The following is a 115831-nucleotide window of genomic DNA, read 5'->3' on the forward strand; positions in this document are numbered from 1 at the left end:
TATGTTGATTTCACATACACAAGACCACCGGTGTTCACCAAGGGAGATGAACCATTAGAGGCTGATGACTGGCTTTGAACCATGGAGCAGAAATTTGACCTTATTCCATGCACAGAGTATCAGAAACCTACGTTTGCCGCCCAACAACTTAGAGGAGCAGCAAGTGCTTGGTGGGCAAACTTAGTGGCTATGCAACCAGTTGGCATTCCAATAACTTGGGCTGAGTTTCGTACTGCCTTCAGAGCCCATTATATCCCTGAAGGAGTGATGGCTATGAAGCTAGATGAATTCCTTGCTTTGAAACAAGGAGATCAAACCGTGATGCAGTATGTGGGAAGATTTAATCATCTGTCCCAATATGCATCCGAACATATCAATACTGATGCCAAGAAGAAGAGGTGGTTTATGAGAGGTCTGAATACCAAGTTGCAGACTATGATGACCACTTGCACCAATGTTACTTACCATGAGGCCATAAATATTGCAATTGCTTCAGAGTCAAAGTATCAGCAGCATAAGGAGCTTAAAAAGAAAAAGAGTGTGCCATCTAGATCTTTTGGGGGAAATTAGAAGAGGCAGAGGGTGATTTATCATCCAGTACATCATAATCATCCTCCTTATCATCCGCCGCAGTTCCAAGCCGGGCAACAGTCAAATGTCCATCCTGCTATAACATATCCGAGTTCACAGTCAACCAATGTTCCTGGTGGCAATGCTCCAACATCCTAGGGTCACAACTATCCATGCTACAATTGTGGAAGGACTGGTCATTTCTTCAGAGAATGTCCATATCCTAGGCAGGCTAATCAAAATTATCAGAAGGCCCCTGCTAATCAACAATAGGGTCAGGCACCGAACAAGAACCCCAATCAGAATGCTCAGAAGGGCAAAGATGAGAGGAAGACAGGACGGGTGTTCTATATTCAAGCTAGAGAAATTCCGGAAGGGGAGCCAGTGATGATGGGTATGTTTCCTGTTGCCAATCAACCTGCAGTTATACTTTTTAATTCTGGCACATCGCATTCATTCATCAATAGAACATTTGTCGTGAAGCATGAAATTTCGATTGGGGCTACAAAGGAAAGTTTCTTTATATAGTCGCCCAGGGGACGTCTGTGTACTAAGGAAATGGTATACCAGGTACCCATAAACCTGGGTGGGCATATTTTTTTTCCCACTACCATGATTATCCTTAAGGATCAGGATATAGATGTAATCTTGGGAATGAATTGGATGTATCAGCATAAGGCTATTATAGATATTTTGAATAGGACATTAAGAGTGAGTTTGCCTGATAGTAATTCTCAACTTCTCATCCAACTTCCAACCCTAAGAAGATCAGTGGGCAAGATTTGTGCAACTGCTGTCAAAGAGATTAGAGATATTCCGATAGTGTGTGAATTTTCGGATGTGTTTCCTGAAGATTTACCCGGTTTACCACCTGATAGGGATGTACAGTTCAATATAGAGTTACAACCTAGAACAGCTCTGATTTCTCAGAGAGCTTATAGGATGCCACCTAAGGAATTGGCCGAGTTGAAGACTCAGTTACAAGAATTGATTGAGAAAGGGTTTATCCAACCTAGTTCCTCACCTTGGGGATGTCCAGCAATTTTTATGAAAAAGAAAGATGAGACCCTGAGGTTATGTGTTGACTATCGTCCATTGAATGAAATGACCATCAAGAATAAGTATCCATTACCTCGGATAGATCCGCTTTTTGATCAATTGGCTGGAGCCAAAGTTTTCTCCAAGATAGATTTGAGATCAGGATATCATCAAATCAAGATAAAGCCTAAAGATATTCCCAAAACGGCATTTACCACAAGATATGGATTATATGAATACTTGGTGATGTCTTTTGGTTTGACAAATGCTCCAGCTCATTTCATGTATCTAATGAACTCAGTATTCATGCCTGAGCTAGACAAGTTTGTAGTAGTGTTTATTGATGACATTTTAGTATATTCCAAGAATAAGAAAGAACATGCGGAACATCTCAAAATTGTTCTGACCCGCTTGAGAGAACATCAACTATATGCCAAGTTCAGCAAGTGTGATTTTTGGCTTAAGGAAGTGCAATTTCTTGGACATGTCTTGTCAGCCGAAGGAGTTGCAGTTGATCCTAGCAAAGTGAAGGATGTGCTTGATTGGAAACCGCCAGCCACAGTTCATCAAGTTCGGAGTTTTCTGGGATTGGCGGGGTATTACCGTCGGTTTATTCTAGATTTCTCAAAAATATCAAAGTCCATAACTGAATTGTTGAAGAACCAAGTTAAGTTTGTCTGGTCATCAGATTATGAGGAGGCTTTCTAGACTTTGAAGAGACTATTAACTACTGCACCAGTGTTAGCCCAACCTGACATCGAGAAGCCGTTTGATGTTTATTGTGATGCTTCAGGTATTGGTATTGGGTGTGTGTTGATGTAAGAAGGCCGAGTCATTGCCTATGCATCCAGGCAACTTAAGCAACATGAAGAACACTATCCAACTCATGACTTGGAGTTAGCAGCTGTTGTTCATGCTCTGAAGATTTGGCGGCATTACCTGCTTGGTAATACATGTCATATGTATACAGACCACAAAAGCTTAAAGTATATCTTCACTCAGTCAGAGTTAAACATGCGACAAAGAAGATGGTTAGAACTGATTAAGGATTATGATTTGGAAGTACATTATCACCCTGGTAAAGCAAATATAGTTGTAGATGCCCTCAGTCGCAAAGGTTATTGCAATTGTCTAACAGTGAGAACAATGGGTTTGAATTTATGTCAAGAAATGGAAAAGTTGAATGTAGAAGTAATTCAACAAGGAAGTTTGACCAACATAATTGTTGAAGTCACTAGTCGAGATCAAGTTATTGCTGCTCAGAAGGAAAACAAGGGTATAGCCCATATTAAGGAAAGAGTCAAGAATAGAAAAGCGGAATGCTTTAGTATTAATAATGAAGATGTGTTGTGGTTCAAGGATCGCCTGGTGGTACCAAAAGTTCCTGAGTTACGACAGTCAATTCTAGATGAGGCACATGCTACTAGGTTATCAATCCATTCGGGAAGTAACAAGATGTACCATGACTTGAAGCAAAGATTCTGGTGGACAAAAAATGAAAATAGAGATTGCTAGATATATAGCAAAGTGTGATACTTGTCAAAAGGTAAAAGCTATACATTTGAGGTCTGCTGGTGAATTACAACCATTACCTATTCCATCTTGGAAGTGGGAGGACATAAGTATGGACTTTATTGTTGGTCTACCCAAGACATCAAAGGGATTTGACTCAGTATGGGTTATTGTAGATCGACTCACTAAGTCAGCACATTTTCTTCCAGTCAAGACAATATATCCCACGATCCAATATGCCAAAATGTACTTAGCAAGAATCATGAGTTTGCATGGAGTACCAAAGACCATAGTGTCAAATAGGGGTACACAGTTTGTCTCCAACTTTTGGAAACAATTGCATTCTTCATTGGGTACCAAACTTCTGTATAGTACAGCTTATCATCTGCAGACTGATGGACAGACTAAAAGAGTTAATCAAGTGCTTGAAGATATGTTAAGGTGTTGTGTCCTTAACTATTCCAATAAGTGGGATGAATGCTTACCTTTGGCCGAGTTCTCATACAACAATAGTTATCAGGAAAACATTAGAATGGCTCCATTTGAAGCACTCTATGGTCATAGATGCAGGACATCATTAAGTTGGTCTGAGCCTGGAGAAAGAAGATTCTTTGGAGTTGACCTTGTAAAAGAAACAGAAGACAAGGTTAGACAAATACAGAGTAATTTGAAGATAGCTCAATCCCGACAAAAGAGTTATGCGGATAGAAGACGGAGACCATTGGTATTTACCAAAGGAGATTTTGTGTATCTGAAAGTGTCACCAATGAAGGGAGTTAACCGTTTTGGTGTTAAAGGAAAGTTAGCACCCCGATATATTGGACCATATCAAATTTTGGAGAGGTATGGAAAAGTGGCATATCGCTTGAAGTTACCGGAACATCTCGCAGCTATACATGATGTGTTCCATGTTTCTCAATTGAAGAAGTGTCTCCGAGTGCCTGAACAAAATGTTGAAGTTGAAGGAGTAGAACTAGAACCGGATTTAACTTATTCAGAATATCCTATCCGAGTGTTAGATCAGAAAGATCGTGTTACTCGAAGACGGACAATCAAGTTCTATAAAATACAATGGAATCAACATTCAGAAGAGGAAGCTACTTGGGAATCAGAAGATTACTTGTTAGAAAAGTTTCCAGAGTTTCTAGCGTGTATATAAAATAGAGTAATGTTAGTTGAGCTCGGTAATACAAGTTGTGTTTTGTAAAAGGGATCTCAGCTGCTTTATGGATAGATTTTGTATGTGTTCTCGCGACATATTTCCTTTTCCATTACTTACCCTATGGCTTTGAATCTCGGGCGAGATTTCTTTTAGGGGGAATGATTGTAACACCTCGGGTGTTTAAATATTAAAATATGACATGTCATCATATGCATTGCAAAGCATTTGGCATTTGGTGAAAAACTTTGATGTGCATTTACTAAAACAAGTTTACAATTGTGTAATGAATGTTGAATTGTATTGTTTGACTCAAGTTCAATGTTTGTTTGAATTTTGAATTTTTCTAGAAAACCCCGCTTTTCAACATTTAAACCCTACCCTGAAAATCCATTTCAAAATCTAAGTATATTTTGGGGTTGGGCCCAAAAGCAAAAGTGTAGAGCTTGGTAAGTTATACAAAGTTTATCTTTAGAGTTTTTCAAGTTGTTTAGAAAAATTTCGAGTAATTCAAAAAGGCGTAATTCGTTAAATTTTCCGATTCTAATTCAAAAGTTCATTTCAAAATCTAGACCAAATTAGGAGATGGTTATAAAAGCAAAGTTGTAGAACTTTTGATTTTGAACAACTTTTATTTTTGGAGATTTTTAAGTTGTTATGAAAATTTGTGAGTAATTTGTGAATTTTGGCGAATGACAAACTTGTAAATACTGTGAACAGTGTTCACCGCCGTAGCTACACCGCCGGCGACCTTCGGTTCACTTCTAGGCGCGCGCGTGGACATCCTCGGCTTCACGCTGGCGCGGAAACGTCTCCTGCGTCGCTTCCTTGAGCTTCCTGGCCATCCTTTATAACCAGAGCCGTCGCCATTTGCCCCCACCCCTTTCCTCTGTTTTCCAGTCACCGTCGCCGCAGCTCCGTCGAGCTTTTGCCATCGAACTAGCGCCCACGCCATCACAGCAAAGCATGTCCCAGCTTTGCTAGTTCCTTGCGCATCTAGCAAACCAGTCCTTGTGGCTTGTCTTCACCGGAAACTCACGGTGCACGCTCTTCTTCCTCGCGGCCGACAATTCCTCCGCTGAGCACGATTCACCGCGGCCAGAGCTCCACGGTGCATCTTCGCCCCTGGTTTTGGCTGATTCTATTTCGTCTCGATGCTGTAGTACTTAATCCATAGCTGGTTGCTCATTTTAACCACTGCAGTCGCCCGTACACCATCACCGACGATGTTTTGCTCCGCCGTGATCACCGTGATCGTCGTCACGCCTCTCCGTTGCTTCTCCGACCTCGCTCCTTGCTTCAACGTGTTTGAGGTGAGCTACTGGTACTTCCTCGACCTTTAGTTTGAGCTCTACCAGTCTGTAGCAACCGGCATAGCGCTGCCGTGTCACCGCGTCCACCATGGTCGGCGTAGTGCTCGGTTCGGTCCGTAATTGGTCATGTTAGTGCCATAGATCGATGCGCTGTAACGTAGTGATCATGTTAGTACTCTTGCAGTCACCATTGGACTCACCATCGGCGAGAAATCACTGGTCAGCGCCATCGCTGTCGTGGTCAGCGCGCGAGGTTAGGGATGACAGGTGGGGTCAGGTTGTCAGTGACTCAGCGTTCAAATGGATTTTTCTATTTTTAGATTTGAATGAATAGTGATGCAATTTGTTATTTTTGTATAGATTTATTTAAAGCTCCAAAAATTATGAAAATTTTTGTGTGACTTCTCTGTGATGTATAGTATTTATGAAAAATATGAAATAATGTTTTTCAGTACTTTTTGAATGTGATAAAAATTGCTCAATTTATTAATAAATGGATTTCCATGATTTTTCTAGGCTTATTTACTTGTCCAAAAATTATGAAATTTGTTTTGCCACTTACTTGTCATGTAATGAACATTTACAAAAATTTTGAGCTCAATTAGAATAAGTTGATTTATTTCATAATTTTGAATTAAATAATTAATTCATAAAAGCAAATAGTAACCTTTAATGATTTAGGTTTTGTTTGAAATTTTGGATTGAGTGATGACCTTGGGTCATTAGTTGATGATGATCCTTGGCAATTGATGTATGTGTTATGAAAAAGATTTAGTTGTTTGACTTGCAACTGTACCGCGAAGGAAAGTTGTATTCAAATTGTTAATTTTGCATCCATCATCAAGCATCATGTTTCGTATTTCGCATCATGTTAAACAGGGCATTGTTATTATGTGTAGGAAATGAAGGTGAAAATGTGGTAGTTAATCAAGCTATGGAGGAGGTTAATCCATCTGTTGAGGTCGGATCGAATACTTGTGTAACGTCGCAGGAACCGGACTTTTCCGTCAACGAAGGCAAGCTCCGGATGCATACAACCCTACCTTGTGTTTTATAAATTAATTTCGCTTTTGCTTTCCGTTACTGCATTAAGTGATTAGGAGTTGAGTAAAAGCCTAATTGTTGCATTACCACCCTTGTTATTCCATGCTTACCATATTACCAGTTTTAAACTCGTATATGTCTAGTTTTGCTTAGTTATGCGTAGAACGATGAAAGTCGGGTGACTACCTGCCACCTGCAAGTTTTAAATGGAACTTTGGTTAACTATGTTAGCATGTGATATGGGAATGTGGAGTAATAAATCTAGACCGGGCGGACTCGGTGTGTGTGAGCCACAAGACATGGAGGTCTTGTGAGAGGGTTCTTTCCGCCTGTGTCGATTAAGGCACGTCCGTTGTTGAATTGCATGAGGTGAGAATTTGTAGTACAAACCACATACTCCGGTAAGCCTGAACTTGGCAATTCTATTATGAGAATGGATACTCACGCACTAGGAGTGGAGAGATGGCGGGAATAGCGTGTACCCACGTGGCCATGGGCTGGAATGGTGGAGTACTGTATTCTCGGGTGGCGCAGACCCATTCTTGTTTTAGAGGATTTGGGGGTAGGTTGGTATATGTAGGTCGGGGATCTGCATATGTCGTGTGGTCTAGAATTCCCAGCTAGGTCTATAATCGGTTCGAATCGTCGTTGCTCCTCGATTATGGAGACTCAACTCACTGTTCATCATCGTAGTATTAATAACTAGAATTTGAATAAGGCTTGTGAAAGTGTTGGATATGAAGTTTCATGATCTCAGTGCAGATCGTGTCAGCTTTGTATATAATTCTTAAAGAAGTTTTCTATATAAAGAATTTTATTAAAAGAGCTTTTATGCAAAAGAACTTTGATCATTGTTAAAGCTATACCTTGAATCCCTAAGCCTGCATTACTGAGTTTATCAGTTAATATTTTGGATAAGTCTTGTTGAGTACTTTTGTACTCAGGGTTCATTGACCCTTGTTGTAGGTGAGCCTCATGAGCAGATCTGTTTTGGATCGTGCTGCATGACTATTGTTTATTTTGACGATGAGAAGTAAATGTGTGATCCTTGGGCAGGATGCTTAATTTGTGTGTAATGTATATGTTAATTATGCCACTCCACTACTACTATGGTTTGTAATAATTATCGAACTTAGTTGTAAGGTTTGAAACTACTGTTTTGCAAACTAAGTTATTGTAAGACTTCCGCTGATTTACTCTGGTTTTACTATTTGAATAAATGTTGTAATACTACAATGACTCTATAACGTGATCCTGCTCAGAAATCATAGATGATTCGGGGTTCCCTGAGGACACCCGACAGTCTTTTTAAGTTTAGGGAAACATATGCATAGATGTCAAAGGTCGTCGAACAGTGATAGGTGCATGTGGGCCATGTAACTTAGGAGGTTCTGCCACACTCACCTCCCTTGTCTCTGAGGGCGTGGCGGTGGAGCCATCCCTCTCTACCATTACCTCGGGCATGGCGGTAGATCTGCCCACCCCTATCAACTCATGGGGAGTGGCATCGGAGCCACCCCCCCCCACCAGCACCCTAGGCTCGGTGGTAGGCCCGCCCGCTTCCATCGGTCGTAAGGATGGGCAGACGGTTAGACCCATCTCCGCTAGTCTCGAGGGCTCACTTCCCCCGTGTGGAACGGGAAGGGTCCCTGTGTGGATGGGTGGGCGCCTATTAGCAAATCCTTGCCCTCCAGGACACCACAATCCACGCCAGCAGCTGCCTCATCAAACTCGTCATCATCATCGTTGTCATCATCACTACCTGTCTCCTCTCCTTGATCTCGTGCTTGTTGCTTCTGAAGCAGCTTCTTCTTCCTAAGCTCCCTTGTCCTTTTGTCCCACTCACCCACAATACGGTTCGCTCTCGCCAGGGTTCGATCCTTTAGCAATGGAGCTAGGCTTTCCTTGAAGAATAGTGCCCTCGGCTGGTCCTACCATCTCAAAGGAACTGATGAGCGGGTATGGCGAATCCTGGCTTGTGGAAGTGAGCAAAGGACATGGCATACCCTTCGAGCAGCAACAGCTCATCTTCATCACCGGGCTGCCGCCACCCCTCGGTGGCAGTCAGCGGGCGAAGGAGGCCACGGCGAATGAGGCCCTCTAGGCGTTGAGGGGTGATGTTGGACCTGCACCATGGCTCCATTGACACAAATTGAGAAGGGGTGGCTACGGGTTCAGCAGTGGATGCGAGCTTGATGGCAGCCGCAATGCGAATGCGGGAGGCTCTAGCAATTGGCGGTGGAGGTTGATGATGCGAAGGCGAAGTATGGAACCTTGGGGGCGAACCCCGTGGTTTTATAGGGGCGATGGATGCGAGAAGGGCAATCGTTTGCCTCGATCTCTGAGCCTACCATGACACACCACTGCGTCACATCATGGGATACGTGCCTACGATCCCTATCCTTTCCCACCAAAATCGCATCGGACAGTTTGCCTTCCCCAGGCAAACCAAGACTCTTTTCCCACTGTGGCAAACAGGTCAAAGGACCCTTTCTTCGGCCCACCTATGCCTAGAAGTCCAAAGGTCGACCCAACAGTCTCAATAGCCGTCCCAACAAGGGATGGGCCCACAAGCGACCAGGATTGAGGGACACGAGCATTAGTAGGACCTCGACCCATAGTCGAGCCCTAGCCGGGATAACCATGGACAAGATCCCCGTGAACAGGATACTAGGGTTCCCCTAAAAAACTACCCAGTTGATGAAAACCAAATCTCATAGCCTTACCTGTGAAGGGTCCGAAATTACCCCTCGGGCAATTCTATCTGAATCACTCGGGGCCCAGGGGCTACACCCGACGGGTGCGCTCGCGCGCACCCTCTAGCGAATCAAAATACCCTCCGGACGATTCTATTTGAATCATTTGGGGGCTCGGGGGCTACTATCAGGGACCTAATACTAGGGTACCCAATGAGGTGGGACTAATGACCCTTGAATGTTGATGCGTCCAGTGAAACAAAGAGCACTACTACACTTCTTGCCTGAACGACGGAAGACTGGTTCCGCCTTGCCCGACGGCTAAGGGCTAGCTCTGCCTTGCCCGACATCTGAGGGCAGGCTCCGCCCTACCCAACCCCCAAGGGCTAGCCTTCGCCTTGCCCAATGGCTAAGAGCTAGCTCTACCTCACCTGACGTCTGAGGGTGGGCTCTGCCTCGCCCGACCCCCGAGGGCTGGCCTCCGCCTCGCCCGACAGCTAAGGGCTAGCTCTGCCTCGCCTAATGTCCAAGGGTAGGCTCTACCCCACCTGACCCCTGAGGGCTGGCCTCTGCCTTGCCTGATGGCTAAGGCCTGGCTTTGTCTCGCTCAACGTCTGAGGGTAGGCTCCACCCCACCCGACCTCGAGGGCTGGCCTCCACCTCACCCAATGGCTAAGGGTTGGCTCCATCTCACCCGATGTCTAAGGGCGGGCTCTACCCCACCTGACCCCTAAGAGTTGGCCTCCGCCTCACCCAAATGGCTAAGGGATGGCTCCATCTTGCTCGACGTTCGAGGGCGGGCTCCGCCTCGCCCGACGATTGCACCCTGCTCCTTCATGATGACAAGCATAGGGTATGACTAGACATTCGAGTCAAACGCAATATCGAGGACCATGCCCTGCATGCCTACAGGAAGGTATTATTAGGATACGATGGGACAGGCGCTTTAGGTCCTTTCTGACGTAACAGTGCCCAAATAGTGTTGTAGGCGCTGACTTTTGTCCCACAGTGTAGTAGGTGCCACCTTCAGTCCTCAGGCGCGGATACTAACATAGGCATATGATAGCCATTACGGTCCAAGATAGAATTCACATCATTTGCAGTGATAGACATAAGGTCACTTCCCTTGTTACTCCCTGAGGGGTCACAGCTCTGCTCTCTGGTTCGTCGCACCATCCGCCAGTGTAGGATGGGACGCACCCACTTGCTAAAAGAGGCTAGGGCATGGCCTACGAGGATCAATGAACATGCCACCTCTAACACAGCCTGCCATGTTAAGTAGGGCAGGCACAGGGAGAAAGGAAGACCCGGCTCCCTCAAAGGACCTTCTATACCTTTGGCATTTTCCTTTTTCTCCAATCTATAATCCCTGCTGCCCCCTTGGTCTATAAAAGGGAGGGCAGGCCCCCCACCAAAGGGACCGACTTTGGACGGATCAGTTCAACATACACAACACATCACGCATATAGCCGAGCAGCGACCGAGCTCTTGGCATCCCTTTCGACCATTCCATCAAAGACCTAGGACCTCTCCCTCTCTTGACCGTTTGTACCCCCCTTTTTTGGCACTAATAACATGAGCAGCTGCAGACTGGACGTAGGGACATTCAGCCCAAACTAGTATAAATCTTGTGTCCTTTAGTGCACCATCCAGGCCTAACGTGCAACAATCATAAATTTACTAGCCAGTGTTTGTTCGAAACACCGACAATTATGATCGGGCTTACTTTTGATCCTATAAATTCTCCCCCTTTGGAATCAAACACCGAAAAGAAAGACATTTGTAGCACAAGGATGGGTCAAACTTTATGATCCTTTGTATGTGGAGTGGAATAGGTCACAAAATTTGACTCTCACATTACATAGATTAAGCTCCCCCTAAATATATGCATACATATGACGGAGAATGTAGTTTATGCATAATTGGCAAATTAATCCTCAAGGGAGTTTAATCTATATAATGCATGGAGAAAGCATATAAACACCAAAGTGAAATCAACATGACGATATCGATTTAGAAATACCACATGTGGAAACCAATATGATTTATACCACTTGCAATAGGTGGTGGATATTTAAAGTATGATGCTTAACTCCGAGGACTCCATTTTCCTTGCAATGAGACTACTACACATGATAAGCTTGAAAAGGTGTTAGTCTCAAAGCATCCAACTTGTAGAGTAACCACCCCCTAAATTTATGCACACAAGTATAGAATACTTGTAGGGGACATGCACATTGATTTTAGAATAAAAAATACCACTTGAAAGATGACATCACATGAATGTGAGAATTATTTTTGAAAGTGATATTCGAGAGAAGTTATCTACAATTTGGACTCTGGCACATATTAGATGAACAATTGTAAAACAAGCTATGTGTCATGCTCCTAAACAATTTAAACCATGTAGGTTTTGCTCCAAGTGTTAAGAGTGAAACCGAGCAAGCCTACCATAAGATATACCTAGTGTATGCAAGACAAAAGATTAAACATGCAAATGCAAACCTAGGCATGAAAAGGAAATAGATGCTAATTGAAATTGCAAGAAATTAAATCTAGTTACATAACATAGGAAGGGGAATTTGGGTCCATAGTATTCACTAACCCACTTGGTAATTACCTTGTCCATAATGATGCACCCCATTGAAATGCACCTATACTTTGCCAAACCTCCAAATTCTCTGAAGTCCATTGGACTTCTCACTTCCCTTTTGGGATCCAAACCTTCTTGGTGCTCTTCATAGTTGGAAATGATCTCCTTTGGCACCCAATTGCGTTTGGCCCCATTGTTGGCTTGCTTGTTCACCTTGATGGCCACCACCTTGTCATTTTTCTTCTTCTTCAAGAGATAAGGTGTGGAGGCCTTTTTGTCCACCTTGTTGGTATAGGTGTTGGAGAGCTTGCTTATTTCCTTTTTGTTTTTCTCTTTCTTCTTAGCTCCTCCCCCATTCTTCACCTTGCACTCATAGGACTTGTGGCCTTCCTTGTGGCACATGTAGCAAACCATGGTTTGTCCTTCATTAAGCTTCTTCACTCCCTTAATGGTGTTATTTTGATGATGTTGGCTTGCTCCATTTTGCCTTTTACTTAAGTCAAGTCCTTGGTAAGGTGAGCCACTTCTTGCTTGAGTTGCTTATTCTCCATTGTGACCTCTTGTGAGCATGTATCTACAACAACTTTATCAACACAAACTTGGTTGCACAAGGGTGAGTCCAAACATAAATCATTGCAAGAAGTAGAAGCATCCTTTTTAGGCATATTAAAGATAGAACTTTTCTTTTTAGGTGTCTTAGTGAGGGTTGTACCGACGACTTTAAGATTAGCAACTTTATTAGTTAGCTCATCATAATGTTTGCACATGGTTTCTATTTTAGGAAGCAAACTTTTATAAGTATCTTGTGAGCTAGCTAACTTTTCTTTTAATTTTTTATTTTTCTTTACAAGTTGCTCATCATTGATTGTGCATGCATTTGTTAGTTGCACTAGCCTCTAGTTGCTCTATTTTAGTAGATAGTTCAATATTGAGATTAGCAAATGTCTCATATTATTCAAGCAAGGTTTTATATGCTTCTTGTGAACTATCTAGCTTTTCTTGCAACATTTTTAGCTTCTTTTGTTGGCTAGTGCAAGCCTTAGCATATTTAAGATTTTCTTGCACAAGTTCATTAAGAGAGGGCATTTCATCATCACTATCACTCTCACTAGAGGATGAGCTTTCATTACCTCGTGCCATAAGGCACACATGAGAAGAGATTGATGATGAGTGCTTGTGGCCTCGCCTCTTGTGATGGTTTTCTTCTTCACTTGAAGAATCATCCCATGACCTTATTGATGTGAGTGCTTTGTCCTTGCATGCCTGCTTCTTTGTCTTGGGTGTGGGCTTGTTTGTACAAACTTCCACAAAGTGCCCCAACTCACCGCATCTATAGCATCCTTTCTTTCTTTGCTCATTTCTTTCATTGGTGAAGATGAAATCTTGAATTTGGATGGGCACACCCTTGAACATTGAGCCTTTGGATCATCTTCTCCACCTTGTTGATAAGTTTGATTGATTCTTCATCAAGGTCAGAGGTGGAGGAGGAAGATTGATCATCATCACTTGAGTCATCATCATCATCATCATCATCATCATCATCATCATCATCATCATCATCATCATCATCATCATCATCATCATCATCATCATCATCATCATCTCTCTATCTTCTTCTTCATCTTCACTTGAGGAGCTTGAGCTTGAACTTGTCTCAACTTGCTTGCCCTTCATCTTCTTTTTCTCACTACATGCGAGAACTTTGCCTTTGCTTGATGACGAGGCTTCTTCTTGACCCATCTTCCGTGACATTTCAAATGCCACTATCTTGCCAATGACTATGGCTGGGGTCATGGTGCTCAAGTCCTCCATGTTGTGAAGGATAGTGATGATGCTTGTATATTTCTTTTGTGGTAGCATAGAGATGATCTGTGGCAGAACCGCCCGAAATAACGCGCTTACGAAGGCGCTTGTCTTCCACTAGACACTAAGCACCCTCGAGAGCGAGCTACATCGGGCGGATTCCGTCGAGCACACCCCAAGGGAGAGCCTGAATAATCCACATTTTCCCTTAGGATCCAATAATGAGAACGAGTTTACATTACTTAGTCCATTTCATACATCCAGAGTTCTTACAAATACATTATTATATGATCAAATTAGAGTGCGGAAATTAAATAGCGAAATGTAAAGAAATCATCTATCGATAATATACAAGGATCCGTCTATGCCCACCAGAAGAATCCTTCACACAACAGGCTACTCCTCAAGCTGCACCTGCAACAGGGGTAAATAGACCCTGAGTACACAATGTACTCGCAAGACTTATCCTGACTAGTGGGAATAGTTTCTCGACTCCAAGGGATATGATAAGCTTTATGGTTTGCTGGTTTTTCTTTTTGCAGGAAAGCAATACTAATAGTGAATCCTTATGTATGTTTATTATTAGTAGTCAGGATTAGTTTATTATCTAGCCATTCTATGTAAGCACCTGTTCTACCTTCAAGCAAGAGTTGAACAAGCAGTTCCATTTCATCACCTTTCATCTTTCAATTCTTACTATGGTTCTAGACTGTAGACAAGCCAGTATCCGGATCGCTGATGATTCATGAATCAATGTGCCTAGCTGGGTACCCTGAAACACATGCCCCGCTTGTACCCTAGGCACAAGCAGGGCCAACCCACCACTCTCCTATCACGAGGTCCAGGTCCCCGTCCAAACTTGGACTCCAAGCCCCTGCTCCTTAGTCCTGGACTCAATGCGGTGCTTAGACCTCCACCATCCCGCCTCCAATTAGTTGGTCTGAAAGAGCCTGGAACCCACGACAAGAGAGCAACAAGCCTTCCCTGCGCCCATACACAAGTATGTGCTCGGGATAATAAGTCTTTGACTTGCCTAGAACCCAATGCAACGACCGGTCCTTAACTGACACAGACAGGGAAACAGTATAACCAAGCTATGCCCTGTTGGCCACATGACACAACCTCTTACACCCACCAATACCCAAACCATATCCCTACCCGGTCTCTATTTTCCTTTCACCATTTTTAGCATGAGTGATAATAATAATCACCTATTGTGAGTAACGGCAGGTTACCCATGCTACCAAAATCCTGAGCATAGCAACTACTCGCCCTATGCTAGTAGGACTCATAGGTAGGTATATTTATGTGTATAGTTTCCATAAAATGCCTGTAATGTAAATGCACATCATATATATATTCAGTGATCATTAAAAATAAGGGTTATGCATCGGGGCTTGCCTTGCGCAGGCAGGGGTGTCAACAAAATTAGTAGCTGATGGCTCTGGGGCTCTCTCCTGTATGAGAATCTCCTCCTTGTATTCCTCGATGATCTCCTCGTACTCCTGCTCGCCTACAGGCATGAACTCTACCACCTCGTTATCTACATGCATGAAATGATGATGCAACACTTAATAATATGGCAACAACAACTCTTAAAATTAGAATACATCTATTAAGCTACTAAGCTAGCTCTATTGACTAAGACGCTAAGTTACCTATTATTACCACTAAACAGATATGAAACATTGCATGTATTATCTTAGCAACTAAAGGCATCCCTATTCTTATTATTGATTTAATATATATACTACAACAAGGAATAATTAGCTACCATATTTCTTAATATATTCCAAGGCTACAAAAATTATAGTGAGTGCCTAATAATGTTATGAGTCTACTGTAAAATTTTCAGAGCTAGCACTTCTACCATTTCATCACGAAAATTCATTCTCTGAATAATCATAATGGCAACAAGAATTTTAAAACAAATAAAATAACCCTAAGGATACCATAGAACTGTATGAACTAAATACATTAAAAGATAGATCATGAATTTAGGAACCTAACAAAATTTACTTCACAATTTTAGGACCCTTACATAATTTTATATTAATTATCAAAGATCAGTTCACAATTTAAATTAGAAAAGCATTAACTAATTCCTTAGAAAAGAAAAGGGCGAAACCACCCATCGTGGCCCATTACGGCTCGGCCCACGCACGCGCAGTGCGCGTGCACGCACAATCCTCCAGTGCGGCCTAGGTGGGGCATGGCCCAACTGTGCGGCGATGGCCCACGATAGGGAGGCCTACGTGCATTGGTTACTTATGCGAAATCCCCCTTGACCTATCGGTGAATCACCCTAAGATCCACGATGCTATTCCTACAGTTAGCTCTTTTACAAATATGCCCCTCCCCCTTTCTGCTTTACCACGGGTGGGTCCTCTGGCCACACCCACGTGCACCGCATGACGACGACGGCACTAGGCGGTGATGCCGGCCAACCTAGCCACTCCCTGCCCCCGATAGCGAGCCGATGCTCACCTATATGAAAATGCGAAAATGGTGGGTGGTACAACGATGAACGGAGACGCGGTTCAGAGCTCCCTCCATGGTGGCGGACACCCTGCGGCGGTGGCAGCCATGTTCCTAGTGTGCCAAGGCACAACGAAGTGAGCGAACCATAGGATGGGCATCAACAACTCACCCCAAAGCTACCTATGGTGGTGGCTTGACTAGGGACGGCCGGGTGCGTTCGGCCACACGCACACGACAAGCTCCATGATGGCCTACGGTGGCACGATCGTGCCAACAGCACCGTGAAGGCAGTACCAGTGCAAGTGGGGTGCACAGGGGATGGAGGGGATTAAGGCGAAGACATAGTGCCTCAAAATTGGATGGAGGTGGATAGTGCGAGATGAATTAGATAGGCGTCGCTGTTTCAGTCTTAAGGTGGCTGACGATGGGGAAGCTTCAAATTGGGACTTGGCTAGGTACGGTTGTACCAATGGGTGGGCTGGCGCATAGCTAGGCTTCCCTTTAAGATTCTGGTGTGCACAATTACTTGGATTGGACCAGCGCTGTGAGCTGGCTCAGGCGCGGCTCAGTGACGCCGATGTGACGCCATTAAAGGCGGAGGTGGATGGGGAGCGTAGCGTGGTGCTTGCCACTCAATGGAAGTGGACAAGGGCACACAGAGGAGGCTACACATGCCCATATGGGTTGGCATGGCTCATGCACCGCATCACCTTAATTGGCAAACCGACGACGACACGGCCATGTGCCAGTGTAGCAGGTGCGCGCAACAGCGACAGTGGCGATGTGACACAAGCGGCGTGGGTGCACGTGATGTGATGACACGACGCAGAGGGAACATGTGCATGCTAGCGATGATGGCTACGGCCCTAGGATGCCTCTGATCCTGAGCAAAACGACGACGGCGTTTGGTGGAGCAGAGCCGACAACGGAGCAACACAGGCGGCCCCAAGGGCACCAGCAGCGACGTCAACGATAGCGCACACCACGGTAGTGGGGAGGAGCAGCTGCATGCCCAGGTAGCCAGCCACCGTGACCAGTCAGGCATGGCCAGACATGTGCGTGTGCGGCCGGCGAGTCGCCGATGGCACAGGAGCATGGTGATCGCGTCAAAGCGAGGAACCCGACCCAAAATGTGCCATGCACGCTTTTTAAAGCATCCCAAAAATCATATTCGATGATTCAGTTGCCAAACCACCTATGCTATAATTAAGAGGGCATGTTAGGCTACTAAAACTAGCCCTAATACCCCATCACTCCTTAACCCGATTGCTCTGCAAAAATTGCCAAACTTAGCCTTTTCAAACCATTTTTTAGACTTACGAAATCAACTAAGTCTTGATCAGATTCGCGTCACATTCAATTTCCAAGCTATTAGGTATGTTAGCTAGTGAATTCAATATTCGAGCATAGGTATTTCACCGTCATCTACAACATTCATACTTCTAACTTTACTAAAGTTCCGTATATACATTCTATAGTGTTTTCATTCAATAAAAATTCGTGAACATCCGTACTTAATAATTTCATGCGTCACGAACGACCTTTCATTATGTAATTCTGTTGGTCATTTTAAGTTACATAAATTGATTTACACACTATATTACATACATTAACACAAAACTATGATGCTTATGTAGTGTTTTAATAAACGATTTACAGTGTAACACCAAGGGTGTTACATGATCTTTCTCACGATGTTCGCATCATCTAGCTTCGTTAATCCTATTGAATGGAGTTCATTGATAATTAGATTTAAATGAGAATATATATCACAAACAAGCTCATCATCATTCATTTTAAAGGAATCATAATTTTGTTTAGCTAGACAATGTTTTTGCTCATGAACATTAGTTGTGCCGTCATGGAGCTCTTGGAGTTTTAACCAAATTTCATATGCCGTATTTAATGGGATTCTTAATGGGTTTCATCCCATCACGAGTGACTCTCCAAACACCCAAATCTACCACCTCAAGATGACAAGCCATTCTAACTTTATAGTAGGGGAAGTTAGTGCCATCAAAGTGCGGAGGCCTAGAGGTATCCATCCCAACCACTCTAAATAGCGTCGCCTCAACGATAGTGAAGCCAAAGGTCCAAATTGAGCCAACCGGCTCTGATACCACTTGTAAGGGATCATGACGCCTAAGAGGGGGGGGGGGAGAATTAGGCAACTTAAAACTCTAACTCTAAACTATGGCCTCATTTTCTATCCTTAGCAAAAACCTATGCACAAGATAAACTATCTAAATGTGCAACTACAGTTTTGCTAGGTGTGTTCGTATCTCTACCATAAAAGAGTGATGCAACCTAGGTTCTAATCCTATCAACTAGCCTATCAACTAAGCTAGGGAAGTAAAGCACACTAAAAGCATCTAGGCCCCTAGTTGGGTTTCGGTGATTAATGACAATACGTAATTACTATGACTAACGTGTGTTTTACAGAGACAATTAAGTTAGGTCATAGTAATGGAGATCGATTGGGCTATCATGGTGGTCATGCCCCTATGATGGAAATAATTTTGGTTTTCAAAGGATGGATGACAAGGTTAAGGATGTGTTAGTTCTAAGTGTCGATTGGAGTTGAAGAGACACTTAGAATAGTTTAGGACTTTGTTTTTCCATTGGCCATACTATTAAGGGGGGTATGGATGGGTAGCTTGAACTAGGTGAGTCTAGTGGGTTAGGTGTGGTGCACACTTGTTGAACCTAGCACTAGGTAGCTCCTAAAAAGCCCTTAGATCCATTGGAGCAAACTTCATTCACGTATGATCAAGAGTTGAAAGTGAATGGAGGGTCAAATGAATTGACCAGATGCTGGCACAGAGTCCTAGCGTCCAGTCGACTATAGTAAGGTTCCAGAGAGGGAAACTCATGACCAGACGTGTCCGGTCAGTGTTGACCGGACGTTGAGTTCTAGCATCCGGTCGACTCCAGTAAGGTTCCAGAGAGGGAAAACATAATCGGACGTGTCTGGTCACATCTTAAACACCGGAGTTTGGGGAGAACTGACCGGAGCATCCGGTCAACATGACCAGAGCATCCGGTCACCCTGCAGAGGCACATAACGGTTTATTTTTTAGCCATGGTTATAAATACTTCCTCCATTCGTGTGTGGGGGTACTTTTGCTCATTCCAATAGCTGAAAAACACCTTTGAGAGTGCCAAGAAGTGCAAGGTCCTAGTGAGGTGATTGAGATTTGAGAATCCCAAAGAGAGCCCTCATTAGTGAGATCAAGAGTAGTAAAGTGTGCATCCACCCTTCTCATTAGGCTTGTCGTGGTCAAGTGAGATTTCGTGCTTGTTACTCTTGGTGATCGCCATCACCTAGATGGCTTGGTGGTGATTGGGAGTTTGTTGATCATCCGACGGAGCTTGTGGATGACCCAACTCAAGTTGTGTGCGGTTGTGGGTGATTCACCACGATGGAGTGTCAAAGAATCAACCCGTAGAGAGCACTTGATCCTTGCACGGATCGAGGGGGAGCTACACCCTTGTGTAGGTGCTCCAACGAGGACTAGTGGGGAGTGGCGACTCTCCGATACCTCGGCAAAACATCATCGCGTTCCTCCTTCTCTATTTACTTTGAGCAATTCAATTCTTGTCATTTATATTCATAGAATTGCCATGCTAGAGTAGGATTGGAACATAGGTTGCAAAACTTTTGTGCGGTAGATCAATAGAAACACTTTCTAGGCACGAGGGGTTAATTGGGCTAACCATAGGACTTAATTATCGCAAAGAAATTTAGAATTAGCCCAATTCACCCCCCCTCTTGGGCATCTTGATCCTTTCAATTGGTATCAGAGCCTCGTGCTCACATATTTAGGCTTAACCGCCTAGAGAAAGATGTCTCATGGGGATGGACTAATGGAGACAGGGATCCCGATCTTCCGTCAGGTTCAAGATAAACAACGATTTGTTTGGAGAGCGACACACCGATCCGACTTCAGATCACAAAGACCCAAACCCTGCAACCTTAGCACCATGTCTCCTCTAGTTATCAACCGTGTCACAATCCGGTTGACCTCGCCAAGAAGGCTAATCCCTGCTGCGAATTGAAGAACACAAGCAAGAACAAGATAAAAAGCAACTCAATTAAAGTGACAATTGCAGATGAATGATTAAGCACTCGAAGTTGGGGTCTTGCAAACCGATAACGGCGACTGTTCAATGACAGATTGATCTAAAACAAAACCCAAAACCTAAAGTAGGTGTTGGCTACTGATTATATAGCCTAAGCGACGTCCAAGGATCCCTCTTAACGTCCTAAAGGTGTCCCAACACGTTACAAGGTCCAACGGCCCAAAAGACGACAACGCAGCGCATGACAGATTCTGGATGTCAACTTGTTTTGATGATTCCCATTGATTCTGATGGAATTTTGATGTGGGACCACTTCCATTGGTTTCCTTATGAAATTATCTTTCCATCCATATGTGGATCATAAAAAATGTAGTCCGTATGCGACCTGGACGTCCGTTTTACTACACGCTGGTCCTGAAGCCCGAGATGGACTCGAACTCAAGTTGGACTGGGCCTCCGGCTTGGCTTGGACATCCTTGCTGGCCTCCAAAGGTGGTGGCCAAGGAGGAGGACGTCCAAGGGCTTTCTTGGTGGGTTCTCCAAGTCCTTAGGGTGTGCTCCCACTTGGGCCATGGTCCCAAGGATGAATAACAAGCCCATAACGACAGTGTAGCTCCCAACAGAATATCTTGATGATTTGGAGGCCTTGCTGATGTGATATTGAGATGAGACCAGATCTATTTGAAATCTTATCAAACAAGCTTTCCATCAAGTGCTCATTGACCTCGATCACACTCCAGATGGCTGAGTTATGGCCTTCCCAATGATGCACTGTCGAGCTGCCAATGAACCGAAAATTCAACTTTGATGAACTTGCACGTTGAGACATATTTGTACCTACATTCAAATAACAACATGTACATGTGGAACCAAGTGAATTGTACCAAAAATCACTATGCAAATGTAGGAATGAGCTCACCTTATAAACAATGGTCGTATCCAATGGTGTCATGTCCTCATCATCCTCCCCATCTTGACAACAAACCATCCTCGGTTTAGGATTAGCTGAAGAAAACGTTGTTGGTAGTAGCCAACATTGCTCCCCTTCTTGAAATTTAACATGTTTCTTTATAACAAAACTAGGGGAACTCGACATGACAAGATTATAACAATTGCAATCCTTTGGTTGATCATACTTTTGCACAATATAAGGAGATTTCATATTTGAACAAATATAGACATGATGCACCATATACTCTCCTTTACAATTATATTTTCCAATAAAATAATATGTACAAGTAGACAACCATGACAATTCAACACATTTAAGTTTCTCTTCTAAACTACTAAGAGCATATAAAGTATCAAACTCAATATAACCCAAAGTATTTGAAGAATACAATAATTTCTTTTCATCTTTTTCAGTAGCAATGGAAAGCAATTTTTTATGTTCAGCATAAGTAATTGGTTCCAAAGCCAAAGCATCATACTCATTCACTAGTTGTGGCATACGTATAATAAAAGCATTTTCACATAGCTCTTCTTTATCACTAGCATTATTAGAATAATTATTTTTTTTGACAAAGGCAATTCAGATTTAACATCCAATTCTTTCCTTTCATTAGCAGCTCTATCTCTATTAGTTTGTGCATTTTAAGCATGGTTTAAAGTTTTACCAGACTCTAAAGTATGTGTGGGAGGTGGTGGTGGTGAAGATGTTGTTGTAGTGGCGAAAGTAACCACTCACCTTTTTATCGCAGGCTCAACCTTCGCAAATGGTTGCTCCACCCTTGCTAAAATCTAGTTGAGGTTGTCGCCAATGTTGGTATGGTTCTTTTGCTGACATTCCTGCAATTCTTTTTCTGCAAGCATAGCAAGCTGGAACAAATGTTTGAGAGTATAAAATTCTATATGGAAAACAATATCTTGTATTTCATGCCTCAAACCACCAAAAAAACGAACAATGGTATCTTCCATGTCCTCTACTATCCCACAACGTATTGCACACTTTTGAAACTCTGTATAATATTTTTGGACAAACATATTGCCCTGCTCTAAGCACTGTAATTTGTTATGCCATTCATGTTTATAAGAAGGAGGAATAAAATGATCATGCATAGCTATCTTAAGTTCTTCCTATGTACTAGGTAAAACATCCTCTGCAACTAGCCCATACCACCAAATAATGGCAAAGTCCTTAAACTCACTAGTAGCTTGTCGAACTCTATATTGCTTAGGTACAAGGTGGGCACTAAACTTTTGTTCTACCATTATCTCCCAATTAAGGTATCCTTCAGCATCATAATGACCCGAAAAGGATGGTATGGTCAATTTACCTCTCATACCTTGACGATTATAGTCTATATGTGAGGGCTCATTGTTCTTTATTCGGTCCATCCTTGCAAACTTCTGGTCCATGATTTCCTGCAATTCACTTTTAAACAGAAACTCGTTGTTTGATATTGTTAGAAATTAATATAAATCCCCTATCAACTATTTATGGGTAAGTGGAATCACACTCTCACACGTCTTACCAAGTTCTTACAAGGTTCTTACCAACGCAAAGCAGTGGATGGTACAACCGGTGACTGGTTCGTGATACCTGTGAGGGTGTGACACCAAGATTGCAAGGGTCTTTTTCTATACTGATCTGAAGTATATGTGGAGCTTGAGAGGCACGAAAAAGAACAAATATATATATGTGGCACACAAGTCAGTGATAGACAGCAATATTGAATAAATGTCTAGAGCACTTGTCCTAGTTGCTGGCCTATACGTGTGTCTATCACCAGTTGTGATAAACAAGAGAGGAAACAAGGATGAAAGGAAACAAGTATTAAAGGTAGCAACGGATATGAACAAGGCAAAAGATACCACAAACAATAGAGCTATTGAGTGTTCCTTATGTGCTCCTTTTCAATATTTTCTATTCTCTTTTACTATTTTTTTCTTTTATTTTTTATCCAATCTTTTTTTTCTTGCTTTTGCTCTTTTGATATTTTTTCTCAGCAAGGAGAACACAAGAATAAACCACAAAAAATTTGAGCTCAATTGAATAAAAGATGTGGCCTATAGAAAATTAGGACTGTGCTAAAAAGCATACCAAAACTTGTGGGCTCAGAAACTCAGTTTTTCTAATCGAATTTCGCAAATCTAATTTTTGCAAACCCAGGAGCCCTGGGATGAAATAGATCTAAAATTTTCTGGCGTTCTCCATAGATATAAAATTTTTCCTGTTTTGAGTTCGGATGCAAAAGTTATGACTGTTTTAAGGAAGCTGCTCGAATCAGGGATTTAGTGGACACAAGATGCAAACCGATGGTGATTCAGAATAGCGGCGGGTGGAGGTATCAAAACAAACTAGAAAAGAACACAATCTAAACCAGCAACAAGACTTTGACCTAGGACACAAACTCAACAAAGCGGACTCTAAAACTAAATCATGCAAAGGCTATGGCGCGGATGATTATAGGACAGGAAACAAATATGGCATTGGACTATGGGATAAAAGAAAAAACACTCAAACTAAGGGTAAGATGTGAACTTGATGGTATACCTAAAGCTCTGATTACCACTTAATGGAGATGGGGATCCCGATCTTCCATCAGGTTCAAGATAAACAACGATTTGTTCGGAGAGCGACACACCAATCCGGCTTCAGATCACAAAGATCCAAACCCTGCAACCTTAGCACCACGTCTCCTCTGGTTATCAACCGTGTCATAATCTGGTTGACCTCACCAAGAAGGCTAATCCCTGCTACGAATCGAAGAACACAAGTAAGAACAAGATAAAAAGAAACTCAATTAAAGTGACAATTGCAGATGAATGATTAAGCACTCGAAGTTGGGGTCTTGCAAACCGATAACGGCGACTGTTCAATGACAGATTGATCTAAAACAAAACCCAAAACCTAAAGTAGGTGTTGGCTACTGATTATATAGCCTAAGGAATGTCCAAGGATCCCTCTTCACATCCTAAAGGTGTCTCAACACGTTACAAGGCCCAATGGCCCAAAAGACGACGACGCAACACCGTGATAGATTCTGGACATCAACTTGTTTCGATGATTTCTAATGATTATGATGGAATTTTGATATGGGACCACTTCCATTGGTTTCCTTATGAAATTATCTTTCCATCCATATGTGGATCATAAAAAACGGAGTCCGTATGCGACCTGGATGTCCGTTTTACTACACGCTGGTCCTGAAGCCCGAGATGGACTCGAACTCAAGTTGGACTGGGCCTCCGGCTTGGCTTGGACATCCTTGCTGGCCTCCTAAGGTGGTGGCCAAGGAGGAGGACATCCAAGGGCTTTCTTGGTGGGTTCTCCAAGTCCTTAGGGTGTGCTCCCACTTGGGCCATGGTCCCAAGGATGAATAACAAGCCCATAACGATAGTGTAGCTCCCAACAGAATATCTTGATGGTTTGGAGGCCTTGCTGATGTGATATTGAGATGAGACCAGATCTATTTGAAATCTTATCAAACAAGCTTTCCATCAAGTGCTCATTGACCTCGATCACACTCCAGATGGCTGAGTTATGGCCTTCCCAATGATGCACTGTCGAGCTGCCAATGAACCGAAAATTTAACTTTGATGAACTTGTACGTTGAGACATATTTGTACCTACATTCAAATAACGACATGTACATGTGGAACCAAGTGAATTGTACCAAAAATCACTATGCAAATGTAGGAACGAGCTCACCTTATAAACAATGGTCATATCCGATGGTGTCATGTCCTCGTCATGGACCTCCTCCTATCTTTGAGGGGGATAATTTTCCATATTGGAAAATCCGCATGGAAGCGTATTTAGAAGCTCTAGATGTTGGAATACTTAGAGCCACCTCACAAGGATTCCCAAAACCTCAGGATGTTACACACCTACAAGGCAATGAGGTGAATTACAAAAAATGGAATGCAAAGGCACGAAACACCATCTTTAGAGGCCTTTGCAAAGATGTGTTCAACTGGGTGAGAAACCACAAAGATGCCCATGCACTATGGTCAGACGTTGGTGCGCTCCATGAGGGAACAAAGAGTGAGCATGAGGAACACTATCATCTTGTCATGAAAAAACTTAACTCTTTTGAGATGCTTCCTAAAGAATGTGCTAATGAAATGTATTCACGCTTGAATGTTCTTGTAGAGGAAGTCAATGGGCTTGGACTCACTCAAATGCAACCATCCGATGTTGTAAGAAAGATCTTGAGTGTCCTCCCCATTGACAAATATGGGCATATTGTGACCGTGCTTCATCAAGGTGATCTTTCCACCGCTACACCAACACAAATCTTGGGAAAGATCAATGCTCATGAGATGTACATGCACATCACACCACAAGATGGATCATCCTCTACTAAGAAGAAAGAAAAAGACTTAGCATTCAAAGCTAGCCAAGAGAAGGGCAAAGCAGGGCTTGAGTATGAGAGCTCAAGTGATGATGAAGTTGATGATGCAAGCCTTGCTCCCATGGTGAAAAGAACCACCAAGATGCTAAAGAAGCTCAACAAGAGTGGCATCAAGTTCGATGGCAAGAAGAAGAAGTTCTTCACAACTCTAGAAGGAAGCCAATCTCCGAGATGGATTGCTACAATTGTGGAGAACTTGGTCATCTAGCACATCAATGCACAAAGACCAAGAAAGACAAGTACAAGAACAAGTACAAGGGCAAGAAAGATGACTCAAGCAATGAAGAAGAAGATGAGAAGAAGAAAAACAAGCCATACAAGAAGAGAGATGGCAAGAAGAAGGACTTCCACAAGAAGAAGAAAAGTGGAAAGGCATCAATCGTCGGTGATTGGCTCACAGACATTGATTTATCTAGTGCCTCATCCGATGATGATAGTGACAACGAGAAGGTGGCCGCCATTGTTATTGACTCTTCATCATCTTCACCGCCACCACCACCATCATCCCCTACACACCTATGCCTTATGGCCAAGGGTGATCGCAAGATATCAAATGATGATAGTAGTGGTGATGAACATGCTAGCAATGACAATAGCAATAGTGATGATGATGAATATGAATCACCTTCTTATGATGATCTTGTTAAATTGCTAAATCAATACACTAAGATCATTAGAAAGAGTAGAGCTAAGAATGAAAAACTAGAGGCTAAGAATGATTCACTTTTAGCAAAATGTGATATAGCCAAAAAGGCTAGTGTTGAGCTTAGAGAAGCAAATGATGCTATATCAACCAAACTCAAGGAGCTCAAATCTTCTAAGAAAGAGCTTAAAGATAAACATGACAAACTTGAGGGGATGCACAAAGAGCTCATCACTAGCCACAATAAGCTAAAAGAAGAATATACTACTCTTAAGATTAATCATGATAATCTTGTCATTGCTCTAGAATTTTTATCCAATGAGCCACATAATGCTACTAACAATGTTGTTAAGATTGATATAGCTACATCATGTGATGATTTGATCATTGAGAGCATTGAGCAAAGTTCTAGTAGCAAGGGCAAGCAAGTGGTTGAGGCCGATGATTATGATGAGTTTATCAAGCTCAAGAATGACAATGAAAAGCTCAAGAAAAATCTTGAAGAGCTCAAGACCACCAACACCATAGTTCTTGAAACTAGTGTCATGATGGTGACTTGATTCTTGAGAATGAGAAGCTCAAAGAAGAGAACAAGAAGCTCAAGCAAGAGAAAAACAATGATGCTCTCAAGGAAGAGAACAAGAAGCTTAAGTTGGAGAAAGAGCATCTCAAGATTGGATTGAGCAAGTTCACAAGAGGCAAGCATCTTCAAAGTGAGCTACTAATGAATACCGTCATAAAGATAGATAGAAGTGGCATTGGGTACATGGCAAACAAAGAGAAGAAGGCTCAAGCTCAACAACAACAAAAGCCAAAGCCAAAGAAGTATTTTGAGTGTGGACAAGAAGGCCACTTTGCCCATGAGTGCCAAACTCTACCACCACAACCCTTGCCCAAGCATGCTAGACCTTTTGCCTTCAATGCTCATTACATGCTTAGAAAGGATTCTAGTGGAAAGATGAAAGTCATGTTCTTAGGACCTCCAAACAAGAATAGGCCTAAGAAAATTTGGGTTGCAAAGTCACTTGTTGAGAAGGTGAAGGGCCCTCAACAAGTTTGGGTTCCTAAAGCTTGATCTCTTGTGTGTAGGTGAACTACAAGACCGGTGGAAGTCATTAGGTTATTGATAGTGGTTGCACACAATATATGACCGGTGATCCTCATATGTTCACCTCACTAGATGAAGAAGTAGATGGACAAGAAAGAATCACATTTGGAGATAATTCTAAGGGCAAGGTTAAAGGATTGGGCAAAGTGGCAATATCAAATGATCATTTTATCTCAAATGTGCTCTATGTTGCTTCATTGAGCTTCAACTTGCTATCCGTTAGACAATTGTGTGATCTTGGCTTCCAATGCTTGTTCACCGAGAAGGAAGTTGTTGTATCTAAGAAGGATGATGATCAAGTGATATTCAAAGGATTTAGATACAACAACCTATACTTAGTGGATTTCACCTCCGAAGATGCTAACTTAAAAATATGCCTATTCACCAAAACAGCACTTGGGTGGCTATGGCATAGAAGACTTGCTCATGTTGGGATGAGCTCACTCAAGAAGCTAATGAAGAATGATTTGGTGAGAGGGTTGGAGGATGTGAAGTTTGAGAAGGACAAGCTTTGTAGTGCATGTCAAGCCGGCAAACAAGATGCAAATACTCATCCAACAAAAGCTTTCATGTCAATCACAAGAGTGCTAGAACTCCTTCACATAGACTTATTTGGACCAACAACATACAAGAGTTTGGGAGAAAACCTTTATTGTCTTGTGATTGTTGATGACTATTCAAGATACACATGGGTATTCTTTCTTCATAACAAATTCAAAGTTGCATCTTGCTTCAAGAAGTATGCCAAGAGAGCACAAAATGAATTTGAAGTGAAGCTCAAGAAGATTAGAAGTGACAACGGCAAAGAATTTGACAACACAAACATAGAAGCCTATTGTGATGAAGTTGGGATCAAGCATGAGTCTCCACAACATATACTCCTCAACAAAATGGTGTAGTTGAGAGAAAGAACCGGACATTGATCACTCTTGCAAGAACAATGCTAGATGAGCACAACACCCCTGAAGCTCTATGGGCGGAAGCTATCAACACCGCATGCTATGCATCCAACCGCCTATTCCTTCAAAAGTTTCTTGGCAAGACACCTTATGAGTTGCTCAATGGGAAGAAGCCGAACGTCTCCTTCTTTAGGGTGTTTGGTTGCAAATGCTACATCTACAAGAAGTGGCAACACCTAGGGAAGTTTCAAAGACGTTGTGATATTGGTTTTCTTGTTGGTTACTCATCAAAGTCCAAAGCATATAGAGTATTTAATCATGCCACCGGCTTGGTTGAAGAAACATATGATGTGGAATTTGATGAATCTAACGGCTTCCAAGGAGCACATGAGAATCTTGATGATGTAGGTGATGAACCATTGAGGGAGGCTACGAAGAACATTCTGGTTAGAGACATCAAGCCTAAAGATGATGTACAAGAAATTGATCCACCTTCTTCATCAAATGTGCCATAAAATGGTGATAAAGATGGGAGAGTAGAAAATGAAGACACTCATGTCTCCCATGATCAAATGGTGGTACAAGCACAAGATGTTGATGCTCCACAACCTCCTCCTCAATTGGTCAATAGAAGAAACACACCTCTACTACAGGATCATCCATAAGATCTCATCGTAGGGAGTCCATCAAAGGGTGTAATGACTCGCTCACAAAAACTTACTTCATTTATTGCACATCACTCTTTTGTCTCTTGTTTTGAGCCTACTAAGATAGAAGAAGCTCTTCAAGATCCGGATTGGATAAATGCCATGCATGAAGAGTTGAACAACTTCACCCGCAATGAAGTTTGGACTCTTAAAGAGCGGCCAAAAGGTGCAAGAGTCATTAGAACAAAGTGGGTGTTCCGCAACAAGCAAGATGATCAAGGCGTAGTTGTGAGGAACAAGGCAAGACTAGTTGCAAAGGGGTTCTCTCAAGTTGAAGGTTTGGATTTTGGAGAGACCTTTGCACCAGTTGCAAGACTAGAAGCCATTCGTATCCTCCTTGCATATGCATCACATCATGACATGAAACTATATCAAATGAATGTGAAAAGTGCTTTTTTAAATGGCTTTATTAATGAACTAGTCTATGTTGATCAACCTCCTAGGTTTGAAGATCCTTGGTATTCTAATCATGTTTATAGGTTATCCAAGGCGTTATATGGGCTTAAGCAAGCCCCAAGAGCTTGGTATGAGCGTCTTCGGGACTTCCTCATTGAGAAGGGCTTCACCATTGGGAAGGTCGACACCACACTATTCACCAAGAAGCTTGATGGGCACATCTTCATTTGTCAAGTGTATGTTGATGATATCATCTTTGGATCATCAAATGAAGATTCTTGCAAAGAGTTTGGTGAATTGATGTCAAAGGAGTTCAAGATGTCAATGATTGGAGAGCTTACATTCTTTCTTGGTTTTCAAGTCAAGCAAATGAGAGAAGGGATTTTCATCTCTCAAGAGAAATATACAAATGATCTTCTCAAGAGATTCAAGAAGGATAAATGTAAGTCAATCAAGACACCAATGCCAACTAATGGACATCTTGACCTAGATGAGGGAGGTAACACGGTTGATCAAACTCTCTACCGCTCTATGATTGGTAGCTTGTTATATTTAACCACATCTAGGCCCGACATCATGTTTAGTGTGTGTATGTGTGCTAGATTTCAAGCTAATCCTAAGGAAACTCATTTAATTGTCGTTAAAAGAATCCTTAGGTGTCTTAAGCACACACTAAGCATTGGCCTTTGGTATCCCAAAGGAGCAATATTTGAATTAGTTGGCTATTTCGATTCGGATTATGCTGGTTGCAAAGTGGATAGAAAAAGCACATTCGGAGGGTGCCATTTGCTTGGTAGATCACTTGTGTCTTGGTCCTCCAAGAAACAAAATAGTGTGGCTTTGTCCACTGCTGAAGCAGAATATATTGCCGTGGGTGCTTGTTGTGCACAAATTCTTTATATGAAACAAACTTTGCTAGACTATGGTGTAGTTCTAGAAAAAGTACCTCTTTTGTGCGACAATGAAAGTGCGGTAAAACTTCCAAATAATCCGGTTAAACACTCTCACACCAAGCACATTGATATCCACCATCACTTTCTTAGAGATCATGTTGCAAAGAGTGATATTTCATTAGAAGGTGTAAGGACCGAGGATCAATTGGCGGATATCTTCACTAAACCGCTAGATGAGGCGACTTTTTGTCGATTGCGGAATGAGCTCAATGTTCTTGATTTTAGTAACTTCACTAAAAATGAGCTTGTGTTGTCCCTTGCATTGCATTATAATATACAACATGTTTACTTTTTATGGTAATGCATATAGGGCTTGTCTAACATGGTTAAGATAACCACCGAAAAGCGTGTGAAGAAGCTTAACCTTGGATCGAACTTGACAAGCAACTAGATTTACTTTCAACTATTGCATTGCATATGCATGAATGTTGCTTTGTTGTTTATCTTCAATTGCCCTCTTATTGCCTTTTTTTAAAAAAGAATTATAGCCTAAGGCAAAATATATTAAAAAATTTTGAGGGTTTGAGAGAGGTCACTCACATCAGTCCCAATTGGTGTTTATTTGGATCTTATTGAAGTTGTGACTTGATTGGGAACAGGCAGCACGAAGGACTTTGAAGATTTGCTGGAAAAAGGGTGACCAGACGCTGCATCGGACTCTAAAGTACTGCGTCCGGTCAGTTCACAGGAGGTGAACTGCTACTGAGAAGGAGTGACCGGACGCTGAAACAGTATTTTCCCAGTGTCTGGTCAGATGGTGATCTAGCGTCCAGTAGATCGAAGACGAAGGAGACTGCTTGCACCAGACTCTGGCTGCGTCCAGTCGTGGTTCACCGGATGTGTCCGGTCATGATTCCAGGGGGTTTTTGACCTCTTTGGAATCAATCGGACGCTGGGTGGCAAGTCCGGTCACTGCCATTGGAGCATCCGATCAGTAGAAATCGTGCGGCATCCGGTTTCTTTTTTGTTTCCTTATCTATTCCATCATGGGGGGCCACCATAAAACCAAGATTGAGCCGCATACACTGTCATCGCCGCTGCACCTCCTTCGCCTGTACCCAACCCGCCGCACAGCCGCTCCTACCCATAGCCGCGTTGTCGCTGCCCGGGCCTCTGCTCTACGCTGCCTACCCATAGTCGCACCACCGCAGCCTGTGCCTCTGCTCCGTGCTGCTTGCCAGTAGCCACATCGCCGCGCCCGTGCCACCGCTCGCCCCGCGTGCCTTGCTCCCACGCCACCGAACAGCGCGCCCGTGCTGCTCCCAGCGCCGCCGCTGCACTCGTGCCCTAGGACCGTGTCTGCACTCGCCCGTGCCACTGCTCCCAGCGCCGCCTCTAGTCCACGCTGCTGTGCACGTGCTCTGACCTAACGCCGCCGAGCCCCTATTCTAGCGCCGTCATGCTATTTCCCTATCCTGTGCACATGCCTCTACTTCATGTGCCTGAGCCACATTGTAGTGCCCTGCATCCTCTATCACCAATCCTCGCCGCATTGCAACCCTAGCTGGCCCAATGGTTCTCCGATCCATTCCTATTCTCGTCGTTTCGCAAGTTCATCAGGTAGCAAGCCCTCGTTTCCAATTTCATTCCTAATTGCTTGCTTCCTAGGATTTCATATCTTTAGATATATTATATTTATTTGTATATCCTATCTATTCTATCATGCAGCGAGTCGGTGCCGTTGTGGTCCCATTGGCAGTTGTCAGTTAACTCGAGGCCAAGCTCGCGAGTATGGATCGAGGCCAAGCTTCGGAAGTGACAGTTGGCTGTTGATCTTTGTCAGCGATAGTTATTCTTTTCAGATCCATTAGATGGCTCATGTCAAGAATGTCGAAGGTGGTCCTGGTGATGAGGATCCGAGGCCCCCGCCTCATCAGTCTACAGATGCAAAAGGCAAGGAGACAAAGAAGCTTGCAATGAGGAAGTGTAAGTATCCTAAAGCAGATACAACGAGAGCAGCCGCAGTTGCAGAGGCCATAGAGCGCGTAGAGAGAGGAGGTGCTTAGAGTGGTGTTGTTATTGCAGATCAGCTTTCTCCATCTACGAGGGCTGCACTTGAGCAGGTTGAGCGTCGTCATGGTGGTCCAGCTGGGACTCTCATGGTTGGAGGGCGGCATGTCGCTATTAATGAGAGTCAGTCTTAGGGGGAGCCTTAGCAGCAGCCATAGCTAGCAGAGTAGACTTAGGAGGGAGAGCAGGCTGAGGAGACAGAGCAGGCACCTTAGCCATAGCTTCGCCGCTCTGGTCGTACCCGTGCTCTAGTCACACTGAGGTCAGAGACACAGCGGAGGGGTTCACGTCCACCGCCTAGACCACAGGGTCCACCTCTAGTGACTCACTTAGATTTAAGGGCCGCCACAGCCAAGTAGGTTTAGCAGCTCAGATTTGTGGACTTTGAGCAGTGGTTCCTGCCGAGGCGGGATGAGCGTGCTTTAGAGGGTTTCTACACACCTCTATAGGAATATTTTTACAAAGCATATCTTAACAGTGGGGCAGTATTTAGATCTTAGAGTGTGTGCAACATTGAGACCATTGTAGCAGTAGCTGGAGAGCATATTCGCTCTTACCTATCTTACCTGCTAGGGCTAACAGATTTACTTGGACAGATAGGCTTATATGTTCCATTTTGGGTCTATCAATTCTATGCTACACTCTGGATTGATCCGTAGCACAGATTTATACACTTTGCATTCAGAGGTAGAGATTATAGGCTGACGAGCACTAGGGTCAGAGAGATACTTAGACTTCAGGAGTAGCCCGTCCGGCTACATGAGGTTTGCTATGGACAGACAGCGCCTCCTAGACGCCCTCACAGTGGTCTTGTGCCCCCTATAGATCTAGTCCACCATTGTTTTACAAAGCCATTCGGTGAGGGGTCGAGGAGGACACCCAATGATCTCACTCCTACAGCTAGAGTATTGGATGCTATTATGAGGAGGACACTGCTTCCGAGGATGGGGTATCATGAGAGCTTGACTCACATACAGTTATGGTTACTTAACTCTCTGATGCAGCAGACAATATTTGACATTTGGGATCTTCTTCTATCAGAGATGGAGGATACTATTACAGAGGGGTTTAGGGGTCACAGGCAGCTACCATATGCCCATTGGGTTACATTCTTGATCCACAGGGTAGTTACTGTGAGGCCACTAGAGATGCTGGCAAAGTATAGTGGTGCTACTACAGAGTTTCTTGCATACAATATGACTCGGATGATCCATCATAGTGCAGTGAGGACACCCAGCCAGCCGAGCCGATGTCTAGAGGTGCCAGAGACTGCAGCTTAGCAAGATGAGACCATCAGGGGCATAGCAGCTATAGAGGAGGAGTAGCTTGATGCTCAGTAGGAGGGGATTATCGCGAGCAACCCTAGTGATAGCTCAGATGATGACTACCAGCCTATTCCTCAGATGCCTCCACATCGACATGACCATGAGGCCGGTAGTTCTAGTTTAGCTCCACCTGCACCGTAGATAGACCCCGCTCTACTTGCTATACTTGAGCGGATGAGGCAGGATCAGGCTCGCCAGGCTCAGGAGATAGCTACCACATTTGCATAGTTTCAAACTAGGCAGGATGAGTTCCAGCGATAGTAGCAGTAGCAGGCTATATAGTAGCAGCAGGCCATGCATCAGCAGCAGCTTCTCATGCAGCAGCAACTACTTGGGTTTATGTAGCATGTTATGATAGCTATTGGTGCTCCACCACCACAGCCTTCACCCCAGCTTAGTCAGCCTGCCACCACTTTTATGACTCCAGCATTATAGCCTAGTGGGCTTCAGAGTTAGGGACAGCCACCAACATAGTTTGCTTCAGCTACAGAGTAGGTATTCTAGTGGTTTGCCTCGCTAGTGATAGCCTCGCAGTTCACACCTCTTCAGACAGGCTTCACACCGGCTCAGACTTCTTCACTGCTAGTTCCAGATACTTTAGTCTCTAGGAGCCTTGGAGCAACTTTCAGTGAGTTGACAGGGTAGCCTACTCCGTCATATTTACATGTCCTAGGTCCTTCTACAATTGCACCTATTATCGAGACTACAGAGATGCTCCCTTATTCTGTTGCATCATCAGAGCCGCCTGCTTCAGTGATACCTATACAATCTATGGCCGCTCTAGTCCCTGATCTGACCCAGACCGCTTCAGCATCGCTTCTAGCTACATAGGGTCAGACAGCTCAGAGCTCAGGGTCAGATGATGATGGCACACAGTTCCATCTCGCTCCTCATACCTCTGCACCCAACTCGTCTGCTACAGCCCCGCCAACCAACCCTTAGGTTTTGGTGTTTGACGCCAAAGGGGGAGAGGGATCGAGTATGTTAGACTAAGAGGGAGCGACTTAGGGGGAGCTTAGTATACTATTATATTTGGTTTTTATGTATCATACACTATTATGCATTCGTGTGTTTACTTTTATGCATCAAACTATATTTATGTGATAGTGATATCTACGTGATCGTGATATGTGACATGTGTGCTCTCTACTTTGAAACTTTTATATGTCATATCACTAGTGTTATGCTCATTTGCTTTGCTTTCGCGTTTTACTCCGATGCAAATGAGCTTTATTACTTGTACTCATGCTTATTTCATATCTTTTGAGTACATCATGTTGGCTTGGGTCATATAAGCTTGCCTAACTCTTTTGTTCTTATTGTCAAAAGCTTATATGAACCAAGCATGTTAAAAACCTCAACTCTTTCACATACTCGAGGTGGTATTATCATCAATCACTAAAAATGGGGAGATTGAAAGCATCTAGGCCCCTAGTTGGATTTCAGTGATTAATGACAATACATAATTACTATGACTAACATGTGTTTTGCAGAGGCAATTAAGTTAGGTCATGGTAATGGTGATCGATTGGGCTATCATGGTGGTCATGCCCCTACGATAGAAATCGTTTCGGTTTTCAAAGGATGAACGACAAGGTTAAGGATGGACTAGTTCTAAGTGTCGATTGGAGTTAAAGAGACACTTAGAGTAGTTTAGGACTTTGTTTTTTCCTTTGGCCGTACTATTAAGGGGGGTATGGATGGGTAGCTTGACCTAGGTAAGTCTAGTGGGTTAGGTGTGGTGCACACTTGCTGAACCTAGCGCTAGGTAGCTCCTAAAAAGCCCTTAGATCCATTGGAGCAAACTTCATTCACGTATAATCAAGAGTTGAAAGTGAATGGAGGGTCAAATGCTGACCGAACACTGGCTTCGGTGTGACCGGACGCTGGCGTAGAGTCTGGTCAATTCATTTGATCAAGGTGAAGTCACCTAGAAGTGACCGGACGCTGAGAGCTGAAGTGACCGGACGCTGAGTCCCAACGTCCGATCGATTATAGTAAGGTTCCAGAGAGGGAAACTCACGACTGGATGCGTCCGGTCAGTGTTGACCGGACACTGAGTTCCAGCGTCCGGTCGACTCCAGTAAGGTTTCAGAGAGGGAAAATCACGATTGGACGCGTCCGGTCACATCTTAAACACTAGAGTTTAGGGAGAATTGACCAGAGCGTCTGGTCAACATGACCAAAGCGTCTGGTCATCCCGTAGAGGCACATAACGGTTTGTTTTTCAGCCATGGTTATAAATACTTCCTCAATTCGTGTGTGGGGGTACTTTTGCTCATTCCAATAGCTAAGAAACACCTTTGAGAGTGCCAAGAAGAGCAAGATTCTAGTGAGGTGATTGAGATTTGAGAATCCCAAAGAGAGCCCTTATTAGTGAGATTAAGAGTAGCAAAGTGTGCATTCACCCTTCTCATTAGGCTTGTCGTAGTCAAGTGAGAGTTCATGCTTGTTACTCTTGGTGATCGCCGTCACCTAGATGGCTTGGTGGTGATTGGGAGTTTGGTGATCATCCGACGGAGCTTGTGGATGACCCAACTCAAGTTATGAGCGGTTGTGGGTGATTCACCGCGACGGAGTGTCAAAGAATCAACCCGTAGGGAGCACTTGATCCTTGCGTGGATCAAGCGAGAGCTACACCCTTGCGCGGGTGCTCCAGCGAGGACTAGTGGGGAGTGGTGACTCTTCGATACCTCGACAAAACATCGCCGCGTTTCTCCTTCTCTATTTACTTTGAGCAATTCAATTCTTGTCATTTACATTTATAGAATTGTCATGCTAGAGTAGGATTGGAACATAGGTTGCAAAACTTTTATGCGGTAGATCAATAGAAACACTTTCTAGGCACATGTGGTTAATTGGGCTAACCATAGGACTTAATTATTGCAAAGAAATTTAGAATTAGCTCAATTCACCCCCTCTTGGGCATCTTGATCCTTTCACACACAACAAGGTAGCAATGTAAATGTGGAAGGTAGATGAGGTAGAGATATGCAAATTCCCGTCGACGACTCTGGTATTTTTACTGAGGTATCGAGAAGCGCGTAAGCTTCCACCTAGTCCTCGTTGGAGCCCCTCGGAAGGAATCCCATACAAGGGCCAAGCTCCTGGTCGGGTAACTCCGTGGATAGCTCTGGGCCTTCCCCATGCGCAAGCGGGTCTCCGGTTAAGCCACTCGTGGCAAAGCCTCTCCCGGATGCTCCCCGCCGTCTTCACTATCAAGCTTCCGGCCAAAACGCCACGGGCCTTGTTCCCTTCGGTAGACGGTGGCGGCCACAATACAAATGCGATTGGTGTGGTCTTGTAAGACTACAAGTCCCTCCGATGTATAACCATTGGTGTGCGCAACCACTGAGAGATAAGAGATATTCTAACCTCACTAAACACTATGCATAAACCTAGAGCAAGCGCATAAGCAGTGGTCTAACTAACCTAAGCACTTCGCAAAGCACCTACGCTAATCACCTAATGAATCACTAAGCACTATGCAAGTGGAGATCACTAAAATGGTGTATCAACACTCTTGGTATGTTTCCTTAGCTCTACAAACCTCAAATGGCTGTTTGAGAGGCTATTTATAAGTCACATGGAGAAAATAGCCGTTGGGGGCGAAACCTAGCTTTCTGCTACTGACCGGACGCTGTTGTCGTCCTGACCAGACGCGTCCGGTCGTCTCGACCGTTGAGCAGGCGCGTAGAGATCGGACGCACTGCCAAGTTCGGTCATCATCGACCGGACGCGTCCGGTCGTATTTGCGCCGCTCTGGAACTTCTCTAGACATGATCGGACGTTGCACTTTGTGCATCCGGTCATCTAGTGCCGCTACGTCTGGTCCTCACTGAGTTGTTGCCACGACAATGAATAGTGAAGTCCATGTATCTGGTCACTGCCTCGCTCAGAATTCGGTCGCTGCTATTGACGCCTGCTGTTGCCGAGCAACTGATCGGACGCATTCGGTCCTCATAGGGCCGCGTCCGGTCACCTCTGTCGAGTTCGTTTCTTCGCGATCTTGCGTCCGGCTTGGTTCCCATCTTCGTGCTTGGAATTTGCTAGATATCTTGGGTCTTCTCTTGTGCTTTCTAGGGTCTTGCTTATGGTGTTGATCGTGGGATCATCATGTCGCCTTCGTCCAAGTCATGTCTTGCACCCTATTGAACTACAAAATAATTACTTGCAAATTCATTAGTCCAATTTGGTTGTGTTGATCATCAAACACCAAAATCCAAAGTAAATGGGCCTAGGGTCCATTTTCCTTACAAATGTGTACATTTTGCTCATCCCTTTGTGTTCTTCACCACCTTCATGTTCTTCATGCTACACGGCCTATGGAGGCCAACGGTCCTGCGAGGCGAGGGCATGGAGGCGTGAGCGCAGGGCAGAGGGATATGGAGGCGACCTTGCCGGGGCAAAGGCAAGATGGAGGGTGGCGGGCGGTGGTTGGAAGCGAGCTGGAGGCGACTTCGCCGGGTCGGAAGGAGAGGTGGAGGGCGGTGACCGGCGGTCGGAAGCGAGGTGGATGACGAATCTATGGCGCTGACTGGCGGGGCAAAGTCTGATGGTGTGCGTGGGCCATGGGCATGGAGGTGTGAGCGTGGGCTGAGCCTGCAGACAAAGGCGGGAGCATGACGAGGTGCAGGGTGGAGCCTAGGGCGGTTTCCAACATTGCACAGGCGAGGTGCAATGTGCAGCCTGGGGCATACGAGGCGGCGTCGCTCCGCCATGCGACCCACACGCTCCTCGGCAGGACAGGTAGGTAGGCCACCATCGCTTCCATCGCCAACGAGGTCTGCCGGCTCCGCTTTCAGGCAAGGGCGTGCGACGGCGAGGTGACTTGACTCCACTACCTGTCGGCTTAGCCAACCCTGGCTCTGGGAAAACAGTCCATCATAGTGTTTCCGCGAAGTCTGGCTAAACGGTCTATCCTTGTGTTTCCATGGGGCTTGGCTAAGGGGCTAAACAGTTTGTCCTAGTTTCCACGGATCTTGGCTAAGGGGCCGTTGTCGCATTAGCTAAGCCTGGCCTCAAGGTCCGATCAGGCAACCAAACCAGACTAGACTGCATCCAACAAGCCTGGTTAGAGTCTAAGCCACCCAACCAAACATACAACTTGTACAATGGTGTTGAGGTGGGGTGGGTGGGTGGGGGGGTGGGGGGGGGGGGTGTAATAGAAAACTCATCTGCACTGTCCAATGCTAACTCGAAAGCATCAGTGCTTTCCTATTTCTATTAATAAACGCTACACGAATCTCACAACTCCCATACTTTCATCATACACACTCACACAGTATTACGATATGACACCACAAAACTTATGACAAAGGCACATTAGATTAACTGTTATAATAAGTAGATAAATAGTGCTATTGAGCCATCTATCCGGCAGGTGTGCAGAGTTTAGTCTCTTTTAACAAGTCAACAAAACGTCAAAAACATTACATTCGTGCACATAGGGGCTTTATTCACGTTCCTCCACCGTTTATCTGTATGTGCACTTGCTGCACGGCTCGATAATCTTCAGGTTCACAGATGGGGGCACTCTCTCCTCAATGTATCTCTCAATGGCAACACGAGCCTTTCCAGCCTCTACAAGTGCCGCCTCATTGAGTGGCCAGCACCTATCAATGTTGGCAAACCTCTTGTCATGGCCACCGGTAGTGTCTAACGTAAGGCAGTCTAGTGACCTTGCTTTCTGCACAATGTGGATGGTGAGCTTGACCATGCTCTTTGCGGAGCAAAACCCTGTTATCATCACATTCTTGAGGTTGTCATGGTAGCATTCTGAGAGGCATTGTAGTTGCGAGGAATCACCATCAGGATCTTCGAGAATCGAATCGTGCCTAATGGTTGGCAGCCAAATCTGCACAGGAATAATAAAGTCAGTGTCTCTTCCATGATAACTAGAAGGTTCAGTTAGACTGGATACACCAATCTTCGCCACAAACATGTAATTCACTTGTAACAACCGTGGCTAAGGAAATATCCAGCAACAAGTAAAATCCAGTTCCCAATCAGCAAGTAGTACATGGTTTCCACTTTTTCAAATGCCTTGTGCAAGAAAGCTGAACCCGACCAGGCAATCAAGAATTTGCCAAAGGAAATCAGGAAATGACTCAACACACTCATCGTTGTAGTAGCATGGGAAATCTGGAAGCACTGGAATGAATGTGATTTTAACAAGACAATGCCAAATGTCTAGACAATCTTACATGCAGTTGCACATGAGTGTGTCCTCTGGTGCTCGGCCGAAGAGAAAGATCTCCAGGAGCTTAATGTGGTTATGTGATTTTTAGTTCTGGAGTTTCTGGTCTCCTGTTCTGTTTTTTTCCCTCTCTTGATTGAGACTGTCTTTCTTTAAGTTTTTCCTTTTGTGTGTTTGGGTGTATTTCTGTAAGCATGTGTCTGGGTGTGTCTTTGGGTGGGCGAGAGTTTTCTCTCCACTCTTGTGTTTCTCTCCTCTCTTATTAATGAAATCATATGTAGATCTTCTGTACATTTGAGAAATAGAAAAATCTGAACCGTCAGGTTTCTCAATCTGAGCCAGCTAAGTTCAGAAAACAGGAACAAGGCCGGTTCACATCTTGCCAATTGTTTAGTTAGGTGAAGGATATTGTTGTTGTCATATAAATACATTTTAAAAGTATATATTACCACGGATAATTGCTAATTCGGTTTTCATCATGGGCAGCTTTTCAGAGGTAAATGAAGACTTACACGTATGATCAACGTCTCCAAGGTGGGAGATGCATCAAGAAAAGATAACAGGGAGCTAAAGTCATAGTCCGGAGAAAAATTTGTAGCACACAATGTAATCTCCAAGTACTTCAGCTGGAGGAATTTGCCTAACGTCATTGGTGTATTGATAGTCTGAAGACAGAGATGCCCAAAGGTTAGTCATGAGCAAAATATGATTTATTGAGTACTGCAAACATACAACTATTCTATGGCACTTTGCTTTCATAAAAAATGGATTAATTAGCAAGCATAAAACTGACCTCATCACTGGTTAACAGAAATAGAGTTTGGAGATTTGGCGCAATGAATGGAAGTTTGGTAATAGCATAAGAAAGTGCGTTTGATGAATAGTAACAGGAAAATCTTATTTCCTTCACTTGAAATGCATGTCCAAGTGAGATATGTATTTGGCGTCCTGTACAGGAGAAAGTTGAGAGATTTGGGGCATTGCTGTCAATCATCTCCAGCATTTGGCAGTCCAGCACGCTCAGGATATTAAGCTTTTGCAGCTGACAAGGTATCTTCAAGCAAATTATAGTATTGCAGTTTGAAAGGGAAATTTTCTCCAAAGCACAAGAATTGGACAGAAAATGTAATAGTTGCTTGCCACTAATGGCGACTGAATACAAAACTAAATTTGTCAGGCTACTCATGCAACCAACTTGTGCCGTGGAGTGAATAGAACACCCAGAAAGCATCAAAGACTGAATGGAGCTTCCCCTCTCACTAGATAAAAGAGAACATGGAAAACTGTACTTGATGTCACCGATTTCAAACAATGATAGTTCAAACTCTTTAATCCCAGGTGTCATGGCAACTTGAATCCAGTGATCAAGATAACTGGGATCTATAGTGGAACAAGGGTAGCTTTGTAGTCTAAATTCCTTCACTCCCATGCCAGAGTGATTCTGCATAATGTGCTCAACTCTAGTGATAAAATCCATTGTTAATTCATCATACCGAGATCCATATTCATTTATGCATAGTGAATCAACAGAAATGATGAGATTGGGATAGCATCTCCAAGAACGCAGAAAAGCATGAGACACACAGGCAGCCTGAGCAGCATCTCGCATCGGCATAAGGGCGTGTATCCGATGAAGAATGTCCTGCACAAGGATGAGATAAATAATAAACACCGCAAAATAGATGTAGTAATAGTGTTTTCTTTGTTGAAGTGGAAAGCACGTGGAAATTCCTATCCAAATATGTAGTCATATTTACTTTTCTTGTTAACAGTTATACTGTTTTTTTTTACTGCCCATAACCTCAGGCATCCCCATCTTTTAATGATGAAATCATACCCCATAACCATACCCACTTGAGGAGGGTCACAATCACACCTTGGATACAAAGACCCTTCAACTCGCAAAGGAACTCCAGACTTGATGGCGTTCACTGGATATCAGATGGAATGATGGACCAACAAATTCCTATAATCCAAATTTTACCTAGCTAGCAGTGAACAGTGACATTTTTGTTTCCCACACTTGAAATTACATAGACTATCACTATAACGATCTCATCCCATACCTCTGGAGGCTGGACTTGCAATCCAACTATTTCGCCGCAGTGAGAATCAGGCTTTATTTCAGCAGCCGAACAGGACGACCCCTCACCTGGAAATCAGATTGGTCATAAACTCATGATACAGAAGGGGAACTGGCATGAAGTGGCAGCTGGCCAGCTGCACAAGCCACGTAGGTTCGATAATCAAACTGTTGCTTAACAATAAACTGTAAGGAACTACTCCCTCCATCCCAAATTGTAAGCTTGCCATCTAGACATACACATCCAGATGTATGGGAAAAATTATGTAGATATTTAGAAGGGAGGTAGCAGGATTAAAGGGTTTGATAACCACAACCTTCACAGGGGAGGAAATACAGATCTATGCACATATTTCAGCGATCTTCGTCCTAGAAACCAAGAAACTGGGACGAACAGGGAGCATACCAGTTATCGCATCTTGGCTAAGCACCTCCATCTGCTCAGGTTTCCCCATGGCCGCCATCCCCAGATCTAACCCAAAGCCACTGATGCTCCCTTGCTCTCGCCGATTTATATGTACTGAAAAGCGCAAAAGTACAATGGCGGCCGCGCGGCGGCGGCGATGGTGCTGCGACCTTCGAGCAGAGGACGGGAGTCTGGTAGCGATTTTGCCAATTTCGGCGGAGAGAATCGTTGTGACCGGAGAAGTGGAAAAAAAAATGCAATTCTACGCGTATTATTGGTTAACGTGTCTAGATAAAAATATTAATATTTTAAGCGGTATAAATATGGATAATCTTTTTATTTAATGTTATAAATATTGATAATCTTTTTATTTATAGTTTAACTTATATTTAACGTGGTACTATACTAGATTGTTTTGAACGCAGGAAGTATATTTATTTTGAGAAAGTTGTAAAAAGGTTATCTATAACTTTAGAATTTATAGTAACATCTGTATTCCTTTTAAGCCTGCAACTTGTTTTCTTCTTACTCACTCTCTGTCCTGTAATATAGTGTATTTTAGAAATTTTAAAATAAATTAAGAGAGAACATAAAGACGCATGTATCCTTAATTTATTTCCTAAGCAGACAATATCATGAACGTGATTAATGGTTATTGGTTGACAAATGGGAAGTATTAATGTAAAATTGGTTTTTATTCTTTAGAATGCATTATATTGAGGACAAATTTTAAATACTAGAATGCACTATATTACGGGACGGAGGGAGTACCTTGTAGGTGCTGCACTACATAGGCAGTGTCAAATCTAGCCCTTTAAAAACTAGTATTTTATTAAAAATAATTCATCACTACACACGACATGACACGGTTGAACACTCGAGTCGCACGACTCCTGCAATAATGGTGGCTCCGCCTGCAGTGCACTACCAACATGGAGATGACATGGAGCCGATCACGCTGAATGGAATGGTGTGATAGCCACCTGATTCACGCCAAGCACTTTGGGGTGACTTGTCTAGTTAAAATTGTCGCGTGGCCACCCTGAAAGCCCTAGTTTGTTTTTGTTTAATTGATGAAACCTCGAACTAACCTTTGATCTAAGTGAGTGAATTAGATAAGATGGTCTAACCCAAGTGGTGAAGCTAGGTGATGGCCTTGGTGAAGGGGATGACCACAAAAGAGATGATCAAGTGCTTCACATTTGGAAACGAAGAAAGAGAAAAACAAAAATGAGCTCAATGCCAAGGTATAACGATAGAAGCCATTTTTTGTTTGCACTCAAGACACCTAGAGGGTGTGAGTGATTTAGGATCGATGGCCGTACTATAAAGAGGAGAAATCTTTGGCTAAGCGGTTTATCGAGTGCCACTAGGTGACATAATTCATGCATTGCATTTAGGGACCTAGTGTGCTAACTTCTAACCCTTGTAAAATGCTTTGAAAAATGCTAACACACATGCACACAAGTTCTACACTTTATGGTTAGCAAGTTAGAGTAAGGGCGAAGTGGTTGTGGACTTAGAAAAAGAAAAGGAGCTGAAAGTCCACGACTAGACACTGGCCGCGGGGTGATCGGACTCACCCCGAGCGCGTCCGGTCAGACAGTGCAAAGAAGGAGGGCTCGGCGGTCGATCGGACGCTGGCGTGACTGAACGCGTGGGGAACACTGTTCCCGCATCCAGTCAGTACTCAGTGGCGCACACGCGGTTTAGCTAGAGCGACCGGACTCACCGGCGCGTCCGGTCACCTAAGACCTGGCGTGTCTAGTCATCGTTTTTGCACTCTCTGGAACCTTACTGGAACGGATCGGACACCATGGTGTGGTGAGTCTAGTCACTTGTGCAGTGAGTCCGGTCATGACTTAACATTTCACGCGACAATGACTTGACCGTTGGAGATGAATGGGCATGGTTTGAATGAGGACACGTGGACGGCCGAGGGCGACCGGATGCTGGTCGACCAGATGCTGGGGTGCATCCGGCCAGCCCGTGAGCAGAGCAATGACTCTATTTTCAAGGGGCATCTATAAATAGCGTTTGGTCGGCTTGGGGCTCACTCTCTTGGCACTTTGACATACTTGATATTCTTGTGAGCCTAAGCAAACACCTCCCACTCATCTCCATCATTGATTCATTATCATAGTGAGATCAAAAATGATTCCAAGTTCATTTGCTTGAGTGATTGCATCTAGTGGCACTTGGGGATCGTTGTGGCTGCGGATTTCTTATTTCTCTTAGTGGTTGCCGCCACCTAGATGGCTTGGAGCAGCGGAGGAGCTTTGGCATGTGTTGGTGATTGTTCGTGGCCGACTTCGGTGATTGTGAGGGGTGTTGCACCTTCCCCGGCGAAGAGCCGCAAGGTAGCTCTAGCAAATTGCTCATTTTATTGAGTTACCTCACTTGTGGGTACGTTCTTGCGGCGCCTCTTATGGTGGGCTAGGTGTGTGATACCTATTAGCCGCTGAACCACCAAGTGTTGGTCAACACAACAGGGACTAGTATGCCAGCAAGCACGTGAACCTAGGGAGAAAATTGGTGTGTCACTTATCTCTTGGACTTCTCCCGGTGATTGATTGGTATTCATCTTGTGATTGGTTCATCCCTCGATGCAGTGGTATAATCACCCTACTCTTTTCTTTACTTTCTCGCAAACTAGTTGTCAAGCTCTTTAGTATAGTTAGTCTTTGAGAGCTTGTTAGTTTGGTTAGTATGGCTCTTTAGTTAGCCTATGAGAGCACACTAGCTTAGTGAGTAGTGACTTAGCTATTATGTATGCTAGTGATCATAGCAAATAGAATTATTGGATGAGGTGGCTTACAACCCTTGTAGAGCTAAAGCAAAATTGCATTGCGTCTTTTGTCATACAAATCAATTTGCTTTAGTGCATTTATAGAATTTTAAATAGGCTATTCACCCCCTTCTAGCCATATTAGAACCTTTCAAGTGGCATCAGAGCTGTGGTCACCGTTTGATTGAAGGCTTAACAAACTCGGTGTCAAATTATGGCTTAAGTTGTGTTCAACCATGTGGGGGCAAACCACCATTCTTTGATGGCATAAGCTATGATTATTGGAAGAGAAAGATGAAGATGTATCTTGGTTCAATCAATGATCAAGTGTGGGATGTGACTGAGAATGATTATGCTATTATTGGTCCCAACAATCTCACCAACCAAGATAAGGCAAATAAGCAATGAAATACAATGGCTCTCAACACCATCTATAATGCCATTGATTCAAAGGTATTTGAGCAAATCAAGGATCTTGATAGAGCTAGTAAGGTGTGAAAGAGATTGGAGGAGACTATGAGGGCACACTGGCGGTGAAGGGTGCCAAGCTATACATCCTCAAAGACAAGTTGACAAGCTTCAAGATGAAGGATGATGAGAGCATTCTAGAGATGTTCCATCGTTTGCAAGTAATTGTCAATGACTTGAAGTCTTTGGGTGAGAAGATCAATAATGATGATGTGTCTCATCAGTTCTTGATGTGCTTGCATCCAAGATTTGAGATGTTGAGAATGCTTATCATAAGAGGAGGATTGAAGCAATTAACCCCTAACCAAGTACTAGATGATGTCATGACACAAGAGACATACCATGTGGAAAGGGAAGGGGTTGATCAAGATGAGAAGAAGGATGAAGACAAGAAGAAGAAGAGTGTAGCATTCAAGGCTAGCGCATCATCCAAGAATAAGGACAAGTCTAAGAAAGAAGAATCAAGTGGTGATGAAGATGCTAGTGACATTGATGATGAAGCCATGGCTCTCTTTGTGCGCAAGTTTGGAAGATTCATGAAGAAGAAGAGCTATGGTGCAAGAAAGAGGAGAGACAACAACAAGAGCAAAGAATATATGAGAAGATGCTACAAATGCAAGAGCCTAGATCATATTGTATTGGATTGTCCCTACAATAGTGGCAATGATGAGAATGAGAAGAAGAAGCAAAAAAAGGAGAAGAAGGAGAAGAAAGAGAAGGAGAAAAAGATGACCTTCCAAAAGAAGAAGAAGGGTGGTGGCTATGTGGTGACATGGCATAGTGATGCTTGTTCAGAGGATGATGACTCAAGTGATGATGACAAGAAATCCAATAAGAAAGCACTTACAAGCATAGCCATCAATAACAAGCCTTTCATCTTTGATACTTCCTCAACTTGCCTCATGGCAAAGCTCACCAAGGTAAAATATGATGAAAGTGATGAAGATGCTTATGAAAGTGATGATTGTAGGAGTGATGATGATGATGATGATGATGAGGACTCTAAGGAGGCTCTCATGGACATGTTGGAGAATACCCACACATATCTTGAGATGAAGAAAAAGGAGTGCAAAGAATTGCGAAATGAGCTCAAAGCTCTCAAGCAATCCTTTGATAAGCTCAATGCTTCTCATGAGAGTCTAAGGGAAGACCATGAGGAGCTTGGCAATGCTCACACTAAGCTTGAAAGAACTCATTCCTTCCTCCTCGAGCAAGTCAAGGAGGAAGCTAAGAAAGAGCAAGTGATTGTGTCTTGTGATGTGGGACTAACATGTGATATTATTGATGAATCTTTTTATAAATCTATTGTTATTGCTCCCACTAACCCTTCTTGTAGCACTACCACTTCTATTTCACCTTTGAGTGATTGTTTCACTTGTGATGCCTCACTAATGGTGGAAAATAAGACCCTCAAGAAGTAAGTGAATGATCTCACTCGTGCCTTAGGCAATGCCTATGGTGGAGATGCCTGCTTGCTAAAGTGATTGTGCAGCCAAAGGTTTTCCCTCAATAAAGAGGGATTAAACTATACCCCTAAGAAAGGCAAGGTGGCCTTTATCACTCCCAAAGCTAGCTTTGTGAAGGGCAATTGTTGATTTTGCAATAGACGCAAGCAAGTTGGGCATATAGAGCAATATTGCAAGACTAACAAGAACAAGTAACCTAATGTATCCTCAATTAGATTTAATTCTTGTTACATGCTTATTAAGGGTACCAATGGTGTGAAGGCTAAGTTCATTGATACACCAATTGTGGGCCTAAAGAAAAAAGGCTATTTAAGTACCAAAGACCTTGGTAACTAACATTCAAGGACCTAAGCAAGTTTGGGTATCTAAAAAGAATTGATTTTTCTTTTGTAGGTCAATTACAAAGCTGGAGGAATACACTGGGTGCTTGATAGTGGGTGCATGCAACACATGACCAGTGATTCAAGAATGTTCAATTCAATCAATGAAAATGATAGCAATATGATTGATAGTATCACATTTCGTGACAATGGCAAAGGCAAGGTCAAGGGGCTTGGTAAGATCAATGTTCAATGAATACAATGTTAGTCATTCCTTTTAGGCTGAAGCAATCAACACAGCTTGCTACTATAGCAACCGACTCGATTGTCACCCATTGAAGGAGAAGACCCCATATGAACTCTTGAATGATAGAAAGCCAAACATTGCATATTTTTGGGGTTTTGGTTACAAATGCTACATCTTAAAGAAAGGCACAAGATTGAGCAAGTTTTAGAAGAAATATGATGAAGGTTTCTTGCTTGGTTACTCCACTACTAGCAAGGCTTATAAAGTTTGGAATTTGGCTAGTAGTACTTTTAAGAAAGTGCATGATGTTGAATTTGATGAAACCAAGGGTTCCTAAGAGGAAGATGAGAATCTAGATGATGTGATAGGCACTCAATTGGTTAATGCAATGAAGAACATGGATATTGGTGACATAAGGCCTAGAGAGGTGATTAAAGTTGAAGATGACAAGAATCAAGTGCTCTCTAACTCAAATGTGCAAGCTAGTGGTTCTCTTGATCAAAATCAAGCTAGTGCAAGTGATGACAAAATGCAAGATCAACAAGTGGCTAGTTTATCATCTCAACCAAATGAGCAATCAAGTTTAAGTGCTCCAACCAACTAATGTTGCAAGATATCATCCTTTAGACTCCATAATTGGTGATATCTCAAGAAGTGTGCAAACAAGATCAAGATTAGCATCATTTTATGAACACTTCTCATTTGTGTCATCCATTGAACCTAAGAAGATATATGAAGCTTTGTTGGATGTTGATTGGGTGAATGCTATGCATGAAGAGCTAAACAACTTCACTAGAAATCAAGTATGGGAGTTAGTTGAGAGGCCTAAGGATCATAATGTGATTGGAACCAACTAGGTCTTGAGGAACAAGCAAGATCAAGATGGGATAGTTGTAAGGAACAAAGCAAGATTAGTGCTCAAGGTTACACTCAAGTTGAAGGTCTTGACTTTAGAGAAACTTATGCTCTGGTTGCAAGATTAGAAGCAATAAGGATCTTGTTAGCCTATGCTTGTGCCCACAACATCAAGTTGTACCAAATGGATGTGAAGAGTGCATTTCTTATTGGGTACATCAATGAGCTTGTTTATGTTGAGCTACCTCCCGGCTTCAAAAATGAAAAGAAATCCAACCATGTTTATAAGTTGAGAAAGGCTTTGTATGGATTGAAACAAGTACCAAGAGCATGGTATGAGAGGTTGAGAGATTTCCTACTCTCTAAGGGATTAAAGATAGGCAAAGTGGATACCAGTCTCTTCACTAAGAAGCTAGGCATGACTTGTTTGTGTTGCAAATCTATGTTGATGACATTATCTTTGGATCAACCAATCATGATTTTTGTAAAGAGTTTAGAAATATGATGGCAAGTGAGTTTGAGATGTCTATGATTGGAGAGCTTAGTTACTTCCTTGGTCTTCGAATCAAGCAAATGAAGAATGCCACATTTGTGAGTCCAGGCAAGTACATCAAAGACATGCCCAAAAAGTTTGGCATGGATGAGAGCAAAGCATTTAGTACACCAATGGGGATAAATAGAAGCTTAGATAATGACGCTAGTGGCAACATGGTAGATCAAAAGATGTATCAATCTATGATTGGAAGCCTACTTTATGTGACTGCATCGAGGCCAGATGTGATGTTTAGTGTATGCATATGTGCTAGATTTTAAGCCTCACCAAGAGAGAGTCATTTGAAGGCAACCAAGAGAATATTGAGGTACTTGAAGCATACACAAAATGTTGGATTGTGATATCCCAAAGGAGCAAGATTTGAGTTGATTGGATATTCGAACTCCGATTATGCGGGATGCAAAGTTGAGAGAAAGAGCACATTAGGCACATGTCAACTATTGGAAATATCACTTGTGGCTTGGTCATCAAAGAAGCAAAATAGTGTAGCACTTTCAATCGCCGAAGCGAAGTACATTTCGGCCGGTAGTTGTCGTGCTCAATTACTTTGGATGAAGGCAATTTTGAGTGACTTTGGGATTAAAATCAAACAAGTGCCATTGCTATGTGATAATGAAAGTGTCGTGAAGCTCACCAACAACCCAGTTTAATATTCAAGAACAAAGCACATAGATGTCCGCCATCATTTCATAAGAGATCACCAACAAAAGGGGACATTTGTATTGAGAGTATGGGCACCGATGATCAACTTGTGATATTTTCACCAAGTCACTTGATGAGAAGAGATTTTCAAGCTAAGGAATGAATTGAACATACCCAACTTCTCAAATATGTGTTGATGCACCCCCATTATATGACATACCTCTCCTTCGAGCAAAGTAAGGTAAAGTTGATTGTCATGTCATTCATACTTTGCTAAGGACTTGTTTAGTGCATCTATTTATCCCTATCATGTCTTAGACTCATTCATGAAAATCAAATGAATTTGATGCTTGTGTGGTACCACTATGGCTTTTATGCTTGAAATGATCTAGTGGTAGCATATGACATGTTTGTGGGCTTGTGAACCTAGAGTTTGATCTAGAAAATGAGCTATAAATATTTAACTCAACATGGTACAAGATAAACCTTATTTGGTGGTGTGAAGAAGCTTGTCCTTGGATCAACATAGAGTTAAATATCTTTTGCAAGTAATCTAGATTGAACCAAATTTGAGAAAATGATCCTCACTTCACATGGTTTCACACAACCTATCTAAAATTTGAGCTCACCTTTTGTGGTCATTGATGACAAGGGGGGAGAAAAATTCTCAAAGATATTGCAAAAGGGGGAGAAGTAACACAAAGATAAGAATAAGAGAAATGAAGGGGATCAATTAAAACTTGAAGCACACAAGTAGGGGAGCAAGCTCATAAACTTGTATGTTGCATTTGTATGTGCATTACATATGTTTGCTTTCATGGCACAAGTTTTAAATTCAAATATCCATGCTTGTGTGGTGTATGCTAGACTATAGAAAATGATTGATGTAATGAAAACTAGCATGCATAGGATAGCTAGACACTTGAATGGTTTTACAAGTGGTGCTAAAGCCTTGTTTCTATTGTTGATCTCACGAGGTATCTAGTGTCTCTTGTTTTCAAGTGATATCTAGCAAATCATGGTGCTAACGATGGTGTTCAAATGGCAACTCCGATTGGTATCACATTTCAAAGGTCCATTCTTTACACCTTAGCATCATTTGGTAGCCATTACTTCCCCACACTTTCTAATCCATGCATATGTGCAAGCTTTCAAATTCAAACTCTTAACACATATGTAGGGGGAGCTAATGCTACCAATTCAGGTTTATGAAACTTGTCCATAACCTTTACACATGGTAATATGCTTGGGCAAGCAACATGAATCCAAGAAAAATTCATTGAATATCTTTGTGAAAGGTTGTCATCAATTACCAAAAATGGGAAGATTGAAAGCCCTAGTTGGTTTTTGGTTAATTGATGAAACCTATGACTAACCTTTGATCTAAGTGTGTGAATTAGATAAGGTGGTCCAACCCAAGTGATGAAGCTAGGTGATGGCCTTGGTGAAGGTGATGGCCACAAAAGAGATGATCAAGTGCTTCACATTTAGAAAAGAAGAAAGAGAAAAACAAAAATGGCCTCATGTCAAAGGTATAATGATAGGAGCCATTTTTGGTTTGCACTCAAGACACCATAGAGGGTGTAAGTGATTTAGGATCAATAGCCATACTATAAAGAGGGAAAATCTTTGACTAAGCGGTTTATTGAGTGCCACTAGGTGACATAATTTATGCATTGCATTTTGGGACCTAGTGTGCTAACTTCTAACCCTTGTAAAATGCTTTGAAAAATGTTAACACACATGCACACAAGTTCTACACTTTGTGGTTAGCAAGTTGGAAGCAAGGACAAAGTGGTTGTGGACTTAGAAAAAGAAAAGGAGCTGAAAGTCCATGACCGAAGACTGGTCGCGGGGTGACCGGACTCACCCTGGGTGCGTCCAATCATACAGTGCAGAGAAGGAGGCACTCAACAGTCGATTATATGCTGGCATGATAGGACCCATAGGGAACACTGTTCCTACATCTGGTCAGTACTTAGTGGCGCACACGCAGTTTAGCTGGAGCGATCGGACTCACCAGCGCGCCTGATCACCTAAGACTTAACGCGTTCGGTCATCATTTTTGCACTCTAGAACCTTATTGGAATGGATCGAACGCCATGGTGTGGTGAGTCCGGTCACTTGTGCAGTGAGTCTGGTCATGACTTAATGTTTCGCATGATAGTGATTTGACCGTTGGAGACGAACGGGCGTGGTTTGAACGAGGACACGTGGACGGCCGAGGACGACCAGACGCTAGCCGACCGTACGTTGGGGTGCGTCTGGTCAGCCCACTATTGGTATTTATTAACTTGCCACTTGTTTTAAGTAGTCAACTGTAATATGCCTACATCTCCTAGCATCACTTGTACTAGGTTGTCATCCCTAATGATGGTACCAAAAATGCTTGTTGGTACTACATAGCATTACTACTAGAATAATACTAAGTAGTTCTTTATTAATGCATGTGACTAGGAAGAATAGATATGAATATATGAAAGGAATATGCAAGCGCACAGATAATTATACCATTATAGCACTTCAACCGAGAGTATTTCAGGTATCGTTCTTTATATTTTTACCACAGGGAAGGTCTGCCACGGACATGTATTGATAACTTATATTATTGATGGAGAAATAAACCATAACCAATTTTATACTCATAACAGGGGTAAGTCATAAGATAAGATATATGATAAGTATTGATCAATTATAATGATAAATCACTTAGAGTATTTCTATGGCATTAACATGGTCAGATAGAATATTAGAGGAATAATTCCTAAGTTATTCTTAATTACAAGTCAAAGCATACATTGATTAGTGTAATTATACCTAGTAGTCATTACTAAGATCATCTTGATATCTATACATAAGGGATATTACTAAGGAAGATTAAGAATAGAGCTTGTTCTTCCTTTGTAACCGGACCCTACGTGTGCCTATATTTAGGGAGTGGACTACAAAGGACTCAACGAGAGTGTCACATCTGCGATCTACCACATGACCTAGAATATAGGGTGTATCCACAGGTAAACAACGTATAAGCACCATGCTTACACAATGTCAACCACTCACCCATAGTACCTTAGAGTGAGCGCTATATGAACTTATGCATGAATATGATGATAATCTAACAATACTAAGCATATAATCAAAGTAGATGATGAACATTATAATGAAGAACATGAATAAGATGAATACTAATATGGCCATAACAATTGTATCTAGCATATAAAAATAATGGAGGTACAAAAGAGAGGGGGTACAAAGATTATACCAAACCACGCTCTTAACAAGATCAGGAATCCAAGCGAAGCCTGCTTGCCTCCCTCTAGATCTAGCCTAACTAGCTATGCCCTAGAATATGGTGGAGCTCTAAGGATGATTAGTGTTTCTGTCTTCTCAAATGACTTGATGACTAGAGTTATGATTCTTCCTAGGAGGGGGTGGCAGGGGTAGATATATATAGCCTAAAGCATCCAACATGAGCTCTTGGATCAAACCAACTTAAAGGATGGCGTAGATGCAACCTAGGAGGCGGTCGAGAGCCAACATTCGAAGGAGGGGCTGACATGTGGGCCTAGGGGGTCGGGCGGCCCCACCTGGCAGCCTCTGCCTCTCTGTCTTAGTGCGAAGTCATCTCGAGTCTTCTAGAGTCTTTTGGTGTCCGTTTCGCTATAGATAAGCATGATTAAATCTGACATGTAGGTCAACCTTGATGGGTTTCTAAATAAACCCTATAGAAAATACAAATTCACCAAAACTCATAGAATTTGTTAGTTTAAACCCTAGACCTTCGTTGGTGATTATATTTATGCCCTTATGCATGTTATATTGATGATTTACAATGGTTGTTAACTACCTTCAATAGACTCCACCAAGCTTAACCTTTGCTAGTCCCTTAGCAAAGCTAAACTTAGTAAATAGATCATGAGTTTAAGGATTTTGAAAACATCGACGCAACTCCTCAAAAGTACACATGCATTCAAACAAGAATTCTCCTCTAGATTAGAATGAACCGATCTGACTTTCAAACTTACCCATATTACCTTAAATGATGTGGCTTCTCAGCCTTCACTTGGGTCTTGAGCAATTGAAAGATAGAACGATCAAGTGAAGCACTATGTCTCAAGTTCTTTGCTCAACTATTATTCTAGAGTTTTTATAGATTTTCTAAAACAAAACTAAGAGCTTCCATTGTATGACACTCTCAAGTCCCTCAATATATGTGGTATTTGTGGATCATCACCAAGGCAAAAGTGATGTTATGCCTTTCTTTCTTCCTATAACTAAAGCTTATGTGGAGCTCATAGGAGTGGAAAAAGTATGAAAGAGCATACTTGTAATACATATATTGTAAAGTCAAACATCAGATCCAAAGAGAGTTGAGTCATACAATCAAATCAAGATGTGCATGTGTATGGATGTATGTGGTGGATATATATGGTGGCTAACCTATTTCTATTATGCTCCTTGAAAACATATCTCTCTTTTGAAACTTAAAAACAACTTTGCAAGAAAACATGGGCTATCTTATTTATCTTTTCTTTTTTGGGCAAGCATCTAAGTACCCATTATTTTTAATATCTCGGACACTTGTCCATTTTTTGCTCATCTCTTTTTTTCTCTCATTTTATGAATAACTTTTGCATAGCCACATGCTTCTTTTATGCAACAAAACTTTTGAGAGGTAGCAACAAGAACTTAGAGCATTTATTTGGTGGATATCCTATCAAGAATATTTTTGGTGTTTACTCCCAGTGTAGGAGTGAAACATTTTTGGGTGGATCTAGATGGATGGCATGTTATTGCGCCTACCCCAGTGTAGGAGTAGTGCATAATTGGGTGGTGTGTATGTGATCTTGATTTTAAGAGCATGACAAACCTCTCATAAGGGTCAAGAAAGCTTGACTAAACTCAATGCAATGCAAGCAGCATATATGTGGAAGTTTTCCTAATCTAAATATCATATATGGCTCTGGTAGGAATTCAAGCTTTGTCATACAGGAGCTCATCATGTAGGATTTTTATGTTTTTAAAAGATAAATCTCTAGAACTTTAGTCACTTGGAATAAGATAAACAACAGTTTAGACCTTCTCATATCATATCCGTCAATTATCTAAACTTAGATCAAGCATATGCTACCCACGAGTTTCAAGTTCAGAGTAAATTCTTATATCAAAACAGCCGTATCCAAAACTTGGGAGAATTCAAGACTGAAAACTAGGTACTTGAAAGGAATTACAAGAGATTATCCTCAGAGTCCTTTTCATTTAGCTCTTAAAAATAGAAAACTAGACACACACTTTTTATTTTATTTTCAAAATTTAAGATCACACCTTAATATTATATATAACTAGCTAAGATAAATTTTTATTTTACTTTTAGTTTGTTATGCATATTTTTATGACTTAGAAATAATAGAACAAAAAGGGAAAGAAATACTTAGCTTGATATATGGGGGATGCCTTTCCCGCAAGCTGGATGTTGTCATGGTTTTTCTTAGAGTCTACTAATAGAAATCTTTCTCATCCGTCTAGAAGTAGGGTTTCTCGTTCAGCGAGTGTAGCGACTGTTCGGGAAAATATACTTTGGATAGATGGCTTTACTCTTGATCATCCTACAAAATACTTCAACAAGAACACCAAAACTCATGGCACAGATTAGGATAAGGGGTTAGCGGTCAGCCATTCAGAGATTTGTTGTCCTTGGGGGTTTAGACGGATTTTCTAATTGGCAAAGTTCTAGTAGGATGTCTATTTAATTTTTTATTTATATAATGAAGAAAGAAAATATGCATGCATGATATATATTATTATTTTTATGCCACCATAGTGAATATTCCCTTGGGCTTTTACACATCAAGAAAATTTTCACATGGGGCTTAGGCTTTATGATGCAGTGATGTAATGCAGTCATGAAACTTTTTTTATCTTCCTTTTCTAAATGCAATGCTTAAAAAGTGAATATGGATAACTACTGATGTTACCTCTCGGCGAGGGTTTAGATTTTTGAGTCCTCCGAATAGGACTTGGCTGGAGAAAGGTCCTTCACTTTTTGGGTGCATCATCCGGTCTCAACAATGGAGACCTAGATGGCTGCACATCTTGTGACGGTGTTTGTGATGGTGATGTCACCTTCTCTTTCCATACCTGCTTGGTCTATGAACTTGACTTAAGTGGAGTAGGTTCATCTTTTACAACTTCTTCAGGTTCCTCATCTCGCTTCCAACTTTTCTTTGGGAATTGGTTCTTTTGGTTTCAGGATGATCGATGTCTCCTCCTAGAGCGGGACTTCTTGGACTGTTCATAAGTGGTATAACTATTAAAATAATAGCGTACCTTCTCTCTAGGGAATTGGAAGTGGACTTGTCCAGATCCGACGTAGATGATTGTGTTGGTTGTGCTGAGGAACAGTCATCCTAGGATGATGGGTGTATCATCTTCTTCTTCACCCATGTCTAGAACCATGAAGTCAGCAGGAGCAAACTGATCATGTATTCTTACCATAACATCTTTTGCTATTCCTTTCAGAAATTGGATTGATTGGTTTGTCATCTACAATTGCATATATGTAGGGAACAAAGGTTCGTCACCGAATAAGTATTCATATGTTACCTTGGACATTATATTGACACCCAATCCAATGTTGCAGAAGGTCTTGTAGAATATTCTTTGTCCAATGGTACACTCAATTATTGATACACCAGGATTATCCTTCTTAGCAAGGAATGGTGTTGATGGTAGTTAATAACCATTATAAACCATCAAAATAACATGCATAAGGGCATAAATATAATCACCAACGAAGGTCTAGGGGTTTGAACTAACAAATTCCATGAGTTTTGGTGAATCTGTATTTTTTGCAGGGTTTATTTAGAAAACTATCAAGGTGGACCTACATGTCAGATTTAATTGCGCTTATCCATGGTGAAACAAACACTAGAAGACTGCAGAAGACTCGAGTGGACTTTGTGCAGTGGCTGAGAGGCAGAGTCTGCCAGGTGGGGTCGGCCAGCCCCACCTATAGGCCACTTAGCCCCTAGGGCCCACATGTCAGCCCCTTCTTTGAATGTCGGTTCTCCACCGCCTCCTAGGTTGCATCTATGTTGTCCTTTAACTCGGTTTGATCCAAGGGCTTATGTTGAACGCTTCGTGCTATATATACAAGCCCCTGCCTATGGGGGTATAACCCCTAGTACCCATGGGGCTATACATGGGCCGAGCCACTATAGGAGGCCTAGCCCATAAGACCATGCATGGTTCATGCCACCAATCAAGGCCCAGCTTGCAAGGTGACACCGCGTGAAGTATGAAGCAGGTCAGCATGCCTCATAAGACTACGTAAGTATCCTTGGTGATCTAGGAAATCTGCTCGGATATGCTAGATTACCGTGATATCTATAACTTCCTATCTTGTAAACCAATCAGGATAGAAACATTCGATCTATAACCCTATCCCCAGGCTATATAAGGCATGTAGGGACCCCCTTGTTTTCATCTGATCATACATAATATAATCCACAAAGACATAGGGCATAGGGTATTACGTCAAGCCAACAGCCTAAACCTGTCTAATCATTGTCTCTTGCATTCCGTGTCACCATCTGGTTTCCTTATGCGCACCTCCACAAATTCATCTACCACCATGGGCATACCCCTCGGTAGACTACCGACTAGATTTGGTCGATAGTGGCATGCCAGGTAGGGGGTATGCATGCTGAATTCATGGTGAACTAGATGGTCACCTTTTCGAGCTCCATGGCCCTCCTCGAGCTAGGCCAGATCTTCACGGTCAGATCCATGACCTAGATCACCAGCCCTGATGGCAATGGGGAGATCATGGAGGTGATGTAGGATCACCCTACGCCCATCATGTCAATGCTTGCAATGACATCTCTAATCCTAACCCCCCACTGCTAGGTTAGGAGATCTATCAACAATGATGATCTGATCGCATCCATTGATCGAGTCATAGACCACATAACGGAATGCCAACTCCTTGTGGATTCGGTCCTAGACCAATCTAGAGCGAGTGACAATTTTCTTGTGCTCTAAGATCACAAAGCCGCTATGATAGAGCGACCTACTTGGCCACACCATTTGAGGCAACTAGATTCTGATCTAGTGATCACGACTACTCTAGAAGGGCGCACGACGCAGCGTCGACCGCTTCTCGCTACCGGCCTGTGCTTGGCCGACTACATGGCCCTGATGGAGAACTCACCGAGGCCCTATCCTTTTGGGATGGAGGGTGCGGGATATGCATACCAGAATGCCATCCACCACCTCTTCATCGACCACATTGAGTGCGACCATGCCACCGATCTCTACATGATCAACCTGACTAACTCCGGTTAGCCTGTGCCCATGGTCAACATGGTGGCTATTCGCCAGCTCCTGGATGGTTCCCCTCTTCTGACTAAATCTCTCCACAATATTCTAAATGAGAGCCCCGACAATTATTCCAAAGGCTCTACCAAGACCGTATCGAGCTGCCCTACTTTCCCTCCAAGGTTCGGGGGTGTGATTTTTCACGTTAGCCATGATAGCATCACCAAGGAGGGTGAGACCACGGAAGAGCACGAAGCTTGTCTAGCGAAGAATGGTGATCACCAACGCCGCCGAGATGCAGAAACCGCCCAAAGGGCCAATGAGGATGGTCGTGGCCTACCCCGCCATTAGCATAATCTAGAAGAAGCATTTGACATGGTGGGCGACCAACCAGTCTACCAGACTTCGAGCACCAATCTAGCCATCGCTTTCAACAAGCTCGACAAATTCCCTCACACTCTAGAGGTTGAGAGGGTTCGAGCACATATCATAGCTGCGCAAGTCTAAGTTAATGAATTCTGGAATGATGCCCCATCTTATTCCACCGCATCATCTCGTAGTCGCCGCTCTCACCATGATGGAGGAGGCCAGCATCACGGTGCCGATGTTCCCTAACCTCTGTTTGGAGGTCCCTACCTCTATAGAGGATGTAGAGGCAACTATGAAGCTAATTCGTGCCACGATGCACGCCCACCACACCCCTAGGGAGCTTGGGGTAGCGACCATAACCAAGAGGTCAATCAACCCCTCCCTCATGACCTTCACGACCACATCAACACCGGCATAGATGTCCGCTACCACATCGAAAACAGCAGGTCCGTATGCTACAAAGCAGAGATGGAACATCGCCGGCAATTTGACGCCGAACATGAGGGATTTGCTGCCCGTCAAGCACCACTCCCTGTCGGTGCATTAGGACTTCGCCTCTTCACCGAAAGGCTCCATGCCATCTAGTGGCCTGTGGGCTTCAAGGTCATTGGTGTTAACACCTATGATGGAAAGGCCAACCTCGCTCAGTGGCAAACTCTATACGAGATTGCTATGAAAGCCGGGGGGGGAGACAAAGATGTCACGGTGAACTATCTTCCTATCATGCTCAACCAGTCTGCAAATAACTTGCTCCTTAGCCTACAGGAGAACTCCATCTAATCCTAGGATGACCTCAAGAAAGTCTTCACCGACAATTACTTGGCCACGTGCGAGCAGCCTGGCACCAAGTACGACCTGGAGAAGCTTCATTAGTCCTCCGAGGAGTCCCTGCATGACTTCATTAGGTGCTTCTCGGAGACAAGAAACTCCATTCCCAACTATCACTGACATCGAGGCCATCGCCACCTTCACCAAAGGGCTCCAGCACGAGTAGCTCTATGGAAAGCTATGCCACAAGAGGCCCACTACCATTGGCGAACTGATATAAACAACAAACGGATACGCTGACGCCTGAAGTAGCCAAACAGGTCAGCCCACTCCGCCCACCACCAGGGCTGCAATGATGACCAATGTAAAGACAGGCGCTACGATGACCACGACTACCATTGTGATGACCAAGACTGCTGTGATGACCGTGACCGCCACCAAGATGATAGTGAGCCCTAGCGTGATGACCGCCCAGAGAGCTCGAGGGCAAACAAGGCTACGTTGCTAGCCTAATAACTCGATCAACACCACCAATACCTAGGCCAAGCTCACCTTGATGTTGACTTTAGCAAGCTGCTAGACGACCCATGCCCATTCGCAAGGATGCCAAGCACACCATGCGAGAGTGCATGTAATAGAACCATCCAATTTAAAAGAGCACAAGTACAATAGCAATCACCAAAGCGATCAAACCATCATACTTGAACCCATATAAACCCGGTAGTCTGATGAAATCACGAAGGATCTCAAACAACCAACGTACAAATCAAGATCATACATGATTCAACACAACCAGTCACATGTTATAATAGGTTCACAAATAGTTCTCATACATCAAAGTTTTGACAGAGTTATTACAACCCAAATTGAGAAGTAGCGGAAGCAACATAGTTTCAAAACATCATCAAGATAGTTTAAATACATAGCCAGCTTAGGATCATCTCCAATAAAAGCACATAGGTGAGATGATATAGAATGACCGTGCCCTTGGTCTTACTCTCCATCAACTGTAGGAGTTAGGTAATGCTTGTAGGAACCATGGTACATCACGTCATCTACAACAAATGGGAATAAACCCTGAGTACAGGGAATGTACTTAGCTAGACTTACCTGTCATAAACCAAAATAATAAGACACTAAGGAGTATGCATGGCTTTAAAGGTGGAGTTAGCTTGACAACATTTTTGCATAAATGCTTTAGTATCATAATTTGGAGATTTAGTACCTCTAGCATCAGTTTGAATACCTATTCAATTAAGCATCTCTAGATTAGCACAAGTACTAGAGCAATCACTTGATTATGCTAACAAGCATTAGTAACCATATCTAGTATCAGAATAATTTGAGCATCATCATAACCATCCAGTTTCCATTAAGTTACTCTACATTGCTGCTACTCAGTCAAGTTCTCACTATCCGAGAGAGATGACGATTCGAATCGATTCCTACCCAGCTAGAGAATTTATTCCTAACACAAACCAAGGCACACCTCATGAAGGTAGCCTCAGGTCACCTTTGGTACAATTCAGGACTAACTCACCCTCAGAGATTCTACCAATCTGCCAGGAAGATTGGGACCCGGTCCCACCCTTGGACTCACGCCAATGGCTCTTCGCACATCCTTACTTCCTCTAGTGTGCGCACTTTCACTTATCGGGGCTTAGCCTCAATTGAACTATTTGGCTTCATGGTCGTATCACCAGATCCGGCCAACTAAGTGCTAGGCATGCGTTCAATATGACATGAGGATGTACAACAAATTGGTCCTTAATCGACATAGACGGGGATAGATAGGCACCCAAGACCTCCATGCCTTGTTGCTTCTCTATCATGATCCTGTCTGGTTTCTTTATTCATTGACACATGGTTATCTTCCACGCTAGCACATATAGCCAACCATGATTAGTTATCAGCCTATATCATGCAGGTGATAGGTAATCACCCGACTTCTACCGGCTAAGCATGGCTAAGCATATATTCGATCCTGGACCTACTGTCGGCACGAAATTTCATCTCGTGTCGAGGGCACACGAGCAAACTAGAAGGGTCCGCTCGATGGAGCTGGAGATCCGCCTAGCTTTAGTGCAGGGATGGTCGATCCTGCGCACTCCTTTGAGACGTGCCAGTCAATTTGACCCTGCAATTGACAAGGAGAGAAAGCTAATTAGTAATTTAAGGCGGAACATGCCGGTGTTGCTAGATAGTCCCGAATGTACGGCTCTGAGAGCTGATATGGAAGAAAATTGACTAAATAGTCAATTTCAGTATACTCATAAGAATAAATCAATTAAAGCTCATGGAAATATGGAAGGTAAATCAGTTATCGCTCAGGATAGATCTTGTTATTTAGACAAACATTAGTCAATGGCAAAAGGATGTCAACAATGATTAATTTATGCTAAGCCAATGACTGCAAGTAACCGAATCCCTTTTTATATAAAAGAAACAACTCATCATCATTTAACCATTTAATAAAGATAAATCTAGTGAACATATTAGATCTCCTCTATCGCTATGACCAATAGAGTATGAGGTAGAATCATGCAGGCCATAGAAACAACAATAGATTCGACGACCCTAACTTATTACTAATATCAGTGGGGCATGAGGTAGAATTATGCAGGCCGTAATACAATAATAAGATCATGGGGCTAACACATCTTTCAACCTATCTTTACTTCAACGGTCTCGTGACGTGAACTGTTCGTGAAAGCACTCAATATCAGCTAAAGTAGCTAATTCAAGCATAGCGCATAGTTAAGGTCATGCCCTATCAGGAACAAATCTACCAAGTAACGGTCCCCACTCCATAGTGCTAACAGTGGGGTGTGAGGCAGAATCACACAGGCCATGATAACGGGCCATGAAATGGTTTTCGTTAGCCAATAGATCTATTTAAGACAAAACATACCTTAACCGCACACTATGCGCGATCAAGATTGACATAAAATGGCCTTATAACAAATGATGGGTTAAACAGGATATAAGGCCAATCTAGATCAATCCCAATCGAGCGAAGTGATATTGCTATAATTAAATAAATAATGGAAGCAATAAGCAATATCGGTAACTTAATGAATCTATCCGAAAGGAACGCCACCCTTAGATAGAGCCAATAACTTGACCTTAATCTAGTTCGAGCAGTGGAGGTCGACTAGATTGATGCAGCCTTACTTAAACTAGACAAGAGTCGATAACTAGCTTATACCAGAGTCATAGTGGAGATCGATCAGATTGATGTAGCCATACAAACAGAAATATAAGCCATGACGGTACTTATAGACAAGCAGTGGAGGTTGACCGGATCGATGTAGCCATACTTGCTAAAGAACTCATCGAGATCTACTCTACTCCTACTCCTAAGGGGTGGCCAGAGCCAAAAAAAGTAAGTAACTTGTATTTGATTGATTGTGTGTCTTTTACAATAGCCGGGGTTTGATATTTATACCTAGAGCCTAAACATGAATCCTACTTGAGCACGACTCATTACAATCTTTGGCATAGAAGAAAACATTCCTAATTTAAGATAACTTGGACCCTAATCTTTCCCTTTTTGTAGAGTTCGATATGTAGTTTCCTGGCGCCAACCGTAGCTCATCATCGCTATCTGCTGACGTCATCCAAAGAGATCCGACTCTAGAGTCGTATCTGAATCAGCTGATATCGATCCTTATGCAATTGATTCCTTGATTGGCATGATTTTGGAAGTTTTTAGTTCCCACGCTTTTCTCTCCAAATTCTGGTGTAAACACATGCCCCCCAATTTTGGGATAAAAGTGATTTTATTCTAAAATTCCTATTTATCTGTTTACCACGCCGCAACCGTTTCGCTCTGAGACATACGCGTGGCTCCTAACTTCCCAGGCCGAGTCTTATATAATGTAACAACCCAAAAATCCACACACCAAAAATCCCAACTACAAAATTTTTTCTTCAAAACCCCATGTGATGATGAGTGACATTTGTAGGAGCTAACCCTAAGTGTTGCATTAGTCATAATCCAACTAAACAAACTCATAAGTATAGCATGTCACTTGTTGTATATGTGTGTTTAAAACCCCTAACGCATACATTCATGCATACATTTTAATTATAAACAAGCGAGTTGCCTTTTATTGATCTTTTGTTGTGCAAATAAATGTGACTACTTATAATTAATTTATTATGCAATAAATTAATCACCTAAGTATGCAGGCCCCACCAACTAGCCCTAAGCTCCACCCTTAATCAAGGTGCACACTAGTACATGAAACTAAATAAATCAAACCCTAACCAAATTGGCAACAAATAAAAGAGAAAGGAAAACGAGATAGAAAAAGAAAGGAAGTGGATGAGGAAAATGGAAAAGCCATCTAGCCTAGCTTGTGGCTTGTCCATCTTCTTGGCCCAGCTCACCAACGGCAATAGCAGCCCGAGCAACCGAGTCGGCCCAGCCTGCCTTCTACCACCAGCTAGCCCAGCTCACCCTCTCGACTTCGCTGACCCACGCACATAGCCCACAGGCCTAGCCAGCACAGGCCTTCCTTCCCTTGCCAGGCTGATCAGTGGAGTAGGTCTAGCTCGCCCCTAGACCCCACGTGCTCTAGCTGCTAGCCCAGCTCACCCTCCTGGCCTCACTGGCCTGCTAGCGCTCGTGGCCTCACACGCGTGGCCTAGCAAGCCCGACGACATCACCTTCTCCCCGCGCTGGCTAACGGATGGGACACCCTCGTCATCCCCCTCCTTGGTCCCCTCCTCTGCATCCAAAAAATAGAGCACAGGTGCCATGGGGGGGGGGAATCCGATGCCACCTTGGCCTCTCTCCGCCGTCCGTTCCCTCACCACCGACCGTGAGACCCTGTTAGATGGGTGCCACGTAGGCACCGGCTGCCCGATAGGGTCATGCATGGTGCATGACCGCTGCCGCGTGAACCAGCTCTCCATGGCCATGCCATGCACTTCCCCCTCCCAGTCCCCCACCTTTTTGACCAAGGAACATGAAATCGGTTTTGCCATCGCACCCGCGGCCGCGTCGCAACCCTGAAGCCCTAGCCTCGACATGATCATAGCCCTCCACGTGCGCCTTGGCTGTCCCCAGCCGCTCGTTCCATGCTATGGCCTAGTTTCGGCTATAAAAACCAAGCCCTAGAGCCCTAGCGCATTCGCAAGCCCCGCCGCGACCTTGTGGCCATCCACTGCACACCCGAGCCAAGAGAGAGAGGGGAAAAAGAAAAGGAAGAAGAGGAAGAAGAAGGAGCACCGAAGCTGCCCGACGTCGCCAGTGTCACCAGAGCGGAGGACGTCACCCCGATCAACCACGTCGATGCTGTTGCTTGGCACGGCATGGCATCGTCTCGACATGGCCATGACCCACCACTACACTGCCATCCTTTTGCCTTTGACACCGACGGTGAGCCCATGCACCGCCCTCTGCTCATCGTCACTGTGTGCACCATGGCCGCCGATGTGATCTCCCCACCTGGGAGGCCTAATGTCCACACCTTTCGCCACCTCAGAGCACGGCACACTCACGCACATGTCCACGACCACACCTACCACCTTGCCAAGCCCCGAAGGACCGGGCACCTTGGATCCCTATACGCGCACCGAGCACGCTCACCATGGCCGGAGCATGACCATGGCGCAGCTGTTCTGTCCAATACGAGCCAGTAGAGGTAGGATGGATCTCACCTATGGACTCGCCTTGATCTTGAAAGGCCATAGAACACCTAGACTGCCCCACCGGTGCTCCATAGTGCTCCTGCATGCTTCGCCATCGTCATCATGCCGCCGCAGACGCCGTAGTGTCCCTACCGGCCACATGGGGACCCGATGCCCTGCCTTGAGTCCCTGGATGCCCTTGCCGTGCCCCCACGAATCTATAGAGGCCCTTATCTACCTAGCCAAGCCACTAGGGAGCCCCCATGCATGACCTCACCGCCGGTGAGAGCTCTGTTCTGGCAGAACGCCGGTGGAGAAACCGGGGGGGGGGGCAGAGCCTCTCGTCACCACGTGCACCGGGTGCACGATGCACCACATGACCTATGCCTACATGGACACGGTCCACCATAGACCGGCCCGCGGTCCATGGACCAGCGCTCCTGAGTCCACCGTGGACCATGCCTATGAACCAAAGCCGGTTAGACGACCACTGGGAGCCCAACTACGCCATGTGGCATCCTTTGTAGTGCGACACATGTCTGGGCTGGGCCGGCCCAAATCCAGCCCTGTCTAGGCCCACCAAAGCCCAATCAAGACCTAATCCGGTTGACCATTGACCGGTCAGCATTGACTATTGACCGGGCCCACAAGTTAGCGACAAGAGCCGCTGGACCCACTTGTCAGAGGATGAAACAGACAAGACGACGTCAGGATGACATCATGATGACATCAGCTACTGACGTCAGCAACTCTGGCCCCACCTATCATTGATTATGACCCGTTGACCATTGACTTGCCCATTGACTTGATGTTGACTTTGACTGGACCCACATGTCAGCGACACAGAGACTCTTGGCTCACATGTCAGGAGGTGATGTCATGCTGATGTCGTGATGACGTCAGCGGGACCCACCTATCAGCCGCAGTTTAGCTCTGATGACATCATGCTGATGACAGCATGCCACGTGAACCAGTCATAATGTGACACATGTCAGCCCTGAATTAATCAACTTTAATTATTTTCAAAGATGATTTAAACTTTGGAAATTCATAACTAATTTATATGACCTCAGAAAAATATGAAACCAGGACCAAAATTCATCTAAAATCAAGCTTTACACAATGAACCCATGTTTGAGTGCATTTAGCTCTTTTGAATTTTCATTGCTTCTTTATGCTATTCTATAGACGTCGCTAACGCGACTATAATTCGATTATATGCAGACTCAGAGGAGAACTAGATGGACGAGGATCGTGAGTACTGTGAGGAGTACAGAGAAGACTACACTGAACGTGCCACATCCCACCCAATCTCATAGTACCTATTACATATGGCTAATATAGAGCTGCTATTGCTTTACTTTATTGTTATAATCACACTATGATAGGACTTGCATGGTAGTATGCTTTCTTGATGGCCTTTACCTTGACGCAACCTTACCCCTGCTCGCCCCGCTGTTAGGCTAGTCACACGCTTGCTGCTATATTTCACTACTTATTATTTCTACTACGCTTATATATACCATATTGATGCGTAGTGGAAACTGGTGTCATCTGGACTATGGGGAGAGTGCTGCGTGTGTGATTTGTGTGTGTGGAGGGTAAGGGTTGTGTCAATGAAGTTGGAGTATACGACAAGCCTGGGGCAAGTCTTGCCGTGGGGTGCTACCTGGGCACCCTTGGAATAGATACCTATGGTGGGTAAAATGGTATATGAGGTGGCCTTGGATGTGAACCTGTGATGGGAGGAGCCCAGGGTGGAGGTGCTGTGGTGGCACGGTAAATGGAAACCCTAATGAAGACATTCTAGCTTGGTCATCCCTAAGGACTTACTAGTACTCAGATTCACCGGGAAGCCTTACGTACCACTCACCCTATATGGTGTGGGATGGCTGGACTACTTGGTAGGATATTGCCACTACTGCTAGGTTGATAGCGGACAGTGTAAGGAGGTACGGGGCGTGGAGGATTCCCCCACACCCTTCTGAGACTTCATGGAGACCCTATGGACCCAGCTCATGGCTCATAGTTTCTGCCGCCCCAGACTAGACTTGGGGTGTACTAGGGCTGAATGGTAGAGTGGCATTATCCTAGGCTAGCAAGCAGCCGGAATCAGCATAGTTGATGATGGTCAGTGAAGAAGGCAGATCTTGTGGTTATGTAAAACCTCTGCAAAGTGTATGGTTGATCGATCGATAGATGTGCCGACTTGTCGGCTATGGACCTTTCCTGGATTTTGCTTAAACTAGATAGTGAGATGAGTCCTTCTCTTCTTCCCCCGTGAGAGAGTGTCGGTCGTAGCCAGGGGCTACGGGCCTTGAGACAGTGCCGAGAGGGAGTTGACCTATCGACTAAGCGATGGTATGGTGATGGTGTGGAGATGGTGGTATATCGATCCAAGGATCGAAACCTGGCTCTGGACGGAAATGGGGTGGAATGGGTGTGGGAATGGTGTTAAAACTTGACCAACTATTATCAAACTCTTGATATGCTAATACATAGGAAACCCCAGCCATATAGGTTCCTTTTGATTATATCCAACTTGCATCCAATTTCTACAAAGCAATGCTCATAGGGTGGGAGTGGCCAGTACAAATCGTACTGATAAATTTTGGCACACAGGTTCTGCTGAGGAATGTAGCTCTGAGGAGTTTGACAGTTGAGGGGTTCGTTCCTACACTCGAGTTTGGCGATCTTATCTTCAAGCTATTCTGAATGAATGCTACTTTTGATTCCACCAATGCGGCGATGTAATAATTTATGTAATTCTGCACTTTATGTACTCTGATATTATCATTGTATGGATGTGGTATTCGACTGGAATTTGGGTAATATAATCTACAACAATCATAATACACTTCGACTTTGTGGATTTCCCTTCGTGGAAATCAGGTCGTTTCAGTTGGTATCAGAGCCATACTTGACCATAGGACGAAACCCTCAGAAATGGACGATAGAATAGGACGTGAACAACCCTTCTTTCGATTATATACCGACCCTACATTTACTTTTATGCAAGACTTATCTATTTACTGACCTACTAACACCTGTTTCCTTAAAACATGCAGATGGCAACGAATGTCGAATGGCCACCTCTAGGACCACTACCTCTGGACCATGCCAAGCTTACCTTTGACCTACGTGAGCTCAAGGGTTTTGCACAGACCCTCTACCGAGTTCTCATCATGTGAGGAGTCCCTGATGAGCTTGTCAAGGTCACCTGCATTGGGAAGTCAGCTCAGGAAGGAGGAATTGAAGGACCAGTTGTCACCTTAGTCGAGTTCCCAGCTAGCACTACCTTACCTTCTGTCCCAGCTTTCACTGAGTTGACTATAGAGGACACAGTCGAGGAGGGATTACAAGCTGTCTCACACAAGGCACTTCATAGAGTGATGAGGGACCACTACGAGCACCTGAAGATGATAGAGTTCCGTCTACTTCCCTAGGCCCTCGACCTCAGCCTTACCCTTAGTGAGCAGAGTTTTGCAGCCAGCAGAGTTATCTTTGCTGAGGAGGATAGATGCCTTCGTGTCTCGGCTATTCACCTACTAGAGCAGGATAGGTACGTGACCCAGCTGGAGCAGAGGAGACGTTAGGACCAGGCCCTTCTGTGGGAGTACCAGGAGCAAGACTCGTAGGGAGCACATGAGCGAGCTAGTCTGCTTGAGACAGTTACCAAGCTACAAGACGAGCTCAACCATCGTGAAGAAGTCCACAGAACCGAGGTCATAGACTTACAGGACAAAACCGCTGACCTAGGCAATAGGAACTGCTACCTCGACAGCAAGGTCTTAGAGTTGCAGAGAGAGTTGGACGACAAGAAGGCTGAGTTCAACCACAGAGGAGACAGAGAGAGGTCCAAGGGGATTGATATGCTGAAAATCTAATCTTGAAATAAGACCATGACTCAGGATCTAGAGGAGTTTAGGAAGAAGGCCGTTCGCAACTAGGGTCACCTGATTGAGGCACTCAGGAAGAACGAGTACCTACAAGACAAGTGTGAGAGGACATGGAAAGCTTGGTAGAAGTCTGACAAGAAGCGCCTCAGGGAGATGAAGGGTATGTGGGATCGGCTACCCAAGGAGATTTGTAGCAAGACGAAACCTAGGATAGAGGAGTTTGAGTTAGCCCCAACTTGCCTCAACCTAGATGCCTACCCTACCCTACCTGGAGCCAAGCCTACTGAGGAGCTCACCGAGGCCTTGAATTATGTGTCCCGACTTCACAAGTCTGACGAGGAGATCAAGATCGAGAACAGTCATATCCTAGCTGCGGTGTACGAGTTAGAGTAGATGACCCTACATGGTCATGAGTCATGTCAGTGGCTTCCATAAGTTGTACCCCATGATGTACCCCTTATGAGATGTAATAAGAGACACTATGCGTAGTACGATTCTCGCGAGTCTCCAAGTGTAGCTACTGGAGATGATGCCATGTAATAAAACTCATGTAATGAATGTTTTGGATCTTATTGCATCTTATGGATCTTATTGCTTCTTTGTAATGAATGTTGGATAGTATAAATGTTTTGCTTTAAATCATCAAGAATCATGTAGTCATACTGAATAATAAGCACTTATGGCACAATCACTAAAATGCCCATAATCCGTGTTGTAGATGCCGAACCACCGATCTGATCGCCTAATGAACCGTGGACATGCACCCACTCCCAAACCAGTCGAACCAAATGGGGGGCGTGGTGGCAACAACTATGGCTATGGACATGGAGGGATACCCTTCAACCTGGAGAATACCCTGCTGCCTGAGGAGAACATTCTACCACCACCACCACCGAACTTGGCAGAGGTGATGGCACAACAGACCCAACTTCTTGCATCTCTTGTTAACAGAGCAAACCATCACCAAGGAGGTCAGTAGAATGACTTCCAAAGGAAGCTGGATGGATTTCTGAAGCTAAGGCCACCTACCTATGATGGCATCGACCCTAACCTGCTTGTGGCCGATGACTGGCTCAAGGAGATGGAGAAGAAGCTTGACCTCACTACTTTCACCGACGATGAGTGTGTTGGAGCTACCACACACCAGCTCACAGGTGCAGCACACGCCTGGTGGGACAGTTTTAGTGATTCCCATGAGGACCCTGCCAACATCTCGTGGGACGAGTTTGCTGAAGCATTCACTAAGTATCACATTCCCAAGGGTATCATGGAGGCCAAAGCTGAGGAGTTTTGTAACATCAAGATGGGAAAGGACAAGGTGATTGAGTACACTACTCGTTTCACCAACCTTCTATGCTATGCACCTTCCTATGTTGTGAACTCTGAGAAGGAGAAGCTGTACTTTTACCACAAGGGACTTAACCCGCACATCAAGCTAAAGTTTGGCGGTATTGAGAGTAGCACGCTGCGTGCGCTGGTGGATCGTTGCATTCAGATCAAGAAGGACCATGCTGAAGTTAGAGAGGAGTACAGGGAGAGGAAGCATAAGCCTAAGGAGTCCTTCCATGGTCATGATCGCAAGAGGTTCCGCAGAGATGCACCACCTAGGGAACGCTCTCGCCACAATAGGGATGATAACCCTGGATCGAGTAGGGGTGGTGGAGGCTACACCACCAAATACTCCCGCCCTGCTCAGGATCATTACACCCGAGACCATTATGCTCAGGACCGCAACACTTAGGACCGTTTCAACCGTTCCCACTCTGTGAATGAACGCCCAGCATAGAACCACTCTGCACCAAGCACTGGAAACTAGAAGGCACCCATGCCAACCCCTACAGGTGATGCACCTTTCACCTGCTTTGCTTGTGGCCAATCGGGTCATAAAGCCACTTAGTGCCCTACAAACTCAGCCGCTCAGAAGTCTCAGTTCAAGGGATCTGCTACTCATGGGCGTCTCAACCATCTAGATGCCGAGGAAGCACAGGCTACCCCTGACGTTGTGTATGGTATATTTTTAGTTAATGGCAATACTGCATCAGTTCTATTTGACTCTGGAGCAACTTGTTCTTACATATCATCCAAGTTTGCATGAGAGCATGACCTGCCTGTAACCCCATGTGGAAAGCCTATCATCACTAGTTCACCATTAGGAGACCTAAAGTGCACCCACATCTGTAAGGGAGTGAGTCTTACCATTGAGGGTCATATCTTTAAAGCCGACCTAACCCTGTTACCTTCCACGAGCCTAGATGTCATCTTAGGTATGGATTGGCTAACCATTCACTGAGGCATCATATCATGTTCACCTAGATATGTCCAAGTGATCCACCCATCGGGCCAAGTTATTAGATGTGAACCTCAGTCCGGAAAGTCCACTTCTATCCTGTGTGCCCTTAAAGCGAGTTTAGAATCACAAAAAGAGGAGAAGACAGTTCATGATGTGTCTGTGGTCAGAGACTATCCTAATGTATTCCCTGAAGAATTACTGGGTATGCCACCAGACCGTGATGTAGAGTTCATCATTGATCTTTTGCTAGGAATAGGACCTATTGCCAAGAGACCCTATCGCATGTTAGTTGATGAACTAGCAAGCTCAAGAAATAGCTTGATGAGCTCATCTCAAAGGGATATATCAGACCTAGTGCTTCACCCTGGGGATCCCCCGTTCTGTTTGTTAAGAAGAAGGATGGCTCAATGAGAATGTGCATTGATTACCGGAACTTGAACGCAGTCACCATCAAGAACAAGTGCCCTCTGCCAAGAATCGATGATCTACTTGATCAGCTTTAAGGTGCCAAGTATTTATCTAAGATTGATCTCAGATCTGGCTATCATCAGATGAAGATTCGAGAGAGTGACATCCTGAAGATAGCTTTCATGACTAGGTATGGGTAGTATGAGTTCACTGTGGTGTCCTTTGGACTCATGAATGCTCCCGCATACTTCATGAACATGATGAATAAGGTTTTCATGAATGAACTAGATAAGTTCATGGAAGTATTCATTGATGACATCCTTGTCTATTTACCCACCACTGAAGAACACGAACATCATCTAAGAACTATGCTTGGGAAACTAGCCCAACATTAGCTCTACGCAAAGTTCAATAAATGCGAATTTTGGCTACAGAGAGTTGCCTTCCTAGGCCATGTACTATCAGCTGAAGGTGTCACAGTTGACCCAACCAAGATTGAAGCTGTGAAAGAGTGGGATCAACCTCGTAATGTGACAGAAGTCAGAAGTTTCTTGGGATTGGCTAGATATTACTGTTGGTTCATCGAGAACTTCTCCTAGATAGCCCGTCCAATAACCAACCTTTTGAAGAAGACTAAGGAGTTTGAATGGACGCCCGAGTGCAAACAAAGCTTCCAGGAATTGAAACAGAAGCTTACCACAACTCCTGTGCTAGCATTGCCTGACATCGGCAAAGATTTTGTGGTCTATTGTGATGCATCCCATCAAGGACTTGGTTGTGTATTGATGCAAGGTGGAAGAGTGATAGCATATGCTTCCCAACAGTTGAAAGAACACGAGAACCATTACCCAACCCATGATCTTGAGTTAGCAGCAGTTGTGCATGCCTCGAAGATCTAGAGACACTACATGATAGGCAACAAGTGTGATATCTATACAGATCACAAGAGCTTGAAGTACTTTTTCACTCAAGAAGATCTAAATATGAGGCAATGCCGATGGCTAGAGTTGATCAAGGACTATGACCTAGAAATTCACTATCATCCGAGAAAAGCTAATGTAGTTGCAGATGCTCTTAGTCGCAAGAGTTACTGTCACACTTTGATCACTGAATCCGTACCACCTGAGCTCAAGGAAGAAATTGAAGATTTCCAACTTGAGATACTACCACATGGCTTGTTGAATGAGCTCTACATACAGTATGATCTCACAGATTGCATCCATCAAGCTCAGAAAAATTGTGCAGAGATCGAATATCTCCGTGGTATGATGAAACTAGGCTACAAGACCAACCACCATGAAGATGAACAAGGAACCATCTGGTTCAAGGACAGAATCTGTGTTCCTTCTAATCCAGCACTACGAGAGGAAATTCTATTAGAAGCTCATGATTCTAAGTACTGTATTCACCCCGGAGGTTCAAAGATGTATCAAGACTTGAAGAAACACTTTTGGTGGAAAGGCATGAAGACAGACATTGCAGGACATGTGGCATGGTGTGACACCTGTAATAGAGTCAAGGCTAGACATCAAAGGCCTGTAGGATTGCTAAAGCCTCTTGACATCCCTGAGTGGAAATGGGAGAGCATATCCATGGATTTCATAGTTGGATTGCCCCATTCACAGAAAGGCAATGATTCCATCTGGGTGATTGTTGATCGTTTGACCAAGATTGCTCACTTTGTACCAATTAAGACCAAGACCGATGCTGAAAAATTAGCAGATCTATATATTGAGCATATTCTCAGACTGCATGGAGCTCCCTCTAGTATTGTATCCAATCATGGTCCTCAGTTTGTGTCTCGATTCTAGGAAGCTCTACACAAGTCCATTAGGACCAAACTTGATTTTAGTACCGCTTATCACCCACAGACAGATGGACAGATAGAACGAGTAAATCAGATCTTAGAAGACATGCTTCACGCTAGTGTACTGAATTATGGCTCTGAATGGGAGAAATGCCTACCCTATGCAGAGTTCTCTTACAACAATAGCTACCAAGCCAATATCAAGATGTCGCCATTTGAAGCTCTGTATGGCAGACCTTGTAAGACACCTTTGATGTGGTCTCAACCGGGGGAAAGATCGTTCTTTGACTCTGCTAAGATTCAAGATGCTAAAGAAGGAGTTGCCCAAGTAAAGGAGAATTTGAGAATTGCCCAAAGTCAATACAAGAGCTATGCTGACAAAAGAAGAAGAGAACTTGAGTTCAATGCGGGAGACTTCGTCTATCTCAAGGTATCCCCGCTATGTGGAACTGTTAGATTCCACGTGAAAGGCAAGCTTGCCCCTAGATTTGTTGGGCCATACAAGATCCGTAAGAGAATTGGAAAACTCGCTTACAAACTTGAGCTACCTGAGGAATTGGTGGGTGTACATCCCGTATTCCATGTCTCATAGCTATGCAAGTGTTTGAGAGTGCCCGATGAAGTGATCCCAACTGATACACTTGACATCTAGAACACTCTCGAGTATAAAGAGCATACTATCAGAATTCTAGGTAGAGATACTAAAGAGACCCGAAGCAAAACTATTCCTATGTGCAAGATCCAATGGAGCAATCACACTGAGAGAGAAGCAACATGGGAGAAAGAGTCTGACCTCCGGATACAATATCCTTATCTCTTCAAAGGCTACGTTATGCTTTAATCTCGGGGATGAGATTCTGTTAAGGGGGTAGGACTGTAACAACCCAAAAATCCACACACCAAAAATCCCAACTACAAATTTTTTTCTTCAAAACCCCATGTGATGATGAGTGACATTTGTAGGAGCTAACCCTAAGTGTTGCATTAGTCGTAATCCAACTAAACAAACTCGTAAGTATAGCATGTCACTTGTTGTATATGTGTGTGTTTAAAACCCCTAACGCATACATTCATGCATACATTTTAATTCTAAATAAGCGAGTTGCCCTTTATTGATCTTTTGTTGTGCAAATAAATGTGACTACTTATAATTAATTTATTATGCAATAAATTAATCACCTAAGTACCACCTAAGTATGCGGGCCCCACCAACCAGCCCTAAGCTCCACCCTTAATCAAGGTGCACACTAGTACATGAAACTAAATAAATCAAACCCTAACCAAATTGGCAACAAATAAAAGAGAAAGGAAAACGAGATAGAAAAAGAAAGGAAGTGGATGAGGAAAATGGAAAAGCCATCTAGCCCAGCTTGTGGCCTATCCATCTTCTTGGCCCAGCTCGCCAATGACAATAGCAGCCCAAGCAACCGAGTCAGCCCAGCCTGCCTTCTACCACCAGCCGGCCCAGCTCGCCCTCCTGGCTTCGCTAGCCCGCGCACACAGCCCATAGGCCTAGCCAGCATAGGCCTTCCTTCCCTTGCCAGGCCGATCAGCAGAGTAGGTCTAGCTCGCCCCTAGACCCCGCGTGCTCCAGCTGCTGGCCCAGCTCACCCTCCCGGCCTTGTTGGCCTGCTAGTGCTCATGGCCTCACATGCATGGCCTAGCAAGCCTGACGACATCACCTTCTCCCCATGCTGGCTGATGGATGGGACACCCTTGTCATCCCCCTCCTTGGTCCCCTCCTCTGCATCCAGAAAACAGAGCATAGGTGCCGTGGGGGGGGGGAATCTAATGCCACCTCGGCCTATCTCTACCGTCCGTGCCCTCACCACCGACCGCGAGACCCCGTTGGATGGGTGCCACGTAGGCACTGGCTGCCCGATAGGGTCACGCATGGTGCGTGACCACTACCACGCGAACCAGCTCACCATGGCCATGCCATGCACCTACCCCCTCCCTGTCCCCTGCCTTTTTGACCAAGGACCGCAAAATCGGTTTCACCATCGCACCCGCGGCCGCATTGCGACCCTGAAGCCCTAGCCTCGATGCGATCATAGCCCTCCGCACGCCCCTTGGCCATCCCTAGCCGCTCGTTCCATGCCATGGCCGAGCTTTAGCTATAAAAACCAAGCCCTAGAGCCCTAGCGCATTCCCAAGCCCCACTGCCACCTTGTGGCCATCCACTGCACACCTGAGCCAAGAGAGAGAGGGGAAAAAGAAAAGGAAGAAGAGGAAGAAGAAGGAGCACCGAAGCCGCCCGACGTCGCCAGTGTCGCCGAAGCGGAGGACGTCGCCCCGATCAACCACGTCGACACTGCTGCTCGGCACGGCACGGCATCATCTCAACATGGCCATGACCCGCCACTACACCGCCATCCTTTCGCCTTCGACACCGATGGTGAGCCCACGCACCACCCTCTGCTCATCGTCACCATGTGCACCATGGCCGCCGATGTGATCTCCCCACCTGGGAGGCCCAACGTCCACACCTTTCGCCACCTCAGAGCACGGCACACTCACGCACATGTCCATGACCACACCTACCACCTTGCTAAGCCCCGAAGGATCGGGCACCTCGGATCCCTATACGCGCACCGAGCACGCTCGCCATGGCCGGAGAACGACCATGGCGGAGCTATTCTGTCCGATACGAGCTAGTAGAGGTAGGATGGATCTCACCTGTGGACTCGCCTTGATCTTGAGAGGCCATAGAACACCTAGACCACCCCACCGGTGCTCCGTAGCGCTCCTGCATGCCTCACCGTCGTCACCATGCCGCCGCGGACGCCGTAGTGTCCCTACCAGCCACATGGGGACTCGAAGCCCCGCCTTGAGTTCCTAGATGCCCTCGCCGTGCCCCCATGGATCCGTAGAGGCCCTTATCCACCCAACCGAGCCACCAGGGAGCCCCCACGCACGACCTCACCACCGGCGAGAGCTCTACTCCGGTAGAACGCCGGTGGAGAAATGGGGGGGGGGGGCGGAGCCTCTCGTCACCACGTGCATCAGGTGCACGATGCACCGCACGGCCTATGCCCGCATGGACACGATCCACCATAGACCTACCCGTGGTCTGTGGACCAGCGCTCCTAAGTCCACCGTGGACCATGCCTGTGAACCAAAGCCCGTTAGAGGCCCACTAGGAGCCCACTGTGCCATGTGGCATCCTTCGCAGCGCGACACGTGTCTGGCCGGCCTGGCCCAAATCTAGCCCTGTCTAGGCCCACCAAAGCCCAGTCGAGACCCAATCCGATTGATCGTTGACCGGTCAGCATTGACTGTTGACCGGGCCCACAAGTCAGCGACACAGAGCCGCTGGACCCACTTGTCAGAGGATGAAACAGCTGAGACGACATCAGGATGATGTCAGCTACTGACGTCAGCAACTCTAGCCCCACCTGTCAGTGACTGTGACCCACTAACCGTTGACTTGCCCATTGACTTGATGTTGACTTTGACTGGACCCACATGTCAGCGACACAGAGACTTTGGGCTCACATGTTAGGAGGTGACGTCATGCTGATGTCGTGATGACATCAACGGGACCCACCTGTCAGCCGTGGTTTAGCTCTGATGACGTCATGCTGACGACAGCATGCCACGTGAACCAATCACAATGTGACACATGTCAGCCCTGAATTAATCAGCTTTAATTATTTTCATAGATGATTTAAACTTTGGAAATTCATAACTAATTCATACAACCTCAGAAAAGTACGAAACTAGGACCAAAATTCATCTAAAATCGAGCTTTACGCAATGAACCCATGTTTGAGTGCATTTGGCTCTTTTGAATTTTCATTGCTTCTTTGTGCTATTCTATAGACGTCGCTAACATGACTATAATTCGATCGTATGCAGACTCGGAGAAGAACCAGACGGACGAGGATCGTGAGTACTATGAGGAGTACAGAGAAGACTACACTGAAGGTGCCACATCCCACCCAATCTCATAGTACCTATTACACATGGCTAATATAGAGCTGCTATTGCTTTACTTTATTTTATAATCACACTATGATAGGACTTGCATGGTAGTATGCTTTCTTGAGGGCCTTTACCTTGACGTAACCTTACCCCTGCTGGCCCTGCTGTTAGGCTAGTCACACGCTCGCTACTATATTTCACTACTTATTATTTCTACTACGCTTATATATACCATATTGATACGTAGTGGAAACTGGTGTCATCTGGACTATGGGGAGAGTGCTGCGTGTGTGATTTGGGTGTGTGGACGGTAAGGGTTGTGTTGACCAAGTTGGAGTATACGACAAGCCTAGGGCAAGTCTTGCCATGGGGTGCTACCTGGGCACCCCTGGAATGGATACATATGGTGGGTAAAATGGTATATGAGGTGGCCCTGGGTGTGAACCTGTGATGGGAGCAGCCCGGGGTGGAGGTGCTATGGTGGCACGGTAAATGGAAACCCTGATGAAGACATTCTGGCTTGGTCATCCCTAAGGACTTACTAGTACTCAGATTCATCGGGAAGCCTTACGTACCACTCGCCCTATATGGTGCGGGATGGCTAGACTACTTGGTAGGATATTGCCACTACTACTAGGTTGATAGCGGATAGTGTAAGGAGGTACGGGGCATGGAGGATTCCCCCACACCCTTCCGAGACTTCATGGAGACCCTATGGACCCAGCTCATGACTCACAGTTTTAGCCACCCTAGACTAGACTTGGGGTGTACCAGGGCTGGATGATAGAGTGGCATTATCCTAGGCTAGCAAGCGGCCGAAATCAGCCTAGTTGACGATGGTCAGCGAAGAAGGCAGATCTTGTGGTTATGTAAAACCTTTACAGAGTGTATAGTTGATCGATCAATACATGTGCCAACTTGTCGGCTATGGACCTTTCCTAGGTTTTGCTTAAACTAGATAGTGAGATGAGTCCTTCTCTTCTTCCCCGTGAGAGAGTGTCGGTCGTAGCCAGGGGCTACGGGCCTTGAGACAGTGCTGAGAGGGAGTTGGCCTGTCGACTCAGCGATGGTATGGGGATGGTGTGGAGATGGTGGTATATCGATCTCAGGATCAAAACCTAGCTCTGGACGGAAATGAGGTGGAATGGGTGTGGGAATGGTGTTAAAACTTGACCAACTATTATCAAACTCTTGATATGCTAATACATAGGAAACCCTAGCCTTATATGTTCCTTTTGATTATATCCAACTTGCATCCAATTTCCACAAAGCAATGCTCATAGGGTGGGAGTGGCCAGTACAAATCGTACTGATAAATTTTTGCACATAGGTTCTGCTGAGGAATGTAGCTCTGAGGAGTTTGACGGTTGAGGGGTTCGTTCCTACACTTGAGTTTGGCGATCTTATCTTCAAGCTATTCTAAATGAATGCTACTTTTGATTCCGCCAATGCGGCGATGTAATAATTTATGTAATTCTATACTTTATGTACTTTGATATTATCGTTGTATGGATGTGGTATTCGACTGGAATTTGGGTAATATGATCTACAACGATCATAATACACTTCGACTCTGTGGATTTCCCTTCGCAGAAATCAGGTCGTTTCATATAATGTCCAAATAGTATCTTTTCTGACTCACTTGGCCTATTTGCTTTTCCTTCTTTCTCGAACAAATCTTAACCGCTGACGCCACCATCGTAGCAAATCTTTTGCCATGTCAGGCCCTTATTCAAGTGGCCTTCCTTAGATTCAAATCTACTTTAGTTTTGATGGTGACCATCGACCACATCCCCGAGGTATGCTTTCAAATTCCCATTCTTGAAATGTTGGTTGCTATCCTGTGTTTCCTTTGTCCTTAAATTCATTTTTATCCTATTTCTAGGAAATGAGGAACGAAATCTTGATTCCATCAGCTGTTGCTTTCCAATGTTTATTTTCTTGGGCCTATGGGTGACCCTGATCCATCTGATTTTGTCCATCAAGAAACCAACCAAATCCCCTTCAAACAGTGTACAGTGGATTTGTCCTCTTGGAATACCAAAACTCCCTTTAGAAATTGGTCTAAAATGCCCAATGGGTGGAGAGATTAGTTCCATAGGGTATTCGAGAAAAAAGGGCAGAGATTGGGAAGTGTATGATTTAAATCAATGTTTGATACTCTCATTGTTCAGGATGGAGAGGAATGATTCACTCTTGATTTCCACATCTTATTTCTGGTCCAATGCCCTGAATGCCTTCATTTTCGATCACAGCCCGATGACCATTACCCTGGCCGATGTGTACATGTTGACTAGCCTTAGAATAACTGGATCAATGCAGCCTTATGAATACCTGAGCGCTGGTTCCAAGAGATTAGCCAAAATATTAGATTGCTTAGGATGGGTAAGTTATATTATGAATCATATTGGAGACGAATCAACTGTTAGTGAGAGGGAATATGTAGCTTTTTTGAATATGTGGCTAGAGAGATTTGTCTTCTGTGGGTCATCTTGTGGTTCGACTTACAACCATAAGCTTATGGCAGAGCATCTGGCAGTAGGCAAGGAAGTTCCCCTTGGAAAGTATCTATTAGGGGCTGCTTATCATCTAATGTATTAGGTAACTGCCCAATTACTAAAGAATGAACCAGTGTATACTATCAGTGGCCCTTGGTGGTTGATACAACTATGGTTGAACCTGTATATGCACAAGATTGTAAGGTCCGATCTCAGAAACCTTAGCTTTCCTTCCTCCAACTTTGATGAGGAATACAAGGGTGAAGAAGGAAGAACCCGCCAGTACTTGAGCTACGGTGAGGCTACATCGACCATAGTAATTGATGTTGATGTGGGCCATCTCTTCAAAAAATTTTAAAGAGGGTTTGATGCAGAAGTCTTGACTTGGCTGCCATACGATAAGGATGAAAACAATGAGTTGATCTTTCCATTCAAATTCTGATTTGAATTAGGCTGTTCGGATGAGACGCCAGCTGCAATCTTCAATTCTTTTATCAAGCCCTATGTCCTTCCAGCCGAATTTCATCAAGGCCATGGCAAAATGGCTACATGTTCCTTCTTCCTTGGCAACCTTCCAACTTATGAGTTCTACAACCCTTCATTTGTGGCTTGTCAGTTTGGTCTTGGTCAATTGCCTCCTCAACTATTCTTCAAGAACACACTGAAGCCACGAGAAAAATATTAGTGAGGTGATGGAAGCTCCAGAGTCTTTCAATTGGGATCAGATCTTTCTTCCCTTTGCTTGCATGATTGGATCAGGGCTATCTTATCTTCCACTCTTTTTGATTCCTAGTGGCAAGAATAGCACTCCCACCTCTTCTGTGGGCTGGTTCACCCTTTGTGCATAACTCTAGATGGGGAATTTGCTTCTGATAGTGAGGTAACTTTTATTCTCTTTTCAGAGAAATTAATTGGTGAATTCTCCTACCAACTCTTCTAACCGACCCTTTCAGGATACTGAGTTCGATCCTCCAAGTTTCAATAGGAAAGGCCATGCTATAGATTATCAGCCACCATGCCCAGTCTCAAGAATAGGGTCAGCCACACCTTCACTGAAGAAATTGATGAAAACTCATGTTGCCCCTATGATCATGACATACCAATCTTCAAAGCGCAAGGCGGTCCAAGGGACAACTCAAAAAGCCATTACTGGGAAAGGACTTCGTAGAACTAGACCATCAGCTATTTAGGTAAACAATCCATATTCTTTTCAAACTGATGTTCAACTTCTGATCCCCCATTTTTTACAGCTATCAACCATTGCGTCCCAATCTGCTTTGGGTGTGGAGCTGCTATCCCAGGCATTGATTCAATGCCAACTGAACCTTCATCGGCTGATTCTCACAAGGAGCCAATTTCAGTGGCAATAATCGATGCTCTCACAATGGTAGAAACTATGAGTCTTTTCCATTTTATCCTTGATGCTCATTGGAGTATTTTCTCAAAAGTTCCTGATTTTATTTGATTTCCATCCTTCATCTGTTTCCTTGCCATGTCAGATACTTCCTGAGGAAACACCTATGCAGGAGCAGGAGTCTGATAGTCTCCTTATTGAAAATAATCCTGCCGTTGCTGATATCTAAACTATTGATTCCCCAGTTCAGCACACAACTGATGGTAAGAAAGTCATATGCTTAGCTCATTTCTCTACAACAAATATGAACTAAAAATCCTCCCTGAGGTTTGTAGATGTCAATGTTGAGAGCTCAGAGTTGATTCAACCAGACGTCACTGGTACATCATCAGTTGTTCCCCCTCTTTGGGTAGAGGCTACTGCAGAGAAGGTACTATATCCTCTTTGCCATCCATTTGTTATAAACTAATTTAAGCCTCCTAACCAAGATTTCGTTATACATAGGCACTCAATCTTCTAGCCCTGAGTTACTCTTTCAATCTGGAGGAGTATTTTAATGAAGATGAAATCAGTTCGTCAGCCACCTCCTCCAAGGAAACCTTGCTAGAAGAGACTAAAAACCAGCTAAGAGATGTTCTGCTAATGTTTGAGAAGAATATAGCTGATTTGGTCCAAGACAGAGTCATAGTGGAGGTCCACCAGATTAATGCAGCCGTATGAACAGAAGTATAAGCCATGACGGTACTTACAGACAAGCAGTGGAGGTTGACCAGATCAATGCGGCCATACTTGCTGAAGAACTTGCTAAGATCTACTCTACTCCTACTCCTAAAGGGTGGCCGAAGCCAAAAAAAAGTAAGTAACTTGTATTTGATTGATTGTGTGTCTTTTACAATAGTCGGGGTTTGATATTTATACCCGGAGCCTAAACATGAATCCTACTTGAGCATGACTCATTACAATCTTTGGCATAGGAGGCTTAGATATATGCAGCAAGTGGTTCTGATCAACTCCTGGTACTTAATGCATCAACATAAAAGGACTCAAGTTGATGGTTTGAAAACATAGGAGGCTTAGAATGCTCCGGGGCTTGCCTTTCACAAAGGTTGATGGCTGATGATCTGGGCACTCTGGCAACTATTCACCATCGAGCTCACCTTCTCTTAGGACCTCCTATTGCTGCACTTCCTGATGCTCTTCCTAGGGATCAGCCTCATACTCCAACACGGTGATTTCTTCCGTTGCACCTATTGCAAGCATATGCAAAAAGTGAGAATCATGAATGCATAAGAAGGGTCATGGATGACATGTCATGATAATGTGCATGGTTAAATGATGACTATCATATTAGGTCATTAGGATGATAACAAGGTTAAATTCTTATTTACTGAGTAGGTGCATATCTCTTCTCTAGAAATTCCAAGAATCCACACTAAGTCCATTTCTGGACCACAACACAATAGCTACAAGTTTAGATCATAACTACAGTTATACTCAACCAAATGCTATGATCCTAGACTTTCTGGAAAGCTTATAAAATTGCCTACAACTTTCATTTAATCACTAAAAGTTGATTCAACTACTAGCCAAAAAGGTAAACTTCTTAGGTCTATCCAGAAATTCCAGAGAGTAAGCATTTCGGAAGACTAACTTCTAACAGTTATAACTCTCAAACCATTTGGCCTATGACCCTAAAATATTGACACAAGCTAGATAAAGAAATTTCCTGCAACTTTGTTATTAACTATTTTTACATCAAACTCTATTTTGCCTATGCAAAACACCTAGCACAGAATCTGTCCAAGACAACTTCTATAATTGATTTTTGGAGCCATAATATTTACTGCATACAAGAAAGCAAAATTGGGCACAACCAAAGGTACCAACAGTTCATAGGCATCATACACACTCTAGAAAGTATGATGGTCAAGCCCAAATAATTTATTTAATTGCCTTTATTAATTCATTTGGACACTAAGGTGAAATAAAGAAAATATATCAAAAGTGCATAATAAATTCTGAGAAAATTACAGTTGTTCATATATGATCCCAATAGGCTACTATAAAAATTTCATGCCAAATAGACAATTATAGCACCCTCTACATAAATGACAAGTTATAAGGGCTGATTTTAGTGAAAATAGTTATCCCTATTGAAAAGTGTCAAACAATAGATTTCATATTTTTCTTAGCTTTCCTAAAACCCATTAACACTGTACAAAAATTTGCATGGCAATATGTTACTTATTTTTATCCTTATGAATTTCCTCAGAAAACACCATTTATTAAAAGATAAATAGAAAGACCCTACTCCAATCAAGTTTACTACAAATTCAACATTTTTCCTAACTAGAGAAAGTCAACACAAGATTAGAAAAATTGGAATCACAATTTTATCATTTTCCTAGCTCAAGTTATGCATTTTACAAGATTGCAAACAATTGAAAAGCACTTATCTAGCTCCATTTAATTCTCCTAGAAAAACATCCCAAATAGTAGGTTTCATATTTTTTATAAAATATTACACTTCATGATGAATCCAACAAAATTTGGTTCACCCCATTTGGACACTCCTAGCTCTAGATTGAATTTTTAAAAGATGCATTCAAATATGTGAAAACAAATAAGAAAATCAACCAAAACACAGACTGACAGATGGGGCCCATTGGTCAGTAAGACCCATGTGTCAGCGATACAGAAGCAGAGGACGTGTTCTAGCCAGCCATATCTCGCTGGCAGCGAGATCACCGGTGACTCGTCGGTTGGTGGCGAATACGCTACCTAGGGTTCATCAGAGACGGCTCGCCAGCGGCAATGGCGCACGGTGGAGGTAGCGTGGCGGTACGTTGGCGTTCTCCGACCAAATTAAGCTATCTAAGGTGCTCTAGTAAGGTGCGCTACATCTTTGTGGGAACCAAATGAAGCTATCTAAGGTGGTTGGGGTATCGGTGAGGTGGCGGTGAGCTCTGCTCACATGCATGGCCGCGCGGCGACAACGGCATGGTGGTGCGCGGCCATGTTTCGACGCCGTTAGGGCGGTACTATCTAAAAGGTCACTGGTGTGTGCTCCTATGACCTACAAAGGCAACAAGATGAGAGAGAGAGAAAGAATGAAAAGGCTCGAGCTTGCATTGGCCACGACGAGCATGGAGCTCGGCGGCGCTCTAGCGAGATCACCGGCGTCAAAAACGACAAAATGCACCCTTACTAAGACTCGAAGTGCTTAGGAAAGGGGTAGAGGTTGAAGCATAGAACATGGTGAAGCTATTGGCATGATCGATTAGAAAATGGTGCGGCGACGGCGGCGCTACGCGGTGGCGAAGCTAGCGGTGGCAACAACGAGCTCGGCATTGCCTGGCGAGTGCGAGAGCGAGCGAGGGAGAGGAAATGAGCGAGACAGAGCAGACGGGCACGTCGTGGTGATGTTGAAGCCTTCCCTAGCCAGACTGGTGGGTAATGCACTAGCATACGGCTGCTAGATGGCGAGCACAGCCTAACGACAGCTACCACTGGCCTGCTCTGACTTGGCTTATGCCGTTTCAAAATGACTGAAACCACCTCCTTCCTCACTCTCAAACTCTCAAACCAATGTGATTCAATGAAAACTATAATAATCAAAGTTGTAGAGCTACATGTAAGCTCCAACTTTGCTTTAGGGAGCAACATCTAATTCACCATAGTTTTCAAAATACAAAGATCCAAAGTATGGTACATTGAACTGAAAATCAGTCCTAGACTTAGAAAATTTTCAAAGTTTGAAAACAACATTTTATTGCTACTTGAGAGCTATTTTTGAGCATGCTATGCACCGAATTAGATCTTGACCCAAAAATAAAAGTTGTTACTCTTGTCACCTACTACAACTTTGCTTAAGGCTGCAGTGCTATGCAAACAATCTATGCTATAGTTCAACTTAGGTCAAACATACAACTTGAAAATGGTAACTTACACTATAACCATGACTTAGTGGCCCAATTGGTCTAAGTCATCAATACCAAAGTTGTTCCATGTGACATTCTAAATATGTTTAAGGTACCCCTAAGGTTCCACAAGCATTTTATACATTGGTCACATGTAAACCCTAGCATAAGTAAAGCATTTAGTGACAACACATGTGATATATGCAATCATAGAGATAAAATTTGAGATGCTCATGCTCATGAATGATCAATGATGCTTGTGCTCATGCAATGCCAATGCCAAATGCATGCTTAACACTAGGGTGTTACAGTGCAGAGGCCTAAAGATAGCACTTGGTGGCATATCATCGAAGAAGCCATGACATGATGACGATGAGACCGAAGACGATCAGGGTGGAGAACGAGGCAAGAATAAGGCCCCAACCTACCAAGACCCCACCAAGACTATCGCCACCATCTTTGGTGGGAAAGCTATCCCTAAAGACAAGCAAGAGCAGAAGCTCGTAGCTTCATGCATCATGTCGGTCACTACATATGATGGCCTCATCGCTAATCCCAAGTACCTCGACTAGTTGGAGCACCTGATTACCTTCTCCAAGGCCGATCAATGGTCGGACATCCCATACCTAGGGCATTTCTCACTCGTCCTAGATCCCATAAACAAGGACGTGCACTTCCAAAAGGTCCTCATCGATGGTGGGAGCACCCTTAATATACTCTTCGCCAAATCTATGGAGGAGCTAGGGCTCAAGAAGGAAGACCTCACCCCCATGGATTCTCTGTTCTAGGGAATCATTCCCAGGAAGGTGTCCATACCCTAGGGACAGATTACACTACTGGTTTAGTTTGGCACCGCCAAGCATTTTTGCATCGATTACGTCAACTTCCTCGTCGTTGATTTCAACATAGCGTACCATGCCATCCTTGGCTGATCAGCTCTTGACAAGTTCATGGTTGTGCCACACTATATGTACCTAGTCTTGAAGATGCTGATGGAGCAAGGGGTCCTCTTCCTACACGCCAACCTCGATGTCGTCTACAACTATGAGAAGGAAAGCTCCATGTTTCTTGAGGCAACTGACATCTCCATTCGCATGTAGGACTACATCATGACTACATAGTTGATCGCTCTGGAGGACCTAGAGATCCCAACCACGGAGGCCACCCAAGCATCCACCAAATCTAAGGAGGTGAAGGAAGTGGCCCTCATCCCTGGCGACTAGTCCAAGACTGCTCGGATTGGGGCCAGCCTTGAACCTAAATAGGAAGACGCACTCATCAGCTTCCTAAGGGAGCATGTCGATGTGTTTGCATGGAAACCTGTGGACATGCCCGGCGTGCCTCGAGAGTTGATCGAGCACTCCTTAAACATCTCGGCGACCACTAAGCCGATCAAGCAGAAGCTTCGACGATTTGCGTAGGACAAAAAGGAGGCCATTAGGGTAGAGATAACCTAGCTCTTAGCTACTAGTTTTATTAAAGAGGTGTATCATCTGGAGTGGTTAGCCAACCCGGTTCTTGCAAGAAAGAAATAAAAAGAATGGAGAATGTGTGTTGATTACACTGATCTCAACAAACACTGCCCTAAAGACCCCTTCGGTTAAAGGAAAAAGACCAGATCAAGACATCATTCATCACTCCCTTCGGTGCCTACTACTACACGATGATGTCCTTTGGGCTCAAGAACACAGGTGCAACCTATCAAAGAGCCATCCAGCACTACCTCAAGGACCATATCAGGAAGAACATCGAGGCTTATGTCGATGATGTGGTGGTCAAGTCTAGGATTGCTGACACCCTCATTGCCGACCTCACTGAAGCTTTCGAAGCCCTAAAAGTATACCGATGGAAGCTGAATCCCACTAAGTGCATTTTTGGTGTACCATCTAGTATCCTCTGGGGCAACAGTGTCAGTCGCTATGGCATTGAAGCTAACCTAGAGAAAATGGTGGCGGTGACCAACATGAAGCCACCGACCTGCGCTAAGGATGTCCAGAAGCTAACGGGGTGCCTGGCGGCTTTAGGTCATTTCATATCTTGTCTGGGTGAAAAGGGACTCCCCTTCTTCAAACTACTCAAGGCTCAAGAGAAATTTGTCTAGTCGGAGGACGCTAACAAGGCATTCACTAAGCTCAAGTAGTTCCTCACCACACCTCCAATCATGACCGCCCGCAAAAGGATGAAACCCTGCTAATCTACATCGTAGCGACCAAACGGGTAGTTAGCATCGCCATCGTTGTTGAACGAGAAGAGGTCAAACACGCATACAAAGTCTAGCACCCAGTCTACTTCATTAGAGAGGTCATAAACGAGTCTAAGACTCACTACCCATAGGTCCAAAAACTATTGTATGCCATCCTGATCACATCCCAAAAGCTCCACCACTACTTTGATGCCTACCACATAGCAGTAGTCATGGAATACCTGCTCGGCGACATCATCCTCAACAAGGAAGCTAGTGGCCACATCATTAAATGGCAGTCGAGCTCGGCACCTATACCATTGACTTTAGGCCTCGCCACATGATCAAGTCACAAGTGCTCGCCGATTTCATCGCTAAGTGGATGGATATGCAGACTCCTGTCTAGGTCAGCCACCCCGAGCACTGGACCTTGTACTTCGACGGGTCTCTCAACCTCGACGGTGCTGGAGTAGGCATATATTTCATCTTACCATCGAGGGATAAGCTTCTTTATGTCCTCCACCTACACTTTCGAGCATCTAATAATACCACTAAATATGAGGTGGCACTTCATGCTCTCCATATAGCTATCATGCTTGGTGTTAAACGCCTCTAGGTGTACGGTGACTTCACTCTCATAATCAACCAACTCAACAAGGATTGGAATTGCACCAATGAGAAGATGGACGCTTACTGCACCGTGATAAGAAAGTTAGAAGAAAAATTCTATGGCATCGAATACCACCATGTGGTCCGAGTCAATAATTAAGCAGCCGATGACCTATCAAAGATAGGCTCAACCTAGGCTAAAGTTCTAGCTAGAGTGTTCATCTAGGACCTTATGGCCCCTTCCATCAAGCAGGAAGAAGAAGGCGTTGAAGAAAAACCACCTGCCGAGTAGATAGTCACCGCGGTCCCTAGGTTGAGTAGTGATTGGAGGGACCTTTTCATCAGATATCTCACCACTATAGACATCCCAATTGACAACAGAGAGAGAATGCCTTGCCCACCACAGTAAGCATTACGTCCTAGTTGAAGGGAAGTTGTACCGCAAAAACACCAAAGGGGAGCTACTCCAGAAGTGCGTCTCTGTGGAAGAAGACGGGAAGATACTCAAGGAGATCCACGCCAACAATTGCAACAACCATGTGGCCTCTAGAACATTGGTTGGAAAGGCTTTCCAAGCTAGTTTCTATTGGCCCTCAGCTATAGCTGATGTTGAAGCACTTGTTCACCGATGTGAGAACTATCAAATTTTCGCTAAACAAATTCATGTTCTAGCTCAGGCCTTGCAAACAATCCCTGCATCATGGCCCTTTGCATGCTGGGGACTGGATATGATTAGTCCATTCAAGCCCATGCTAGGAGGTTTGCACTGGGTCTATGTCTGCATCAACAAATTCTCCAAATGGATCGAATACAAACCCCTAGTCCAAGCTATAGCGAAAAAAGCAGCCGAGCTGCTTGATGACATCGTTCACCGGTTTGGCCTGCGGAATAGCATCATCACTAACCTAGGGTCCACGTTCATTGGTAGTGACTTCTGGGATTTCTACGACAAAAGATGCATCTTAGTCAAGTATGTCTCTGTGGCACACCCAAGGGCCAACGGTCAAGTCAAGCGCACCAATGGTATGATCCTAGATGCATTGAAGAAACAACTCTACGAGAAGGAATAGAAACACCTAAGGAAATGGATCAAGGAACTGCCAGCTATGGTCTGGGGACTAAGAACCTAGCCTAGTCGTAACACCAGCGTCTCCTCGTACTTCATGGTTTTCGGCTCTAAGGTCGTATTGCATGCTGGCGTTGCCTTCTGAGCACCTAGGGTGAAGAATTACAACGAGGAGAACTCTAACCAAGCTTGGCTCATTGAAGTGGATAGCTTAGAAGAGGAATGCCTGGTCACTTGTGTTTAGACAGCAAAATACCTCAACGGTTTATGAAGATACTACAACTGTAATGTCAACGATCGATTCTTTATGGTCGAAGACTTAGTACTCCGCAGGAAACAGAAGATAGACGGGATGCATAAGCTATCCTCACCTTGGGAGGGTCCCTTCATCATCAAGGCGGTCACCTGACCAGGATCCTACAGACTATGCAACATGGGTGAAAGAGATGCCCCAAACTCTTGGCACATCAATCTGCTTACACATTTCTACCCTTGAAGCGTTCATTTTAAAGTTATGTACCTTTCATATTTGAGTATTCAGTAAAGTTTTTTACACTAATGTTTCTCCATATTATTTTCTTCATGCTTTTTCATTCAGCAATTCTAATTCTGTGTACAACATCTTAAAGATGAAACGCCATCTATGCCTAAGGCAAATACCCAAACAAACACATTGATGCTCAGATGCCTCTAGAGACGACCCTATCTCTGACTTCTCCCTACACGTGCTTGAGCGTCTGCCCTCTACATCATGGATGGTCGGCAGTGGCTCCTTAGCGATGCCTTGTTCTTTCCACATGCACACGGCCCCTATGCCTCGCGTTATGGTTAATAGGCTAGCTAGGGCAAGGGACTCAGCTATACACTACTGATCAGATGGTTTATATCAAATTCAAACACAAACACACCATAACAACAAGCTTTCAACAAAAGTTGCTAAGCACTCCTATACAACAATTTAGCATAAGTTTTTATCTATGGAGCACCGCACCCCCTTCATTGAACAGGTCGACATCTTTAGTCAACCTCTTCACCGGCTCTTTCGCCTTGTCCTCTAGCCCAGCGTTCTTCATCGCATCTATTCTATGGGCATAGTCGATCACCACGCGCTGGAGATCCACCATAGGATAATGTGATCACAGATGGGCAAGTGCATGCACAATGGCTCCTTGGGCAGCACTATGTGTGAATTCCTTGAAGTCCGACCATGCCGTATGGCAATGGTCTAGGATCAACCAAGGTTGTGGGTCTCTAGGTAGCAGCTCTCTCCCTTCGGATGGCTCAAAACCAATGCAGTCAAGCATAGGCTTGATTCCTGCTTTCATCGCTTCAATCTCCTCGTCTCGCATTTTCACTTGGTCTCCAAAGACCTAGAATTGCATGAGCACCTGGTGCCAATACTCTGCAAAAGAGTGACTGTATGCTAAGCATGCATTCAAAATGCATAGGCAAAAATAAAATGCCAAACACTCACATAGAAGATCTTTAGCTCTCTTCTCGGCCTTTTCATCTGCCTCCTCCTTCGCCGTAGTCAGCTGCGCGATGGCCTCTCGAGAAAGGCCGAGCTCCATTTCCAATGCTAGACATCACAGCAAGACGTCTCACAACACCAAGCATTAACAAGACAAAATTAAAAATCATACCTTTCTGCTGGTCAGCACTACGGCTAAGCTGCTCAGCCTATGTCTAGTTCTATGCCTCCATTTGCCGGTGCTCGGCCTCCAACGGTAGGACTTTCACCTCCACACCTTCTCTGTGGTGGCATTATTGGAGTAGGCATGCTTGGAGGTCATCCACTGACTACCATAGATTCTTGTTCTCCTCCAACACTAGGGCCATCTCTTCTAGTTGTCACCGGCGTTGCTCGGATACTTTCATAACGTTCTGCAACAAGCAATGGGTTAAAAAGATTGCGATAATCAAGGGACACAATAGAAGAATTTTCTTAAGCTTACCTCAATGCGGTCAATCATTGCCGCCAGGTCGGTCCTTAACCTCTTTGTCTCTATGCTCGCCTCCCCTTCTCTAGCATTTCAAATTCCTCACCACACTGGATAACCATGAAGAGGAGCTAGGGAGGCAGAGAGGGCTCCTGTGTGATTTCTTCAATAACCATAGCAGTCGCCTCTAGAGGGGCTCTCCTTGGTCACTGCTGTGCTTGGACAGGTTGTCTAGGCCTTGCCTCTACTGTTGATGCCACTAGTGCCATCGTTTGCTGAGCAACCATGGGTGGCTTCCATGCTGCGGCGCTTGGTAGATCCCCTACGGCTTCTGCTCCTACTCCAGCAGGATTAGCTGGCGTTGCCCCTATGGCCCATAACCCTTCATCGCCCAGATCCTCCTCATTGTGCACCCCACCTCCAGGCATGGTCAAGCTGGTGACTGGTGGCTCCTCCATGGCAGGGACGGCTGGTTCTGCAGCCACTGGTTGCTTAGTGGGGGCAATTGGATCTGCTCCCCCTTGTTCCTATTGGACATAGGGAGTTTTTGGTTCTACCACACGCTCCACGCCATCATCATCAGCAGCCCACAGGTCCTCACTCGACTCTGCACATCGGCCCACAAACAACTCATCAGTAATCAACAAACAGCGTTCAAAAAGAATTATGCACAAAGAGGGAAACTTATAATTGGGACTCGTTGTGCCGTTCTGAATCGGTGTGATTGCCCAAAGCCACCAACTCCGACACCCAAGCTGCCCGGCACCTCCATGGGCGCTGTTGGAGTAACCCGTGTAGTCCTAGGGGCTTCAATGGCCACCTATGTTGCTGCCACTGGAGTTGTATGTGCAGTCTCAGGGACTACTGATGTTGCCCATGTTGCTGCTACAGTACCGTCCGAGCACTGTCGGGTACCGACGTGGTGCTTTCCCACATCCACCGCCTTTCCTATGTCTTTGCCCTACTAGCACAGACAACAGAGGTGTCATGGCCCTCAAGGAAGGAGGTGTTGCTGCCTCATCATTGTTTGATGAGCTCGACACAAACATCTGGCACTTCCGAGGTTGGACGGTAGCCCCAATGCTCACTGGCCTCTCCTCACGACAAGACAAAGCTGTTGTTTTCCTTCTCTTCAGGGACGGCTCCTTTTTTGTGGGCTATTTCCCCTAAAGCTTCTCGCAAACATGTGGCATCCGCTCATCTTTGTCCTTGTCCTCAAGGTGGGCCGAGCTGTCCCCGCCTATCTCCGAGCTGGCTTGGCACCAGGGACTGCTTGGCCTGGCGTCAACTCTGCTTGGCCAATCCGCTGATGGGACCACCGAGAAGTACACCACCTGGTCCTGCTCACAAATCTTCAGGAACATGAATGAATACATCACAACAGATAAAGGATTAAATGAAACAAAAAATGAGACTCCTACCCATGGTGGGAGGCTCCCTACATGGAAGGGCCTCTGCTGGTCGTTGATCCTCAGACGCCCCACAAGGTTGAACATCATTGAGATGCGTCATTTAACTTCATCCCGACTGATCTCCTTGGGCACTTCCTGGGTACCATCGGTCTCCCCCTAGAACTCATACCTAGGATGTGCCCTCTCCTTGCTAGGCTAGACTCGTCGAAAGGTGAAATTCATAGCCACAGTCATCCCATCCAACCTTCTTCAATCTATCAGTGCCAAGAGCTCCGTCACTTGCTCCATTCCATTGGCGCTAGGCCTCTCTGACCACCTGGCGTTGCTAATGGGGATCTAATCCATGTTGCATGCCACATATGGCTCCACCTGAGGAATGTAAAACCATCGTTGCGCCCAATATTTCATGTTCATGTTCAACGAAATGGCAATCTATTGACCCACCATCCTATCCCAGAGCTACAAGTATGCTCCTCCTACAATCCTAGATCCAGTTCCCCCTGGTTCTTCAAGCAGAAGAAGTGGTAGAAGAGATCAAAATGGGAAAGAATGCCCAGATGGGCTTCGTAGAAATAGATGAAGATAGAAAAATGAAGAATGGAATTCGAGCTTAGATTGCAAAGACTAATCCCATAATAATCAACCAACCCATGGAGGAATGGATGGATTGGAACACCAAATCCATAGTAGAAGTAATCTTCAAAAACTACTAGTTCATCACCATGAGGAGTAGGAAAGCTCTCACCGTGAGCCGGACTCCATCCCCCCGTCACCCTATCGGGTAGCACGTCGTCCACCACCAACCGATTGAACGCCGCCTCGTTGCTGATAGACTCCATCCACTCCTCGGCATGATTTAGGTCGCGTGCTCCCCTACTCGAGCCACCATGGCTTTTTTTAGTGCCATCTCATAGATCTCTAGATGAGAGGAACCAATGCGCTTGCGGTTGCTCTAATGGCGGAGCAGTTGCCAGACGCAGAGGCGTGGGCGCAAGGAGAACGATGAAGCAGTGGAGATTGTGGGTAATGTGCGCCGGGGCAGCATTGCTCTTATAACGGTTTGACCCTTGACCTTCCTCCTTCCAGGGTTTTTGGGAAACCACGCCTGCCCCACTCATTCTCCACCGAAATCTCTACGTGCCCCGCTGGATTGCTAAATGGGCCTAGTGGGGTACCGCGTCAAATATGGGCCGACAAAATAGAATTCAATACTAAGTGTTGCTTTGGTGGATTTTTTTCATAGATATTTATGATAATATATTTTTCTTATTTGACCCTGCTACAAGATTCCTTCATCATCTTCCAGTAGGCTCGAGGACTAAGTGTGTACACTTCACCTTGTAGTGAATGTACTGATTTCTTGGTCACTCGATTATTTGGCAATGCCGGGGACTGGTTGCTTTCACAGCTATGCTAGGGACTGCATATTTTTTTACCCTACTACAAGATTCCTTTGTCATCTTCCAGCAGGCTCGGGGACTACATTGTGTACAATGCACCTCGTGGTGCACGTACTATTTCTTCTACACGGTGTTTCGACTTCGTCAAGCCCATCATCTAATGCCTTTGCTTTTCCCTGATGACCATGTTGTCAGAGCCATCGCAACTGGCACTTAAATGTGTACACTTCATCGACCAAGACTTTAATTTTTTTTACTTGAGCTCCTTACATCCTGTCGACAAACCTTGAACTTCAAGTGAGCCCGAGCTCAGCTTCTAGTTGAAATACTTGGACATCTGTTTCTACAGCTTGGACGCCATGTTCAACAGCTTGGATGACGTATTCAATAGCTTGAACGCTCATTTCGACAACTTGGCTCCCAGTCAATCTGGTTGGACGCCTGCTTTTGATGACCAGCGACTAGCTAAACTGCTCGGACAAGCTCAAGACGGTGTTGTTCGGTGGATACAAGGCGCTAGGGGACTAGCTATGGGAGTATAACCCCTGGTACCCATAGGGCTATACATGGGCCGAGCTGCTATAGGAGCCCCAACCCACAAGACCATGCATGGGTCACGCTACCAGTTGAGGCCTAGCTTGCAAGATGCCACCGCGTGAAGTACGACGTTGGTCCACGTGCCTTGCAAGACTGCGTATGAATCCTCGGTGATATAGAAAATATGCTCGGATATGCTAGATTACCGTGATATCTATAACTTCCTATCTTGTAAACCGATCAATATAGAAACAACTGGTCTGTAACCCTACCCCCAGGCTATATAAGACGGGTAGGGACCCCTCGTTTTCATCTGATCATACGCAATACAATCCACAAAGACATAGGACATAGGGTATTATGTCAAGCCGATGGCCCGAACCTGTCTAATGATTGTCTCTTGCGTTCTGTGTCACCATCTAGTTTCCTCATGCACGCCTCCATCGATTCATCTACCATCGTGGGCATACCCCTCGGTAGACTACCGACCAGATTTCGTAGACACTGCCACCCCCCAGGAAGAATAATAACTCCAGTCATCAAGTCATTTGAGAAGACAGAAACTCTAATCATCCTTAGAGCTCCACCATATTCTAGGGCATAGCTGGAATCAAATAAGTACATAAAAGATCTATCACAACTGCACCAGGCATTCAAGTCTCAAGCGTGTCAGAAACTCTTTTTCTCGATTCACTTCTTGTGTCTAGCTTTTCTGCCGCATTCGTTTCACTCTAATATTTTACTGCACTCGTTAGAAAGTCCGATGCGGCACATTTCATCTCGTCGGACACAATACAGTATAGAACTATGAGTAAAATTATTGCCTACGGAGTGCACTTGGTTAATTTGTATCAATTGTAGTAGTAGTCATGAGTGGCTTTGATCTATGTTAAACCCAACTCATCTTATTTTCGTGTATTTGATAAGATTTGTTGAACTTGCAAGAACCATGCATCAAAGATTATTTTTTTCAGAATTTTTATACTTCACAGGATCACAAAAGGTCCGTCTATCTGAAATCTTGACTACCCGAATGATGTGATCCTACATTCCCGCGTAGGCATGCGCGCGGGTGGCGTTAGTAGCCTATTACAGGAGGGGACGTCGCCTTCGGGCTCGTCGCATTGACATGATGGGGCGAAGCCCCATCACCCACCCACGCAAACGTCTCGATCATGGGATGGTCGACGGCCCCCAAACTATAGCAGCAGAGACGAGGGGTGAAAGGGAAGGTTATACACCTGCAGCCTTCTCTCTCTAGAGCTCCTGGTTCCATCCCAATGCTTTTGCCTTTCATCCTACTGCACCGCCGATGCCTCCTGCTAGGACCATGGCAGAGCCAACAAGGTCATCTGTCGATGTGGAGGCCTCGGAGGCCTTCCACGCTGGCAATCCTCCACCAACAGATGGACCTCTCATCGGTGTGGTCTCTCACCTGCTAGTTCTCCCCTTTGGAGGTGGATCATCACCATACCGTTGTCCATGTTGTTTATCTTCATTTAACTAGAGTATGCGGGCAATGCTCACACTAGTATTTGTGTTCATGCTGTTTAATTTAACTAGTATTTGGAATTTGCCTCCTATCTCAACAGGTGAATGTGGGCGTGACGGCGTCCCAAGCCTCGTTGGCCCTAGAGCCTGGTTCTTTGTTCGTGGTCGCGCTCGAAAAGTGGCCTTGTGAGGCATCCCCCAATGGAGGTAGCCGCCCACGATTCCGTGCCATGCTACGCCGATTAGGGGGCTGCCGCGGTACTGGCTGCTGCCCAGCTTTAGATTGGCACAGCGGTGAACGTCTGGGTGGCGGAGCAGGGTTTTCCGCTAGAATCGAAGGACGATGACATCGTCGATCTGGTCGAGAGTTTTGAGCCAGCCGCCAACGCCGTCTTAGTGAATGTGGACATGGACGAGATCTTGCACGCCCGCCTCGTTCCTTGATCTGTGGGACGTAAGAGTCGTACTAGTAGTCATGACTAGGTTTGATCTGTGGGACGCCCTTGCAAATATGTGAACTCTTATTTGCATGCATGTCTATATGAACTTTTGCTGCACTTTGTATTGTAGCGGAAAATAAGGGCCTATGATCTCTTACGAGAATCTATTTCAAAATAGAGAGGTGTATTGTAGCTATTAATCCAATAGTAGTAACTGTTGTGACCAGACATGCCCTATACACTAATCTGTGATGGAATGGGCTGAGATAAGTATTTTAGGTTCAAGTCATAAAGTAAGATCAATGGGGAGAATGTTAGATTGATCTCCACCGGCTCGGTCCAACGACCGAGTCGGACCCTGACTCGCGCCCTGATTGGGGGCGCCCAGCCGCGCACATGGCTGGTGGTCCCCCATCGCGGAACGCTATAAAGAGAAGGTGGGGGCCGGGGGTTCAAGGTACGAGGTTCGTCGCTGCCCAAAGAACCCCACCTACAACCCTAATCCGATCTAGAGGGGGGCGCTGACTGCGACGGGAAGCACCACCGCCTTCGCTGCTGCTGGGACACCATCCTCGACACCAGCTCGTCATCACTAGACTTCACCACCGGGACGTTGCCGTCAACGGACACCGTTGCCATGGCTAGCAGCTCCTCCAAGTCTGATGGTCAGCCACTTCTACCCCTCTATCTCTCTAGTTCATGTTCTAGCACGATCTACTTGTTTATCCCGAATAGAACAGAAACCACCCGCTAGATCTACTCCTAGTCGATCCTAGAATCTAACATAGCAATCCTGGAAGCGTACTCTATGGTCACTGCCCAAAAGACGAAAGTTCATGGTCACTGCCCAAAAGACGAAAGTTCATCTCGTAAGGATTGATCAGCGATTAATGTAAAGCGAAAAGAGTGCCATTAAGAATGTTTATTGAATTCACTATTTTTGTAAAGTGAAAAGACTATCACTAGCTATGTCATCAAAGGAACTTGAAGAGTGCCTTGAAAATTTTTATCATATCAACGACAAGAGTGGAAAAGGACTACCAATTAAACCACAACAGCTTTGGCAGTACTACATCATTTGTAAGGGAACACAGCAAAGAAAAAGAAGAAACTTGGTAAACACAGCATATTAGTGAGGGAAATAATTAACCCCTGACAGATGGGAGCACATGGATGATGAAATGATCGTCTCGGAACTTCGCAAAAGAAAGAAATTAGTGACCCGGCCGAACTGCAATCATGAAGGACGCCGTGGCATGTGGACATGTGAACTTCGCAACAGCTGTGGTTTTGGATGGATCGCGATCACCTACTTCTGGGAGCCTGCAGCCTTCTTTAGCTGCTCCTCTCTTTGCCGAGCTGCCTTGGCCGCCTCCGCTCTAAGCGTGCAGTGCAGTCCCCTGTTAAGCTGCCGCACAGTTTTGGACCCTGGATGTTCAGGACGGCTTCCTTTTCTTGAATGGCGCAGAGGCAGTCCTTGCTCAAGCGCAGGCAGCAAACACCGCCTTCACGGGAGCCGAATTCTTCTACACAAAGATGGAGACTATTGCTGTCTGGAGAACGACAAGCACCGGATCTCAACTGGTCAAGAACAGTCGCGGCGGCTTGGTCGTTCGGCGGCTGGGCCACGCTGCCGGCAGGTAGCAGGGCAAATCCGGCGATCAGCGCCACCAGGATCACGCTTATTGGCTGCTCCTGCTTCGTCCAGGAAGTGATCATGGCCCTCTCTCTCTCTCTCTCTCTCTCTCTCTCTCTCTCTCTCTCTCAATGTGTGTCCAGCTCCTGCACTGTTACAACAAACTCACCCGAAATGTGCTGAGGTGACGGCCATTTAAAGATGCAATAAGCTAGTCACCTTCGGACGTGCTTCCATTGTTTACTTCACTGCCGCGGTAGCGCGGCCAACTGTGCACATGTCCAGGGCTTCCTGGTTCAGGGTTGAAAATCGGACTCTAACGTAAGTTGGTGGTCCAGAAGTGGATATATCTCTCAATGATTAAGTTGATCAGAGCTTCTATGCATTATTTGCTTTACGCAATAATACAAGCTACAATTATTATGATACCTTGTATTCCATAATCGAGGGAATATATGTTTAATTTAATTTAATTTAATTTAATTCAGTTTAGGATCATGGCCGCCCAGATCAGTGTTCATGCTTCAAATGTGGTACACTTGTTTAATATATACGTACGTTGGTCCCAGGTTAGGCAATTGTGCATCCATCATGATTCGATCTCTTAGTATATTATACGCACAGCTACAGAAAAAAAATTATAGATACCTTGGTTTTTTACCTTTTTTCTAGAGTCAGATTGATCAAAGCCAAAGACTTCGTTGCGGCCGGCCATTATGAAGGCACACCGCACGCCCATCTCCCTCCCTAGCATGCCACACGTGGTGGGTCCCACTAGCCACACTGTTCTTCTTCCCTACCACATGCGCCTGTGCCTACTCCACCCCCTTTCTTCCTCAACTCCGGCGGGCTTACAAGAGAAGGGGTTTGGGGAGAGGAAGGCCAGCCAAGTGGTGGGAACGGTAAGGGGTTCCGGGGAGGGAGGCCAGCCAAGTGGTTGGGATGGTGGTAGGGCGGTTTAGGGGTCCTAGCGGCGGTGGACGCGGCTAGGCTAGGTCGGGGCGGGGGAGCTCCATAGCCGGAGCTCGCCGTGGAAGGACAAGGGAGGGGAAGAAGGTGGAGGACGTATCTAGAGTACAGCTGCTTCATCTGCTAGGTAATGCCTCACAACGTTCACTCCTCCTTGCCTTACAATAATTCGATTTCTCAAGCAACTGGCTGCGCGATTCGAATTTTCAAGCAAGGGCATGGTTCGAATGGTCCTCCATATATATAGCCACAATCTTTATTTAGTGTTGATTCCCAACTTATGGTTCCCAACATATGGTTTCTGACTAGCATTTTCTACCTGATTAGTTTCCTTGTATAGTTGATTGAATTTTGCTTTTCTCATGTGAATATCCACTACTATGTTTTAGCTTTTCATAGTCGGTCAAAAATGATTTTCAGAGATGTGCACTCTGCCCGCATCTAGAAGGTCAATTTTAATTATTGTTAGCAAAGGCAGTCTGGGTGTACGCTTGTGAAAATGATGTTTCCACATGTGTGTGAGTTACAACGCCCGCCTCTAGAAATAAAAACAAATCAAACAATAGCCTTTGCTTCTGCCATAGCCACTCATTGATGCCTCCAACCACTGCTGATCCAACGCCGCCCTTGTCCACCGCGAGCTTTAGCTTCTACCACCACCACCGCTCCTTGACACCCCAACAAGAGGCCGGATCCAGTGCCGCCCTTGGCTCGAGGTCGGGGGCTCTACTCCGTGCTACCGTTGGCTAGATCGAGGCCAGGCGGCCCTCCTCCATGCTGACTTTACCATTACCGACGACGCACCACCGCATCGTCCTGGTCCGCGTTGTCTGTGTTGCCATCTTCAAGTCAAACAGAACAACAAATGAGCGTTGCTGTGTTGCCATATTCGATGTTTAAAAAGGATAAATCAACTTAACTATTTTAATTTTGATATGCCTTGTTTAAGAAGTGTATGAGTTTTCCATGCTCATAATTCCTCATTTAAAAAAGAATGCTATTTGCCTTTCACGTAATGTGCACTTATGGAATTCTTATCTAATTTTATGCATCCATTTAATTTCCTAGTGAACAACGTTCTAGAGTGTCGTGATCCTTAGATGTCTGACTACGAGTGTGGATCACTGAATCTTAGGTAGGCACCGTTATATTTTGAACCCTTATTTTGGATCTTAATTTGTTAGTATATTGATAGTAATGTTTGTGCATGGGCCCATACATCTCTACATATCTCATGTATTTGAGTAGAACCTAGTTGTGGCATCCCCCTCCTTGGTTTAGAGCAACATATCCTAGATAAAGTATATATGCTTATATGTACGTGTCAGGATTTAATTGCTTATCCATGCTTAGCATCGGTAGAAATCAAGAGAGGCCAAAAGATGACCAACTATGACTATAATGAATAATTATGACTCTAGACTTGAGAGAGTGGCAGGGCCATGTTAGGACAGGCATCCAAATGAGATACGCTTGGCTTGGGAATGACAAGTTGAGTATCATGTTGTGCCCCGTTCACCCTGTAGATTCTGCACGTCTTGGGCCGAGAGGTAGCTAAGTAAGATGTCGGTACACCTGACTATTATTGTCCAGTCTAAGAAAGATTGGAGGCATGAGTTACCTCTTGGTTTCAGACTACCCAGGTCATCTACTTTCCTTATGCTGAAAGAACAAAAGAATTATACGAAGACTTCTTGCGTGCAGAATAGTCGAGAAGGAAGGGGTCGGTTGTGTATGATGTAGGTCCACGTAGCAGAAGCATTGGTGCCGACGCTATGAGTGTATATAGGAATCGTGGCATCGGTATGAGCTGGCACAAAGAGAACTTTTTTCAGCACCGACGACGCTGGGTGATCGAACTCAATGCAACAAAGAACTAAAATAGAGCTACTTGGATTGGGATCCATTTTCATCGATGATAAAGAATCTAATATAAAGAGCAAAAACAATATATATAGAAACAACCTAGACCAAAAGAAAAGTTTGCAATCGAAAAAAAAACTAAATGATAAAAAATTTTGGCCGCAATGAGCATCACCCCCTGCTGTTCCTGGTATAAAAGAAATAAATTGGAACATGCTGCTGCTCCAATGTTGGCTATTGGGCCACTCCAGCAGTAAGCTACTGGGCTGAAGTGTCAACCACTCAACCCAACCGTTAGCTCCATTCAGCGGTTTTAGGCTCAGGGCTCAGGCTACTGGAAACCAGCGAATCATCAATCCAACATGATTTTCTTCTCAAAAAATAAAAATCAATCCAACATGGTTTGAAATAGCAGCTACAACATTTGGTTCCCGAATTTCCTTTCCCATGACAGGTTCATAGAAGTACAAGAAAATGTTACTGCTACATACGTACAGCAAGCAATATCATGCTTTGAATCAATCGAACATTCCTTTGATTGACAACGTACTCCTACACATAGGACAGCGATGCTGCACCGTGACGAGGAGCTGCTCCAGGCACTTGCCGTGGAAGACGTGGGAGCACCGTGGCCACGCCGCGAGGCCATGCTCCAGCGCCTCGTGGCAGATGGCGCACACCTCCCCTGCGACGGCGAACCTCTTCATCCGCTTCGCTGGCCGATCGCCCCCACCACCTGACTCATCGTCGCAGCACACCGGCACCGGCAGGTGCTGCTCCAGACCACAGGCCATGGGCGACGCGTCGTTCTCGCGCTCCAGCGCCTCAAGCGCCTCGCGCATGCGCTCCATGCGCTGCGGGGTGCGGTCCTCGCCCCGGAGCACACCCACGTCGACGGTGACCACGACGAGCGTGGCCCGTACCGGGACGCGCACCGGCATCACCGCGACGAGGGTCGACCACAGCGCCTGGAGCTGCATGTAGTACTGGTGCGGGTAGACGTCAGCCGCCAGTGCGGCGCCAACGAGGCGCAGCGAGCTCACTGGGTCGGTGGCGGCGACGGGGAAGGGGACGAGGTACCGGACGTGGTGAAGGTCCTTTCCAAAGTTGAGAACGGCTCCGAGTCCGCCGCTCTGGGTCCCCGAGAAGCGGGTGAGGCGGTAGTGCACGACGATCACCCCGCCTTCGCGGTTGTCCTCGCCGCCGGTGCTTGCCTGCGGCGGACGTGTGCATGAAGCTGGCCGCGCCCTGGAAGGAGGCGAACCGGGTCATCCGGCCCAGGAACATCAGAGGTTCCGCCACCAGATCGGTTTCACTCCCGGCCGCATCGCGGTCCCAGAACCTCACCTGATTGTCATGGTCTTCTATCTCGCTGTCACTGTCGCTCAGGTCGTCGTAAGCCTCACCGTCCTCGTTGTCGTCGCCAAGAACCGAGGCGTACGACGACGACGGGAGGCCAAGAATGGCATAGTCGTCGAAGCTGGCAGGGTCGTCGTCGAACACGTCGCCCAACGGTGGCACGGGCGGTGCGGCGGCGACAGCGGGCTCCTCCGCGGGCAACGTCCTCTCGATGCCTTGCGAAATCACGCGCTCCTCCTCCATGGTCTTGGCTTGACTGTCTAATCTACATATCATATTTATATTGACAAACTAATCAGCTAGCTTAGCATGACTGTCTTTAATGTGCAAAAAGACAATGGACAACCAGAACAGAATTCATATGTGTTCTCACACGAATTGCGTGTTGCGCCATTTCTGCTAGCAACTTATAATATTCCATAATTAGATTCATTCCTACACCAATGAACATATATTGCAGACATATACTAGAGTTTCCTAACCATATATAACAGGGTACAGAAACATATATTTGACAATGCACATGAATGCTTCGGTACCATGAAGAAAAATGCAAAGGGATGTATTAATCACCTCTTAGGGTTTAAGGAAACTCCTTCCTTTGCCTTCTTGTCCTTCCCTTGACCTCTTGTAGCAGGATCTTCTTCTCCCCTCTGTGGCAGCAAACTTCTAGCGCCTCTTTAAATCAGCAGCGGATCTGCTCTCATCTTGTGGCCTCCGGCTTGCTGCGTGAGGGGAGGCGACGTTTTGAGTGGATCTGCTTGAGCTGAGGCAGTGCCGGCGTCAGGTGCAGTCGGAGGGGCCGGCGTCTGGTGCAGTCAGAGGGGGTGGCGGCGGCTTGAGCTGAGGCAGTGCCGGCGTCAGGTGCAGTCGGAGGGGCCGGCGTCTGGTGCAGTCAGAGGGGGTGGCGGCGGCGGATGGATAGGAGGGGAGGGCGGCGACAACGGATGCAGATGAGGGGCGATGGCGGTGGATCCAGTTGAGGGGCAGTGGCGGCGGATGTAGGTGTGGCTGTGAGTGATGGCGGGGGGGGGGGGGGTGCGGCGGCAGATGCAGGGGAGGGACGGCGACGTCGATTGCGGTAGAGCCCGTGCCGAAGCAAAAAGGGGGTGGCGTTGGATGCAGCGGGAGGGGCTGGCGCTTCGCGGTCACGGGCGGCGGGGGGCAAATGGGCCTAGGGTTTTTGGGGTTCTTTTATATACTTCCGATTCGTGGATGGGCCCACTAGAAAATAGCCCGGGTTTTCTCCGCACCAAGCCATCTCACGCATGCGAACAAGAAGGACGCACTGTTTTTTCACTGTTTCTGACTTTCTGGGGACCGATGTCTCCTGTTGGTCTAAATCCAAGCGTCAGGCTGACGGTTTGTGGGAGCCGACAAGAATCCTACATGTGTTTCCTGTTGGTTTTTTTTAAGCCAACAGGAGTTATCTTTATTCGTGTTGGCTTCCTAAAAACCGTCAGGCCCCGTTCGTTTGACCGGGAATGAGCCCAGAAAGAATTCCAGACCGGTATCTTTACTCAATTTACAGAAGCATTCACTGGCCGGATTAATTCCTGGTGTCCTAACGCCCCAACCGAACGAGCCCTCAGGAATTTTCAGAGCCGACGGGAATTCTCTGAAGCCTGGTAGTGACGGGCTATAGTTTGGCTAGATGGAAATCCACTAAGCTCTGAAAGAAGATGCCAAGGTTATTATTATCTTTCTTAAACAAAATAACGGACGCTCCGTCCAAAAAATATATATAAATCTCTGATTAATTTTGACTAGATTTATAAAAGAAATAGTAATTTATATTAAATAGATTTAGGTCTCGTCCATTGCTCCGAAATCAGCATCTTCTCTGCAATATTTTTCCATACCTAATAGATCTTGACAACTGAGGTCACGGGTTTGTGGGCAATAACCTTGATAAACAAGCTTTGAAACTTGAGCCATTTATTGCTACTAGGATCATGACTTCATCAGATATGTTTGGTGTTTTCGATTTCAGCAATATGAACCTTCTTCGCTGGTAGTCCTGCACAGGTTCTTTCTTATTCTGCTTGTAGCTGAAGAGGTCAATTTGTAGTATGTGGCTAGGTTTTTTTGAGAAAATTAGGAGGGGAACTCCAACAGTTAAACTCATTTTATAGATATGTCTGTACAAAAGCGAAAAGAAACTTTAGAAAGACTAAAAACAAAAAAGCCAGTCCCTAAGAAGAGATTTCTTTAAGGACTTGCACCTAAGCAGAGAGAGAGAAAGCTCCTCCCGAAGACTAAGCTTCCAACGCCCAAGAGAGGGAGACTTGCCATAAATTTCTCATAGTCCAAATGCACCAGGCAGCCACAATAACAAGCTCCATGAAAATAGGCGAACCAACAGAGGCTTTAGCTAGAACAAGACGATCTGGTAATGATGCACTATGAGTCCGATGATTGCCCATTAGTCTCAAAAACACCAACCACTAAAAGGCAGTCAAAGAACAAATGTTCCACTGTTTCTTCCACATTTCCTTGGCAAAGAACACAGTTATAGGAGGGCAAACTGAAGTGCTTTCTTCTAAGTAAGTTCCTGGTATTGAGTCTGTCCAGAAGAAGAAGCCAGTAAAAGAACTTATGTCGATGAAGTATGTGGCTAGGTGATACCTATGAAGTTTAAATACAACTTTGTTTAGATGTGTTCCTAAGAATACACTTAGCTAGGTTGTAGGTTGGCATACCAGCTTTGTGTTGTATCGCGAGCGACAATTACAAAGGTCTTCACGAGGGCCGCTTTATCTCCAATTGTTGCGACTATTGCCTCCTAACTTATGATGAGTGGGAGGGTTTTGGCTAAGCTCACAAGGTTGCTATGTCAATGCAAATGGCCAAGAGTGTGAGCTTGAGCCGGCCATGGGGCTTAAATAGAGCCCCCAACCAAATAGAGCCATTGGGATCACACCGCAATGCCTCCACGGGGCGACCGGACGCAGGACCCCAGCATCTGGTCCGTGGATCTGCGCCACGTGTTCCTTCCTTTGATTCTCCACCGCGTGTCGGGGACCAATACTAGGGTACCCTGAGAGGACGAGCTAATAACCATCAGCATTGAGTGATCCGTGCGATCAAGAGCGCGACCATATGTTGGGGACCAATACTAGGGTACCCTTCTGCCTCGCCCGACGTTTGAGGGTTGGCTCCGCCTCGCCCAATGTCTGAGAGTTGGCTCCGCCTCACCCAACATCTGAGGGTTGGATCCGCCTCGCCCGACGTCCAAGGGCTGGCTTCGCCTCACCCGACGTCTGAGGACTGGCTCCGCCTCGCCCGACGTCTGGGACGGCATTACAACAACGCGCGACTCCTAGGCCGGCCCAGATACCTAACGACAAGCTAGAAGAGTGATCCAATCTTTGACCGGAGGGCCAGGCCAAGGAGGGGACGATGCTCGCTTTCGACTCCGACCCGCTTTTCCGACTAGGAACGCGCCAAACCTCTGCTTACGGCTCTTCTCCGACCGACACGGTCGGAGCCGACTGGGTAAGGACCCAGGAATCAGGCGAAGCAGATAAGACGAGGCGCTCAAGTCAACTGCAATACCGAGGACCGTACCCTACACACCTATAGGACAGTACCATCAGGCCAAGCCAGAAGGGTGCTTTGCAACCTTCCGGGCATGTTAGAGCCAAAATAGTGTTGTAGGTGCCGACATTTACCTTACAGTGTTGTGGGCGCTGTCATTTGCCCTTGGGCATGGATCCTTATGGAAGCTCATGACAACCACTACGGTCCAGAAGGTGTGACCCAAGGTCAAACTTCTGGAGTCGTGTAGGGAGCGGTCACATCTCAGCATGACCTGTTCTCACGACATGTCATTCTAGGGAACTCACATCGCCCACAGTGACGGACGTGTGGTCACTGTGCTGCCTACTCTCTGTATGGCCGCTGATCAGCACGCTGGTTCACCGCGTAGCCCGCCGGGGTGGAGTGAGACGTGATGACCCGCTAACAATGACAGGGCATGGCATTGTCAGCGGACAGGCGCCCAACATGGGACCGTCCCTATCACTGCCTGCCATGTCAGCGGGGCCCGCACGGAGGAAAAGAAAGACCTGAAGACCCTGAAGGACTTCCCTTGCCTCTCATTTTCCTCTTTTCTTCTATCTGTAACCCATGCTCTCCCTTGGCCTATAAAAGGGAAAGCAGGACACCCCACTAAGGGGCATCGATCCACGACATCACACATCACATCGTATCACAGCAGAACCACTAGCATCGAAACCCGAACACATAGCGGAGCGGCGACCGAGCTCTCTGCACCCATTCGATCTTTCCATCAGAGACCTAGGACCTATCCCTCTCTCGCCCGTTTGTAACCCCTACTATGAACTTTTTAGTGCTAATAACACAAGCAGCAACCATAAACTAGACCTAGGGACATTCTGCCCAAACCTATCTAAACCTTGTGTCTTTTTAGCACACCATCCGGGCCAGACACGCAATAATACAAATTTACTCGTTGGTGTTTACTCGAAACACCGACACCATATGATCCCAACTGTCAGATTCGCCCACGCGAGCACTCAAGTGATGACCGGACGCATAGGAGATAGGACTAGACATGCCGGAGCCAGCCCTACTCGTGCACATGCCAGTGCCATCACCCAACGACCGAACGCGCCACTCGCCATGATAACCCAGCGTCAGATCGTTTCCAGTAAGCATCTAGAGGCAATTTTTCACGACTGGACGCATCCTCTTAAGTGTGATCGGACCCAAGCTAGAGTTTGGTCCTTCTCCTCTATGTGTCAATGCTTCACGACTGACGTCAGCGTATGTCACCTTCTGATCGGACGCAGGACCTGCACGTCCAGTCACTTTCACTGTTTAGCGTCTGGTCAAAGGACCGAGGGCGGCCTTCACTGTGCGCCACTGACCAGACGCGGCTGCTGAGTTCGGTTGCTGCTAGAGCAGCGTCCAGTGACCTCAAGACATCCCCTTCTCAACTCCAACTTTGCCACCCTTGATTAAATGTGCCAACCACCAAGTGTATCCCCTTGTGCACGTGTGTTAGCATATTTTCATAAACATTTTCAAGGGTGTTAGCCCTCACTAGAATCTAAATGCATATGTAAAGAGTTAGGGCATCTAGTGGCACTTTGATAACCGTATTTCGATATGAGTTTCACCCCTCTTAATAGTATGGCTATCGATCCTAAATGTGATCACACTCGCTAAGTGTCTCGATCACTAAACCAAAAAAGGCTCCTATCAAGTTTCACCTTTGCCTTGAGCTTTTTGTTTTTCTCTTTCTTCTTTTCCAAGCCGGACACTTGATCATCACCATGGTCACACCATCATCATGATCTTCACCACTTGCTCCATTACTTGGAATGTGCTACCTATCTCATGATTACTTTGATAAACTAGGTTAGCACTTAGGGTTTCATCAATTCACCAAAACCAAACTATAGCTTTCAACCCCTTTTGGTAATTGATGGCAACCCTTTCACAAAGATATGAATTTAAATTTAGTTGAATCCATGTTGCTTGTCCAAGCATATTTACTATGTGTAAAAGAATATGGACAAGTTTCAATAACCCCCATTTTTAGCATTTGCTCCCCCTACATATGTGCTAAGAGTTTGGATTGAAGCTGGCACATATGCATGGATTTGAGTTGTAGGAGAGTAATGTCTACCAAATGATGCTAAGGTATAAGAGATGGACCTTTGAAGCGTGAATACCAATTGGAGTGCACCAATATACCATCCTTAGCACCATTAGTAACTAGACATACATAAAAACTAGAATACCTCATGAGATCAACATTAGAAGCAAGGGTTTAGTTTTCACAATATAAGCACAAATCTAGTTACTCAACCTATGCATGCTAGTTTTTCATTTCATCATTTAAACCTACAAGTAGCATACACCACACAAGCATCGAATTTTAAACTTAAAACTTGTGCCATGCAAACAAACATATGAAATGCACACTCAAATGCATCAATCAAGTTTATGAGCTTACTCCCCCTACTTGTGTGCTCAAATTTTAATTGACCCCCTTACTTTCTCATATCTCTTCCCCTTTGTTAAAGTTCTCCCTCTTTGTCATCTTTTAAAGTTCTCCCCCTTTGTCATCTTTTCACTATCTTTGTGCAATTTCTCCCCTTTGTCATCAATGACCACAAAGGTTCAATTTTAGATAGGTTAAGATTATCAATGTCAATCAATGGGGTGAGGATCATTTTCCTATATTTGGTCCAATCTAGAACACATGCTAAATATATTTAACTCGGTTTGATCCAAGGACAAGCTTCTTCACACCTCATTTCAAGGGTTATCTTGTACCATGTTGAGTCAAACACTTATAGCTCATTTTTCTAGACTAAACACTAGGTTCACAAGCTGACAAACATATCATATGCTACCACTAAATCAAATCAAGCATAGAAGCAATAGTGGTACCATACAAGCATCAAATTCATTTTATTTTCATAAATGAGCCTAAGACATATGAGGAATGACTAGATGCACTAAGCAAGTCCATAGCAAAGGATGTATGCATGCCAATCAACTTTTACCTTGGATTGCTCGAAGGAGAGGCATGTCATATAAGTGGGGGTGCATCAACACATATTTGAGAAATCCAATATGTTCAACTTATTCCTTAGCTTGCAAAACCTTTTCTCATCCAATGGATTAGTGAATATATCGGCAAGTTGGTCTTCAGTGCCCACACTCTCAATGCAAATGTCTCCTTTTGTTGGTGATCTCTAATGAAATGGTGGTTGACATCAATGTGCTTTGTTCTTGCATGTTGAACCGGATTGTTGGTTAGCTTGATTGCACTCTCATTGTCACAAAGCAATGGCACTTTCTTGAACTTGATTCCAAAGTCATTCAAGGTAGCCTTCACCCAAAGTATTTGTGCACAACAACTACCGGCTGATATGTATTTGGCTTCGGCAGTTGATAATGCAACAATATTTTGCTTCTTTGATGACCATGAAACAAGTGATCTTCCCAATAATTGACATGTGCCAAGGTGCTCTTCCTTTCAATCTTGCAGCCCGCATAATCCGAGTTGGAGTAACCAACTAGCTCAAACTTTACTCCTTTGGGATACCATAAACCAACATTTTATGTATGCTTTAAGTACCTCAATATTCTCTTTGTAGCCTTCAAATGACTTTCTCTTGGTGAGGATTGAAATCTTGCACACATGCACACACTAAACATGACATCCGGCCTTGATGCGGTCATAAAGAGTAGGCTTTCAATCATAGACCGATATAACTTTTGATCCACCATATTGCCACTTGCATCACTATCCAAATTGCCATTTGTTCCCATTGGTGTACTTATGGCCTTTGCTTCATTTATGTCAAACTTCTTGAGTATGTCTTTGATGTACTTGTCTTGACTCACAAATGTACCATTCTTCAATTGCTTGATTTGAAGACCAAGGAAGTAACTCAACTTTCTAATCATGGACATCTCAAACTCATTAGCCATCATCTTTCCAAACTCTTCACAAAAGTATGGATTGGTTGAGCCAAATATGATGTCATCAACATAGATTTGCAACACAAACAAGTCTTTGCCAATCTTCTTGGTGAAAAGAGTGGTGTCAACCTTGCCTATCATAAACCCTTTAGAGAGTAGGAAGTCCCTCAACCTCTCATACCATGCTCTAGATGCTTGCTTTAAGCCATACAATGCCTTCTTCAACTTGTACACATGGTCGGGCTTCTTGTCATCTTCAAAACCAAAGGTTGCTCAACATATACTTCTTCATTGATGTAGCCATTGAGAAATGCACTCTTGACATCCATTTGATAGAGCCTGATGTTGTGGGCACAAGCATAGGCTAGCAAGATTCTAATTGCTTCCAATCTAGCAAACAGGGCATATGTTTTGCCAAAGTCAAGACCTTCAATTTGAGTGTAACCTTGTGCTACCAATCTTGCTTTGTTTCTTACTACTATCCCATCTTGATCTTGCTTGTTTCTATAGACCCATTTGGTTCCAATCACATTGTGGTTCTTTAGTCTCTCAACTAATTCCCATACTTGATTTCTTGTGAAGTTGTTCAATTCTTCATGCATAGCATTCACCCAATCAACATCCTTCAATGCTTTATCTATCTTCTTTGGTTTAATGGATGACACAAATGAGAAATGCTCACAAAATGAAGTCAATCTTGATCTAGTTTGTACACCTCTAGAAATATCTCCAATGATAGTGTCCAATAGATGGTCCCTTGTAATATTAGTTGGTTGGAGAAGAGGAACTTGATTGCTTGCACTAGCTTGATCATTGGGTTGACATGATGTACTAGCCACTTGATCTAGTTCATTGTCATGAGAGCCACTTGAACTTGCTTGATTAGTGCCATCTTCCACATTTGATTTTGAGAGCACTTGCACTTGATCATCTTCATCATCAATCATTTGCCTAGGCCTCAATTCACCAACATCCATGTTCTTCATGGCATTTGAAAGATGAATGCCTCTAACATCTTCCAAGTTATCATTCTCATCTTGTGAACCCTTGGTTTCATCAAATTCGACATCATGAACTTCTTCAAGAGTACCACTTGCCAAATTCTAAACTCTATATGCTTTGTTTGTAGTGGAGTATCCAAGTAAAAATCTTTCATCATATTTCTTGTCAAACTTGCCCAATCTAGTGCCTTTCTTCAAGATATAGCATTTGCAACCAAAGACCCAAAAATATGCAATGTTAGGCTTTCTACCATTCAAGAGCTCATAAGGTGTCTTCTGTTTCAATGGGTGACAATACAAGCGGTTGCTACAATAGCAAGCCATGTTGATAGCTTCGGCCCAAAAAGATTGACTCACATTGTACTCACTAAGCATAGACCTTGCCATATCAATGAGTGTTCTATTCTTTGTCTCAACAAGGCCATTTGATTATGGAGTGTACTTGGCTGAGAAATGATGTCTAATTTCAAACTCATCAATTCTAGTATTCTTGAACTCGCTACCATTGTCACTTCTAACTCTCTTGATGGTTGTTTCAAACTCATTGTGAATACCCTTGACAAATGATTTAAATGTTGTAAACACATCACTCTTGTCCACTACAAAGAATACCCAAGTGTATCTTGTATAGTCATCCACTATCACAAAGCCATATTTGTTTTCACCGATGCTAATGTATTGTGTTGGCCCAAACAAATCCATGTGCAATAACTCAACTGCTTTACTAGTGCTCATCATGCTTTTCTTAGGATGGGTGTTTCCAACTTGTTTGCCGGCTTGACAAGAGCTACAAAGCTTATCCTTCTCAAACACAATATCTTTCAAGCCTCTAACCAAGTCATGCTTAACCAATCTATTCAATTGTTTCATTCCAACATGACCAAGCCTTCTATGCCATAACCAACCCATACTAGACTTAGTGAATAAGTATGTTGACAATTGAGCTTCACTAGCTTTAAAATCAACCAAGTATAGATTCTCATATCTAAAGCCTTTGAAGATCAAGTTAGAGCCATCTACACTTATGATCTCTACATCATCTACCCCAAATATGCATTTGAATCTGAGATCACACAATTGGGCCATGGATAGCAAATTGAAGTTCAAGCTCTCAACTAGCAACCCATTGGAAATGCTCATGTAATTGGATATTGCAATCTTACCAATCCCTTTGACCTTGCCTTTGCCATTGTCACCAAATGTGATACTATCATAACCATCATTGCCATTGGTGTTCATTGAGTTGAACATTCTTGCATCACCGGTTATGTGTTGAGTGCACCCACTATCAAGAACCAATGCCTTCCTCCGGATTTGTAATTGACCTACAAAAAAGATCAATTCTTTTTAGGTACCCAAACTTGCTTGGGTCCTTAAAGGTTAGTGACCAAGCTCTTTGGCATCTAAATGGCTTTCTTCTTTGAGTACTCCATGGTGCACTAATGAACTTAGCCTTCACACCAATTGTACCCTTAGTAAACACATAGAAAGAATCAAGCTTAATTGAGGATATATTGGCTTGAGGCCTCTTTTTCATGCACTTTTGCTCTACATGACCAACTTACTTGCAACTAGTGCAAAACCAACCATTGTTCTTTACAAAACTAGTCTTGTGAGGAGGCCACCTTGCCTTTATTGGGGGTATAGCCTAATCCCTCTTTGTAGAGAGAAGCTCTTTGGCTACCCAAGCACATAAGCAAGCGGTCCTCACCACCATCGGCCTTAGCCAAGGTGTGATTGAGCTCTTTTACCTACTTCATGAGTGTCTCATTCTCAATCATTAGTGAGGCATCACAAGTGAAACCATCACCACTAGATGAGCTAGAAGTGGATGTGCTACAAGAAGGATTAGTGGGAGCAACAATGATAGGCTTATAGAATGATTCATCAATTATATCACAAGTTAAGCCTTTGTCACATGTTATAACATGCTCCTTCTCATTTTGCTCATTAAGTAGAGAGGAATGAGCTTTTTCAAGCTTCTTGTGAGCCTTGATAAGCTTCTCATGGGCTTCCTCTAGCCTCTCATGAGATGCATTGAGCTCATCAAAGTCTTACTTAATGGCTTTTACTTCCTTTCGCAAGACTTTACATTCCCTTCTCTTGATGTCAAAATGTTCCTTAGCATCATCTAACATGTCAATTAATTCTTCTTTAGTGGGTTCATCATCATCACTATCACTTTCATTTTTATCATGTTCCTCATCATCACACTCATCATCGGATTGTACCTTAGTGGACTTAACCATGAAGCATGATGGAGTATCGAAGAGAGAAGGCTTCTCATTAATAGCAATACTTGCAAGAGCCTTCTTCTTGGTGGTCTTGTCATCATCACTATCATCATCATCACTTGAGGAAGCATCAATATCCCAAGTGACCACAAATGAACCACCCTTCTTCTTCTTGAAGGTCATCTTCTCCTTCTTGTCCTTCTTGTCCTTCTTCTTGCTTTTCTTGTCATCATCATCATTGTTGCTATTGTATGGGAATTAAGCAACAAGATGATCCTTGCTTCCACACTTGAAGCATCTTCTTGACTCTTTCTTGTTCTTGGATGAAGACTTCTTCCTTCTAGCATGATAGCCCTTCTTCACCATGAACTTGCCAAATCTCTTAACAAAGAGAGCCATCTTCTCATCATCATCATCATCCCATGAGCCATCATCTTCACTTGATGTGTCTTGCTTGGCCTTGCCCTTGGATGATGAACCGGCTTTGAATGCCACACTCTTCTTCTTCTCATCCTTCTTCTCTTTGTTCTTTTCTTCCTTCTCATCATCATCTCTATAAGCATCATCGGTCATGATATCTCCTAAGATTTGATTTGGTGTCATTTTGTCCAAACTAGTCCTCACTAGCAATGTGACCAACATGCCAAATCTTATGGGTAAGCATCTCAAGAACTTATGGGAGAAGTCCTTGTCTTCCACCTTCTCACCAAGTGCTTTGAGATTATTGACAAGCACTTCCATCCAATGAAACATGTCTGGTACACTCTTATCTTCCTTCATCTTGAAGCTAGCAAATTTCTCCTTGAGAATGTATGCCTTTGCACCCTTTATTGCCTTGGTGCCCTCAAATGATTCTTCCAACTTCTTCCAAGCTTTACGAGCCATCTTGATGTTCTTGATTTGTTCAAATGTTCTCTCATCAATAGCATCATGAACAGCACTAAGAGCAATATCATCGTTTTGGAGAAGCACTTCTTCGGCCACGGTGGGATTCTCTGAATTGGCTATCTCAATTTTGGTCTCCACCATCTTCCACACTCTTCTATTGATTGACTTAATATGAGTGGTTATCTTTGACTTCCACTAAGGATAATTTGTGCCATCAAATTGGGGTGGCTTCTTGGTGTTGTTGATTTGAGCCATTTTGACACCAAAGGTTGTTAAGCCTCAAATCACGGTGACCACGGCTCCGATACCACTTGAAAGGTCCTAATGGCTAGAGGGGGGTGAATAGCCTATTAAAAATTCTATAACAACACTAAGGCAAGTGATTAGTAAATAAGATGGCAAAGCAAATTTTGCGCTAGCACTACACTTGTGTTGCATGCCACCACCCAATTCTAAAATCTACGATCTCTAGTATATCACAACAAGGCTTAGTCACTAATTAACACCTAGGTGAGCAAGCTAGCAAGAGAACTACAATTAAGAGCTACACTAACTAGTTTCAATTACCACAAGCACTACACAAGTAAAGGCATAATGTAATACATGAGAGTGGTAGAGAGGTATATCGCCGTGGTAAGTGATCAATCAATGAATACCAAGGAGACAATCAAGACACAATGATTTTTCCTATGAGGTTCACTTGCTTGCCGGCAAGCTAGTCCCTGTTGTGGCGCTTCACTCACTTGGAGGTTCACGCGCTAATTGGCATCACATGCCAAACCCTCAACTGGGTGCAACACAACCAACACAAGATGAGGATCACACAAGCCATAAGCAATCCACTAGAGTACCTTTTGGTTCTCCACCAGGAAAAAGTCAAGAACCCTTCACAATCACCATGATCAGAGCCAAAGACAAGAACCTTCCTCCGCTCAATGATCCTTACTGCTCCAAGCCATCTAGGTGGCGACAACCACCAAGAGTAACAAGCGAATCCCACAGCGAAACATGAACACCAAGTGCCTCTAGATGCGATCACTCAAGCAATGCATTTAGATTCACTCCCAATCTCACAAAGATGATGAATCAAGGATGGAGATGAGTGAGAGGGCTTTGGCTAAGCTCACAAGGTTGCTATGTCCATGCAAATGGCTAAGAGTGTGAGCTTGAGCCAGCCATGGGGCTTAAATAGAGCCCCCAACCAAATAGAGTCATTGGGCTCACACTGCTCTGCCTCCATGGGGCGATTGGACGCACAAGTCAGGTCAACCAGACGTAGGACCCCAGCATCCGGTCCACGGATCTGTGCCACGTGTTCCTTCCTTTGATTCTCCACCGCGCGATCCCAATGGTTAGATTTGCCCATGCCAGCACTCATGTGATGACCAGACACACAAGAGACAAGACCGGACATGCTGGTGCCAGCCCTGCTCGCGCGTGCAGCTATTCCATCACCCAACGACTGGACGCGCTGCTCCCCACGAAAACCTAGCATCAGATCGTTTCCAATAAGCATCCAGAGGTGATTTTTTGTGACCGGGCGCGTCCTCTTAGGTGTGACCAGACCTAGGCCAGAGTCCGGTCCTTCTTCTCCTCTACGCGCCAAAGCTTCGCGACTGACGTCAGCATACGTCACCTTCTAACCGGACATAGGCCCTGCGTGTCTAGTCACTTTCACTGTTTAGCATCCAGTTAAAGGACCAAGGGCGGCCTTCACTACGCGCTACTGACCGAACACGGCTGCTGAGTTTGGTCACTGCTAGAGCAGCGTCCGGTCACCTCCACACAGCCCCTTCTCAACTCCAACTTTGCCACCCTTGATTAAATGTGCCAACCATCAAGTGTATCACCTTGTGCACTTGTGTTAGCATATTTTCACAAACATTTTCAAGGGTGTTAGCACTCACTAAAATCTAAATGCATATGCAATGAGTTAGAGCATCTAGTGGCACTTTGATAACCGCATTTCGATATGAGTTTCACCCCTCTTAATAGTACGGCTATCGATCCCAAATATGATCACACTCGCTAAGTGTCTCGATCACTAAACCAAAAAAGGGTCCTATCAAGTTTCACCTTTGCCTTGAGCTTTTTGTTTTTCTCTTTTTTTTCCAAGCCGAGCACTTGATCATCACCATGGTCACACCATCATCATGATCCTCACCACTTGCTCCATTACTTAGAATGTGCTACCTATCTCAAGATCACTTTGATAAACTACGCTAGCACTTAGGGTTTCATCAATTCACCAAAACCAAACTAGAGCTTTCAACAAGCCCATGCCCCCTCCCGATCAGTGGCTGTGTTTGGCCCTCCGATGGCTAGCCTCTTCCCTATGGCCTTGCTTGCCTCTATGCCAGTGCAAGGGTGGTCGACCACCAAAATGGGACCCTCTTTGAGGGGTGAACGTAGGGC

The 115831-nt window shown here is 44.6% G+C and overlaps 2 protein-coding genes across 2 annotated transcripts; one reads left to right on the plus strand and one right to left on the minus strand.

Moving 5' to 3' along the window:
* Positions 1-39008: 39008 nt before the first annotated feature.
* LOC136482299 (putative F-box/FBD/LRR-repeat protein At4g00315) lies at positions 39009-42528 on the minus strand. Its single transcript, XM_066479518.1, has 5 exons — positions 42382-42528; positions 41959-42044; positions 40686-41534; positions 40405-40557; positions 39009-39550 (listed from the first exon to the last, which is right to left on the minus strand). The coding sequence occupies exons 1-5, from the start codon at positions 42437-42439 to the stop codon at positions 39170-39172; spliced, it is 1527 nt and encodes a 508-aa protein (XP_066335615.1). The 5' UTR covers positions 42440-42528; the 3' UTR covers positions 39009-39169.
* Positions 42529-46233: 3705 nt separating this feature from the next.
* Positions 46234-81228, plus strand: LOC136480214 (uncharacterized). Its single transcript, XM_066477825.1, has 3 exons — positions 46234-46878; positions 80896-80946; positions 81145-81228. The coding sequence occupies exons 1-3, from the start codon at positions 46234-46236 to the stop codon at positions 81226-81228; spliced, it is 780 nt and encodes a 259-aa protein (XP_066333922.1).
* The last annotated feature ends 34603 nt before the right edge of the window (positions 81229-115831 follow it).

This window comes from Miscanthus floridulus, chromosome 9, assembly GCF_019320115.1.
Source record: "Miscanthus floridulus cultivar M001 chromosome 9, ASM1932011v1, whole genome shotgun sequence".
Classification (NCBI taxonomy): Eukaryota; Viridiplantae; Streptophyta; class Magnoliopsida; order Poales; family Poaceae; genus Miscanthus; species Miscanthus floridulus.

Bases quoted from the DNA above. Each gene is read 5' to 3' on its own strand.
- LOC136482299 (XM_066479518.1), bottom strand. From the start codon at position 42,439: ATGGCGGCCATGGGGAAACCTGAGCAGATGGAGGTGCTTAGCCAAGAT. The intron at 42,045-42,381 runs GTATGCTCCCTG...TCTGATTTCCAG, and splicing joins TAGCCAAGATGCGATAACTG to GTGAGGGGTCGTCCTGTTCG. The intron at 40,558-40,685 runs GTCAGTTTTATG...CTCTGTCTTCAG, and splicing joins TTCTGTTAACCAGTGATGAG to ACTATCAATACACCAATGAC.
- LOC136480214 (XM_066477825.1), top strand. From the start codon at position 46,234: ATGAGAAGATGCTACAAATGCAAGAGCCTAGATCATATTGTATTGGAT. The intron at 46,879-80,895 runs GTGATTGTGTCT...CATTTTTTACAG, and splicing joins AGGAAGCTAAGAAAGAGCAA to CTATCAACCATTGCGTCCCA. The intron at 80,947-81,144 runs GCATTGATTCAA...TTGCCATGTCAG, and splicing joins GTGTGGAGCTGCTATCCCAG to ATACTTCCTGAGGAAACACC.